Source organism: Crassostrea angulata, chromosome 8, assembly GCF_025612915.1.
Source record: "Crassostrea angulata isolate pt1a10 chromosome 8, ASM2561291v2, whole genome shotgun sequence".
NCBI lineage: Eukaryota > Metazoa > Mollusca > Bivalvia > Ostreida > Ostreidae > Magallana > Magallana angulata.
Genome location: NC_069118.1, coordinates 37,620,532 through 37,757,774, shown reverse-complemented (window position 1 = coordinate 37,757,774; position 137,243 = coordinate 37,620,532). Strand labels below are relative to the sequence as shown.

The window sequence follows — 137,243 nt, the reverse complement described above, 5'->3', positions numbered from 1 at the left end:
TCAGAGATTCGAGGTGAATCTTCTAACCTTCTGCGCTATGCTGTTAGGTGACAAGAAACTATTTATAAAATTACACTTGAAGGCATTGTTTGTCTAGATTAGTAGTCCATCACAACATTGAGGTGTTCTATACCACATTAACAAAAGGAACATACAAGGCGTTTAGTGAGTTTGCCATAGGTTTGTGTTACTTGGATTTATATTAACACTAAAACGAGCTTACATTAATATTTTCGTTAGCATGGTAAAGATAGTGATAGTGGGAAGTTTGTATAACTGTATGTTTTGTATATATCATTATGCTCATTAATAAATACCTAGATCAATTGATAACAAGTGTTTTCATTTAGCTCGAATTTGAAATAAAGTTGATGTGACTTTAAAATACTTGACAACAATTTGTAAAATGTGAATATTTGTTAAATATTGAGAAATTATAAATTTCTAGAGTGTTTTCATTATTACAGAGAATTGGACTTAGAGAAACTGTTTGAGACTGACTTTACAAGACTACTTTGGTGTCTAAAAACGTATGAAAACTACTATACGATTAATTGGAGGTAAATAAAAGCAGTTACCCCTATGCGATTACAAGGTGCCATGAGGTTACAATAACCAGTATATAATTTGAATAGAAATACATGTATGTTGATAAAAGTTTAAAATCTTCTTCTCAGGAACTACAATTCTACAATTTGTTCAGTTACTATGGAATCCTCCTTAAATAGCTTAGATTCTAAATTGTTAAAATCGGGAAACCACCCCACCCCAGACCAATACTGGTGCCCCAAAAGGGGTTTAAAGTTCAAAATTCAAATTGCTTATTTTGAATATTAATGTAATTTACTACACTGGAGAGATCAATGTTTTATGGTTATATAATGATGTATTGTGTAAGAGTGATCTCCTCTTTACTGATTTGTTTACCTTTCATAATTTCATGTCTTCAGTTTAAATAAATGACAATTTCATCCACATCTTTGCGTTTGTGAGAGTTTTTGAATAAAGGAAGTTATGTAGGAAAGGCAATATTACCAAGCTTGCAAGCAAAAAGCTTTAGCGTCTGAGAACTTCTGAGTAAATTACAATGGAGAACATAAAATACATAAAGATATGATTGAATCAAAATGATGAAATTATTATGCAAGCCTCCTAAAAATAGTGTACAAATACATTCTGAATTATTAAAACTGTGACTTTCAGACCAAAAGAGGTCCCCAAGATGGGTTCAAAGTTCAACATAAAAGTATATTGAGAAAATGTTTAAAAATCTTTTTCTCAGAAAACCAATGTTTACGTTTAGTTGTTTTACTTTGTAAGCATACTCATATATCGGAATCAAGGTCATATCAAGGTTACTGTATATATGACCTCCTTTTACTTTTTATAATTTTTTATAGGTCATTTTACAATTTTTTAATATTCAATACGTTAAAGAGGAATGGTCATTTTTTGTCAAATTCTATTTTTCTGTTTTTATTATTTACAATACTTTAGGAATGCATTCCTAGTGATCAAATGAAATTTGAGAGTAAATTTAAATAACAATAACATTCTTCACAGGGTTGTATAAAGAAAGAACAATCTTACCATGACTAGGCTACGCTCAGGTCAGAGTAAGAATGCATCCCATATACTTGCAATGTAGCAGTCGCGAAGCGGATCAGCTTCGCGTCGGAAGTCTGTTAAAAATTATCTGCAGGGGAAACGCACATTTTTAATCAGAACAAACCTTTTTGAACATGCACATGAAGTTTAGTCCGGAAAGTATCCTTTTAATGGGGCGTACCAAGGCATTTTGTCAGAAATCGCACTCGGAATGCCTCGCATTTTATCATTAACATGGCGACCGTAAACAGCAAATTTTCAACTGTGGTGTTAAAAGGGGCATTGCTTTCGTTGCAAACACAGTTATTGGGGGTAAAATGTGATTATAAAAAATCAACATTGTAGGTATTTGAGACAAATCATATGAAAATCTAGGCGAAAAGGCGCGATATATTTCTTTATTTGCTACGAAGCGAGTGTATGGGACGAAATTAATCGTTAAACTGGGTCCGTAGGACATCAGTCATTTTAACGATAGAAACATTCTATATAGTCTTTATAATGTCCGATGAAAACCATTATGCTCTTTAATCTAATTCCAAGATAGAATTTCCTCTGAATATCCCTAAGTAGACTCTACCTCAGCTTTCAATCGCTTTGTTCCCACATTTTCAACCGCTCTGTGACTTCAACGCATTTGGTATACTATTCTGCCAAGCTTCAATCATTTTTGCTTCAATTCTACATTTGAATTTTCTTTACTTTATCACTTAATTATAATAAAAGTCTCTTGTCAAAAGTAGTGTCATATTTATTCATTATGATAATCAACCACGTGAACCATTTTAGAAGTAATTTTTGTTAAGTCATGTTAATCGAGGCGGCTTTCTAGATCATCACAAAAAGAAAGTATAGAGCAATATTGACTTATTTTACAACAAATTAAATATAAGAAATAAGGTATTAATTTTGGATGTATATCGGGATATAATTACAGGTTGGTACTTGATCAAATATTCCATAAAGCCCTTTAAAGCATATGTAGTTTGATCACGTGACCCGTATTAATATCCCGATATGCATCCAAAATTGATACCTTATTCCCTATAGTTCATCACGGATAAAACAAATGCATGAATTATATTGGGGTTGTGATAAATATTTGTGATGCATGTTTTATAATGTTAGCCTTCTATCAATGCAAATATCAAAGACTGAATTATCTCTTAAGATATTGTAATTGAATTTGATATGCTTGTAATTTAAATTTTAATAACTGTTCAGAATTACAGATCATTAAATATGATATATCAAATTTGATGATTAGAATAGTGATTGCAGCAGTTCAACGAGCATCACAATGCGACACTGATTATACAACAAAATTCATTGTAAGAAGAAGATGATGAAAAAAAAAAATCATAATATGGAATAATAATACATGTATATGGTATGTGTTTTTATTGTTGATAACAACTTGCAATTCTACATGCAATTACATGCATCTTTAGTTAAGTAAACGTACAGATAATAACCCTCCCGTTGCGAATTCCAGTAGTTTGCTGACGACGAAAGATAATCCAGCCCGTATACTATTTAGAATTAAATTACCGCCACTATATTCATCACGGAAAGCTCTTTGTTCTGAAAAAAACGATAATGAAACACGTTTTGATAAGGCACTTTATCAAGACGGCACAGCAATGTTTTATAATTCTTACCTTTACAGTAAAATATATTATAACTAGAGCAGAGCTCGTGGCAAAGCCACGAGTAGGTCTTCCGTTGTTGCTGCGAGTTGAAAATATATGTGATGTGGTGTCAAACGATTATAATTACTAAACTTTCTGTTCTGCTTTTGTTATAAAAACGTGTTGTGATTGAAAGCCTGCATATAAAACGTGTATTGAAAAAGAAAATAAGAAAATGTTTTAGGAAAACTATTTGTCGCACACAGTTTATGTAATCGTAACAAACATTATTTAAAAAATGAGATATTTAATGGCGAGTTAAATTTTCAGAGGGTAGCAAGCATTGTTGTAAACAGTATGTACTCATGGGTCATGTCAGGCATTGTGTTTTTTTTTTAAAACCGAACCCGTTTACAAAACACGTAACCTTTTCTCTAAGATAATTTCTTTATTTAAATATTTCTAAATTTTTAAAAACAATGTACAATTTAGAATTGTTGCGTGCTGACAAAATTTACAGACCCTGAAACGTACTACTATACCAAAAAAGCGTGCGACTTACGTGCAATAAACGTTTCGTGTTAACCGTTTAGCGTTTCGTGTAAACCGTTTAGCGTTTCGTGTAAACCGTTTAGCTTTTCGGACAAAGCGTGCAGAGTTTCGGACAAAGCGAGTAAATCGTTTCGACCAAAGCGTGCGAGAACCATGTGAAACGTTCATCAGATTTCATTCGGAACTCTCTGACAATTTGTTTCAAAATGGCGCCCGTGTTTTACATTACATGTAATTTAAACTGTTTGCAATTGGCAAAACTCTTTTGTAGGTATTTACATGAAAAAAAATCTAGAGGAAATGATATACTTATCTTTTTACAAAATTGAATTTATTTTTAACAAACAAAAGAAAGGTATATGTATTAAAAGGCGACTAGTTACAGACTACATGTATATATAACGTTTTTATACGATGTTTCAGTACTGGTCCAGTCGTTTTACCGGTAACGAAAATTTGCCAGTATCGAATAATATTTAGAAAAATTACTAGTGGAAGACGAAGTTGAGGTTTTAAAAAATCCTAGCTAGGTAATTATAAAACAGAAATAAATATTCTATCAGTGCGTGAAGTTGTTTGCCACTTTGTATTTTGGAGAGGATTTATATAGGCTTTGCCTGTTGCCTAATCCATTTGATTACTCAATAAAATATGTTTAAATTACACTGGCGTCGGAAGCAAATTGAAAGTGGGGGGGGGGGGGGGCTAGACTAATCCTCAGAGAAAAAGCGGGGGGGGGGGCTGAACCCTCTATCACGCTATGTTTCTAATGATTAGGTTTAACTTTGCAGAAAAAGTGCGGGGGGGGGGCTAAGCCCCCCCCCCCCCCTAGCCCCCCCCCCCCCCCCCGGTTCCGACGCCTATGAATTAAGTTGTTTGCCATTTGCACGATTATTTACCGAATTGTTTACAAATTAAAAATGTGACCCAGATATGAGCTGCCGGAAAATCAAAGCAGAAAAAACGAAAGTGTGAAAACAATTAAACCTAACTATGAAAATAAGTTTGTTATTGATCCCCATTTAGTGGATAATTAGTAAATATAATTCATTTAAAAAGATAATGCATCATATCAAATAAAAATGGAGCTTTGAATGAAATTACGACTTCAAATAGAACCACGTGTAGTTTTCCTAGTTTCGGTTCATTGCGACAGAAGTATTATTTGGCTGCATATATTGATAGATATACGGGAAAAACAAAGGAAAATGGCAACTACTTATCATCAATTACTATTATAAAGTGTTTTTATGAAAATTCAATATTAAAAGTAACGCAAATGAAAACTGTTCAAGTCCAGTTTTAATTTGACGGGAAAACGGTATGATAAAGATAATCATATTATTTGTTTAAAAGACATATTCCCACAATTGTTTTTCCTTCTTCATTTATAAGTCCATTAACATGTACCTCTTGTATATTTTTGAAATTAATTCGCCTCAAAATATTCGGTCAGAAGTGATAAAGGGCGCTTAATTCGATACTGGGAAACGAATTCGAAACTAGGAAAATGGAGGGGGTGTTGAAATTACTTCCTTTATATTTTCGGAAGTTTGATACTACAGTTTAGAAGGACAAAGAAACGCGATTTGAACATAAAATAAAAACATTTGGAATTCCGATAATAATAGTTGCATGCACGACGAAACCGCACACTGATTCGTTACCGGTAAAATGACTGTACAATATTAAAATTCGCTATACATAAAAAATATTAAATACAATTAGCAAAACATGATTTCTGTTGGAACAAGCCTTAATCAACTTTAACTTACACGAGCATGTTTTGATAAGCTTGTTATTTTTTTTATATTTATTTACATCGATTAATCTTACTAAGACTATTCGGCTTTGTATAAGCGGCACACATAACCTCGGACATCGGGTGAGACCTGCACCTGGCTGAACCTGTCAATCAAACTCTGTGTATTTGTTTTCATTGGATGGTCAAGCGTATCTTTTTTTGTCAATAGCCAATGGAAAAATTAATGACTTCAAGGTAATCGGAATCAGTATTTGTTGAAGCACACAATTTAAATGATAGAAAATTTATTAATTATTTGAACAAAATTAAATGTAAACATAGAAAGAAAACATACTGATCATTTCTATGAATTGCGGGAAGTAAGTTCTTTGGAATCCCGATTATAGATATTTTTACAAGTAATTATTTTAATTATTTAAACCACTGTTAACGGAAAACAAGAAGTCTTAGAAGTAATTAACGCACAGGGATTTGCATACAATGTACACAGTCAAGCAATTAATTATTATGGGAATCTTTACGTATGGTACTTAATTCAAATAGATCATGATAATCTATACACTGTACGCCGTTATACATGTACATGCAAGGAGCGCCAGTAATATATACGAAGATTGAGTCAAAAATTTAAATCATTTTTATTTCTTGTTCTTTTCAATACAATGTTAAATTACTTTGGAAAAAAAATCCCAAATAGTAATTACAACTTTCTTTTTTGTTTTAATCATTTGAATTTTTTCTGAGGTACATGAATATGTACAGAACATATTTATTTACGCGAATGATACGACATAGGAAAAAAATTATCAGATGTTTGTATGACATTGTTTTCTAACGAATGTAACTAATTTAATTTTAAATATTTTTCCACAGTTTCAATGTAAATAACATCAGATTTATTTACTGTTTGTATTTTTACATCGTATTCTCTGAAACCAATAAAAATACTAATGTTAGAAGAAATATCAAATCCCGCCGAATACTGAAAACCCGATTTCAGTTTGTAATCATACGGATTTTATTTTTGGTATTGACTATTGAGTTACGGTAACATTTTTTCTGGATGATTTTTAAAATTTATTATTTTATGTAGTAAAAGCACCATTCCAATTGTTACTCAATTAACATAACAATTGATGACCCAGGGCTATATATGTTCTGAACTGTGTGCGCTGAAGCGACACACGATTCTCGGTCGCACGTGGCGATTGAATTAACACAGACTGACCGAATAAACAAACGGGTGGGAAAGTGAAACAAAATGTTACACATAAGAAGAAGTCACCAAAAATGATTTTCGACAGATCTTGATGTCGTTTCGTCAATCAAAAAAACAAAAATACAGCGTGAGCTCCTGTCAGCGGGGCGGAAGGAGGAGGGGGGCGGGGGGGGGGGGGGGGGGCAGCAGCAATGAGTTCGCTTCCACAATGAAACGAACATGTAGAAAAACTACAGAAGTGGTTAATATGTGACAGATAGAATCTAATCTAAAGTTGTTTAAAACTCATGTGAATATTCTTTTTAAATAATCATCGAATGCCTCAACTCAGGACATTCTTTTATCGTGCTAGCACCTACCGCAAACATGTAACATGGAACTTTGATTATAATTTGATTTTTAAACTACCTTGTACGCTATCGTATACATCAATGCTTAATCAACTGTACAAGTAAAATAAATCTATCTTTTCACCTTAAACCAATGTAATAGTTGAAAACACTAGAGCAGAGCTCGTGGCAAAGCCACGAGTAGGTCTTCCGTTGTTGCTGCGAGTTGAAAATGTATGTGTGTGAGAGAGAGAGAGAGAGAGAGAGAGAGAGAGAGAGAGAGAGAGAGAGAGAGAGAGAGAGAGAGAGAGAGCTAACTGGTTAATGGAGTAAATTATAGATGACGCAGATGAGTGAACTATCTATCAACAATAGTTATAGTATAAAGTGACAAATCACGGTCTATAGTATGTCCCAAGTTATTGCTTCCATCAATTTTTGATGATTTTTAATAAAAATACACATACCTATGAAAGAAACACAACTGATATTGATGAAAGGGAATATATCCAAGATATCTTCATTGAACAATTTTCACTCATAAAATTTCACAGGAACGAAAACAATTTTCTTACGGAGATTTATAATGGGAAATGTTTACATCTTTTCTCCATTCGGAAGTACTCGGGATACCTCGCGCAATTTTTTAACGTTATCATCTGGGCTTATTAATGGCTGATGCAATGCAAAATCCCTGTAGACTTTCAATATTGGGATGTGTATTGAAACCTGAAGTGGTATAGTGGTATATTTCAACACATATAATCTGGACATTTTTCATATAAGTGGATGAACGTAGTTTGAGCACAAAGGCATTTACTATTATTGAAATATCAAGCAAAAAGTGGTGGAAGAAAAAACTCGGGACATGGTATAGTATATTTTATAAATTTATGAAACTTTGAAGTGTTTTGAAATCCTTTAACCAGGGAACAACGATGTCTATATATAGATCAGAAATAGGATAAGGTAATGTCAACCATCGAAGACTGTACGAATATTTAAGAAACTGTTTTTATTACAAGTGTTACCGTTAATAATCAAGTCAAAGTTTGCCGAATCTTCCTGGAATTAAACATAGGTTGTAAATTTATTTCATGGTTACTCAGTGTGAAACATTCTTTACCTTAGACGTTTTACTTTTCCACTAAGCATCCGCCTTCGTTGCCTTTCCTTTACACTACATCTAAATTCATCATGTTCATAAGTGATCATTCGTTCGCATTTCAAAATATTTAATGTCCGTATTCTCGGACTCCATGCTAGGAAATTTAGTTGGATATAAGCTACGTCATTCTTATCCATGTGCATGTTGTCGACGGCGTGCGGCCAAAGAAATTTTCACAATCGTTCTTTAAAACGCTTTAAAGTTATACAATATAGGATATACATGTAATTTTTCTATACAGACCTTAATTAATTTGTTTGCACGTTTATAACTAATGATTATTCCGTTATCGGCACGCACCACTTATAATTTACTCAATTCTCTCTCTCTCTCTCTTCTTTCTCTCATTCAAGTCACGAGCGGCAATGTCTTAACTCCGCCCAGCTACGATCTGATTGGACAAAGGTCAGTCAAAACATTAGGTAGAAACTTTTCTGGAGTAAACCCCTATTAAATGCTTCAATGTACTTCGCTGTAACTTAAACGATCATGTTTTGATAAGCATATATATTTTTTTATTTATTTATATCGATAACTCTTACTGAGACCATTTGCCTTTGTACAAGCAGCACACATAACCTCGGACATCGGGTGTCTCCTGCACTTGGCTGAACCTGTCAATCAAACTCTGTGTATTTGTTTTCATTGGATGGTCAAGCGTCTCTTTTTTTTTTTGTCAATAGCCAATGGAAAATTAATGACTTCAATGTAATCGGAATCAGTATTTGATGAAGCATACAATTTAAATGACATAAAATTTACTAATTATATGAAAATTATTAAAACCACTGTTAACGGAAAACAAAGAGTCTTAGAAGTAATTAACACACAGGGATTTGCCTACAATGTACACAGTCATGCAATTACTAGTAATTATTATGGGAATCTTTACGCATGGTATTTAATTCGAACAGATTATAATAATCTATACACTGTACGCCGCTACACATGTACGAAGCGCCGGTAATATATACGAATACTGAGTCAAAAATTTAAATCATTTTTATTTCTTGTTAATTCTTTTCAATACAATGTGAAATTACTTTCAGAAAAAAATTCCGAAGTACTAATTACAACTTTCTTTTTTGTGTAATCATTTCGGTTTTTTCTGAGGTACATGTACATAAAATGCTTATTTATGCGCGAATGATACGACATAGGAAAAAAATTATCGGTTGTTCGTAGAACATTTTTATCTTACGAATGTGACTAATTTAATTTTAAATATTTTTCAACATAATCAATGTAAATTATATCAGGTGTATTTACTGTTTGTGTTTTTACATCGTAATCTCTGAAACTAATAAAAATACTAATGTTAGCAGAAAAAACAAATCCCGCCGAATACTGAAAAACCGATTTCAGTTTGCAATCATACGGATTTTATTTTTGGTATTGACTATTGAGTAACGGTAACTTTTTTTCTGGATGATTTTATTATTTATTATTTTATGTAAAAGCACCATTCCAACTGTTACTCAATTACATAACAATTGATGACCTGGGGCTATATATGTTCCGAGCTGTGTGCGTTGAAGCGCCACAAGATTCTCGGTCGCACGTGGCGATTGAATTTACACAGACTGACCGAATAAACAAACAGGTGGGAAAGTGAAACAAAATGTTACACATGAGAATAAGCCACCAAATATGATTTTCGATAGATCTTGATATCGTTTTGACAATTAAAAACATTCAGCGCGAGCTCCTGTCAGCGGGGCGGGAGGGGGGGGGGGGGGGCAGCAATGAGTTCGCTTCTACAAAGAAACGAACGACCATGTAGAAAAACTACAGAAGTGTTTAATATGTGACCGATAGAATCTAATCTAAAGTTGTTTAAAATTCATGTGAATTTTTTTTTTTTAAATCATTGAATGCCTCAATTCAGGACATTTTTTTATCGTGCTAGCACCTACCGCAAACATGTTACATGGAACTTTGATTATAAATTGATTTTTAAACTACCTTGTACGCTATCTATATATCAATGCTTAATCAATTGTACAAGTTTAATGAATTTATCTTTTCATCTTAAACAAATATAATAGTTGAAAACATAGTAAAATATAGTTGTGTCCGTGCAAAATATGAAACATGAACGCGTGATAAGGTACATGTAGAAGAACACGAACCGACCGCGGATTACTTGTCCACTCGCGCTGGTTCTCCTCAGCCATGTGCGAGGGATGGTTTACTATTTGTGTGTGTGTTTGTGTGTGTGTGTGGGGGGGGGGGTTGATTAAAGACATTATTTGAGCAGTTTTTAAAATATTTTACATAAACAAACTAACCATTAATTTATGTCTTACGATGTTTACAATATGGAGTAATATCGATCATTAATATTCATTTACACTCAATTGTTCAATTAAATAAATACAAGATGGACAAACTTTTATAGCATTAAATTAAAACAGTTCCTGTTTTTACGGCTATATTAACTCAAACACGTTCATATGCATGTAAGTGTGCGTCGCGGTGTGAGAATCTTGTGTATTAAATAACCGCTTAATTACCGCTAGGTAGTGCAGCCGTGGCTGATCTCATCGGCCGTGGGCGAAGGGTATATTACGTAAAGGTACATGTACAACGCACAGACAGGCACAGCTCAGAACCCAGGAAGATTTGAAAAGTTTGCAGTATAATGACCATACTCTATCAAATAGAAGTTATTTATTTCAAACTTAAAACCCACAATTGATCTGTGTCTATTATTGCTTTAGATTGAGTATGACATTGCTTTTATTAATTAACTGAACGATTTCTTAATTGACACCCAATCGTTTAATCCATAAAAAAATTATGTGTAATCAAAACGAAACCAATTCTTGAGTTCGCGGCTAAATAAACTCGTACATGTATATGAGAGACACAGCTCTCGTGTATTAGATAACCGCTGACCGCTAGGTAGTCCAGCCGCGAGCATGGTGACCGAGTTTCTCGGCCGCGGGCGAGGGAGAGCTTACGTAATGGTACACACACACACACAGCTCTGATTCAGGTAGATTTTAAATGCATGGAGTTAATAAATAAAATGTAATGCATAGAGTTTTTTTAATTCCATATTTTGTTGTTTAATAGAAAAGAAAAAGAATGTTTTGTTTTCCAATTGCCGTTTTTAATGATTGTGCACTATAAGAACTTAACAACAATGACTTAAACTCCTAAAAAAAAAAAAGCATGTACTCCAACAATAAAAAAATTCTTATAAATTAATGCCTCCTGTATAAACCAGCATACTTTCTGTGGCAACTTTATGCCAGTTGTACGCACAAAGACTTTCGTTAACTTGTCAAATGAAAACAGGTACATGTCAACATGTAAAGCTTTTTACACTCATACTACACAAATCACTTACAAAAAAAATATTGTTACGACCTTTATGAGATCCCAACAAACAACTTTTCCAGCGACAGCCATATCAAAATCCTAACCGTTTTTGAGTTATCAAGCAAAAACTTTTAGGGGCTGTCGGCCCTTAATTTAAGGGGCCAGCCCTTTTTTATTGGTGTCAAATGAAAGCCCTTGATATTCTGCACAACTTTTATTCTACATGTTTTAACAAATTATTTTTTGTTTAAAAGATACAAAGGAAAATATGACTAAATTTTCGCACTCTTCCGAATCCTGTTTTTTAACCCCCTACCTTTTCCTAAATAAGGAACGAAATCCAAAAACAAAAACCGATGTATACAACTTCAATGTCTTTGCTATCCAAATTCGTTGGATTCCCATTCCCTGCTATCATAGTCTCGGAGCCTTTGTCTGGAAACCAAAGGCCCTAAAAACATTTAAAAGGGGAATAACTCGTTAACGTAAAGGGAATTCTAACTTTTATGAATTGATGAAGATAGTGTTTTGTAAAGTCCATTAGCCCTGAAAATTTGAGCAGAAACCGTTCAGAAATGAGCACGATATGAAGCCTCAAAGTTCGCGTCTAGGAAGAAAAAAAAAAAAGAAAAATAAGAAAAATCTTAACCCGCACAATAATAGAAAGGTCTTCCGTTGGAAACGGAAGACCTTAATAATAAAATATAGTTGTGTCCGTGCAAAATATGAAACATGAACGCGTGATAAGGTACATGCAGAAGATCACGAACCGACCGCGGATCACTTGTCCACTCGCGCCGGATCTCCTCAGCCATGTGCGATATATGTGATTATCATTTAAATGTTCAATAGTTAGGGGTTGTTGTTGTTGTTGATTTAAAGCATTATTAGTACAGTTTATAAAATATTTTACATTAACAAACCAACCATTAATTTATGTCTGACGATGTTTCCGATTTGGAGTACTATCGTTCATTAATATTCATTAACACTCAAATTTAATTAAATAAATACAAAATGGACAAACTTTGGTTACATAAAATTAAAACAGTTCTTGTATTTACGGCTATATTAACTCAAACACGTTCATGTGCATGGAAGTGGGCGTCTCGGTGTGCGAATCTTGTGTATTAAATAACCGCTACATGTATGTAGTGCAGCCGTGGCTGAGATCCTCGGCCGTGGGCGAACGATAGATTACGTAAAGGTAAAACGCACAGACTCGCACAGCTCAGAACCCAGGAAGCTTTGAAAAGATTGCAGTATAATGACCTTACTCTATCAAATAGAAGTTCTTTATTTTAAACTTAAAACCCACAATTGATCTATGTTTATTATTGATTTAGATTGAAAATGACATTCCTTTATTAATTAACTGAACGATTTCTTAATTGACACCCAATCGTTTAATCCATAAAAAAATATGTGTAATCAAAACGAAAACAATTCTTGAGTTTGCGGATAAATAAACTCATTTATAAGAGACGCAACTCTCGTGTATTAGATAACCGCTGACCGCTAGGTGGTCCAGCCGCGACAATGGTGACCGATTTTCTCGGCCGCGGGCGAGGAAGAGCTTACGTAATGGCACACACACACAGCTCTGATTCAAGGTAGATTTTAAATGCATGGAGTTAATAACTAAAATGTAATTCATATATTTTTTTTAATTCCATATTTTGTGGTTTACTAGAAAAGAAAAACAATGATTTGTTTTCCAAATCCCGTTTTTAAGGAGTGTGCATTATAAGAACTTAACAACAATGACTTAAACTCCTAAAATAAAGCACGTATTCTAAAAAAAAAAAAGAATTCTTATGAATTAACGCCGTTTGTATAACCAGCATACTTTCGGCGGTAACTTTATGCCAGTTGTACGCACAAAGACTTTCGTTAACTTGTCAAATGAAAACATGTACATGTTAACATGTAAAGCTTTTTACACTCATATTACACACATCTCATACAAAATAACATTGTAACGACCTTTATGAGATCCCAACAAACAACTTTTCCAGCGACAGCCATATCGAAATCCTAACCGTTTTTGAGTTATTAAGCAAACACTTTTAGGGGCCATTGGCCCTTAATTTAAGGGGCCAGCCCTTTTTTATTGGTGTCAAATGAAAGCCCTTGTTATTTTGCACAACTTTTATTCTACATGTCTTAACAAAATATTTTTCGTTTAAAAGATATAAAGGAAAACATGTCTAAATTTTTGCACTTTTTTGAATCCTGTTTTTTGTCCCCCTACCCTCTCCTAAATAAAAAAACGTAATCTAAAAACAAAAACAGATGTGCACAACTACAATGTGTCTGTTATTCAAATTCGTTGGATTCCTATTCCCTGTTATCATAGTCTCGGAGCCTTTGTCTGGAAACAAAAGGCCCTAAAAAAATTTAAAAGGGGAATAACTATTTAACGGAAAGGGAATTATAAATTGTATGAATTGCTTAAGATAGTGTTTTGTAAAGTACATTAGCCCTGAAAATTTGAGCAAACAGCGTTCAGAAATGAGCAAGATATGAAGCCTCAAAGTTCGCGTCTAGGAAACAAAAAAAAAAAAGAAAAATAAGAAAAATCTTAACCCGCACAATAATAGAAAGGTCTTCCGTTGGAAACGGAAGACCTTAATTATTTCAAGAATTGAACATATATTAAGACAAATTGATATGCTGCATCTTAAGGAAATGTAGACTACGTTTTTATATGACTGATTCTTACCTGTTCTCAAATTATGCATTTCCTTGTCCATTTTTGTGACATGCCTTACTAACTTTTGCATTTCTTCCACCGTGTTTTGTAACGCATCATGCAAAGAACTTGCTTTGTCATCGAGGTCTTTCAAAACGTCATCCCGTGTCTTTACATCAGTTTCTGTTTTTTCTATTTTAATCTTTGTGACTTCCTGCTTGTTTTGCAAGCGGTTTATTTCCTTTTGTAAATCTTCAGTTTTCTTTTTTTCTTCATTAAGCGTCGAAATCAAATCCCTAGCTGAATCTTTCATTTGCAAATCCAAACGAAGCAATTCCTTTTGAAGATCCTCAGATTTACTTTTCTCTCGATCCATATGACTTTTAGATTCCGTTCTTAAATCTTCTATTTGCTTTTCCAGTTTGGAAATAGTGTTCAAAAAATGTTCATTTTTCTTTTCTTCAGCACTAACTTGGCTTTTGAGTTTGCTTAGATTATGTTCACACCACTTAAGTTTGTCATTGAAAGCATGCAACTCAAAAACAACATACCCTGCAGGTATAACCAGAAGGGCCAAAATTAGCCATGCGTTTTCCATATTGTTATAATTATCGACAAAAACTTTATATTACACTACAAAGCTGCACGATTGTGGCAATTCACGTTTCCATTATCTGAAGATAATCGCTGGTCATATTGCACTATCTTGGGTTAGCAAGGTCAACAGAAAGACAGTGTTATTGCAATAAAATTGTATAGAATAACAACAATTACTGTGGTTGAAGTATGCTGTCAAATGAAATATCATAATGGCAGACTGATAGCGACGGTAAAGATCACTCTGGTTACACCTGCATGACTGATAATGATAACGATTTGTTCAAAATTGTGTTGCCTTGTTATCTCAAAGACTCTCATGCGGTACATCGGTCTACCCATAAAGATAAAAAACGAACCCCAAAAGATTCAAAACTGTTTGATTTTATTAACAAAGGATAGCTTAAAGCTATACACGCTATAACTTACGTCAATTTTGAATGACAGTGAAAACGCATGTGTTTGTCTACTTATAAAAGTTATCCTTAATCTGTAAATTACAATGGTGAATTCCATCTAGTTACAAAGATATAGATTTTTAATTGTTTGTTTTCCTGCCAGGAAAATATACCTTTTCATGAATATTGATGAAGGAAGAGCAAACCGACCTCACTGCGCATGTCCGCGGAGAACTAGGTGGTCGTTATTGTTTGCCTAATTAAATATCCAACTTGATTTTTGATATGCTTAACAGTTGTTAATTTGAAATACATACATGTATAATGACAGGGTTGGAAATAAGAGCCCGCCCGACCGCCCGAGACGGTCTGTTTCTTAAGCGGGCGGGGGCGAAACTTCAAAAGACAGCCCGGCAGTCGGGCTAATTTTAATAGCCAGTCCTAGTTGAAAACCGACAATTTCTATTTTTAAGTTATTTACCTCATTCACAAAAAGTGCAGACAATGTCGGTTGTTAGGTTTCGTTGAGAATTAGGTAAGCTCTACAAGTTGTAATCTATTCGCTCATTGGTCTGAATGATTGTTTTAGCCAACCAGTGTTCACAATACAATTTTGTTATGCACTATTGCAATAGAAGCAACATGGTAGATGATGCGCAAGTTTTTGAGTTTATCGATTCCCAAAAAGCGTTCCTTGATTGACGCTAAGGGAAAAAAATATACAACTAAAACAAAAGACGCCGATGTACAGTTCCGAGATGGAAAGTAGAATTTGAATGGCTGATAAGTTATGAAACACATGGGAAGCTCGTAAACAATGTCGAGGGTGGATAGGTTGTACACCACTTTTATTTTTTACGATATATTCTGACCAAAATTACGCATATTTAGATGTGGGTAGTTGATTTTAAACAATCTTCTGGCGAAATCTCCCTTTACAACTTTAAAAACAATAAATCATAAACGATTTAGTAGCAAATAAACACAAAGACACAAGAGTTTACTCGGAGACATCGAAGTTACTCATGTGGTTGAAAATCAAGTACAAGCATTTTATCCCCTGTGCAAGTAATTTGCATAAGAATATCAAGTTACCTCATATTTTTACAAAAGCGGAAAAATTATGCGTTTTCACCGTTTTTATCTCATTGAAAATAGAGCCCTGTCACTGGCGGAAAACCCCTCAAAACAAACGAGAAATCTGTAATTATTTTGCTTTGACCATATTTTGAACCTACAGAAAAATAGTGTTGTGAGACCAAAACACAATTAGCAGTTAAAAGGAGTGCATCTGACCGAATAAATAAATTTTTATCACATTTATTTACAGTTGTTTTAATTTAATCCCTTTCAATATTTGATATCATATTATTGTCAATCTTTGAAATTGTTTAGAAGGTTCATGATTATGACATTGTTAGCTGGCTTCTAAAGGAGGGTTTATAATTATATAGTACATGTAATTGAATAGTTTAATTTTTTCAGCATGTTAAAATTAATAATAAGCATTCTTTGGGTTATGTTTAGATATGGTTTCAAATACTTGTAAAAGTTAAAGATTTCGAGGGGCCTGTGTTACAGATATAAATATTAAGCTTTATGTATAGTTCATTCATAATAATGAACATTTTTATCAGGACTGGCAGATTTTGGGCAGGGCTGGTAACTTTAAAAAGTTACCAGCCCTGTGGCTGGCTGCTATTTTTGGTGAATTTCCAACCCTGATAATGAGTAAAATACGTTTGTCATTCACGATATCCTTACTTCTGCATTAACACTTATAGGATCTATAAATAGCACATAGGGGAAAAACACAGGTCTACGTCATTTTTTTAAAGGAAGTATTCATATCTACTCACAGGCTTGTATTTTTTTCTTTTGTTTGTACTCGTATATCGGACAAATTTATGCTTTACTGAAAATATCCTTTCCTTTGTGAAACTATCACAATTATGAAGATGTTGACCCTTCACCAGTTTTGGTATGATAGACTAAATTTAGCTGTCGATATCACGTGATAGATTGATATTCACGAAGAGGCATTACTTTCCTGGCAGGAAAATAAATATTTTTTATTGTTTAATATTTGATATATTTGTTACGTGATCGAATTGAGCATTATAATTAACAGCATAAAGGTAACTTTCATTAGTAATCAAACACATACACTTTCCCCTTTATTCAAAATTGACGCAAATTATAGCGTGTATAGCTTTAATTTCACTTATTTACGTTTGTAGAAGTGCATTATTTCACATGTAAATAGAAATATATTGAAAACTGAATATTTGTTTTCATTTCATATTGCATTATTCGTGTTCATATGTATTTCATTGTCATAGATCGTAATTTCGAAAATATCACAAAGAATTATCTTAAGTTTGATTTTGGTTTTATTTACTTGGTTATGATTTTTTTTCTTATCGGTTAATTAAGTTTTAATTAATAAGAAATCAAACATCTCACAATCTATCTGTTAGTTCCCGCATAAAATTGAAGATTTTGTGAGGGCGCGAAGCGCGCGAAATGAAATATAAATTATATGATAATATTGTAGTGAGATATAATAATGCATTGACCTTCAATTCAACAATGAAAATGCAGCTTTTCAAAGCGTGACTAATGTTCTTTGAAGTGACGTCACATTATTGCGCCTAGAGTAGAATAAAATTGCAGCATAGAGATTGGGGTAGGAAAGGGAGAAGAAGTTAAAAATTGAAATGCAACAAAGCAATATTTGTAAACAAAGGTGAAGTGAAGATTTCCAATGAGTGATTGAAAGGTGAGGATGATAATTTTGAAGAGTTTGATTGTGTAAAATAAGGCCACTTTTACATGCAGGGATTTGCGTAGATCATCGCTTTTTTAAGGTAACTCCTTACTCGTAAAACTCTTTGATGAAAGTTGAAAAACAGAACTGATTTCAGTTTAATAGACTTAAATTTCATCAATATAGGAAAAAATATACATGTCATCACACTTTTTGATATGTCAGATAAACATGAACTAAAGCATAATTTATCATCAGAAAACGTACTTTTTTGTAAAAAGTGAAATATTTTAGACAGAAACTTGTTTATCTTGTTTAATTTCATTGTCAACTGTGTCAGGAAAGTAAAACTACAAAAACATTTTAATAAAATTAATTGTTGGGATAAGAAAATTTATAGCATTTAGACATACAACTGAGAGAACAGTCAGAAAGAGTTATTTCCCCTTAGCATAGATAAAATGTATTTAAAAATTTGAAAATTTAGGATAAAACTAAGCTGCAAAAATATCTTGAACTTAATTAACAGTATTTCTAAGAACTGGGTAAGCTAAGTATAACATATCGGCCCTGTCGAAATGTGAAAAATCAAACACATGATATCTTTAAAATGTTCGCCGGAATAATTCATGTAGGACACCCCATGCATGATAGTAACATTCGTTTGCTAAAATTCACGTGCGTTTGGTAATTGTAAACTCCGAAACCGGACCTTGTTTACCGATTTTGTAAAATATATGGGTTTTTGTAATGTTTGATCTGATATTTCTATAAGGCCGCATTCGAGTACATACACCAATATATCAGAATAGCACAATTTTAGACTGCTTATTAACATAGAAAGGGAAAAAAATATGTACAAGACTGCGGCCACTTTCGTTTTTTATTTTTTTTTCTATTTTCAAGATGCACAAAAAATGAATATTTCATTGGTTAGCTAAGACGTAAGATGAGTTTCTTTAATATGACAATGCCTTAAAAAAAAAATAAAATAAAATAATAATAATTAAGTATTCCGGAATTTTTATGTTTTATAATATATATTTTCCGATCTATTCAGACCGGATGTTGACAATTGTTTACTAACCAATATCAGTGAATTTGTAATTTTAGTTATCGTCATCAAGAATAAGTATGCCACCAAAAAGAACAAGCCAAGCTCGCGCAAAACCATCAACAGTCTCAAAACAAAAGAAACGCAGGACATCAATGAACTTGGAAGTGGTTTCGCCAGCTTTATCCGTTTCGCCAGCTTTATCCCCCGATGTACTGGAAACCATCACAGCACAGGTGACCCAGCGGGTGACGGCCACAATTAGAGACGAGTTGACAACGCTGATAAACAACATTAACAGCAACAGTGCTTCAAATTCTCAGGGGAGTATTAGTATAAATCCTCTAGGGGCATCTAACAACAATGATAATGACGGGTTGGTAAGAGAATCTAGACATCTGGACAACGCTATTCAACACTCAGTTGAAGCGGTAGTTGTGGATCACACTGAGAAAATCGCTGGTAAGTGTCCGACAGGTTTTGTTAGTACAGCAGTACCAATTGATGCAAGGGTATCGGATCAAACTAAATCAAAAATTTGGTCAAACCAGTATATAGAATTTGCAAGCCTTTTGTCGAAAGACAAACAAAAGAAAGGTAAGTTATCTATACAGGTCGAAGATGGTGACAGTCCAGGCAAGCTTACAATCCACCAGGTAGAGAACGATTCCCAAAGCGAGGTAACTCTCTCATCCATGCATGACTGGCTTACAGCATGGAATAGATTTGCTGCAATTTATTGTATTAAATACCCAGAACAACAAGCTAAATTAGCTAAACATTTAGAATCAGTCAGAGATATTGCAGACGCCAAGGGCAATTGGAAAGCTTACGACACCGATTTTAGGATGCTTGTTGCCCAAGGACAAGTTTCATGGGGTGATGTACACATGGAGTTATATGTTAATGCCAGACTGACGACAGCTCTATCTTCAAAACCTAACAAAAGTCATAAAGATATGTCATATAGCTCTATGCCAAGAGGTGTCTGTTTCCAGTACCATTCAGGTAAGAATTGTTCAGCAGGCTTTTCTTGTCGCTTCCAACACAGATGTTATAACTGCGGCGGGTCACACCCTTTTATTCAATGTACAAAGCAAAGCCAAGCAGCCCTTTCGGATCATGCAGAGGTATCAAAACCAAACAGGTAGTACAAATACAGGGAAACAATATAACCAATCAAAATTATTTGGCACATCCAAGCAAGGGCCCAACACCAATCAAGGTAAATAGACTTGCTCATTGGTTATCAGGGTATGATGAAGATGAAACTAATTTTTTAGTTCAGGGTTTTTCAAAGGGTTTTTATTTAGGCTTTGTTGGAGAATGTCCTGGAATAGAGTCAAAAAATTTAAATTCGGCTCTTACAAGACCAGAAATTATTGATCAAAAAATACAAAAAGAAATTTCGGCTGGTAGAGTTCAAGGACCTTTTGAAAATAAACCATTTTCCAATTTACAGTGTTCACCACTGGGTTTGGTTGAAAAGAAAGAGCCAGGTGAATTTAGAATGATTCATCATTTGTCATACCCAGAAAATCAATCAATTAATGATGGCATACCATCTGATGAGTCATTTGTTCAATACTCATCTATTTCAGATGCTATTCATTTCATAAAAAAGTGTGGAAAAGGTGCTTTCTGTTGTAAAACTGACATTAAGTCAGCATTTAGAATTATAAATATTCATCAATCTCAGTATCAGTTTCTTGGGTTCAAGTGGAAGAGTAAATATTACTTTGATACATGTTTGCAGTTTGGTCTAAGTTCATCTTGTAAAATATTTGAGCGATTCTCAACAGCCCTACAATGGATAGCACAAAATAAACTTGGTATACCATGTATATCACATGTTTTGGATGACTTTATCATTGTGGATATATCGCCAACTCAATGTGTATACAAGCTTAAATCTTTCTTGAATATGTGTTCAGATATTGGGGTTCCCATTTCACTTGAAAAAACATGTGGTCCTAACCAAGTTATAACTTACCTGGGTTATGAATTGGATTCAACAAAAATGGAATGCAGATTACCAAAGGAAAAAATTGTAAAGTGTGTCAACAAAATCCAGTTTGCGATGGAACAATCTAAATTAACATTAAAGCAGCTGCAGTCAATTATAGGTTTATTGAATTTTGCTTGTAATGTAGTGTTGCCAGGCAGGGCCTTTTTAAGGAGGCTAATAGATCTGACCATTGGAGTAAAAAAGCAGTATTATAGAATTAGGATGACGAAACAAGTTAAGGAGGATTTAAGTGTCTGGTATGATTTCTTGAGTAATTTTAATGGTTCTTCAATGTTTTTCCCAGATATATGTTTAAGTTCAACTGAACTAAGGTTATATACAGATGCATCTGGAGCTGTGGGGTATGCTGCGGTTTTTGGTAGTCAGTGGTTCAAAGGAGAATGGAATGACAGTTGGCGAAATCAGAACATAGCAGTTTTAGAATTATACCCAATAGTTTTGGCTGTTGATGTCTGGTCAAAATATATGGCTAATAAGTGCATTTTGTTTAACACAGACAATCAAGCACTGGTTCATGTCATTAATAAACAAACAGCAAAAGATAAGCACATCATGTTTCTTTTGCGAAAACTGGTTTTGATATGCTTGAAGTTTAATATTTATTTTAAAGCTCAGCATTTGACTTCAAAAGAAAATTTACTATGTGATTGTCTTTCTCGTTCAAAGGTAAATCAGTTTTTACAACTGGCACCCTGGGCCGACAGCAATCCAGTCAACATATCTCCACTACCGCCCTTTCCAAATTAAGAGGTGACATACAAAGACTATTGGATGCGAGCCTTACTAATTCTTCTTTAGCTTCGTACTCTCATGCTTGGACAGTTTTTAAAGATTTTGCCGAGAAATACGAGTTAATTATTGAGTTCCCAGTGAAGCAACACATATTGGTATATTATGTTGCCTACCTATTTTCAAAGGACTATGCTGCAACAACTATTTCATCATATCTCTCAGCTATTAGTTACATCCATAAGCTCAACAGTTTTGGGGATCCATGCTCGTCTTTTTTAATACAAAAATTGCTCTTATCAACACGCAAACTTAAACCTTCACAAGATGTTAGAATACCTATTACAAAAAATATTTTGCATCAAATTTGTGACTTTTTACCAGTTACAGTTTCCAATGCATTTGAAAAGGCCTTGTTTAAAGCAATGTTTTTGTTGGCCTTTTATGGATTCTTGAGAGTTGGGGAAATAACATCATGTCAAAAGGTAATTAACAAAAATTTAATTCTGTTTAATCAAATTTCCAGGCAGCAAGATCATTTAATTATCAAATTTGTTACATATAAACATCACATGGGCAAACCATTTTTTCTCACTATTCACTCGGCAAGTAACAAAAAGTATTGTCCAGTTCAATGCCTAGAAGACTACATTAAGTTAAGAGGAGTACAAAATGGGCCACTTTTTTGTTATGTACCAAATATTCCAGTTTCCAGGGGTAAACTTTCGGCGGTATTAAAAAACTGTCTATCATTTGCAAAGTTGGATATGAGTCGCATTACTAGCCATTCTTTCCGGATAGGCATGGCGTCGCACTGTGCGGACATTGGCATGAGTGACAGCAAAATTAGACTGTTAGGTCGATGGAAATCAGATGCATTCAAAAGTTATATTAGACCAGTTAATCTAGTATAGAGAGAGCAAAGACTGACTGTGAACTTATGGATATACACGGTTATTCAGGAACATATGTATATTTCTTGATAACTTATAATGCGTTAAAATAATTTGAAATATAAGTTGTTATTTTCATTCAAAGCTTTGAATGGGTTAGACATATGTATGTTCCTACCTATGATTACTATATATTACAAGTATTAGGTTACATTGTACATCTTTTTGGGTGGGGCATATGTATATCCTTACCCATGCATGAATAGTATTTGTATGTGTTTGCATGTTGATGGGACTAAAGTTTGTAAGGCATATGTATATCCTGGCAAATATTAGTCCATTTTAAAGGTATAGGAATGCACTTTGCCACTTAAAATTTTCTCCCTCCCTCCTTGGGGTCTGAACTTGATTTAATTAGAATTAATCAAGTACATGGCGCTTTCAGACCACAAGGATTATGTTTGTCATAAATTATCTAATCAATCACATCATTGATTACATCAGTAATGGGAGTTATGGATTATTTTAGTTGTAAAATATTATGGGTAAAGAATTAAATATTCATAATTTTATGAACTTATTAATTATTGTTATATAATCATCTATTGTCATTTTCCTGATTATTTCAAACCAAATTTGGTTAACAATAAAGTCACAAAAGTGGCAGAGTGCAACATACCTATTTGTTATGTGATGTTTTGCTGTACAAAGATGAAGGGCTCAGGTGGTTCAATTTTGAGCGTATAGAGGTTAATTATTTCATGAGTGAGAAATAATGCTATATGCAGTAATGGTCTATTTTGAAAATTATCAATTATGGATAAATGATTTTTAAGATTTCTTAAAATATTTTATGCATATTGATGATTTCTGTTAAGTTCGCGAGAGTTATCTTTCCTGCGGTATTGTAAAAGTTATTCAGCATCTTCATATATGGACACAAAATCAACGTCGCCGGAGGTAACCAATGAATTTATTCCGCGGTAAAATCTTGGGAGCGTCATTTTAATAGCGTGGGTTCTCACTTCTCTCAGGACGCCGATAGCTAAGCATTGAAAATTTTCAAAGCGATCTATAAACCACCTCCACCCCTCCACCTTCCTTTTTTATGAACATGTTTATAAAAACGAAAAATTCTTGTGTATTTTCTTTTTTCTTTATTAAGCATGGCGCTTTCAGACCACAAGGATTATGTTTGTCATAAATTATCTGATCAATCACATCATTGATTACATCAGTAATGGGAGTTATGGATTATTTTAGTTGTAAAATATTATGGGTAAAGAATTAAATATTCATAATTTTATGAACTTATTAATTATTGTTATATAATCATCTATTGTCATTTTCCTGATTATTTCAAACCAAATTTGGTTAACAATAAAGTCACAAAAGTGGCAGAGTGCAACATACCTATTTGTTATGTGATGTTTTGCTGTACAAAGATGAAGGGCTCAGGTGGTTCAATTTTGAGCGTATAGAGGTTAATTATTTCATGAGTGAGAAATAATGCTATATGCAGTAATGGTCTATTTTGAAAATTATCAATTATGGATAAAAATACTTAACTGTAAAAATAGACTTATGTTGACAATCGACTTTAATTAAAAAAAAATAAAACCGTTCCATGGACAAATTGGAGTATTTTTATTAGTTTATTAGTCCTTAGACACAGTGTTTTTGAACTCACAATTACATACCGTGTATTGCAGATAAAATTGTCAACATTGTTGTGTAGTAAAAACAAATATACAATATTGATTTCAGGATGGATATAAGAAGAATTATTTTTTTTTAAAACCTCAACATTTCTTATAATTTGCTATTTAATGAATATAAAGTTATCTGTGTGTCGTTGTACTCTACATAAATGACGTAACAAGTGTAAACAAATGACGTCATAAAGTAGCCGCGAGAGAGAGAGAGAGAGAGAGAGAAGTCTATACAGATACATTTAAAATTTCAAAACAGTTTTATTATCAAGTCAGAAGTCAAATTCAAAACATTATATTTGTGTAGATTTATATATTCGGTACAGAGTTATTAGAAATATATACTAGTAAATCAGACACTGAATGTTTGCCGATCCCGTTGAAGTAATTAAATCAAACTTAAAAAAAATATTTTCACAAGAAAAATATAATAGTGATCATATTCCTATATGCATGCATTTTAAGGGCCCAGTATATTTACTAGTACATGGATGTCATTAGTCTCTGTAACGGGACATGTGTCTACGGGTTAGGCGCGTACATATTCTACAGTATTTAAAAAAATACAACATTTTGCGTAAGAATGTAGGAATTCAAAACTAATGATAAATCTAGCTGTGTTAAGCTTTTTAAATGACAACTTTAATTCTAGAAAATACATTAAATACTTTTTTTACATCGTTCACGGATGTCTTGCGTTAATTATTTCTTGATAGATCTAAACTATCTATTACGGTAGAATGTTGGTAATAATTGGTGTTGGGTTATCATTATTAACAAAAAATAATCAGTTCAGATTTAAACATTGTCAAATATATATTCATGTCGCTGGAATATTTACTGGAGGAATTAAATCGCCGAACAGGGGTATGTCCCGATTTTTGATCAATTGATCGATTTCATTCATCTTGAAAAGATATAACTCGTGTGTCTTACTAAATGTACATTAATCAAGTAGTAGTCAAGTGTGCATAGTGTTTCTTCAATAAATTTCTTCTAAAACATTCAATCTAAAGTATAATATGTATAGTTGTTACAAAACAAATGTAAAAAAAAATCATTTGACCCCCTCCCAATGGATTTATTCAAAACATTGGAGATCTAATCCTTTGAGTGTTAGGTAATTTAAAAGCAGGTCTTCGCGCGATAACTTCACATGAATTCATAATGTTTGCGTGCCGATTAGTGGACGGGATCATGAGAGTACCCCAGAGCACACCGTGTGTACACATGCAGCTTTATAAATATTTGAATAACAAAAACTGTTTCTATTACTTTCCTATCGTTGGAAATGACAAAAAGGTCTTTGAGTTTCCATCTTAATATAACAAATACAATTTAACTGCTTTATCTTTCAAGCTTACATGCAATTATTTGATACATGTACACTTCAAAATAATTTGAAATAATGAAATAAATAATTTCAAATAATATACATGTACATGCTCCAGGTATTATGGTGTTCCGATGGGGCCACTTCGACTTTCGCCTTGAGGGCGAAGATGCGAGAGTGTGAAGTTGCGAAGGCGAAATTGCGAAGGTGCGAAGGCGAAGGAGCGAAGGCAAAATTGCGAAGGTGCGAAGGCGAAGGAGCGAAAGTGCGAAGATGCGAAGTCGAGAGTGCGAAGGCGAAGGAGCGATAATACTATCGCTCTTTCGCCCATGCAACTTCGCACTCTCGCCTTCGCAACTTCGCACTTTCGCCTTCGTCTTTTTTTTTATTGCATTCAGCATGAGGTATCGGTCGATTCCTATGGAATCGAATTTGTTGCAGGCACCGTACTCGCCCGAGGTTTGCCGATTAATCTCAGATGTTATTGATAACCATGCGCTATAGACCATCGTGCTTACTATGAAAGTTAATTAATATTTTGCTGTGTTATGTGACATATATGTTTACCGGTGCTCACTATGCCTAATCATTATATACTCCTCATAAAATGTAATGTCCGCAATAATGTGTAAACATACACTTCCAGACTCCCGTCACTTATCAGCTGTCTGTTTACCTTAAACCAACATCGTGGTTCAAACACATTACCATTTTAATTTAATTATGCGACATTCCTTTTTCATGCACGGTTGAGCTGGAGAGGGGCCCGGACCCCCCCCCCCCCTTTCCCCCACGGAAAATTAATTTCACACAGTAATGGAGAGAGGGTCGGACACCTCCCCCCCCCCCTCCACCCCTGGAAAATTTAGTATTATTGATTTCACACAGTAAAATTACCAAAAATATGCCTCGGACCTCCCCCCCCCCCCCCCCCCGACTAGTACAATAGTACAATTATCCCCCTGATCCCCCCTCCCCACTAGAAATAATAAAAAAAATATTGATCTAGGCGGGGTGTTGAAAATAAATTCTCAAAAGTTAATCTTCTGCCAAATATGTTATTTTATACAGCTAAAAATATCTTTAAACGATAGAGAGCTCCATAAACATAAAAAGGCGAAGGTAAAAGTGCGAAGGCGAGAATGCGAAGTTGCGAGGGCGAAAGAGTGATAGTAGTATCGCTCCTTTGCCCTCGCAACTTCGCACTTTCGCCTTCGCATCTACGCGCTTCGCCGTCGCATCTTCGCACTTTCGCTCCTTCGCCTTCGTACCTTCGCCTTCGCAACCTCGCATCTTCGCCTGAAATTGCAAAGGTCGAAGTGGCCATATCGGAACACCATAAGCTATATATCGAAGAAAAAGACTGAATTTTCTACTTCCGTTTATGAATTTATGAACAACAGCGAAAATTAAAATTCATGTCATAAGATACGGTAGCCCTTGAATTATTTTGTTTAGTCGAGCAAGCTTTTTGGAAGGCTATTACTTGTACAGCTTACACTTCTGTCAACACTGGAGAAATAGTATGTCACATGCTCAAAATAAGGATGACAGGCACGTGTTATTGCTGTTTTCATTCTCTTGTCTAATCATCTTAAAGAGAGGACAAGCATTGTGGGCAAGTTTATAAGATTAGAGGAGTTGACACTGCTGCTGATTTCTATAAAACCAGCGATCAATCTGAAGCGGGCAAAACCTGCACTTTCAATTTTTCAAAAATCCGTCAAACTAGATAATGTAATCATGCAGCTTTTAATTTTTACCTCGGCTAAAAAGCTCTTACAGTAACTTTGAAAGAAAGATGTTCACATGCATTAGACATTTAAATTGATTTTAGATTTAAAAAAAAACAACAAACAAACAAAAAAACTACATTGATTTTAAATACATTTTGCCGATCGTCTCGATTTGTACATTAATCTTGTACATTGGGCGTTGTCAGAGGTGCAAGCGAAAGTTGCGTAACACGACCTCTGGTGAGAGAATGCAAACTATTATGATAATGATGTATAAATTTATATAACATGAAACATAATTAATTCCTTACTGCAAAAGGCAAAGAAATAATGGATTAAATATGTCTTTATTTACATTATATACCAAAATATCCTCTCTATAATTATTATTTGAAGAACGTTGTCAATACATTTCATGACGTCATGACGTTTTTGGTTAACTGAATAGCTATAAACAATGCTATGTTTAGATAACTATTATATGGAAACCGGAAAAGATATTTTCAAAAATCAAACTGTTTTGAAACCGGTTAATTCTCCAAATATTTCACTCAAAATTTCATTAACTTTGAAAACAGGGCCGATTTTGCTGCTTACCGTACCCAGTTCTTACATCCATGAGATTATGTTCACATTAAATAAATAAAATTATCTTGCACAAATTTTAAAGAATTCAAAGTTTTACAATAAAATATGACGTCACAGAACACTGGATCTACTTTAAATGAATGTCTCACTTAATTGATAGTCTTCTGGAAAACAAAACAATTGTTAAGTAAGAGTATGAAATAAAATATTAGTTAATGTGATGTATATTAATATATTTGGTCTAGATCTTGTTAAACGTAGCTTATCAGTCATTTTATGCATAGATTATACTTCAATAGATTACTTCCGACACAATACAATTTGTCAATATCACCATGCATTGGCTTTGTTCTTTTTTTTTGGGGGGGGGGGGGGGGTGTTGGTTTTGTTTTTTTTGTTTTGTTTTTTTTTTGGGGGGGGGGTTGGTTTTGTTTTGTTTTGGGTTTTTTTTGGGGGGGGAGGTTTGGGGGGGATTAATGGGAATAATATATGTGAACATGTTTGGATTTTCTTGTTTACTCTCCTCATAAATTGTTCATTGTATTAGACAAGGAACAAATAATCATAGATCATTATGAAAAGAGCAACTGTTACATTACACGAAAGCATTGTTTCATGAAAGGAAGATATCATCCGGATCATCTGCCATACAACTGATAAACCATCGTAACAATAATGTATGTGCTTTTAAATAAGATCATATTCATAATGCATGTCAATGACCCCCTGGATACATTTTTTGGTAAAATAACTATGTTATTCTTCGCTTCTATCAATAGTATATTCAGTGATTTACATTCTATTCTAACCACAAAATAGACAACAGCAGAAGTACGGACGTAACGTGTGCAGTCTTTTCACTTTTAAATACAGAATAAATCTTCAATTTGCCGTGATTTCAACAAATCACACTAACAAATATGTCGAGTTTCGGGATCTGGTTTCATGTATATTTAACGTGTTGTTTAGTTTTGTATACTGGTAAAAGATTAATCAATAGTTTATTATTGTAGTTCATATTTAATTTACGGTTAGCTATGATATTTAAATAACTTTCTCAATCGGAATGTAAAAAAATTAAAATATCATTATTAACAGTAAGTGCAACGACAGCCGAAGACTGGGAAGAACAATGGGATTACGTAACAGTCCGCCCAGGAGCCCGGATGTTTTACTGGTTGTACCAGACCACGTCCCCTGGAGGAAGTAACAATGTCCCTCTTATCATGTGGCTTCAGGTAAGAGAATGAATGAAAAGGCATTAAAATAACAGGGTTTTTAACGAAACAGAAATTTAGAGAGCACTTTCCAATGAGATTTTATTAATGAAATGCCATTGATAATTTTGTAGGGCGGACCAGGACAATCATCCACTGGTATGGGGAATTTTGAGGAGATAGGACCGTTAGATATTTCTCTGAAGCAGAGGAATACAACTTGGGTATTTCTGATCTGATCTGATTTTAAAAATGATATATGAAATGCAAAATTTTAAATAATAATTCGTATGCTCATTGTATTCAATTTGTTTTTCTTTAATTTTACTTTAATTATAACTTTATAGTACTTAAATTTAAAAACAAAATACTAAATAAAGATTTCGATGATGATGATGATGATGATGATGATGATGATGATTATGATGATGTAAACAGCTTTCAGAGGCGAGCCTACTGTTTGTTGACAGTCCCGTTGGTTCTGGTTATAGCTATGTTGAGTCAAAAGACCTTTATTGTAACAGTACAGAGATGATAGCGGAGGATATGATAACATTTTTGAAAATTTTCTTCAGCAGTGTCATTGGGAAAAAGTTTCAGGTAAATTCAGTTATCAGTATCTTATAGCATTGTTTTAGCAATTATAGACATTTGATCAGTTTTAAAAATTATTTTACTAGAAAAGTTTCTTTCATTTCTGATACGTATATCTTTGATGACCTGCTTTTTTTTTTTTTTATCTATTTTTACCATTAACTTTGTTTGCAAATTAAAATTTCGTTTTCCTTCAGGAGACATGTAAAATGCACAAATAGACATGTCATTTCTTGATAAAATTATTAATTATATGAGTGAAAATTCAAAATATGAACTCCTATTCAATTTGTATGAATTTAGAATTACTCTATTTTGTTCCATTTCTTGACGTCGCAAGGGTTTTGTTCTAAAGTTTTAAATCAAGATTGTAACAAATCCATTATTACTATAAAAAAAATCAGTCTTTTTCATATCATCAAGAGTTTATGCCTCGTTAATTTTTTTTAAGGTTTGCTAATTAATATTAGTTCTTTAATAAGAATAAATTAATTATGTACTTAAAAAAACCAAATTTGTTATCTATAAGAAAGTGTAACAAGGTATCTTTATGTAAAAACATTATATTGGCTGTTATTTTTAAAAATTAAAACCTTATTATCTATTGTGTAATATATCATTTTTAATTCTGGAAGATATATTTACTGTTTTGGAAAAAGCCACCTTTATCTAGGTGTGAAAACTGAGTTAAGTTCTCCCCCTGAAAAAAAAGATAGGATCTTTGAAATTTTTTTCTTTATGTGTGTGGTTTTGTTTATATTATTTCAGCAAGTTCCTTTCTATATCATGACCGAGTCTTATGGAGGCAAAATGACTGCTGTGATCGCAGATCAGCTAATTCAAGTGAGTTATAATTTAGAATATCAGTACATATGCACCAAAACATGCTTAACTGTACAATTATGTCTATCTAAAAAATGTTAACGTACATGTAACACTAGTTCAATGGTAATATCCATGCAGAGAAATGCGTACGTTTCAAAGGTAAAAAAAGAAGAAAAATTGGTTTCCTACACACAATTCATAATGTGTTCAAGCGTCACTTTTCTTTGGTTTCTGAGTCTGCCTCATTTCGTTATTCCAATTCTTTTTATTTTTACATTTGACATCCTCAAAATAACCACTAGGTCAAATAGTATTTGTTAGCATGGTAAATTTAATTCTAGGCAAAAAAAAACTAACAATATTGTTTAAACACTGCTAAAAGAATTTGAGCTAAAAGTTATTCGATGTCAGTGGTAAGAAATATTCATTCATTGAGAGTCTTAATAAATATATAGTTCTTGAAGAAATCAGGCTTCGATTCGATATGTCACTGGCCCATGATACATGTCACCCCCTGCGCTTGCGTAGGTATGAAAAAGAAGGGAAGCTTAGTGTTTTTGTGTTGGTCCAACGTTTAAACCTATTTTTCTCATTTTCAATCGCTTTACTTACTTTTTAAACACTGAATTTTCAAAGGTTCATCTTTTCATTTGATTTATAAAACATGTTAAAATCGTGTAAAAATGCAATATTTGCTAAGTCTTCGGTTTCTGTGTCACCATGTCTCTTTCTGAATAAGAAATTCTCTGTGATTTTAGGTGGGTTTTTTTTTGGTCTGTTTGGTTTTTTTGTTTGATTGTTTGTTTGGTTTTTTTTTTCGGAGTGGGGGGGGGGGTTGTTTTGTTTTATTTTTTTGATGTATTGATTTTATATCACTTATACTTAAACAAACATTACATCATTTTTAGGCAATATCAGAAAAGAAGTTGGAGTGCTTATTTGTAGGAGTGACTTTAGGTGCACCATTTATACACCCAGAAGTGACGGTTCAAAGTTGGATCGAATATGCTGTATCTAATGTAAATACCTATCTAATGTAAATACCTATCTAATGTAAATACCTATCAGAAATGTCTCCCTGTTTGGTACATGTACATCTGATTAATTTCTGCTTCATTTGTAATGCTTAATTCAATCTACTGAGTAATTTCTCCTCAATTTAATAAGAAAACCAATTGCTGAAATCTATACAGTCCAATTCTTACATATTAAACGTAGAAAGAAAGATATTAATGAAAACAATAAGATAATAATATACATAATGCTTTGTTTGAAAACTCACGCGGGCTTTGAAAGTAACGATAATTGCCAGAAAAAGTAATAATTAGCTAACCCGAGTTATTATATATTTTTTCTGCAATGTTTGATATTTCGCGTGAATTACTAAAGAAAGCATGTTATACTTTTTATAGCTCAAAATATGATAAAAAAAAAAACTCATTGATATTCGAAACGCATGGTTTTTTTTTAAATATAGCAAGAAAATATTATTCTTAATGTATTTACTACATCTTTCTACTAACCGTATGGTACTAATTTTTATATGAGGCTCTAATTGACAACACTGAGGCTTATACTCTGACGCAACAGTTCTGGAAAATCAAAGGCTTCATTTTAACAAACCAGTGGGAGCAGGCATATAATTCAATGTTTGAATTTGGAGTTCTGTTCCAAAAGTATACAAATTATGTTGATATGTACAATATGTTGCTTTGGGGTCCTTCCAATGGGAGAGCAGTGGTATCCGAGACGGTAAATAAAGGTATTTATTTAATAAAATATACAATTTTTAAAAACCCGCTGTTTGATTTGATTTTAGTCGAAGCAAGTAATTTTGCATATGATATTTTCTTAAATATTAAGAAATAAAATTTAAATAGAATTCTTTTTGTAATTTTATTAAGTTCTATTCCTCATTATTTATCTATTTATTAATCTTTTTCTCAAATGAACATGTTTTAATTCCTTAAAGACAATTAAAGACAATGAATAATATTTTTGTAGGCTTGTTAATTTCTTCCTCAAATGAGAGAGCTTTATGGACCTTGATGAATGGAAAAATAAGAAAGAAACTAAAGATAATCCCTAAAAACATTGTTTGGGGAGGTATTTGTCAATCGAACACCAATTGACGGTTTTTTAAAACTTTTTTTTTTTAAAGGTTATAGATTTTCCCTGATATTTTTTTCTCCCATAAAATGAATTTGGAAAAAAAATATTTTGAATAAAAGCATTAATTTGTGGTTTTTTTTTTCTTTCATTAAGGACAAAACGGATCAGTATATGAAAGTCTTAAAGGTGACTTTATGAAGCCCGCAGTAAAAACAGGTAAAATATAACGAATGTTTGTTTACGGCATTGGTATCTAATAGTTCTGTAAAGAGGGATGATTTGAAACATTAAAAGTAAATAAGTACAACCGTGGATGTCGTGTATAGTCCATGAAAACATTTTTCTTTGGCGGTAATGAGCAAATCAGCAATGAAGTGATCAAAATCCCATGACGTTTTACGGAAAATTATATGAACGTACGTCAGGATGTTTTTTCCTTCAACCGGTTCATTAGATTTGATTTTACAAATCACCTAGACACCCTTGAATTGGATTGATGAAATCGTGCAAATATTGGAACCTTTTGGTTAATGTTGTCAAACACATTCTCAAAAAAGTTAAAAGAATATACTTTTTGAAGTTATGGACTATCTAGTAAACCTTAACTTGAATAAGACCTAACGAAAACTAACTTTTCTCGAAACAAAAACTATTGCTTATAAAATATCAACAATAGTGATTAATCCATGAGTTAACCCATGACATGTGCACTTCATCAGAAGAACCCATACTTTTCCCCTCATTGTTAATCTAATAATCTACATGTACCATTGAAAACAAATTAAGGACGAAATTATTGAGAAATTTTTTTTTCAAGTTCTTAATTACAATATAACAATGGTCAAAAATAAACTGATTTCTAAAACTTCAACTTTTTATGCATTTTTTTTTAGTCAACAAGCTAGTTTCACAAACAAGTTTGCAGGTAGCGGTTTACACAGGCCAACTTGATATCATTGTCAACACTCTTGGTAAGTACAATACCGGTATATATCATAACGCATAAAAAAAGTTATATTCACTTAGTATTTCCTCTTTTATTTTATATATAACCTGACGAGACAGACGAGGCTGAAATTTGCACAACACAACTTGTTCTAAATGCGTTATTTTAACTCTAAAATTACTTTCAAATGCAATGGACTACAAAAATTGAAACCATTGCATTAAAAATATACCTAACTGTCAAATGCAGGTGATGCATTTTTCTTCAATGTTAGCTTACTTTATACCCCCAAAAAAACACCTTAGAAAACAACAGAAAGTTCGTTAAGTTTTTTTATCCAAAAAGTAAATAAATCTTTCATGTTCTTATTGAATAATTTTTTTTATATTGAATCAATCTTTTTAAGTTACAAATATATTGAAGGTACATTGAAATGGGTGAGCACACTGGACATTTACGGGAAATACACCGAAGCCGACAGGCAACCGTTCCCATGTCCTCAACAGATGAAAAACACCTGCGGATTTGTGAAAACCTACAAGAACTTCTCCATGTTCTGGATTATGAACGCAGGTCATATGGTAAGTTACATTGTTATACTTTCATGTTAAATACTGAAATCTGATTGGTTAAGACGCAGTTAATAATATTTACTATTACCCTCAGCGTTAGCAACGCACTTGGCAACGGGTAACATTAAAAAATGTTACATGCGCGAAAATTATGCGCGTACGGTTCGCTGTAGAATTCACGTTATTCCTATATAAAAGCAGTAAAATGTTCTTAAAATTTTTAAAAAAGACATTCAGTATAACAAAATAAATAGTGCCTGTTTGGGAGGATAACAGTTGAAATTGACACCCCTCGAAAACCATTGTCAACCTCCGCTTCGCGTCGGTTGAAAATGGTTTTCTCGGGGTGTCAATTTCAACTGTTACCCTCCTAAACAGGCACTATTTATATAATATTATTACATTGCTAATACAAAACACCCATATGATTAATCTTTGTGATTATTAACAAGTATGTAATCATTATCCAAGCAGCATATTAAACGTAAAAAACAAAAGCAAGAGGCATGGAATTAATGTTTGTTTTATTCAAGATAAATTATTGAAAACGTTTTAAATATGTATGCCTTTATGAATAAGATAGTACTAAGTCTTTCAATCTGATAAATAAACAAAAATGATTAAAATGGTTTCTATTGTATCACATTTTGATACAGATTTGTTTTATTCTTATGATAGAATATATATCTCTAATGAAAAGAAAAAATCATGTCATTGTAAATACATGTAATTATATAATTTTTAAGCTTTTTTCAGTTATCATGTGTTTGTCGCTATAATCAATATGCATTACGTTTGCATTGTTTATTAAAAACATTGTTAAAGTAACATATATTAGCGGGGTTTTTTTTTGCAGTTTTGATATTATTTTCATAATGTTTTAGGTACCTAAAGATAATGGTGCCGCTGGACTGGAAATGGTCAAACGGATTTTGAGAACGAATAAAAAACAAAAATAGTCAAATTCTTATACGCAAGATCTTATTTGACATTTTAGATATAATTTATTGTCAATTTAATATGCAGGAGCTTATTTTCCTAAATCGCATTTTTTGTTCCACAAGACAAGCTTTAAGTATTAGTAAACACAGTGCATACTTTGTCAAGTTGTTGGTATTTTATACTAATAAACAAGTGTACTTTGCGTGTGTTTTGTTGTTATTGAAGAATAAAAAGGGTTTTTTTTAAAATCACAATCTTAGTCGAAAACCTATGTCCAAATGTCAGGAATAATTTACGACCAGATTAAGTTTTTGCATAATTAATAATGCAGTATATGTATTAATCCAGATTACCCCCGGGACATATCAGGGATGATTATATTGTCGTGGTGGGGTCTGGGTCCGAGGCCTGTTTTCGGTAACTTTACCATTTGAATTTAAGAAACAAGATTGATATATTTACAATGATTTGTCTATGAGAAATATTCTTTTCATGGATAATGCTTACATGTACATACATTTGTAGGCATTGCCTGCTGTCATATGCATTTATGTAAATAATTATATATTTGCATAATGAAATATGTCCAAATTCAAATTCTGAAATATTCTTTTGAATCAATTAGTTTTAAAATATACAGTTTCTTATCTGACAGTTTTTACCTGAAATATCTCTTTAATTTCAATCTTGTGCATCAAGTTAGTAAAATATACATGTATCGCAATAGTTTATTCAGAATCGCCCATAAAATGGTGTCTGTGACTAAAGAGTTTGATTAAAGACCCATTTCACGACCGTGCGGTTACTGGAAAAGTAGGCGGGGACTAATTAAAAGAGGTGTTATTTACCCGGGGTGACCAGGGACCGTCGAGGTGCTATTTCCTTTACACAATGACATGTACAGGACGCAAAAATATTGAAAATATACTAGTTGTGTATAAAGCGATCGGTAAAAATCTCGAATACAAATAAATTAAATTCATTTTATCTCAACAAATCTCTTGATTTGACCTATAATTCATTTGAGAAAAAAAGTCTTTTGAACTGTCATCACTGTGTTAAACTGTATAATTAATAAAACAGATTCTCGATTAGAATTTTTTTCTTTTCTCATAGGCTTACGTACGGGTTGTTTGACAATTTACTCGGGAAATTTGAGTTACCTAAATATGATATAAACTGCATCGCTTAGCAACTGCATTTTCATTTTTTTTTGTGTATGCAGCAAATCTATTTCTTATCTGGTACATTGGGCAAAGCCAGACACGAAAATGATTAAATTTATTTTTTGATAATGGGGATAATGCATAACATATTTCAACTGGCTTCAATTGCATGTGCTTTACTAGCAGTTTGACATGATGTGAAAAAACATTGATGTGAAAAAATGTTAATTATGCTTATAAAAGTCAATCTGATCTTTAAGAGGATCAGTGTGAGAGAAAAAAACTTTTTTTTTTAGTTTATAATAATGTTAATGTACATGTTTTTTTTATAATGAAGTTATTTATTTGATTAGAATTTGAAAAGAGGATTCATGTTGAAACACTTAAAGATTCTTAAATATACCATTGGAGAAATTATTGTTTGACCAGCTCGTTTTTTTCAATATCACTGTACCTAATTTACAACAAAGCGTATTTCTTTTTCCGATCTTAAACATTTACTCCAAGTTGCTGAATATTATTTTCCTGTAATAAATTAAATGATGTACTAAAATTGACCTTTATATTTGATTAATCCCCACTCTCACCCCATCCCCGTTCTTAACGACAAAAAATTAGATTCATTATTGTTAACGAATCATCATCCTATCAACAAATAAGAAATTCAATTCCAGGATTTGTGACTTATGATTGTTTTTTCAAAGTGCCTCGATACTAAAAATGTTGATGTAGAACCTTCAAAACGCACTTTAAAAAATGTTTTCATTGTGGGTTGACTTGGTCCCAAAAACAGTTTTTTAAAAAATGTTCAAAGTGCGTAATTTTTCAAGGTGCTTAGTAACATAGCACTATAAATATCAAACGGTGCAATGTAACAAAAAAATTTGTTTTGATAAAGTAAATTAGTTGGGTCGATTATGTAAAGTATTTCGGAATAATATTTACGCGGTAACTCCAAAATCGTTGTACAATTGGATTTGTTAGTTTTAATTAATTTCTGTAACAGTTCGAATTTAGAATGCATGACCTCTTCTTTTAATTGTAACACGTAAAAAATCATAACTGAACACATTATATGAAATATCAATTTATTTTTACACTGTCTGGTAAATTTTGTTTCATGAATTTGGACGCAAGTTCAATTTTCTTTATCGTTGAATATACCTGTATTGTTGACTTTTCAACAAATCTTACGGCATTATTAAATTATTTCTATACCGGTCTTCTCATTAACTCTGAGCAAACATGAACTGCCAGGTAAATGCAATACTTATTTTTATATATCAATACTTGTTATGAACTCAATCACTCTTCTAGTGATTTTAAGGTTCGATTTAAAAAACCAAATACGAGCCATTTAAAAATGCATTCAAAAACAACTTGATTTGGTGCAACGCTGTCCGACCCTCAAAATGGCGACTGCTACTGAAAGCGAGCCTATGCTAAATATGGAGACACTTTCTATCCAGTCCGGTAGTATGGAACTGTTTGCTTTTGACGAAGAAACAACAGATGTTGTTCTCTGCGTTGACGACAAAAAATTACATCTTTCTAGAGGGGTTCTAATGCTAGCTTCTCCGGTATTCCGAAAAATGCTGGCCTCAAATGGAAAGGAAAAACAGAATGAAATAACTCTTCCAGATAAATCTTATGAGGAATTTGTTCTTTTCCTTCGATGTGTCTGTCCTCTGGAATATGTAAAACTAAATGGTAAGAAGTTGGTATTCTCTCAATTTAGATCGATTAGGAAATAATCAATGCAAAATGCAAACCAAACTACGGACACTGCAAATATATGAACGATGTGAACATTATTTAAGGCTGTATTAGCTTTAACAATGCATTTGAACGCAAATTTTAAGATTTTAAGGAATTCATATATTCATATCAACACAGGTTGATTTATAACCTGTTAGAACAGGACCATATAGATTTTTAAACTACAAAATCTTTTTCTTTCTGTTTATACGTGTAAAAACAACATGATCTAACATGGATATATATCGTCATATCGAACAACTTCTCTCAAATGTTGACATTAATTAATACAGTTACTTTGGGTTACCCTACCTGGGTTTTTTCCTTTCTACATTAATCAAACGGATGCATTGAATACCGGTTTAAAACCATTTAGTTTGATGGTTCTGATTTCAAATGTAAAGAATTCAAAGGGGACATTTAAGCATTGAATCATTATTTTTTGAAAGATGTAGTCTCATAACTGCAGCGGTGTGTGCATACAAATTGAGTAACGCGCGCTAGCGCGTTATGATAAATTATATGCACACACCGCTGTAGTTATGAGACTATATCTTTCAAACAATAACGATTTAATGCTTATATTTACATTCTTTTTAACTTCTTGCCTTGTCTGCAAATGTGATTTATACGTCAAATTTTCTGTTTAATCATAAGGGTAAGTTCAAATTAATGGAAGAGCCACTGTAACAGCCACAAGCGTGAACTTTGATTCTCGCTTGTGACGTTGCATTTTAAAGCGTTCAAAGTTTGTGACGTCATAATAAAACTAGTCATTCTAACCTTTGAATACCCTGTGTGTGTTACGGTCTTATAACTGCAGTGTCGTTTTACACACTTTACATGCAACAAATATTTGGAATGTAAATATTGTTAGTTTGGTCAACCTAGATAATTTCTGTGTAAAGAAATAAATTGCCGAGGATCAAAAAATAATTTGCCAATGATGTTTAACACGTTATAAATTTTAAATTTCGTTATTATGCTTATCTCTCCATTTACAGAAGACATCATTGAAATGGTTTTGCCATTGGCCAAAGAATACCAAGTCAACTCACTACTGCATAAATGTGAGGACTGGCTATTGACTGAAATCGAGTTCATTGTTGGTGAAGTTATTGGGCATGTGAAGGAAATACAAACAAAAGTAGAATTTTTTGCAAAATGTTTGCTTTATGGAGCTAAAAACGAGTTGAATACTCTGTACAATCGAGCGTTTGAATTGCTCCTACCTTATAATCTGATTAGATACCAACACACATCATTCTACAAACTTTTGCCTGACAAAAATAAATGGCAGCTTCTAGAGGCTAGAATGATGAAAATTGAGAAAACCCAGCACATTGCAGATGGATCATTTCCAACCGAGATAGAAATTGAGGAAGATAGTAATCAGATAGATAGCACTTCTCCACTCGGATTTGAATATTAAAATACAATAGATAGAAGAAAAAACCGAAATATAATGAAACAAGAAAATACTTGGATAATAAAATAATATCATAAAGAATTTAACAGTAAATATGTACAAATTTAATTAATTTCATATTTGTATAGAGTCGTTGTATTGTGAATTTACCTGACTTTTTGGGCTAAAGCTGAAGTCTTATGATATGTATTCACAATTAAATACCAAGTTTATGTTAATACATGTATGTATAGCTTAAACATGTAGAATAATTTTCCATATCTTAATTTAAACAATATAATCGAATGCTTTCTTTGATGATTCATTTAAGCATTTAATGCTTATATTTACATTTTTTTTTAACTTCTTGCCTTGTCTGCAAATGTGATTTATACGTCAAAATTTCTGTTTTATCTTAAGGGTAAATTCAAATTAATGGAAGAGCCACTGTAACAGCCACAAGTGTGAACTTTGATTCTCGCTTGTGACGTTGCATTTTACAGCGTTCAACGTTTATGACGTCATAATAAAACTAGTCATTCTAACCTTTGAATACCCTGTGTGTGTTACGGTCTTATAACTGCAGTGTCGTTTTACACACTTTACATGCAACAAATATTTGGAATGTAAATATTCGACATTGAAGAAATGCGTTAGCGGGTTATGTAAATTTTTCCTCAATGATCGCTACCTTCATAACCCGCATAAATCATCAAAGAGAGCATTTTATTGTTGATATTAACATCTTTTTTTTTTAAATAATTGATAAATTGATTATAAAAAGTAAGTAAAATCCACTAAATTACTGTTACTGTACATAAGTACGGAAGCTAAAAAACAGCCAAATCGCCTCCTGTGACACTTTGAATCAGACATCATCGTGGTTATTCCGTGAAGTCCGTGATTTTTCTTAGGTAGATGTAGGTTTGGACCAATCGACAAACAGTGCGTGTCGATTTCAGTCTTGTCAGTTTTAGCCGCTGTAGATTTCGACCAACTGATAAACGGGGCGTGTAGATTTCAGTCCGGCTGTTTTTATAGAGCAATGAATTAACTATAAGTTTAAGTAAGAGGGAATAATACTTGGTATATGTAAATATAACACTATATTCTTTCAAAATAGCCTTGTTGTACTAAATTTACACAGTGCATTGTTTACATTCCTTATAATTATGCTTTCTTGGTGGTCGTAAACTCCGTTATTTAGTCTCAAATATGCAAAAACGTTTAAATTAGCAAAATTTAAAAGCTCCTTATCACCTTACCTATTTGTATTATGCGTGGAAATTCTAGCAATGTCTATAAGACAAAATAAAACAATTTAGAGGTACTATGATAAGTGACACTGAATTTAAAATAAGTCAATTAGCTGATGATACAACTTGTTTCCTTGGTGATGAAGAGTCAGGATGTGAAATTTTGAATATCATGCAAATATTTCACAGCTTATCTTTGTTAAAGATAGATCTAAACAAAACTGAAGCAGTATGGATAGGATCAAAAAGAAATCATAAACTAGGAACTTTGCCAGTAAAATGGTCCAAAGGAGACCTTTTCACTCTAGGTATATGGTTTAACAGTGAAGATGAAAACAATGCATGTCATTAATAAAATTCTGAAAACTAAATCTGAGGACTTAAAAGTAACCCCTAATCTTTTGAAAATGCGCAATTTATCATATCAAGGAACAATTTTGGTGACCAAACAATTAGAACGGTCAATTGATGATAAACTGATGAATGGAATTACCTTTAAAGAACTCAGTATCTGAAATTCTGTTTTGGTTTAGTATAGAACTTGTTATGCTCTTTAATATCACCTGTGAACGCTGGGAGATAAAGTAATGTACCGTGAGATAAAAGAACTAGTTTGTAGAACAAAAGTAATTTGTTCAAAACATGATCTAGTTGATGAGCTCCATCAGTTAAATTGCTAAATTGTTTTACAATCTAGATCACCATTCTTACAAGTGTACATGTACCTTTTTTCATACTCAAATGTAATATTTGCGCAACTTTACAATGTAAAGAGTATAATAGCATTAATTAAATGATGTAAAACTATATAAATTACGTGTATTACGGAAAGAGAGTTAGCTCTCTTTGTTAACCAATATCCAATCAAGACTCCATTTGTTTCTTGATCTTTATTTTTCTCGCGCTTTCTTATATCTAAATATGTTAATTTGTTACTTATTTGTATTTGCGCTTTATGTCAGTGTTATGAACATAAATTCATCGTCATTGTTTAAGAAAAAGTATGCACACTTCGTCATCAATTCTTGTCCTCATTTATCTTCTTTCCACTGAGCTTTGAACTTCATTAGATTGTGTTTATATGTTTTATTGTATATAATTTAAAAAATGCTGTTGTTTAAAAAGTCAAGTGAAGTTTGTTTTAGGGCAATGAATATGATATAGACGACATATTCCAGTACACATAGTTGTTTTATTGCATCATAGAGTGAATAACGTTGCCATTTCGGTTTTGCAAACTTTTAATTTATTTGCAAAACTGGTTTTGAACTAGTTTTAAACAAAAACTAGTTTTTGTATTTATTGGCTTTAAACTGAAACAAGTTTCCAGAAAACCTAAACCACCTCTGAGTGTGGTTTCGGGGGTTTTAAATCCTTTCAAGATGGCGGAAAGAGAAGTGTTCGAAAGAGAGTTGATGCTCAAGTGTGGCACATGTGTCAAAGAATGAACTCGTCCTAACGTTAAACATAATTTTTATGTGTCTCAAAGGATCTATGATAGTACATATAATACTGTCAAAAATAATAATGTGGAAGAGGGCGATTCCACTGTGAATTACTCTTTGCAATTTACAACAGGCAAACGAAAAACTTTCAAAGTGGTTGATGAAAAAAAAAAAGAATTCGTTGAAAGATCTGCTCATAACATTTTATTTTAGTACACATTGCAATGCATGTAATAAGCATACATAATGCGAGTGTAATGGCAGCCATTTTTCTAAACTAATTTTCCATTTAGTGCTAAACCTTTAAACCACCCAACTGGGTTCAAACAGATATGAAACTATTATCAAATCATAAACCTAAACTCGAACTAGTTTTTGATCAATAAATTCGCCCTAATTTCGTTTTTCTAACCGCACAGACTTCCGATTTCCTACCTGCTTTCTGGTCACAACTGAATGCATTCAAACACCATGTTGTTTTTCCTTGTATAGACACAAATGAAGGGGTGGATCACATTACATTTAATGATATGATCACAATACATTTTATATCTCTTATTTTCTGTTAAAATTTTATATTTTAATATGTATTTTATTTTTCAAAATTGTATTCCATGTGCGTTCATTGTATACTAGAATAGCAAGACAATTATTCCCTTACTTTTGAAAAAAAACACTTATGAATACAGAAATAAATGCAACTACATATATTTTTTAAAATTTAAGGTAAACATATGAAAACTGTTAAGATAAGTTGATTATGTTTTAAAAAATCGAAATAAATAATAGATAAATATTGAAATAAAAATAATTTTGAATGTACTGAAAAATTGTAGTTTAAATTCTTAAGTTTATTAGGTCAGATTACTTTCCATATTGTTGATCAATCTGTCTAACTGTCTCTTTTTTCTCTCTTCTTTTTAAATCTGGTAGCAGTAATCCTTTTTGCGGTTTTATTTTTGTTTGTATTTGAAAGAGTTATGTGCAATGATCTTGATTACATAATGCATAAATACAAGAGTGATGTGTGACCAAATCCTTTCTATTGTACAATGTTTAATGTCATTATTATGTACCATATGGTGTGCCAATAGAATAATTACTGTAAATTGATTTAACGAAATCTGAAATCCTCTCAAAGTCATCAAAAAGCTAACGAATCGAACATTTATTCAGAGATAAGAAACAATTGTAACTTGCACTCATTTAAATGTTCACATTTGATAGATTTTAAGAGTAGTCCGTGATTTCCACAAATTTGGGGTATTCCTGGCCTGACCCCTGATTTTTTATTTGGGGGGGGGGGGGGGGGTTACAAGTCAAGCCTCCCGGACATCACTATAAAACATAATATGCCAATTGCAATTGCAAGGTGAACTACCGTTACAATAACTTTTTAAAAGGAGGGGGGGGGGGGGTAATCCGAATTGAACATTACGTTAAAATCTTTATTATTCAACGACATTTTATCCTATACATTGTATTAAACTAGTTTTACAGTACTCATAGGATCATGAATCAATAAATCAATAGATATTGTAGGGTAAAAATGATGGATAATTAAAAGAAGATATATTGAATTTTATTTGTATTCAAATTCATTTACTTTTTTTGCATCCATTTGTAAAATCATACTATTTTACTATTAAATGTATTAATAATAATGATACGTATATACATATTTAATTAAACGCTGCGCTCGCCCAAACGGTCGCACTGTAAAACATATTATATATTCAGCATTCCTTTTATAATTCCTTATTATCGATCTTCTTCATCCTTTTTAAAGTGATGCTATGCACCACAGCATTCATTTTTAAACCCCTCATACAATATTTCTCAATTCATGGGAATTGATTATTGGTACGGCACAAATGTTTGCTGTGTTTGCAACACAATCTATCAATGATAATGGCAACCGCTAACGACAAAACTCTTCAAGACATGGACGAGCATACAAAGCTCGATTTAAGTGAGGTTGAACCATTTTCTTACGACGAAAACACAACGGACGTCGTGCTCTGCGTCGAAGAGAAAAAATTACACCTTTCTCGTGGAGTTTTAATGCTTGCCTCTCCAGTGTTTCGCAAAATGCTGACCTCGAATGGAGAGGGAACACAAAACGAAATCAGCCTTCCAGAGGAATCTTATAAGGACTTCGTTCTTTTCCTGAAATTTTTTTCTCCTGTGGAATATGTTGAACTACATGGTATGTTTTGAGAAAACACAAATTGAGTTATGTCCTTTTATTGGGTTTTCAAATCAGTGAGTGGTGTAAAATATTGAATTTATTTTTTTTCAAATACGTTCAGTATTGAAAAATTCATGTTTTATGAGTTCTTTTCTCATTGGCTTACATTTTTTTAAAAATTAGATTATGTGCATAGCAGTTGAAATCTGTGAATTGTCTTAAAGTAATAGTTCTTGTTACTAGTACAATCATGTACTTTGCAGTAGTGATTCCTGTGAGATTTGAGTTGTTAAAAAATACTAGTAATATTTACGTTTTCCAGTGTATTTGCCTGTGATAACACTACGTATCGATGTTGTACTATTTACATGTAATCCATAACTTCATAAGACGTATAATTGGGGTGCCAGCGGAGTTTGCTCATTTATATTTAAATATTTAATTGTACAATGACTGAAAATTATATAATTATAACTAAAGTAATAAGGAATCATTCCTTGAATATTATGAGGTGAAAATGTCGGTCGAGGTGCGATCAAATCGATCATAAAGCCCTTCGGGATTTATTAGATTTGATCACGCCCCGACCGAAATTATCACCTCATTATACTCAAAAAATGGTTCCTTATTCCTTAAACAAAATCATTATGAATTAACATATGCCATAATACTGGGCCAAAAAAAATTCCTGTTTCCTGTCCCCTGACCAAAAAAAACTAGGGTAGGTAGGTAGGGAAAAAAAACATTTCAAAAATATTTTTAAAACTTGGTACAGCTGTGTAATATATAATTTCGGTGTGTATAATGGCACGTAATGTAAATTTGTATTGATAAATAAAATTACATTTTAAGAACTCAGTATCTGAAATTATGTTTTGGTTTAAAATAGAACTTGTTATGCTTTTCTAATATCACCTGTTAACGCTGGGAGATAAAGTTATGTACCAAGAGATTATTTTTAAGAACTTTAATAATTTATTCAACACATGAACTTGTTGATGAGTTTCGTCAGTTAAATTGCTAAATTGTTTTACAATCTTGGTTACCATTCTGACAAATGTACACGTACACGTGTACCACTTTCAAACTAAAATGTGATGTTTGCGCAACTTTACAATGTAAAGAGTATAATAGCATTAATAAAATGATGTAAAAACTATATAAATTACCCGTATTACAGAAAGAGAGTTAGCTCTCTTTGTTAACCAATATCCAATCAAGACTCTATTTGTTTCTTGATCTTTATTTTTCTCGCGCTTTCTTATATCTAAATATGTTAATTTGTTACTTATTTGTATATGCGCTTTATGTCAGTTTTATGAAATTCATCGCCATTGTGTAAGAAAAAGTATGCACACTTCGTCATCAATTATTGTTGGAGAGGGTTTATATAGGCTTTGCCTGTTGCCTAATCCATTTGATTACTCAATAAAATATGTTTAAATTCTCAAATATCAATTCTTGTCTTCATTTATCTTCTTTCCACTGAGCACTGAACTTCATTAAATTGTGTTTAATAAATGTTTTATTGTATAAATGAAAAATATGCAGTTATTTAAAAGGTCAAATAAAAAAAAAATATACACGGCAATCACTTTATATAAAGCTTGACTAGGGTTTTAAGAGAGCGATATTAATAATGCGAGTCCCCGAGGAATGAAGTAATGTCCGACGCTAAGCAAACTTTATAATTAAGAACACTTTGACAGATGAGAAATTTAAAAATATGGGATTAAGTTTAAAAATGCAATGATCATGTATAACTTAAGTATGTTGTGATCGATAGTTTCACAAGTTTAAAGGCTTAAAAAACCATAAATTTAATCATATTTTACTATACAAGGGATGCGCGGTTAAATCACTGACACAGCGCAATTTTTATTCGTCATTTGTTACTGAATGTTTAAGCTTCGATTAAAATCAATTTTTATCTATATTGTTGATCAATTTATTTTTGAAGGTTTATATGTAGAGTCTTTATTTATTACTACTAATAATATTGGGGTTCTTGGGGTGTCAAAATGGTTGTCAGCGTTACTCGATCTAGTTAACTAAATAGAAATCAAGGATTTAATTTGTTCCACTTGTAATTGCGTGGTTTTTGTTTTCTTTTTTCTTTTCTTTTCTTTTTTAATTGTTGTTGTTTTTGTTTGTTTTTTGGGGTTTTTTTTCCTTTTCTTTTTTTTTGGGGGGGGGGGTATTTTTTCTGAAGTTTGCTTTAGAGCAATAAATATGATATAGACGGCATATTCTAGTACACATAGTTGTTAATTGCATCGTAGAGAAAATAACGTTGCCATTTTGAGTCTTTTTTTTTCTACTTTCCATTTTCAAATCTCGCCAAAGTAGCTAAAAATGGTGCATTTAAGATGAAATTCTCCTGTGTAGGTTGAAAAATGAAGTAAGTGACCGTCTTAGTTTTCATTGTACACGATTCTATAAAACTTAAGTATATTCTTTCATGATATCATTCAGGTAAAAGCCAAATTATGTGATCACACAAAAAAAAAAATAACCAAAACAATGCATGGTAGTTTTTCACATATATATAAGCGTTATACCTTAAACAAACAGTTCATAATAAATGTCCGCTGTTTTTAATCAGTCGATCCCCTACCTGTTAATATTCTGTAATGCCAACGCATTTATTTTTCCGCGAGCCGATCGTGTAAACTTTCGCGTACAACATGATGTAAAATGTTTTTCATGCAGTGGTCCCCCCGTGTTTACATCGCCGTATGTCATCTTTTCTTTGTCGTCGTTACAAACATTTTCCGTTCTAAATTTTTCGATGTAGGTTATACTGAAATAATGTGATCCAATTCTTAAGCAAAGAAAGTGAGTATGTAGTTTTATTATTTTGAAATTTGCATAATTATATATCATTGGCGAATGTCTTTTGATTATTTCAAGATATTTGTACGTCTACCTCAAGCCAAGTTCGCGGCGATATCTACTATTGTTGCAATAAATTTTATTCTAAATTTCTCAAGTTCTTTTCCTACATTGTTGAATTGAAAAAATTAATATACAGTTGTAAATTATTAATACGACCTTCAAAATTGAAATCGCATCATTTAAATTAACATTGACTCTTTCGAGTTCACTATTATACAACCCTACACACGTAGGATTTTTAGATGACGTCGTTTTTCAATATTTTTTAATCGTTATTATTTATATCGTTTTTCAATATATTCATTTTTTCCAGTTATTTCACCAAAGGGCGATAATTTATTTCACGATTAGTTATCTCTCTTGTTTAATGGAGTCAGAAAACTGTTGGTAGAATCGTCACGAAAACATCACGGTAAGCTTCTGCATGAATTTAGGGCATTGATATCTGTATGTACACAAAACAATTCTCTCTGCATTAAACACCTATCAAACTGGACAAGTTGCATCAGCTGCATTCATACCATGTGTATCACTAACACATATATGTTTTCAAAAAAGTAGAATTCTTACTTTTACATATGCACTGGTGTTAAGCCGATATGCGTACCATTTGGTACGCATATCATAAGATAGCGACGACCTCTGCAGATTCGTAAGTTTACACAACTCTTTTTATTTATTCAGATCGTACTTCAGCGGGTAAAACATCAGTGTTTGAAGGGCTAGCGAGTCCAAATCTGCATATTAATTGATATTTTCTTCGTTAATGAAAATCCCGATGATATGCGTACCTACAAAAACAGATATACCTACCATAAAACAATAAAATAAAGGGAACTGGAAGTTAACCGTGAACACCAACTGAAAACTTAGTTATTTATATTACATATGATCTTATTTTCGGTGAAAATGGTATTCCATAAAGGTAAATATGTCAAAGATTAAGTATATGCAAAAATAAGTGAAAATTCGGATATTCATTTTTTACTGAGGAGCCACATGGCACATTATCCTTTGAACGCCCATATAAAGCCAGTGTTGCTCAGGTGAGCGATGTGGCCCATTGGGCCTCTTTTTAAAACTTTTTTTTAAGTTTATAGATTTTCCCTGATATTTTTTTCTCCCATAAAATGAATTTGGAAAAAAAAATTACTGCTTAAAATATCAACAATAGTGATTAATCCATGAGTTAACCCATGACATGTGCACTTCATCAAAACAATCCATACTTTTCCCCTTATTGTTAATCTTATCTACATGTACCATTAATTCTGCACAACACAACTTGTTCTAAAAGCGTTATTTTAACTCTAAAAATTACTTTCAAATGCAATGGACTACAAAATTTGAAACTATTGCATGAAAAAATGCCTACCTGTCAAATGCAGGTAATGCATTTTTCTTCAATGTTAGCTTACTTTATACCAAAAAAAAAAAAACACCATAGAAAACAACAAAAAGTTCGTTAGGTTTTTTATCCAAAAAGTAAATAAAGCTGTCATGTTCTTATTGAATAATTTTTTTTTTTATATTGAATCAATCTTTTTAAGTTACAAATATATTGAAGGTACATTGAAATGGGTGAGCACACTGGACATTTACGGGAAATACTCCAAAGTCGACAGGCAACGGTTCCCATGTCCTCAACAGATGAAAAACACCTGCGGATTTGTGAAAACCTACAAGAACTTGTTCTGGATTATGAACGCAGGTCATATGGTAAGTTATATTACTTTATACTTAGTGTGAAATACAGGCTTTTTGCACCCCCGATATGAACAAAGTCACACGCCTTTATCACAACCCCCGTACCATCATCCTTTATCGCACCCTTTATTACATGTACACCTTTCCGGAACACCTTTGCACTTTTTATTCGAATTATCTCGGATTTTTTCTCTCTTTCTGTGCATACATGTATTTGCAGTGAAAACGGTTTTGAAATAAGACAAAGTACAATGTAGTTGCGTGGTTTTTTCACATAAAATTGATAACTAGCTTTCTAAATTCTAAACACCATATAATAAAAACAACAATACACGTTAAAATCGGTATCACATCCAATATCAAATCTCGACCAAAATCAGCCTCTGGCCTTCGGGCCTCGGTCTGATATTGGAATCTCGGGTTGATATGGAATGTGATACAGATTTTGCCATGCATTATTCTCTATTTATTACATTACTCATACTAAGCATCCATATGATTAATTATTATGTAATTATTACCGAAGCAACGTAAAAGGGTTAGAAATAAATCAAGAAGCATAGAAAATATGTTTGTTATATTCAAGATAAATTTTATGAAAAAGTTGTTGAAAAGCAAATTATTTACCTATGCCATTATGAATAGGTTTATGCTTGCATTATGATTAATGAACAGAAATGATTAAAATAATCTCTATCATATCACACTTTTATAAAGATTATTTTATTCTTATGATACAAAAGATATCTCAGATTATAAAAAAAGTCATGTAATTGTAAATAATCATGTAATTTTTAAGTTGTTTTGATGATATTTGATATCGTGCTTGTCGCACAATTTAATCAATATGCATTACTTTTGAATTGTTTGTTAAAAACTTTGTTAGAAGTACAATATAATGACAGAGTTTTATTTTGATATTGTTTTAGGTACCAAAAGATAATGGTGCCGCTGGACTGGAAATGGTCAAACAGATTTTGAGATCGAAATTCTTAAACGAGGTCTTATTTGACATATTAGTCACAGGCTGTATTCAATTTGATATGCAAGAGCTTATTTTCATATATTGCAACTATTGTTCATAAGAAAAGCATTAAACGTAATACATTCATTCAATCCGGTTTTATGTTTTTTTACTATCTACAATGTAAGTCATAAATCTACATCCAAATATTAGGAAAAAATTACGGCCAGGTACAGTCTATACTTGATTGAAAATAAAGTATATGCACTGGTCCAGATTTTTTCCGGGAAGTACTAAGGATGATTATATTTGCCGGGGATGGGGTGTTGGTCAGAGGCCTATTTTCGGTAAATTTTACTATGTGAATTTAAGACACACCACACAACATAAATGCTTTAAGTCTTACTGGATGCATTTATAAATTTATACTGACATTCCTACAGAAGAATATTTATTTCAACCAATTACAGAATTTGGTTTTAAACTTATTTATCTCGGTCGCAATCTTGTACGTGAGGTTGGTAACACATATTGTTTATTTATCATCGACGAAGCCCCTTACAGAAGGAAATAAGCAATTCTTTTCTAATTCTCACATACCCGGTATATTAATTTATTAATAATGATTTAATGAACAAATAAAAACCAATGAAATAAACATTAACTTTAAACTGTACTTCACTCTTATTTAACGATTAGTATATACAAGTATGTTCTTTCCTGTCAATTAGTATAGCAACGTACAAAGTCTTAATTATATGCAAAATGTAGAATCAATTTTGCATATTCATACATCATTAAGAAATGCAGGCCAGGAGGAGTATATCTTAAAATTTATTTAGTTTAGTTATGATATTTCGATTCGGTTGCATCTACCAGTAGATATTTTGTGGTACTGTTATTCTTGAAGAGAAACAAAGAATCATAAGATAGATGACACTGCAACATAATTGACTCGTATAACATTTTTTTCATGACATTGAGGGGAAAAGAAAACGACCTCGACCTGATCTCGCTACCAAAATAGGATAATCAAATTTAATTTAATTATATTTATAATGCACTTGTAAAAATACATTAAACATGTCTTAAAATTTTATGATTTTATTAAAGATAAAATGAGGAAGTAGCCGAATCATAAAGACATTTACATTTGATTAACGGGATGAACAATGAAAGACTAAAAAGGCATGAGTTGAATTATTTCGATTTTTTGACGAGTTTAATTAGACAAAACATGCCCTTTGATATTAGTGAAGATATGTAATTGATATCCCAAAAGCTTCAAATAAACACAAAAGATCATTCCCAATTTTAATACTTTAACTCTGGGTGTTATCCAAAGAATGGTATAAAATTGCGATATAAAACATTTATTTGGTTTATTAATTTAAAGGTAAAAAATATTGCTTCATTGTTGTTTAGTAATATAACTCAAAAGATGATTAAACAGTTGACTTAGTTCAAATTGATGATTCAATAATAGCTATCGGTGATTTGAAGTTGAATAAAATTCTACAAAGCAATTCACAGCTTGCAGTCAAATAAACTTTATTTATATTTTTACAATAACAAATAAAAAATCAATATGGAACACATTGCAGTAAAGTTAAATTCATCGAGCATTGAGTATGTTTGTTTTATGAAACTGAATCAAAATGTGCTTTTATCCCCCCCCCCACCACCACCATTGTTGACAATACAGCTGATATTGCATCAAATATTACAGAATCATAAATATTCTGTATACTCTCATTCGCTTTGCTTTTTGGGTAAACATGAATAAAATAAAAAGTACCCGGTGTATTCAATGCCTATTTCATTTTTCAATACTTGTTTGCTCATTTTGTCAAAAAATCAATATTTTTAAAAGCAAGGTTCGGTTAATATAGGAGCGTATAAGTGCCACATTGACACAATTTTTTGTACCCTTTTATTCGTAAATTTTACAGTTTAATTTGTAAAATCATAAACAAAAAATTAAATAAAAACTTAAAGTGTAAAATTTACCAATTAAAGTGTACAGTTTACACAATCAAGTGTACAATTTACACATTCAAGTGTACAATTTACACATTCAAGTGTACAGTTTACACATTGAAATAATAATTTTCTTAAAAAAGACAACTAAAAAGATGTCAGTATGACATTAATAAGCTTCCGTAGATTATTTGTAGTGGAATTATTTTCATATCAACGAGTCTTATCTTTGCTCAAAATGGCGACTGCTAATGAGATGGAACCTATGCTGAATATGGGGAAACTTTCTTCTCAGTCTAGTAGAACGGAATTGTTTGCTTTTGACGAAGAAACAACGGATGTCGTTCTTTGCGTTGAGGACAAAAAATTACACCTTTCTCGGGGAGTTTTAATCCAAGCTTCTCCAGTTTTTCGAAAAATGCTGGCCCCGGATGGAAAGGAAACACAAAATGAAGTTACTCTTCCCGATAAACCTCACGAGGAGATTGTGCTCTTCCTTCGATGTGTCTGTCCTATGGAATATGTTAAATTGAATGGTAAGAAATAGCATTATCTTTAAATTCATGCAGTAAGAAATAAAGCAAAACAAGCATTCTGAGAGTATTGCATAAGCAATACACGTCCCCTACCGGTTTGTATTATTCTACGAAAGCGTCCAAGCACACAACTATTTCAGAGATATTGTAAACGAGATGTCATGCTTTAATCAGAGATAAAAGAACAGAGGAAATTAAAACTATATAGCTGATATAGAAATTATATACAAAATAGGTAAAATAATACTCTTTATTTCATCTCCTGTAATTTCGCCAAGTCTATTCTGTATTCGCTGGTAAAAATTTGTGAAAACAATGCACTGTACTGCACAATATTATTTCTTTCCGTCTTCTGTACCCCGAATCAAACCAAACAGTTAAACAGCCCAACCCGACAACGAACCCGATTGTAATAATAATACAAAAAGAAACCCTGCCGATTAAATTCACAACACAATGTTTGACACTATTTTACAGAATTTATTTGTTTGTTAGAAATGTTAAAAGGAATGGTACAAGTAACGCACGATATTATTACTGACTACATACTGGCCTCGTTTATTCACTACACGCCGAACCCGATAACGAGCCCGAATATTAACAAATTGGAATATAAAAAATTAATTTTCTCGAAAATATGTCAATCAGACGCTACAAAAGTGTAAACTTGATCTGTAGTTTGACATTTTGAAGCTGTTCAGCAAGTTTCATTTTATTCCTCAAATGCATAAAGAAAAAAAGTGTGGAAAACTGAAGTGGGACAGACAGACGGACGAACGGACGGACGGACGGACGGACAGACAGACGGACGGACGGACAGTCGGACTGACGGACGCAGAGGAAAGCTATAGTCCCCTCCGGTGAAACCGGTTGGGGACTAATAAGAATGTGTATAATCAATAATTTAATGTGCATGCCACTTAAAGGACTGTAAGTTCTAACATGCAAAATATCGAACTCTAGCGCAGTTAATTTCTGTATTTCCTCTTCAAAGATACAGTGGGTTCATTTAATATAGTTAGACACCGTTCATTATCTTAGCAAAGAACTGAGAGAGAGAATACACAAGTATTGCTAGAGAAATGCACATGTAAACATAAAAAAGTACATTCCCTTATAATAGCTTATGATTAAATTGTATCATAAATGAAAAAATGACATTAAAAAAACCGTCAACCATCTCAAAAATCCATAAATCGAAATTTAAAGCAGAGCAACACGGAATCAAATATGTCGTCTTAACCTAGTAATGGTTAAACATTCATTGACGATATTATTTTTAAATTGACGCTGGTTTTTTCAAAAGTTATGAAATGAACAAACAACGCTGTGCCGGATAAATCATGCCAGTCCATGGTGGCAATTTCTTGTATCTGTAATATGATCGACAGAATAAGAGCATAAATCAACGAGTATTCGACTAAAGCCCGACTAAAGGTTCAGATCTAGATTAATCGACTAACCCATCCGAGTAAAATTGACATTTCTAATATATATATATATATATATATATATATATATATATATATATATATATATATATATATATATATATATATATATATATATATAAACCACATGAGCCGAAAAAGTACATCCACGCGGTTGCGTGTCACGTGACAATAAAAATTGAGGTGGAATAACGCATCATCACAAAATGGCTGACCGCTGATCGAAACGACATTTCGTTCCATTAAAAAAATGTAACTTACTCCATAGCCGAATGGATAAAGTGTTTGACTTGTGATCCGTATGTATCCCGAGTTCGAATCCCGCAGGGGGTTTTGTTGTTACTTACTGGAATAATTATTTTAGATATTTATTTATTTATTTTTTTTTACCATTTATTGATTCCTTATAAACAAGTATATAATGACATATCAGAAAATAGCATATGGTGAAAACAGATTTACAATATATATCAGGTTTTTATAAACTAAAAATGTACATTATATATGTATAATTATGAGTTAATCAGAAAAAAGGAAAAAAATCAACATATGTTGAAAAAACGTAAACGATATATATCAAGTTTTTATGAAATAAAAATGCTTCATGTACACCGTACGTACATTCATACATGTATATGTTAATCAGAAAAAAGTGAAAATAATCCTTGCATTGATAATTTACATGTGTTTTGGTTTTTTTTGCCCACACATAACAAAGGGTTAACGTTTCACTACCATCAGTCAAAGTCTGTGTCCATGTTAGAAACCCTTGTATACAACAGAGGGACTGTCTCCCTCGGAGGGTGGGCGTAAATATATATACTCGTATATATATATTATACAAATATTGACTAGGGTTGAGGGCAACATTGATTATATTAGCCCCGAAGGACGAAATATTGCCCGACGCGAAGCGGAGGGCAATATTTTCGTCCCAAGGGGGCTAATATAATCAATGTTGCACGAAAACACAGTCAACATTTGTTTTGTTATATGAAGAAACAAACCAAAATTTAAGAAAGTAATTGAAAACAGATCGCCGTAATTTTCTCAGCTCAACAAAGAATTCACGAATTCAATTTTGTGCAAAGTTCATTTCCAAAATATCCTCAGCATCAAACGGTCACTGGTGATATTCCGCCGACGGTAAGAATTAAAATACAGATGTTCTACCTGATTTTACTTCACAGTAATTCGCAAATCCTTATATCCGTTATGATAGCAAACCGTCGCATTGTGCGTCCGTTGTTTACTTGCCTTGACTGACTGTCTATTATGACGTCACCTTGTTTTGGAGTCGCGAAGAGTTATTTACGTCATCGTTTACGAATCAACAAATCAGAGGCGATTATTTGAAATAGAGGGAATGTTCTCTAGATATTATTCCTAGCCGGTCAATATCAAAAAAATATTGACTGGTCAATATTTTTCGGACGAGCTAATATTACAGTTATTGACTAATTGTCTATATAGAGTTATATAGTGAGAATATACTACTGAATATAACAAATATATATACATAATAGATATAAGCATAAATACATATTCATAGCATAAATGCATATTCATAGTAAAATCGCAAAATTTTGAAAAAGATATTCATTTTTTATCCCCAAACTGTAAATTTTTCGCTTATTTGACATTTGTACAGTTCATTTATCATTATATCTTTCATTATAAAATATTTCTGCTAATTTGAGTGACTTTTTCAGGTGTGTTATCCCAACATAATCAAACGTCTACATATTCTGTAAAGGGTATTAATGAGGCTGCGTTGTCAACAAATTAACAATCTGATCTTCCTGAAATTTTTACCTATGATAACTTAGGCAAAAAACTAACATTTTGTAAAAAAAAAAAAAAAAAATTGAACATTTTCATATATTTTTATACAGAGCTTTTTTTTTTCAAAAGGAAATAAATATAGCCGAAAAATTGCCATTGTGACAATCGTACAGCCCTCTTGAAAGAGTGTGTGTGCCATCTGTATAATGAAATATGGCAATTTGGTTTATAAAAGAATCATTTATAAAGATAAATTATGCTTATATGATTTTTTTTTCATTTGTGTGACGTTTACTCAAAATGCAGAGAAAAACCAACCATGTTTATATTTTCTTTTAAAGAAGGCATCATTGATGTGGTTTTGCCATTGGCCAAAGAATATCAAGTCAACTCACTACTACAGAAATGTGAGGACTGGCTTTTGACTGAAATTGAGTTCATTGTTGGTAAAGTTGCTGGGCATGTGAAGGAGACCCAAACAATGGTGGAATTTTTTGCAAAATGTCTGCTTTATGGGACAAAAAATGAATTGGAAAGTCTGTATAATAGGGCATTTGAATTACTTGTACCATACAATCTGATTAGATACCAAAACACAAAATTCTACAAGCTCTTGCCTGATAAAATAAAATGGCAGCTTCTGGAGGCCCGATTAGTAAAAATCGAAAAAACACAGTGCATCGGTGATGGATCCTTCCCAGAAGAGGATGAGTATGTGTCTGAAGTGGAGGGGGTTTTGATGGAAAGTCCATGTGTGATCGCGAATGACCCGATATTTACTACTCAACAAACACCAACAACATTTACTCTTGGTTTTCCTTCACAGGCGCAAGCACGAAAACTGAATCCACATCTTTATGGAACATACCTAAAATAGTTTTTTGCATTCAATGAAAAAAAGTACAAGAAGAAAAGGTTAAAAAATGTATTATTTTCATACATGTACATTGTTAGACTCTGCTTTTTTTATGCGTAAATAGATCTGATTTTATTTCTTTTATCATACCCTCGCGTAACTTGTTGTGCGTGTGTGTGTGTATCATTAGTTGCATAGTTTGTAGTTGACCTACATTGTAATATGGTTTTTACGCGGTCAGTAAATTCAATATGGGGCAATAGCGGAACTACAAACCATGTGACGATTATATCTTACCGACTTGTATAAATTGCAAATAATGGATAAATCAATAAAAATTTTACTTTAAATTTAAGAAATGAATTTCATTATTTTTTCTATTGATCAGCTATCAAAAGGAAAAATTGACCGGAAAACTTCATCAATGCGCGTAGCACAGTTTTCCGGTCAATTTTTCCTTTCATACGTCGAGCAATAAAAAAATTATTAAATTCATTTATTATTTAATGAAATATTTACAAATCACAAAATGTGATCATTACTAAAAAATGTAAAAAGTGTAAATGAAGCGTTGCGTATGAATACAAAACAATAACAGCAACAATATTCAAAAATCATAATTGATACGCCTTCAGCTGATGCAGAGCTATTGAGCTGAATTTATTGGATTTAACACTGAACCGACTGAATTGAAAACGAAAGGAAAATACATGCGATGGCTTGTGATATTCATTGTACAGCAAGATTTGTTAAAACTGGTTTTAATTTGAGTTAGATCCCTGGAATATGCAGAATATCTATTGTAAATTCCAAGACATTAGAATACTGGTACATGTAACAAAAAACACAAAAACGCGCTATCAATAAATTTTATTTGTCTCCCCCTCCCCTGGAGATCTGCCAAATAGTTTCAAAGTTTTTGAGACTATTAGACAAAGAGTACTCGAACCAATGACCAACACAAAGTTTGATTTTCGCTGTCTTTCGTTTGGTATATTTTTTACTCTCGTCACTGAAGCGTATAAGATCGACTCCCCCTTTATACCTTATGTCGACTCCCACGCGTTGGGAGTTGTATACAGTGTGTATGACTTAAAATAAACAAGAATCGTGACAATATCATGACTTTGTTTCATGTTTCTTGCCCTTTTCCGAGGGTTGTCTTTTCGAGGAATGCTCGATAGGCTGACATGTATATGTGTTCATATCACAGCCAAACAATAAAATATTCGTGAAGCAGGTATTCTTTGCGTCGAAGAGAAAACAATTGTACCTTTCTCGTGGAGTTTTAATGCTTGCCTCTCCAGTGTTTCGCAAAATGCTGACCTCAAATGGAGAGGGAACACAAATCGAGATCAGCCTTCCAGAGGAATCTCAAGTTATGATGACTTCATCCTTGTCCTGAAATGTTTTTCTCCCATGGAATATATTGAACTATTATATGGTATTTTTTGAGAAAACACAATTTGAGTTATGTCCTTTTATTGGTTTTTCAAATCAGTGAAAGGTGTGAAATATTGATTTTATTTTTTCAAATTGAATTCAAACAATTCATGTTTTAGAAGTTCTTTTCCCTCTGGTTTACAATTTTTTCAAAAAAATTAGATTTTTTGCATAGCAGTTGAAATCTCTGAATTGTCTTTAAATAATCGTTCTTGTTTACTAGTACAATAATGTACATTGCAATAGTGATTCCTGTGAGATTTGATTTGTTCAAAAATACTTAATATATATTTACATTTTCCAGTGTCTTTGCCTGTGATAACACTACGTACCGATTTTGTACTATATAACCAATAACTTCAAAAGACGTATAATAGGGGCGCAGCGGGGTTTGCTTATTTATATTTAAATATTTAATCGTACAATGGCTTTAAATTATATAAATATAAGTAATAAGGAATCATTCTTTAAATATTATGAGGTGATAATTTCGGTCAGAGGGTGATCAAATCTATCATAAAGCCCTTCGGGCTTTATTAGATTTTATCACGCCCCGACCGAAATTATTACCTCATAATACTCAAAGAATGGTTCCTTATTCCTTGATTAAAATCATTATAAATTAACATATACCATAATATTGGGCCAAAAAAAAATATTACTGTTTCCTGTCCCCTGACCAAAAAAAAAATAGGGTATGTAGGTAGGGGAAAAATTATTTTAAAAAAATCTTTTATTTTTAAAAACTTGGTACAACTGTGTAATATTAAGAGACTTAATTATATATATATATATATTTTGTCATAGTTTTACGTATGTTTAGCCAGCTCACAAGAGAGTATACTAGTATCTACAGTATGTACTTATGTATGAATCTACTGATATTTTCGTCGCTGGCATTTGTTCTTGTATATATACATATACGCAAATGAAATTGACGAACATTTCTTACTATTAAGGTTGAAAACTAATGATTTTTTTCTTCTTTTTTTATAATTTACTTTACAGAAGGCACAGTTACAACAGTTTTGCCACTGGCCAAAAGATATCAGGTTGCATCTGTGCTAAAAAAATGTGAGGACTGGCTCCTGACTGAAATTAAGTATCTTATCAATAAAGAAATTAGATATGAAAGAGAAAGGCGATCAATGGTGGAGTTTTTCGCAAAGTGTCTGTTTTTAGCAACCAAAAATGACCTTAAGAGTCTGTACGCCCGAGCGTTTGAATTACTAATAACCTACAAACTGTCAAGATATAGACGTTCACGATACTACGATGATTTGCCTGACAGAGATAAATTGCAACTTCTGGAGGCTAGAATGGTAAAAATTGAAAAAGCGGATTACATCTTAGATGGAGACGATTAAAAATCTTCGTTTATGATAATTGTGTAAAGAAGGAGATAAAACCCTCTGTTATAGTATCAGCTTTGTAAAGCTTGTTTCTCCATATGTCTCATTGGCTTTGTCTTTTCACTGTTAATACACACAGTGTATTCGTAATTTATATGACCATTTAAGAGGTGTAAAAAGAAAAAAAGAACGTTTGAAAGTCACAAAATATTTTTGATGTGTTACATAGCTGAAAAATTACATGTACCTTTGATATTTTACATAAAATCATTGGATTTTGTATATTTTTACATGTTTATTGATCTGATGATAATTTCGGTGTGTATAATGGCACGTAATGTAAATTTGTATTGATGAATTAAACTCAGTATCTGAAATTCTGTTTTGGTTTAGTATAGAACTTGTTATGCTTTTTAATATCACCTGTGAACGCTGCGGGATAAAGTAATGTACCGTGAGATAAAAGAACTAATTTGTAGAACAAAAATTTGTTCAAAACATGAACTAGTTGATGAGTTCCATCACTTAAATTGCTAAATTGTTTTTTAATCTTGATTACCATTCCTACAAGTGTACATGTACCACTTTTCATACTCAAATGTAATGTTTACGCAACTTTACAATGTAAAGAGTATAACAGCATTAATCAAAGTACTGAAGAACTGACGGGAGTTGATTTTGTCGATGTTTATTTATTTAAAAATCAGTGATACGTTATTTTGCATGACAAGTTCATGTAGTTTCTAATTTGAAATACGCACATTTTTATAATATGAATTTTTGGACTTTTTCGACTAGAATGTCGAGAACCCCCCATATGAATCATGTTTAATAATATTTAAAGATAAAATTAATTCAATCAAACAATCAGTGATAGAAATATTTCTCGAAAATTGTATGGATCCAAGCAATATTGAAATCTAGTGGTTGCACTACAGTATTAAATTTTACTATATATTTTTACCATAATTGCACAACTTTACATACAGATTAAAAATTCAAAACGAACCTCTTGAAAAAATCCTCTTGACATCTTTTTAAACAACGCTTCATTTACAATTTTCTAGCAAAGTACACACGTGCATCCAGCAAGGCGTGATACTTTGTTTTCCTCGAAGTTACACATGTGCTTGAAAATCAAGCCCGGGCCTTTTCACCCCCCTCCGGAAACAGCACGCATCAAAAATTCAAATGACCTCGCATTACTACAAAACTGGGATAGTTAGACCTCTTACACATTGTGAGAATTCAATGAAAGATCTGCTCATAACATTTTATTTAAGTACACATTGCAATGCATGTAATAAGTTCGCCTGTCTATTTCATTACTGGCCACTCAACTACGGCTCTTTGAAATCAGAAAGATTTGTCTGGCTTTTGAGCTAAGAACACGTAATTAGTGCATATTTCACTTGAAACCAGTGTCATTTTTAACTTGTTTTGTTTCAAACGCCTTGAGTGAACCAAATGATCTCTAGTGATATACGTGTAGAAAAATGAATGTTAATAGTTTTTCATAGCAGCATTCACTTTTCAATAATATTGATATGGTGTTAAAAGCCAATTTTGCAATGGGTTAGCAGAATACCCTAATATGTGGATTTCGCCAGGAAAAAAATTGTCTGCACTGTTTACTAGAGAATAAAGACTTTCATGCAAATGTAGATGAGTTCAAAAATTATCTTCTTCAAATTCCAAGAACAAATCCAGTATGCGAGTGTAATGGCAGCCATTTTTCTAAACTAACTTTCCATTTAGTGCTAAACCTTCAAACCACCCAACTGGTTTCAAACAGATATGAAACTAATATTAAACTATAAACCTAACACTCTAAAAAAAGTTTTACTATACATTTTTAAAATAAGAATTTGAATTAAGAAAAACTATAAATATTAAGTAATACAATTAGTCAGAATAGCAAGTAAAAGGCAATCTCGTTTAGTAATTGGAATCGTAATTAGTAAATACCACTAATACAATTACTTATGATTTATTTTACTCATCAGTTCTGCAATTGCTTAAATGTATATACAGATTGGTTATTTATTTACTGAATTTAATACTTATTTTAAGTAATCAAAATCATTCTGTTATAAGTAATTTTATTACTTGTAGTAGTAGACTATTTACTTTTTTGCAATTACTAAAATGTATATGAATATGTTTTTTATTTACTCAATATAATTCTCATTTCAAGTAATCAAATTCATTTATTTTCATTAGTTTATCTAATATGGTTTGTTATAGGTAATTTAGTTACTTGTAGTAGACAAATTTATTACTCACTATTTCCTTTTTTTTGCAATTACTAAAATGTATATAAATACTTGTTATTTATTTACTCAATATAATTCTCATTTCTAGTAATCAAATTCATTTATTTTAAAATATTCTCTAATTAAGTAATAGCAATACTTATTTTATCTAAATAATTTACTTATAATAATTTCATACCAATATGGTTTACCCATTTGTTTTTTACTTGTTGTAGACATATTATTCTCCAAGTATTATATCACATTGTTTTTAAAAATTGAACATCTAAAATTCTGTTTCCTTGCACTCGCTGATACATGTAACTGTGCATGAACTAAGAAAATTTTAGGGAAAAAAACACCAGACAACTGTGTAAATCAATAAATCTGTAATACCATAACACATATATAAATAAACTGGCTAACAAAATGTTATGTGTACAAGGTTGCTAATTTGACTAGCTTGGATTTACAACAAATGTGCACTTGAGAGAAAACAGTAATTACTTCAAGCAATCATAAGCATTGCAATTAATTTTCCAGATAAGAAAGTTCTTTATAAAAGCTTCAGTATATAGAAATTCTGTTGGTAATAATTGCAATTTAAAGCTTTACTGAAAAAAAATAATGGATAGAAAAATCGTATTTCACATTTATATATACACTTGAAAGGAAATTCTCTCGTTTCCTTCACAACAACCAAAATATTAGTTGTAAAACATACCTCAACATTGCATTTTTAAACATTTTGCAGGATATGCATGGCAAAATACGTAATGACTCACAACTATATGTACATTGTAAACAATCAAACATGCACGGAAATATAAGTAACCATATAAAACAATAAAAATAAGAAAAAATAGATATACCTAGGAAGAAATTAAATTGATTCCATATAACTTCTACTGGTGATTAACAAAGATGTTTAACTTAAACAGTTGCAGCAAAATTTGAGATAAAAGACACAAGTTAAAATCATTAACTTTGAATTTTGCACATTTTACAAATTTCAAAAATAAACACAAAATTGATGAACAAACCATAATGAAATTTGACTAATAGTACTCAGCCAATCGGTGATGATTTGTCGCTGCAGATTGATAAACTTGAATGCAGTTTGATCACAACATGCATGCACAGATGGACTTGGACAAAAGTTCACAATGAGCGAAGTTCAAACCATATAGTTCTCAATTAAGCCTTGCAAGGTCACTGGTCATATTACAATTAATCACGGCAATCTTTAAGGCATTCTTGATGTCTTTTTTATGACAGTCTCCTGTATGTGCTCTCCGATATAATTTCACACATAAACAATATTACACAAATAGCTGAATATCACAATAATGTCCACAATGGAATGGCCAGACTACAGCACTGTTCTTTATATGCTTTTCTACGTAGTCTTACACAAATTCTGTTTTCACTCTTTTTTGTTTGCATAATTTGATCATAAAATCAGTGAGTTAGTTGTTCATGCAAGGTTTTCTTTAGGTCTGTGTAACCCGGTCACCAGGGCAGACACCTACTGGAAAGATAAATGGATTTCATATAAGCATATTTTTTTTTTCAAATTTAAAGCAGTTTCTAAGAAAAACAAGTTAGCCTATCATATATCATACTTACTCCATCTATTATTCTATATCAGTATATAGCTACAAATTTACAATACTAACTCTGACTATGTGAGTAGAACATGAATTCTTTTATTTAAGTAATAAAAATGTAAGTCATATAAAATGTACTTATACACTATGTAATGATAATTATCTAAATTTGGCGTTGTTCAAAATAAATTTTGAATTCAAATTATTTTTTCATGCATCACAACGATGTCAATAACGAGTTTTTTGCTTGATTCGACACCTGGCATAGTCCAATCCACACTTTGCAAAAGTTGTTCCCCTTTGCGGGGTCAACCCAAAGGTCAAAAGGGAAAAAACAACTTTTCCCTTCTTTATGCAACCAAATATTCGGGCGTCCTGTGAAGAAATCTCTTAGGATTTAATTTATTCCTTATATGTGTGGTTTGCCCCAAATTGGGGCAATCAAAATTCACAAAGGAAACCGATTTCTAATGTCAAATGACGAAGTTACAATCCTCTAAACTACAAAGGCTACTGTGAGAAATATTTGGGTTTTTCCCCAAAGATGGCGGCCAAGGGAGATAACTTTTGTAAAGTGTGGATTGGTCTATTGTCATAGGGACGGCCTTAAACTGTTAAACTCATTATAAAAGATCACCGTCTTTCGTTTTATATTCCAAAAACTGTTTAAACTGCCATTCAACGAATATATTTTCATTCCTTCACTTACTTTTTCAAAAAAGTGCTCATGATCATGCATGAGATGGTGCATGCAGTAGCCTTGGGTGTTGAGACTCGATTCATTCACTTATATTCGTCCTCTGTTTAGCTGTGGATATTCCAAAAGTAAACACTCCATTGGCAATCATTCTTTACCTTGTGCACAGCCTTATTCCCTTATTTTCATTCATTTTAGCATCTCGGTGATGGCAGACAACATGGCAGCATCGAATGTGAAAATTGGCGGCTAGCTATTGATCGACCAATCAGCGCGCGCGTAGCGTAACATTGAAACAAAAGTAAAAGTACAAACAAACACTGAACAGCATACGAAAAATTCTTCGATCTTCATGATTCAACATCAAGCGGTTTAGACACTATTATACCTTTTTGAAAGCAAAGGAGATATATGCCATTTCTGAAAAGCTAGTCACTTTCAATTCAAATTTCCTATTGTATTGCCCAACCTGTCTGTGTGCAAACTAGGCTAACTCTCTCTCTCTCTCTCTCTCTCTCTCTCTCTCTCTCTCTCTCTCTCTCTCTCTCACATAATATACTTATATAGTAAGTCTTTTTTTGCTTTAAGTATATGATAGTTCTTTATCATAACAAATATCAGTAAAGGAATAACTTAGTAAATCATGTTAAGTATATGATAGGTCCTTATCATAACAAGTATCAGTAAAGGAATTACTTAGTAAATCATGTCTTGTTTTTAGTAAATGATTGTCCCTTTTTTCATAACAATAATCAGTAAAAAGGAATTACTTAGTAAAACATTTCTACACATTAAGTAAATGTAAGTAAAATATTTTTATTTAGTAATTGACATGAAGTTCAGTAATTGTTTTAAATTTGTAAGTAAATGTTAAGTAATTACCTATTACTTATTTATATGATTTTAAGTAAAAAATGATTACTAAGTAAAACTTTTTTTAGAGTGAAACTCGAACTAGTTTTTGATCAATAAATTCGCCCTAATTTCGTTTTTCTGACCGCACAGACTTCCGATTTCCTACCTGCTTTCTGGTCACAACTGAGCATTCAAACACCATGTTGTTTTTCCTTGTATAGACACAAATGAAGGGGTGGATCACATTACATGTAATGATATAATCACAATACCTTTTATATCTCTTATTTTCTGTTAAAATTTTATATTTTAATATGTATTTAATTTTTCAAAATTGTATTCCATGTGCGTACATTGTATACTAGAATAGCAAGACAACTATTCCCTTACTTCCGAAAAAACCACTTAAGAAAACAGAAGTAAATGCAGCTAAGTATATTTTTTTAAAACTTAAGGTAAACATATGAAAATTGTTAAGATAAGTTGAATATGTTTTCAAAAATTTAAATAAATAATAGATAAATAATGATATGAAAATAATTTTGAATGTACTGAAAAATTGTAGTTTAAATACTTAAAGCTATACACGCTATAATTTACATCAATTTTGAATAAAGGGGAAAATGTATGTGTTTGATTACTAATAAAAGTTACCTTTATTCTGTTAATTATAATGCTCAATTCGATCACGTAACAAATATATCAAATATTAAACAATAAAAAATATTTATTTTCCTGCCAGGAAAGTAATGCCGCCTCGTGAATATCAATCTATCACGTGATATCGACAGCTAAATTTAGTCTATCATACCAAAACTGGTGAAGGGTCAACATCTTCATAATTGTGATAGTTTCACAAAGGAAAGGATATTTTCAGTAAAGCATAAATTTGTCCGATAAACGAGTACAAACAAAAGAAAAAAATACAAGCCTGTGAGTAGATATGAATACTTCCTTTAAAAAAATGACGTAGACCTGTGTGTTTCCCCTATGTGCTATTTATAGATCCTTTAAGTGTCAATGCAGAAGTAAGGGTATCGTGAATGACAAACGTATTTTACTGATTATACATGTATGTATTTCAAATAAACAACTGTTAAGCATAATAAAAATCAGGTTAGATATTTAATTAGGCAAACATTAACGACCACCTAGTTCTCCGCGGACATGCGCAATGAGGTCGGTTTCGCTCTTCCTTCATCAATATTCATGAAAAGGTATATTTTCCTGGCAGGAAAAATAAACAATTAAAAATCTATATCTTTGTAACGAAATGGAATTCACCATCGTAATTTACAGATTAAGGATAACTTTTATAAGTAGACAAACACATGCGTTTTCACTGTCATTCAAAATTGACGTAAATTATAGCGTGTATAGCTTTAAGTTTATTAGGTAAGATTACTTTCTATTTTTTTTATCAGTCTGTCTGTCTCTTTTTTTCTCTCTTCTTTTTAAATCTGGTAGCAGTAATCCTTTTTTGTGGTTTATTTTTGTTTGTTTTTTAAAGAGTTGTATGCAATGATCTTGATTATATAATGCATAGATACAAGGGTGATGTGTGACCAAATCCTTTTTATTGTACAATGTTTAATGTCATTATAATGTACAATATGGTGAGTCAATAAAATAATTACTGTAAATTGATTTAACGAAATCTTAAATCCTCTCAAATTCATGAAAAAGCTAACGAATGACGAACATTTCTTCAGTGATAAGAAGCAATTGTAACTTGCACTCATTTGAATGTTCTCATTTAATAGATTTAAAGAGGAGTCCGTAATTTCCACAAATGTGGGGCATTCCTGGCCTGACCCTGATTTTCCAGGGGGAGGGGGGGGTTACAAGTCAAGCCTCCCGGACATCACTATAAAACATAATATGTCAATTGCAAGGTGAACTGACGTTACAATCACTTTTAAAAAGGAGGGGAAAAATCTGAATTGAACACTACGTTAAAATCGTTTTTATTCAATGACATTTTATCCTATATTAAACTAGTTTTACAGTACTCGTAGGATCATGAAGCGATAAATCAATAGATACTGTGGGGTAAAAATTATGGATAATTAAAAGAAGATATATTGAATTTCATTTGTATTCAAATTCATTTACTTTTTTGCATCAATTTGTAAAATCATACTGTTTTACTATTAAATGAATTTAATAATAATGATACCTATATACATATTTAATTAAAGGCTGCGCTCACCCAAACGGTCGCGCTGTAAAACATATTTATATACGCAGTATTCCTTTTAATTCCTTATTATTGATCTTCTTCATCCATTTTAAAGTGATGCTATGCACCACAGCATTGATTTTTAAACCCCTCATACAATATTTCTCAATTCATGGGAATTGATTATTGGTACGGCACAAATGTTTGCTGTGTTTGCAACACAATCTATCAATGATAATGGCAACCGCTAACGACAAACCTCTTCAAGACATGGACGAGCATACAAAGCTCGATTTAAGTGAGGTTGAACCATTTTCTTACGACGAAAACACAACGGACGTCGTTCTCTGCGTCGAAGAGAAAAAATTACACCTTTCTCGTGGAGTTTTAATGCTTGCCTCTCCAGTGTTTCGCGAAATGCTGAACTCAAATGGAGAGAGAACACAAATCGAGATCAGCCTTCCAGAGGAATCTTATAAGGACTTCGTTCTTTTCCTAAAATGTTTTTCTCCCACGGAATATGTTAAACTATATGGTACGTTTTGAGAAAACACAATTTGAGTTATGTCCTTTGATAATAATTTATTTTTCAAATCGGTGATTGGTGTAAAATATTGATTTATTTTTTTTCAAATACGTTTAGCTTTGAAACAATTAATGTTTTAGGAGTTCTTTTCCTATTGATTTACAATTTTAAAAAAAATAATTAGATTATTTGCATAGCAGTTGAAATCTGTGAATTATCTTTCATCAATAGTTCTTGTTTACTAGTACATTCATGTATATTGCAATAGTGATTCCTGTGAGATTTGAGTTGTTCAAAAATACTAGTATTGACATTTTCCAGTGTCTTTGCCTGTGATAACACTACGTATCGATGTTGTCCAATTTAACCCATAACTTCAAATGACGTATAATTGGGGCGCCAGCGGGATTGCTCATTTATATTTAAATATTTAATCGTACAATTATGGCTTAAAATTATATAAATATAAGTAATAAGGAATCATTCTTTAAATATTATGAGGTGATAATTTCGGTTGGGGAATGATCAAATCTATCATAAAGCTCTTTGGGCTTTGATAGATTTGATTAGGTTTTATTAGATTTCATCACGCCCCGTCAGAAATTATCACCTCATAATACTCAAAAAAATGGTTCCTTATTTCTTAAATAAAATCATTATGAACTAACATATACCATAATACTGGGCCAAAAAATATTCCTGTTTCCTATCCCCTGACCAAAAAAATTAAAGTAGGTAGGTAGGGGAAAAATTAATTTTAAAAAAAATTTGGTACAACTGTGTAATAATAAGAGACAGAAGTATATATTATATTTTGTCATAGTTTTACGCATATATGTTTAACCAGCTCACAAGAGTATATACTAGTATCTACAGTATGTACTTATGTATGAATCTACTGATATTTTCGTCGTTGGCATTAATTTTGTTCTTTTATATATATATATATATATATATATATATATATATATATATATATATATATATTCATAATATACTTTACAGAACGCACAGTTACAACAGTTTTGCCACTGGCCAAAAAATATCAGGTTGCATCTGTGCTAAAAAAATGTGAGGACTGGCTCCTGACTGAAATTGAGTATTTTATCAATAAAGAAATTAGATATGAAAATGAGAGGCGATCAATGGTGGAGTTTTTCGCAATGTGTCTGTTTTTAGCAACCAAATATGACCTTAAGAGTCTGTACGCCCGAGCGTTTGAATTACTTGTAACCTACAAACTGTCAAGATATAGACGTTCATCATATTACAATGATTTGCCTGACAAAGATAAATCGCAACTTCTGGAGGCTAGAATGGTAAAAATTGAAAAAGCAGATTGCATCTTAGATGGAGACTATTAAAAATCTTCGTTTATTATAATTGTGCAGAGAAGGAGAGAAAAATTCCTGTGTTATATTACCAGCTTTGTAAAGATTGCTTCTCCATATGTCTCATTGGCTTTGCCTTAATTTTCACTTTTAATACATACAATGTATTCAAACTTTATTAGCTGCAATAATGTAGCCCTCTCCGATTTTTTATATCTGATGTTTACTGGAGAGGGCTACAATTCCACATGTCTCCGTAATGGTGCAAAATTGATTTTTTAATGCGGCTGACTTCGATCTTAAAAGATCGATTTTTTTTTGGACTTCCTTTTGATAAAATGATTATTTAATTCAGGTTGAACAAATTAACCGTATATAAATCAAAACCAGATAAAACACATAAGCATGTTTACCAGTCGTCTTTTTCAGCAGCCATGACAGTTCTCGCGTGATTTTATGGGATGTACGCTTAGAGTTTTGATGGGCTTGATAACGTGAATGTCAGTGTAAATAATCGATCTTACCTCGTTATATCACTAAGACATCATTTATTGAAATGGCATATAATGGAAAATTCATATTTACCGCGTTAATTATGTTTAAAATAGGGGAAATCCTATATTCAGTTCAAGATCCGCTCCTGAATTCTCATTGGCTGTCCCAAAATAAAACCGGTCAAGGTCAGTAAACATGGCGGACAAATTCAACTTTCGTTGTTAACATACACGAAAAATAACCGATATATGGACTATACTTGATATTTTTGGATTAATTTATGCCATAGACATCTACAATGTTTGAGTTCAGGTAAGAAATGCAAATGTTATTGTCATTTATGTACGATTTGAGACGAAATCGTTGCGGGAGTGAATCACTCCCGCACTTGCACCATTACGGAGATCCTATGGAGTTGAAGCCCTCTCCCAAAAAAAAAAAAAAAAAAAAAAAAAAAAATCGGGAGAGGGCTACATTATTGCAGCTAGAACTTTACATGACCATTCAAGAGGTGTAAAAAGAAAAAAATTACGTTTGAGAGTCACAAAATTTTTCAAGTGTTACCTAGCTGAAAAATTACATGTACCTTTGATATTTTACATAAAATCATTGGACTTTGTATTTTTTACATGTTTATTGATCTGATTATAATTTCGGTGTGCATAATGGCACGTAATGTAAATTTGTATTGTTAAATAAAATTACCTTTAAAGAACTCAGTATCTGAAATTCTGTTTTGGCGTAATATAGAACTTGTTATGCTTTTTTAATATCACCTGTGAACGCTGGGAGATAAAGTAATGTACCAAGAGATAAAAGAACTTTAATAATTTGTTCAACACATGAACTTGTTGATGAGTTTCGTCAGTTAAATTGCTAAATTGTTTTACAATCTTGATTACCATTCCTACAAGTGTACATGTACACAAGTACCACTTTTCATACTAAAATGGCACGTAATATCATCAATTTTAATTTTTTTGCGCAACTTTACAATGTAAAGAGTAGAATAGCATTAATAAAATGATGTAAATTATAACTATATAAATTACCCGTATTACGGAAAGAGAGTTAGCTCTCTTTGTTAACCGATGTCCCATCAAGACTCTATTTGTTTCTTTATCTTTATTTTTCTCACGCTTTCTTATATCTAAATATGTTAATTTGTTACTTATTTGTATATGCGCTTTATGTCAGTGTTATGAACATAAATTCATCGTCATTGTTTAAGAAAAAGTATGCGCACTTCGTGATCAATTCTTGTCCTCATTTATCTACTTTCCACTGAGCACTGAACTTCATTAAATTGTGTTTATATCTTTTATCGTATATAATTAAAAATATGCAGTTGATTAAAAGGTCAAATAAATAAAAAAATATACACAGCAATTACTATATATTATATAAAGGTTGACTGGGGTTTTAAGAGGGCGATATTAATAATGCGAGTCCCCGAGGAATGAAGTAATTATGTCCGACGCCAAGCAAACTTTATAATTAAGAACACTTGGACAGATCAGAAATTTAAAAATATGGGATTAAGTTTAAAAAAGCAATGATCATGTATAACTTAAGTATGTTGTGATCGATAGTCTCACAATATTAAAGGCTTAAAAAACATAAATTTAATCATATTTTATTATACGAGGGATGCACGGTTAAATCACTGACATAGCGCAATTTTTATTTCAATATTTTTAACGGCGTCAAATCTTTCCATAAACACTCAAAATACACATGTATGCAGTTTACGTCATTTTATTGCTAGATATATGATAACATTAATTCTTACGTTACTGAATGTTTAAGCTTTGATTAAAATCAATTTTTATCCAGATTGTTGATAGAGATCAAGGATTTCATTGGTTCCACTTGTAATTGGCGATGGGGTTTTTTGTTTGTTTGGTGTTTTTTTTTTATTTTTTTTTTGGGGGGGGGGGTGTATTTTTTCTGAATTTGCTTTAGAGCAATAAATATGATATAGACGATATATTCCAGTACACATAGTTGTTTTAAAATTGCATCGTAGAGTGAATAACGTTGCCATTTCGAGTCTTATTTCTACCTTCCATATTCAAATCTCGCAAAAGTAGCTAAAAATGGTGCATTTAAGATGAAATTCTCCTGTGTAGGGTGAAAAATTAAGTTAGTGGCCGTCTGAGTTTTCATTGTACACGATTCTATAGAACTTAATTATATTTTATTATGACATCATTCCTGTAAAAAGCCAAATGCTGTGACCACAAAAAAAATCCCAAAACAATGCATGGTAGTTTTTCTCATATATATACAATGTCATGTATATAAGCGTTATAATACCGTTAACAAACAATTCATAATAAATGTCCACTGTTTTTAATCAGTCGATCCACTACCTGTTTAATATTCTGTAATGTGAAAGCATTTATTTTTCCGCGAGCTGATCGTGTAAACTTTCGCGTACAACATGATGTAAAATGTTTTTCATGCAGTGGTCCCCTCGTGTTTACATCGCTCTATGTCATCTTTTCTTTGTCGACGTTACAGACATTTTCCGTTCTAAATTTTTCAATGTAGTTTATACTGAATTAATGTGATCCAGTTTTACAGCAAAGAAAGTGAGTATGTAGTTTTATTATTTGAAATTATCTGTTATCATAAATTGCATAATCGTACATCATTGGGAATTGTCAATTTTGTTTATTTAAAGAGATATATATATGTACGTCTACCTCACACCAAGTTCGTGGCGATATCTACAATTGTTGCAATAAAATTTATTGTAAATTTCTCAAGTTCTTTTCCTACATTGTTAAATTAAAAAAAATATTATATTATAACGACCTTAAAAATTGAAATCGTCTCATTATAATTAACATTGACTTTTTCGACGTCACTAATATACAACCTACACACGTAGGATTTTTAGATGACGTCGTTTTTCAATATTTTGTATAATTTCACCCAAGGGCGATAATTTATTTCACGATTCAATAGTTATCTCTCATGTTTAATGGAGTCAGAAACATCACGGTAAGCTTCTGCATGAACTTAGGGCATTGATATCCGTATGTACACAAAACAATTCTTTCTGCATTAAACACCTATCAAACTGGGCAAGTTGCATCAGCTGCATTCATAACATGTGTATCACTAACACATCATATGTTTTCAAAAAAGTAGAATTCTTACTTATACATATGTACCCCCACCCCACATCCTTTTCTAACAAAACTGTTAAAGGTTAATGTTTTTTCGTCTTCACAACTTAAATTAAAAGAATTCATTTTCTTCTTTGTGTTATCAATATGCAGCAAATAAATCGCAGTGAATATGCAAACTAATTTAATACAAATATGGAGCGCTGAGTGATGATTATTTGTGCAAACCGGGGGCGGATCAAAATGTTGATCTGATTTTGATAGAAAACTTCGCTGCGGTAATTTGACACTATAATGAATTATTTTGTTAATGTATCTGTACATCTTCTTTTTGATTTATTTTTTAAGTAGTGATTCATAATAATCCAGATATAAACTGCATTATCAAATCACACTGTCAACAAAGATTGCCGGGGTTTTTTTCTTCATTTTTTTTCCATACATTTCAAATCTGCTATATAGAATGTGTTTCCTTCTCTAAAAAGTGATTTGTCACTGATTTTGTCTGCATTAATATATATACACTATATTTATCTTGATGATATATTATATAATACACTTTACTTTATCGCTTAAGATGAATTACCAAATCGGCATTTCCCGTAACCACCTTACTCACGCCTGTATCACCCCCATCCAACAAAAGTAAATGCAACAAACAGGAAGTTTTAATAAAAACTAAAGCTGATATTTTTAAAAGCGTTTTCATCATAAAATCTAACAAGAAAGGGTATACATGTATTTTGTTTTCTGTAAAAGGATCCAGGATCAAGGAAGGGCCGCGAGTTGTTGAGTTGTCAAAAAAGGGAAATGAAAGTATGAGATGAGTTAGTATGAGTTAATGGCCAGTCAACATCCTTAAGCCCTTGTCAATCGGAAGAATGTGTCAGGACTAGACAAACACCCTCCCCCCGTAACAAACGTTCTGTAAAGCGTCTAAGGAAACCATCTTGTGAACATGTAAGTGATTAGCAAATTAACTGCGTTGAAATATAACATGCAGTAATATATTTCACATTGCATGCATTTTAGAACCATTTTAAAAAGAGCTTGGACTTTGGGTAGTTGTGTCAAACAGCAATGTGATGTAGGCATGTCTATTTCATTGCTGACCACTCGGCCATGGCTCTTTGAAATCAACAAGATTCGTCTGGCTTTTGAGCTAAGACTACGTAATCGGTGCATATTTCGCTTGAAACCGCGTCATTTTAAATTATTTTGACGCTACGTCCAACCGAAAGTCCAGGAGCTTCTTAAAATGGTTCTAACTATTGATCAGGATCATATATCTTTGATCATAAAATATACAATAATACAACCACATATTGTATTATTTTAGGATTTTAATCCAATTTTGAATGCATACAAATCATCAAGTTGGTCTTATCTTTTTATTTCCTAAAGCATTTTAATTGCGCAATAAACATGAAGATGCCTGGTGCAGAAACTTTGGTTCTGTTCAGGATTCGAGTTCCTGGAAATGGGGTCCTTTCTGGAAAAAGTAGTGTTGTCGTTTTTCTCTTCAAAACATAATAATGATATTATGTATAATCATAAAGCCCCCCCCCCCCCTATTTCATGACTTATATAACACGTTACTATTCCAACTCGAATTTTCCGATGACGCCAATGTACATGTACTATAAAACCCCCTACATGCATGACCGGTTTTCAGGATCAGTCGAAATAAATTTGTCACACAAATCTGAGGGGGCAGAGCTCCCCCCCCTCCAAATAAATGCCCGTAGTAAAAATAAGCCTCGGACTTCCTTCCCTATCTCCCACAATGGACATCCCCCTCTGGAAAAAAAATATCAGGTTCCGCGAATTTTTTCGGGGGTTGGGGGTGTTGTTTTCCTTTTATTTTCTTTTGTATCGTATGTCAAATATTTTAAATTAATAGAAATTAACTAAATTTGAACCAAATGGTGGATTGTCGGTCTTACACCGACACAGTTGGCTGTATATTGCCTATTCCTACTCAATGGAGGATAAGAGGATCTTTGTCAATGAGATAAAATATTCAAGTGTACCTCACTTTATTTCTCCACTTCTTTATTCAAGTAGGCAAATGATGTTGTGTCACAGCCCTAAAAGCACATTCCTATGATATGATGTAAATTGACCCTGGGTCGTGTTTTGAATGTCACTGTTTTCTGTCTTCAACGCCATTTTTCTCAAGCACGTAGTGAGACACTGGTTACCGTGTAAATATCATTATTAAGGTGACGATGACGATGCTTTGACACATCTATGTCAATGACACATTTTCATGTGTCATAGGTCAAGGTCATATTTAGCAAATGCATGTTTTTCAGACTTTATTGGAGCTGTATATGCTTCGACCATTCATGTATGCTGTAAAGCTGTATACAGAAGCCATATATTACAGTGACTATAATTATTGTATTGTGATGCCATTTTGAACGTTAATCATAGCCTTCTTAGATCGACTGATTGTAAAATAGAAATAATCATCATAGGTCATGATTGATATGTAGTAAAATCCTTTTTTCTGTGATTTATGAGAGGTATGAAAGTAGCGGCATGTGTATAAAAAATCCGATTCGGGAAGTTTTGTTGAGGAGAGGTTTATAAGAGATTAACATACAGTATAGTTTGTACGCAGATTTATAATCAATACAAGCTAGGTACACTTGCACCGAATTATGGTATGATTAGATATCCAGCTGGGAAGATGGTGTGAACTACGTTGATGAAAAATGATATTTTGTGACATATGACGGATGACAATATCTAACAAATCTCATTTCTCTACACTGCCGATTATAACTCTAGCATATAAATATTTTGTTTCAGACCCTATCGGCATGGGGAGCTTCGTCGGCCATGCTTATCCGGGTTCTCTCTTCATGGTTCTCGCCCTCTGGTGGACAGTGCAGATGCTGCAGAGATACTTCCGGTGCAAAAGGTTCGGGACAGAGTATGTTGCTTGCGTCGCGCACAAAAGTCAAGCATTACCCAGAGTTCCAATAGAGCCCATATTCAAGATGGCCGTCTGCACGTTTGGGATCGTGGGTGAAATCATTCAAGGCCATTACAATGACGAATTTGCTCCAAAAAACTGGCACCATGCGACCATGTTCGTGTTCTTTGGATTTTCGGGACTGGTGGACATGTTGGTGCATTACGGTTTCCGATTTCCGAAAAATGTGGATTATTCCCTTCTCATCCTGTCCATTGGGGTAGAAGGGTTTCTATTCTTCTGGCACGTGCATGGACGAGAGCCTGTCGACGTGTTTTTGCACAAATTGTTAGTCTTTGCCATTTTCATGGCATTCTGTGCTGCTTTTGCCGAGATGTGTTTACCTTACAGCATCACCGCCTCGCTAGCTCGGCCCTTTTTCTTCTTCCTGAAGGGAACGTGGTTCTGGCAGATTGGATTTACTCTGTACGGCCCATTTCCGGTTGCGGCAGGAGACGACCATGTTCAAATGATGATAGCCGTCTATTTTACCTGGCACGTTGCCATCATCACGCTATTCATGTTTGGGTTGGGAATTTTAATTTCGTCCCTGCAAAGTCAGAAAGGCGGGTACACAAGAGTGGCACTATCTAACTCTTGTAATGAAGAAAAGATCGGACTTATGGAAAAAGAAAGCCCATCTGTGAACAATAATGCGGAAGTGTTATGAATTCAATCTTAGTGCATGTACTAACATATCCATGTTTGTTCGGAAGTACATATAATTTTATCTTCAAGGGACAAAGATAGAATTTAATTTTTATAACTTTTATAGAAATATTGCTCTCGGTCGTATTTTTTATAAACTAAATGTACATATACTATGTACTTAATACATGTGCATTTTATTAATTCGCTCCATCGCATTTATGCACTGCATTTTCCTTATAACAACGGATGTTTTACGTGTCAGATGTATGAAAAAAGATTTATCATGATATCCCCACAATCCACATATCAATGAAAAACGTGTCTTTTCTTTTTTTAATGATATTATATATCTTGCGGAGCGTCTTTGTAAAATTATTGAATATTACGTGGTTATTTTCGTCTCTTAATTTTGCTCTTGTTCAAATATTGCTAAAAAGAAGTATGGTGCACTTTTCAATATAAGCACCGTTTACAATTTGTGTATTGTAAATGATGGCGAATGGGATGAAAATTAAACGGGGACAAAAAACATCCCATGTAAATGGTACTTAAAATTTGTATAAATGTTTTGTCTGTACTTGATCGAGTTAGTTTGGGGTACTTTTCTGTATTTTTTCCTTAATTTTGTACTTTGTTACATTTTGACATGAATTGTCCATAAACTATATGTTCCTATTTCTGAATTAATTAAGCCTTTTTTTTATTAACATGCACACACAAATTGCTTTGCTGAGATCAACTCTACATTAACTATCCTTGCTAGAACATCGCATCAAATACTTGTATATCAAGTGTTACAGTCTGCATAAAAATGCCATTCACATGTTTTTACAAGGGGAAGACAATGACAACACCCGGCTCTCCTTAAAAACGTACAAACAAAACTTCTTGTCTTTTTGATTGGTTATCAAAAAAGATAGCATTCATTTTAGCTCACCTGAGCTGAAAGCTCAAGTGAGCTTTTCTGATCAAAATTTGTCCGTTGTCTGTCGTCGCTGGCGTGGTGTTCTTAGATAGTGAAGATTCAGGTTTTTTATATACTTAGCAATAGAGAAAAAAAAATATGTGGATAAAAATTGACAGAATTTTTTTTGTTTTTTGATCAAGTTCTACTGTACTTAGTTGTCAAGATATTTTGATTTTTATACTGTAATGCTGATTTGATCATATTTATGGCAATTGCTGCTCAGGTGAGTGTCACGACAGCCGTCGTGTGTCCAATCAGTCAAGCAATAAGAAGAACATAAATAAGTATTTACAATTTTTATCTATATTAAAAAATCAATAAATCTACAAATATACATATTCAAAAAATGAATATTGACAAAAAATGTTTAAAACATTAGATCTATCATGTGGTCTCCTATGATTGGTATATTTGACCTCAGTGTCGCTCCAGTGTTCCTCCAATGTGTCCTCCTTCGGTACTGTCCTAAGATGACGGCTTCCGTCCACCGGCATACAGCGTAGTAAGTGAATACACGAAGGAGGTTAGACAGGTGGTAAGATGTTAAATACCGGAACGTTGGTGACTATGGCTGGATCATCACTGGGACATTGTTGGAACCTTGCTGGAACCCCTAGTGGAAATTGGTTACCGTAAAAAATACGCTCAGCTACATATCGTGTTAGTACGGCACTGTGTGCCAATGAATCCCGGCTTAGTGACCAAAAACATGGGTATTGACAGTATCACAGTAAACACATCGAACAGCCCCAGTATAGTCCATTATTGACCAATGTCTGAAGTGACAAATTTGAGGCACCAAAAAGAATAAAAACATAAAATAAAAATCAGAGGTACCCTACAGGAAAATGAATTAATAAATTCTATTGATTGTGACAATAAGCGACATGGCCCCTGGGCCTCTTCCTTTAATGTTTTCTTAAACTGATATACTGTATGTGCGTGGTTTTTACAAATACATCAATATTCTGAAGCCGGAAGGATATGTTCGCGTTTTTATACAAAATGACTGGTTTAATGGCAGTCAATGCGGAAAACGTTTTCATCATTGGGGAAACGCCCCTCCTGTGGCGAAAGAAAAGTCTTAGTGCATTTTAAAATAAAAAACATTTCGCAGACTATTGAGAGTTATTTGTTTCGTGTACATTTAATTGGGGGAAAGGGGGAGGGTTATCGTCATTCTTGTCGATATATCTGGTCTACTGTGGTTTCATTGATATTCAAGGGTATCAATTTTCGTGGATAAAGTGAAAATCACGATTTCAAGGATACCTAAATTCGTGGCCAATGACCCTATCAATACAAGATGTTAATAGAAATTGCGCTTCAATGAACACTTAATTTCGTGGATCAACTTAATAACGAAATCCACGAAAATTGGTATTCAACGAATATTGATGAAACCACAGTATATGTTTAGTAAAATTTTTACTTGATGCAAGTACGCAATCTTCTTTATTTCTTAATGAATGAACCAAATCTCTGTTTTAAAAATCGAGGTCCATGGGCCACATCACTTGAAGAACATTTCTTTGTATCATTTTACACTATACTCTGTCCCAAGATATCCTGGATTTACACTTTGCTTAATTGCATGATATTTATAAATACCTCAGGGTTCAAACAATGTTCGTTCAAAAGTTTGAAAAATTTCCAAGTTTTTCAGTCGAAACGCCCCTGTTAGCTTATCAGGTTTCAATACAATGCTAAAAAATGTAATGTCTACGGGGATTTTTGTATTGCAAAAAGCCCGGATGATAACGTTGTAAAATTGAGCGATGTATTCCGAGTGTATTCCGAATGGAGAAAAGATGTAAACATTCCCCATTATAAATCTCCGTAAGGAAACTTTTTTCCTTCCTGTGAATTTTTCCGAGGGAAAGATGATAATGTGTCAATGAAATTATCTTGAAAATTATCCCTTTCAACTACTGTGGTTTCATTAATATTCAAGGGCATCAATTTTCGCGGATAAAGTGAAAATCACAGTTTCAAGGATACGTAAATTTGTGGCCAATTACCCTATCAATACGAACTGGTAGTAGAAAAAAATGCACTTCAATGAACATTTAAATTCATGGTTAAGCTTAAAAACGAAATCCACGAAAATTGGTATACAACGAATATTGATGAAACCACAGTATTTCAATTGCACTTCTTTAACAGGTATGTGTATTTTTATTAAGAATGGTCCATATCTGCTGCATATATCTTGGGACAGACTATAGGTTTTTTTAAACATTTCACCAATATATTTCTGTTAAATTTTGAACCCCTCTTGGGGCCTCAGTATTGGTCCAGGGATCACAATTTTAACAATTTAGAATCTACATTATTTGAGGATGCTGTCATAGTAATCTCACTAGACCATCGTAGTTATTAAAAAGAAGATTTCTAAACATTTCCCCTATATATTTCTATGCTTAACTTTGAATCCCTCTTGTGGCCGCAGTATTGGCCCGGGGTTCAAAATTTTAACAATTTGGAATCTACATTATTTGAGGATGCTTGCATAAAAAATATCAAAAATTGGAGCATTGAAGTTCTTGAAAAGACTTTTAACATTTTTTTTAATATAATATTTCAATGTTAAACTTCGCGCCCCTCTTGAGGCGCAAGTATTGGTCCGGCGGTCACGGTATACTTCGGTTCAGGTGAGCTAAAAAAAACACCAATTCCATAAAAAGAAATTAAAAATCTTATTTTATCATATCTTTATTTCAGTTATATAATTTTCCCTCTGGGATGCATAAATAAAAAGCAAAAAAAATTGTTTAACGGTATAAATATTTTTTTCTAAAAATGAACAAAACAAATATGATATAAAAATGTACTTTGTGGATTTCATGCAAAAAAAGAAACAAAAACACAACGCAACGCAACCATTGTAACATTAACAGAAAAAAGAATATATCTATACCGTAAAATGATGAATGAAATATATATATATAAACCTATTTCTAACTTTAAAATAAACCTTTCCATCTTAAAAAATCAAAACTTTGTGTCTGAAATCTTTCTCAAAATAAAGAATTTTTTTTTTCAACAAATCCAAAAAAATAATAATAATAATAATTAGAACTTGGTAGCCTATAAATCATTTTTTAGGAATATCTGTTGACACTGTGCATTGTGTCTTTCTGAAAAAACAAAACCAAAATTAATACATTTCATGGTTCAGTGTATCACAATAGCTAACTCTGTGTGTATTAAAAAACCTGGATTTGTTGAACAAATTTTAATTTATTAAATTAACAATCATCAAAATGTAAATTACTTTCTTTCAAATCTTTTTACAATATTTTGTGAGAAAAAAATTTCCGTCTTCAACAAAAAAAACAACTTCAGTTTTAGTATATGATGAACTTAATTGAAATACTTGGTTTTTTTTTATTTAATGACCATTATAATAAATGCTTGATAAATTATAAGTATTATATATTATATTGTAATTATAAAGTCTGTATATACACTGCTTGTTTCTGTTGAAGTATTTCGTTAGATAAAGCTAGTTTCCACTTTGTATGTGAAACATTTACATGACTGTACATTTTTTGAGCTCCACCCCCCACCCCCCATTTCTTCCCTCGCTACCAATGTACCACAGTTAGTTACAACGAACGGACCAGGATATTCACACCCCCCCCCCCCCCCCTCTGCCCCTCTTCTTCGATATGAAGGCAAAAACAGCATAGCAAATGTCTGCATCATAATTCACAGGTAAACAGGTGCATCTTTCTGTGCATGTTTGTACTTGTAAAGCTTTGAAGCGCGCGGGGGGTGGGGGTGGGGGGCATGGATATGGATGCATTGTTATTAGTAAAACCTGTGTCTCTGGTATACTGTAACATGTACAATGTAAGTAAATTGGTCTCTGTGGGGAGGTTCAATATTTAATCCAACAACAAAATTGCCTTGCAAAAATTCAACGCCTTTTATTTGCGGGTCTTGATGAATGTTCCAGACAACTCTTAATATTTTTCAGACGTATTTCGGTTTAAACAATGATATTTTCTCCTACAAAAAAACATTACTCCTTTATACATATGACACGTAAAAAAAATGAAAAATGTTCAAAATTTTGTACAGATATTTCCCATTTACACATAAACGTACAAATTTTCTCTTTCATTCATCGTTAAAAGCGGAATAAGGTTTTGTTCATTTTATATAAAAAGTTCTTTGATCCAATCAAACTGTTTTGTCTTGGACAAAAATCGACTCATTTGCCCTTATTAACTCTTGTTCGCACCATCTTCAGAAAACTGATGAAAATCACACTTTTGATAGAACACATATACATGTATACCGCTACACAGGCAAGCATGTTACACAGGTGAAAGTTGAATCTGCACACTTGTAAGAAATGTATGTTGCGTTACTGAAAAATTCCGCTTTCTCTTTGCAAATCTCACATCGCTCAATTTGGAAAGAGTTATCTCTCTTTTCTCGCCACAATTTTTTCTCTTCGACGGAATACTCGAAGTCTAGTGGCTCTTCCATACACCGGAAAAATGTCAGATCCACGCGCACCTACGTAAAAAAGTTGGAATGCGATCATTAAAACACACACGTACACACACATATTCGCTTCCACGTCATTATGATAACGACGTCATCCATGTCAGAAAACACAATAGAACGCATGCCCAGAGAGTGACCAGACTTTGGGCGGAATTGGTCCTTCTCCCAGAATTCAATGGGGCGGCGATGCTGAAGTCTCTACAAATAGGCGGCGTTAATCCACCGTAAAAATCCGCCAGCACGGCCTGTATCACCTCGCCACACTTGTTTCTTATCTGAGAACTGAAGCAATCGTTCACAATATGGAAATACCTGTCCAAAAAGAAATTATAAAAATTCAACTTTTAGAACGGAAACGATGCGTAACAAGTTCGTTTTTTTTCGTGATCGCGACACATCTGGCAATTCTACTGATAAAAAAGTAAACAAGCGCGAAAACTGGATTTTTGTGGGTTAAGGAAAATGGGTGTTGGTTAATTTGTTTTACAAGTTAGGATAGCCAATCAAATGGGACTAAATATGTAAATTCATTCTTTGTCATGAATAAAATATAACGGAAAAATAATTTTAAAAAAAAACTTGTAACAAATTCACACTCTTTAGAAAAATAATCTTTTCAAAAACCGCAAATTATTTATAACTCATACTTGAGACCGAAGACCAAATAAACTTAAGTTTTATAACATCACGCAACTCGAAAAACGAGAAGTAAACTATCCACGTATAATTACAGTTATTCATTCGAAAAAATTAATCGATGAATTTGAAAATATCTTATACTACCATTGCCTCACTGATGATAGAAGAATAATAGAGTAATCGTTGGAAGGACGGATATTGGAAGTCTCTTATCGAAGCCGACTGTAAAAGTTTAATGAAGTCGAGCTGCAGCTAGCGATAAAAACGGAACTGGATGGTCTGTGTATGGAGCGCCATTAATCCATCGGGACAAAAATGGTTAATGCGATAAACTTCCTTTTAATTTTTCAAGTATCTGATTTTCCCGTGGTTCCAGTATGATATTGACAAACTGCATTCATTTATTTGCATTTGTTGCTAATTAAGAATGACTGTGTATCAATAAATTAAGAGTTAATTTTGATTTCAAAACAAAAATTTTGGAGAAAACAGTGTCATATCTTTTAATACATGAAATATTGCATAACTTTTAAGATTGACACAAAATCATCCATGCATGAGTTAAGAGATTTTTAGAATGTACCCAACTACTGAGATAAAAGTCCTTCGCTTCTCACTGAAATTTGGGATCTCATAAGACACTGGATGGGGTGTCGAATAATGAAATCCAAAAATTACCAGTCATTCGTGGGTGTCAAGGTGCTAATTTTCTTGGAATTTAAATTTTTGGAGACGATCGAATTTCGTGGATTTCGCGGTTGAATAATTGAATAAAATTTGATCAACCATGAATATTGATAACACCATCATGACAGTGTTTCCTTACTGATCCTCAAAGAGCTGTCGACACAATTCGCTCAATTTAGCTTGTAACGCCGTAGACACCAAGCCAGCAATTTAACAAAACAAATGAAAATATTAAACCGGTCAGTGTCAGAGAGCAGCCTCACCCACACACGTCCTTGACATACTGGTGCTCGTCCTTGTCGATGCTGTACACAGCCCCGGCCTCACGTGACACCGTCACATCCTTCTGTCTTTCTACACACTGCTCAATCTCCTGACTCTGGGCCTGGATACATTCCGATTTCTGTATATAGACTGCAATATAAAGAGACATACCATCAAACCTAAAATCAGTTTAACATGTACAAATGTATTACAGTTTTAGCAGAAACTGTCATCTTGTAAATCGAGAACTTAATAAAATACTCAGATTAATACATAAACCGCGTGTCCGTTGCGTACTCTACAAGGGAATGTCTTTCCATGTGACCTAATTATCAAATTATAGTTTTTTTGTGTATGTAGTGGTACTTGTATCCGAGAAAAAGTTTCCACATTCTGATAATGATAAAGATAGCTCGCTTCATCAAAATTTAATTATTTTTTTTTTAAAAACACAACGTCAATAAACGACATTTTAAAAATGCCTTGTTAAAAATGTTTGCATTAATGGATTTGGTTGAACATCATCATTATGATAGCTCAATGAAGAATGAATCGGGCTATTACTAGTAAACCGCCGATCACGAGTTCGAATCCGCCGGGGGCCATTTACTGAAAAAGATTTTTGAAAATCCTGTTTTTATATAAAACTGCATATCTTTTGCTTATTTCACTTTCATTCTTCGAATGTAGCATGCTACGTTTTATAATCATATTTTGAGAACCTATTTCAAGGTAGTACAAGAGTGAGCCACCTTAATTTCTTACAGGCACATATATAGCGCTTGTAAAGCGTACTTACATTGCTTCATTACGTGACAACTGTAACATTGCTAGTGTGTTTGTGGTAGCAATATTTACTCAGTGCCATGCTTGATTCTTTGTTTAATTACTTGACAAACTGTTCAATGTTTATTTACATGACAAGCTGTACTACATTAACATGAAGTATCATTTATTTACATGAAGAGGAAGAAAGTGTATCGCTGTGGGTTTTTTTTTTTTTGCGAAATGCTAAAAAAATACTTTTTACGCGACAATTTGCACTCTTTTCGTTGCTTCCTACAGGACATGTTGTATCACAGGTTTTATGACACGCTGTTTCACTGTTTACATACGTCACTTACTGTAACATTGTTAACACTTAACATGATGGTTCTGGTTTTACAGTTACGTGTCATGTGAACTTACGTGACATGTTGTATCACTGTTGACTTACATGTATCTTACAGGCCGTTACATTGTTTACACTTGACATGACTTACGTGTCATACAAACTTACCTGACACGCTGTAACCCTTCTATTTTGTGACAAACTGGTAAATGGTTAATTTACGAGACAGGTTTAACTTATGCGGCATGTTAAGTTACATGGCATACTATATCAGTGAACCAGTTTACTTTACATGAACGTGATATGTTTTACTTTCGTGACAGTTTAACTAACGTGCCATTTTTACTCACACAATTTAACTTACTTGGCATATCTAATAATATTTTATTAACATAGCTTGCTGTATCAATTTGCAATTATGTCTGTGATATGTTTACTCTCGTAACATGTTGTAACTTATGTGACGTGCTATAACAGTAAACTTTTGTGACATGCTGTAACTTACATGACTTGCAGTGACATGTAAATTAAGTGACAGTCGGTAACTTAAGTGACATGCTGTAACTTACGTGACGTGCTGTAACTTACGTGACGTGCTGTAAAATACTGTGACTTACGCGACATGCTGTAACTTACGTGACATGCTGTAACAGAGCCGATTGAACCCGGCCTCCCACGCATTTGGCTCCGCATACTTCCTCAGGTTTTCTATCTTCACCGGATCTTTACAGGTGCTGTAAATTCGCCGCAGACACCTCACAGAATCACCGAAATTATCGTTACTGGAAAGACAAATGACCGTCATACTTAGTTAAAAAATTTGTGTTCGTGAGTACGTTTGAGAAAATTCTCAAATAAGTTTTTGAAATTTAACCAATTTCGCTTGAAAAACCGGAAGGGGGGTTTACATGCTTGCAAAACATTTTTTAACAAGAGGCCAGTGGGCCACATCGCTCATCTGAACAACAGTTCATTGTATTATTTTCAGTTTTTTAATATTTTCCCAATATATTTCAAAGCCTGCGCCCCTCTTAGGGCCCCTGTATTAGTCTAGGATCACAATATTTATACTTAAGAATCTATCATTTCTAAGAATGTTTGCATAGAAATTGTAGAATTGTAGCTCTTGAGAATAAGACTCTTAAACATTTTCGCTGTATATAATACTTATGTAAAACTTTAAACCCCTCTTGCGGCCCCATGTATTAGTCCGTTGGTCACGTTTTTAACAATTTAGAATCTTCATTACTTGAGGATGCTTGCATAGTATTCTCAAAAGCTGTAGTTCTTGTTGAGAAGATTTTTAAACAATTCCCCTTTATATTCCTATGTTAAATTTTAAACTTTTGGGGGGGGGGCAGTATTAATTCGGGGGTCACGATTTTAACAATTAGAATCTACATAATTTGAGGATGCTTGCATAGTAATCTCACAAACTGTAGCACTGTGGCTCTTGGGAAGATAGTTTTTAATAGTAAACATTACCCTATGTATTTCTTTGTTAAATTTAGAACCCATCTTGGGTCCCCAATATTAGTCTGGGATAATGGTTTTATCGATTTGGAATCCTCACATTATATACAGGCTTTGGCGTAAATATTGGCAATTCTGGTACATCGGTTTTTATAAGAAGAAGAGTTTTTAAGACATGCACCATATTTTCATTGTTTCGCAATTACCTCCCTTTTTAAAGTAGTGTTGACCTTTATTTAAACGATTTAGGGTCCCTTCCCATCAGTGGTTTTAGAGAACAGGTCAAACAACAACAGACCGACAACGGGCGGACGACGAACAACGGATAATCAGAAAAGCTCACTTGAACTTTCGGTTCAGGTGAGCTAAAAGGATAACGTAAACAATAATGAAAAGATAAAGGTATGTTCCTTTAGAAGAAAGTCAAATTTTCACCCCCTCTACTTACTCGCAGAAGGACTTGGTCCGTAAGATGTCAGCGGTGTTGATGCTGATTTTGGAGTTGTCTCCATCTGTCAGGTTGTGCAGACACGTGAGCGCCTCCTTGAGGGCGCTGTGGTCGGGACATGACCCCGAGCACGTGACGCTCATCAACAAGAACACAATCATCACGGTTGTGTCTGTAATTAATGTTAAATCAGTCAATTATTGATCTGAACAATAAATCAATTTTTATATAATTTTTTTTTTCATTTTTTGCAGACTCTATGTTGACTCAATCGCAACGTTTCGGGACTTTCCGACAAGCGTCCAAGCTCTACCGGAAAAACCCGATAAGTTACAGTTATGTTATCATTTATAAATAAAACCGTTTCAATAATGCTTTCTAGAGGTTAATTGTTCATGCATGTACTCGTATGAGGGTAGCGTTGATTTCAGAGGCAACGGGAACGAAAGACCTTAATTAATATATATATATATATATATAATACATAATCAATGTGGGGGTTATGTTAAAAAATCTTGAAATGAACGCTACCTTTAAAACCCTACAGTGTATGAATTATTGGAGATAACAGTTTAATGTTTTTTTTAGTTTTTAACATCATTCTGTGATTTTTTTTTCAATCTTGAACGGCACACTTAAAAAACTCATTTTTATTAACCTGCATTCTTGAATACACTGGGTGGGAAAAGAAACATACTGATTGAAACGTTTTAATGATTTTAATGCTTTCTTTGATTCATGTGGGATATGTCGATATGAAGGTGGCGACATTGAAGAAAAAAATTACATAACCTGCTAACGCTTATGCAGGTTGTGTATTTTTTTCTGCATTGGTTGCTACCTTCATGACCAGCATAAATCATCAAAGAAAGCATTTTATTGCTTATATCAGTACGTTAGCTAAAAGAAACAGCTAAATCGTCTCCTATGGGAATTTGAGTATAGAACTGACATCATCATGATTATTTCGTGCAGTCTTACAACGCACTTTGAAATTTTTTTTCAAAGTGCGTTAATTATGGGACCAAATCAACGCACTTTGAAAAAAAAAAATATTTTTTTTCAAAGTGCGTTGATATCGTCGATATTAACGCACTTTGAAAAAGAAATTGTTCAGGCTTTAGTCAAAATAATTAATTCTTTTATATACAATAAATGATTGTTTTAACCTTGTGTAGCTTAATTTGAAAAAGAACCCGTTGCATTCTCAGCTAACTTGATAAACAGTTTGTAGATGAGAATTTTTTTCTCATAAGACAATATCGACAATTTACACACAAAGAACAATTCGGGAGATTTGAATTATCCAAATATGACATAAACTTCATCGCTTAGCAACTGCATTTTTCTTTTTTGAGTATGCAGCAAATCTACTTCTTATTTGGTATATTGAGCTATGCAAGAACGAATGTGATTTGTTTATATTGATATATTGATAATGGAGATCAATGTATAACGTATTTCAACTGGCTTATTGCATGTACTTGTAAACAAACATAATAAGATAAAATGATACATTAATTATGTTTATCAAAAACAATATGATCTTTTAGGAGATCAGTACGAGAAAAAAAATCCACATCCTAATGCTCATTTTAAGTTTATAATAATTCAATGTTTGTTAATATAATTTCTTTTTTTTGGAAGTGATTTATTTGATAAGAAAACAAAATCAGAATGTTAAAACTCGTATAGATTCTTTAACATACCAATGGAGAAATTATTGTTTTGCCAGCTCGTTTTTTCATTATCACTCCATGTACTTAATTTACAACAGAGCATATTTCTTTTTCCGCTTTAAAGCGTTTTAGTTGCTGAATATCATATGTTTTGGAAGGAAAAATAATGGGTAGGGGTCCTTCTTCCTGTAATCAAGTAAATGCATGATGCACTGGTGATTGACCGGTATCTTTGGATAACCCCCACCCCCACCCCACCCCAACCCCATCCCCGTTCTCAAATACGGTAAATTAAACATTCACCAGTGTTAACAAATCACCATACTATCAACAAATTAGAAATTCAACTCCAGTAATTTTTATTTATACATTTTTCTCAAAGTGCGTTAAGAGTGTCGATACTAAAAAATTTTGATGTACCATCTTAACGCACTTTAAAAAAAAAATTAAAATGGGCTAACTTGGTCCAAAATTTAACGCACTTTGAAAAAAAAATTTCAAAGTGCGTTGATTTGGTCCCAAATTTGACGCACTTTGAAAAAAATTTTCAAAGTGCGTAATTTTTTCAAAGTGCGTTGCCACAGTGCAGTCCTTGATTTTTCTTAAGTCGCTGTAGGTTTTTGAACAATCGATAAACGGGGCGTGCAGATTTCAGTCTGGCTGCTCTATAGAGCTATAAATTAACGAAAGTTTCCGTAAGAAATGGAAGGAATAAGACTCGGTGGATGTAAAAATATTTATATTTATGTTCGATCAGTCTCATTTTGATCCCGATAAAGCCATACTGATACGTTTAAATATACAGAGATGCGTTTTGTAAAAGAGTTATCGTCCCGTTGATGAACGTTAGCGCTCAAAATTTTATCATAATCAATATATTATTCACTATTATTTTTTCTCCGCAGTTACATGTACGATTAATAATTCTGTACAAAGTTGAAAATCGAAATATTGCCAAAAAGTGAAAAATAGGAAATTATCTTTTTCAAAAGTTCCTTTGTAGCACAGTATCGAAGGTTTTTGAATCATGTCTTGATTCTTTTAAATAACCTTTATGGTCACTGAATATGGAAATAGAGAGAAAGTGAGACAGACAGATAGACAGAGAGATCGATACTTCGAATATATAAGTTCGGAGTTATATTAAGCTGATTTGAAGATCCAACTTCTTCTTTTTTTTCAAAAAAGAAATGCATAAAAGATAATGTTTTATATATTACACTCTACATAAAAAAATTCGTTTTGTACCTCCACACTATATATCTGACACATCTGAGGCGGGTTAACCTACGAGCTGAAACATCTTCTGTAGATAACACAGTTCTTCCCCCGGCTTGGATAAACAAATTATATAATAGTCACAAGATAAAGCAAATATCTTGTGTCAAACAGTCAGCGGGATGAATCTACATGATTTTTATTTTTCTTGCTCACATTCTTGAAATCTCTTGTAATAACTGATACAGGTATAAAAATTTTCTTGACTTTAATCCTGTCAATGTTTAAGTAGGCCAAAATGGTTTAGCGAACACAAACAAACATTATATATTGTAGAGCAGCTATTTCATTTTGTTTAGTTTGAAAAATTTTGAGTTCCCGCTTATTTACGATTCACATAACAAACACATACAAATTGGCCCCAAAATGCAAAGAAAAGTTTTATTGTGCTAAAGTACGTTCATCTACGTAATACGCCTCGAGTACCGGTTTTGGTAAAAACCCCTCACTTTCTTGCATTTTGCTTGTCAAACTTTTTTTTTTTTTTTTTAAATAAACATATGATTATTTGTTAAAATTTAGATTTTATCAAAAATACTTGAAGCACTTTATTGAACCAATAAAATTTACGGTTCACGTCCACTCGCTATATATATTTGAAAATTGTAATTATCGCCACCCAGATTCTCCTCTATATTACATAATCTGTACCACGGTCGACAGAATCAATCTACATATTATGTATGAGACAGTCTCTCAATTTTTTTCTTTTGAATTTTTTTGATTTCAAAAATTCCAAGCCAGTTTACATCAAAAGAATTTATAACAAAAAATTCACGCATGTAATAATATGAAGAGGTCGAAAAGCAAGTCAATGTAATGGTTGGATACATTTATATATTCTTAAAACTACTGTGTATTCATGATCAGAAATAGGGGGGGGGGGGCTTATTCAGAACTGAAGGGTTAGGAAATGGCGCACAATATGTGCTTACTATCCAAGAAAACTTAAAAACTTACGTAGAACTATTGGCCACACCACCATGTCAGTTGACAGACCGTTGATATGACGTCACACAAGGAATTTTTCTCTCGGTGTTTTCATTACTGTCCATCGATCTGAAATAAAACGGAAAAAAAATGTAATACAAGATTCATCGTACATGTACAGATAAAACAGTAGGTGGTCACTTTATAACCGTAATTACTCGAAGGAGGGTTAACGAAATCCAGAATTTGTGGAAAATTTCGAATTTGTTGTCGAGAGACGCTCTTTGCTATCAAATCCTTACAGTAAAATCCATGTGTATCACACAATCAAGGGGTAGGTATTGACTAAAATCTCAAGAGAATGCTTCGTTGCACCCGCCGAGGTAAATATCTGCACTTAAAGTTTAATTGTAAAGGTATGTTACTTAAGAACTTATCCATCCGTGCATTTACAAAAGCAAAGATTGGGAAGATAGATGTAATGTGTATGTCAACGGTTTACCTAAACAGTCCTCCTTTTAAAAAAGATCCACAAATAGTTCGCACTTGAATGCATCATTTTTAACGCTCATAATCGAGGGGTTTTTTTTCAAATTCTGGTTCATCTCTGAACATTTTTCACAGCAAAATAAGAATACCAAAATCTATACTTTGGGATGGGGGATGAAGATAAGCATCTGGCTTTCAATATGATCACCAGTCGGCGCTCTCCAAAACAAAAGTAACTACATGAAAATCGCATTACGGTTATTAGGCCAGCATTTTTTTATTTTTAGGTTTACAAACCCGCCGCTCGGTTTTCTGAGTTTTTAGAAAAACAAGAGGCCCATGGGCCACATCGCTCACCTGAGGAACAATAGGTATGATAAAATCAGCTTAATGAAGTCAGAATACAAACAATCTGGACAATGTACAATAATCAAGTAGATCATGTAAAAATAAAATCCACTCCCCCCTGGATATTCTTATGTTTATAATCATAAGTCCCTTTTCTAACAGGATGATTTTATAGTCATATCACATGTTGAGTATTGCAGTCCTCAAAAAGATCCTTTACAATTGTTTATATATGGGATATTAAGCTACATCAAACTCTTAACCTTCTTGTGAGGCCGAAGAATTGTCCTGGAGCCAAAGTCTAAACAATTATAAAGAATCATCTGGCTGATTAGTTTCTGAGAAGAAGATTTTAAAATATTTACTCTATATATTCCTTTGTAAAACTTTAACCCCCCCCCCCCCCCCCATGTGGCCCACCCTACCCCAAGGGATCATGTTTTCACAACTTTGAATCTGCACTACCTGAGGATACTTCAACACAAGTTTCAGCTTTCCTGGCTGTTTAGTTTCTGAGAAGAAGAATTTTAAAGATTTACTCTATATATTCCTATGTAAAACTTCGACCCTCCATTGTGCCCCACCCTACCCCCAGGGATCATGATTTTCACAACTTTGAATCTGCACTACCTGAGGATGCTTCCACATAAGTTTCAGCTTTCCTGGCTGATTAGTTTCTGAGAAGAAGATTTTTAAAGATTTACTCTATATATTCCTATGTAAAACTTCGACCACCCCATTGTGGCCCCACCCTACCCCTGGGGGTCATGATTTTCACAACTTTGAATCTACAATACCTGCGGGTGCTTCCACACAAGTTTCAGCTTTCCTGGCTGATTAGTTTCTGAGAAGAAGATTTTCAAAGATTTACTCTATATTTCTATGTAAAACTTTAACACACACCCCCCCCCCCCCCCAATGTGGTCTCACCCTACCCCAAGGGATCATGATTTTCACAACTTTGAATCTACACTGCCTGAGGATGCTTCCACACAAGTTTCAGCTTTCCTGGCTGATTAGTTTCTGAGAAGAAGAATTTTAAAGATTTACTCTATATATTCCTATGTAAAACTTCGACCCTCCATTGTGCCCCACCCTACCCCCAGGGATCATGATTTTCACAACTTTGAATCTGCACTACCTGAGGATGCTTCCACATAAGTTTCAGCTTTCCTGGCTGATTAGTTTCTGAGAAAAAGATTTTCAAAGATTTACTCTATATATTCCTATGTAAAACTTCGACCCCCCATGTGGCCCCACCCTACCCCTGGGGGTCATGATTTTCACAACTTTGAATCTACACTACCACAGGATGCTTCCACACAATTTTCAGCTTTCCGGGCTGATTAGTTTCTGAGAAGAAGATTTTTAAAGATTTACTCTATATATTCCTATGTAAAACTACGACCCCCCATTGTGGCCCCACCCTACATCAAGGGATCATGAATTTCACAACTTTGAATCTACACTACCTGAGGATGCTTCCACATAAGTTTCAGCTTTCCTGGCTGATTAATTTCTGAGAAGAAGATTTTTAAAGATTTACTCTATATATTCCTATGTAAAACTTCGACCACCCCATTGTGGCCCCACCCTACCCCCGGGGGTCATGATTTTCACAACTTTGAATCTACACTACCTGAGGATACTTCCACACAAGTTTCAGCTTTCCTGGCTGATTAGTTTTTGAGAAGAGGATTTTTAAAGATTTACTCTATATATTCCTATGTAAAACTTCGACCCCCCCCCCCCCATGTGGCCCCACCCTACCCCTGGGGGTCATGATTTTCACAACTTTGAATCTACACTACCTGAGGATGCTTCCACACAAGTTTCAGCTTTCCGGGCTGATTAGTTTCTGAGAAGTTTACTCTATATATTCCTATGTAAAACTACGACCCCACATTGTGGCCCCACCCTACATCCAGGGATCATGAATTTCACAACTTTGAATCTACACTACCTGAGGATGCTTCCACACAAGTTTCAGCTTTCCCGGCTGATTATTTTCTGAGAAGAAGATTTTTAAAGATTTACTCTATATATTCCTATGTAAAACTTCGACCCCCCATTGTGCCCCGCCCTACCCCTGGGGGGTCATGAGTTTCACAACTTTGAATCTACACTACCTGAGGATGCTTCCACACGAGTTTCAGCTTTCCTGGCTGATTAGTTTCTGAGAAGAAGATTTTTAAAGATTTACTCTATATATTCCTATGTAAAACTTCGACCCCCCATTGTGGCCCCACCCTACCCCTGGGGGTCATGAATTTCACAACTTTGAATCTACACTACCTGAGGATGCTTCCACACAAGTTTCAGCTTTCCTGGCTTTCTGGTTCTTGAGAAGAAGATTTTTGAAAATTTCTCGAAATTTTTCATTAATTTCTAATTATCTCCCCTTGAAAACGAGTGTGGCCCTTAATTTTCACAACTTTGAATCCCCTTTGCCTAAGGATGATTTGTGCCAAGTTTGGTTGAAATTGGCCCAGTAGTTCTTGAGAAGATGTTGAAAATGTGAAAAGTTTACGGACAGACGGACAGACGGACAGACGGACAGACAGACAGACGGACAGACGGACGACAGACAAAATGTGATCAGAATAGCTCACTTGAGCTTTCAGCTCAGGTGAGCTAAAAATAAAATTACGAAAAAGATCTTTTTTTTCTCCCCGACAGCAATTTTTTCCAAGTAGGAAAAATGTATTGTCATTGTTATCACAGAGGCATAAAATCTGCTCTTTTTGTGTCATGATAGCCTAAAAATTTCTTACGCATCGCATCTTTTTCTCGTGCTACATTCTTCAGAGAAGCTTCTACAAACACTCTGCTGTAAGTTTCATACTTTGAAGTTTTACCGACAGTGTTGACCAGTGGCTAGACGAGATAGTCACACCTCACTGAACATGGCTTCGATAGTTACCTGTGCAGCTGTTTTCAAGTACATCACTGCATTTAATACATATACATATATGATTATGAAATGATTCCCTTTCTTTTTGTGTTGAATTGGCATATGTATTCATTGGCCTTTTTAAAAATTTATTTTACACACACACAGAGAGAGAGAGAGAGAGAGAGAGAGAGAGAGAGAGAGAGATTATAAATTTCTGCAGTAACTATTCTCATGAACACATTTTAAAGTGACCTGCCTAGTGAATTAAAAAATTTATCATATTATTGTTTGTGCATTTTCTGTTATTTTCAATTAAAATTTACCATTACATAATTAATTGCATAGTTGTACTTTGTACATGGAAATTCAACAGGATAAAATACATGCACACATATAGTTGCAGTGATTTTATAGAGTCTGTTCACATTCACAATGTTATGTTTGAGTTTTCTCACATATAAACACCCCAACCAATTTTGTAAATAAAATGTGAGAGATCAATGAAGTTGAATATTTTTTAACTGCAGAAAACATGAAAGTAATAAATATTTAGTATATTAATAATTATATACTAGTATCATACAGGAGAAAACATTATGACTTTATGTACATAAAATTTAGGGTTTTTTTTTTAAATGAAATGTTGACATGTCCGACAATAGTCTGACTAGTAACGTTGAATCTTGGGCTAGTAACTTTGTGGCCAAATTTTGTAATTGCACACCCCTGACATTGCTATACGTACATGTAATATCAAAGCTGTATGTCTAATATTCTATTGTACTATTTCAATGATATGTTACACAGATGACATACTTTTCACATGCTACACTTGCTGCAGTTACACACCACTATCATGAAGTTGTCATTCATTATATTATTAGAATACAGATGATGTCATAAAAGGTTTTTTTCTCCTACAGAACTTTACAATTTTGTGGTTTGTAAACCTAAAAATAAAAAAAATTGTAGGTCAAAAGAGATTTTTAATTTTTTTTTATTTCCTCCTCCTACGGAACTTTATCATTTTGTTGTTTGTAAACCTAAAAATAAAAAAATGCTGGCCTTATGTAGGCTGCGTTGGATATTCAAAGATCATGGGGAAAATCCATTTTCCCCCGAAACTTTGCTTTATCGAATATAATCAAGAAAAAAAATGTATGCTTTTTTGAACACACATGCCCGTGAAAAAGTACCCTTACCCCCGCATTATTATTCGAAAATCACGGAACACTATTCTCGTTTGAGAAGTGGACAGGCATAAGATCCCTGTCCACTCCTAAAAAGAGAAAACACGGAACACTAGTAGCACATTTTTGCTACAAGCGGTACTGCATGGCATGTTAGTTGAAATAAAATTCGACCATTCAATCCCCCCGGACTGTGACTTTTTTCCGTTTTTCAACGATCTTAATTTTGGTATCACGTGATTCTTAACCAGGGTCACAGAAATGTTTGTGTGCTCTTTCGTTTAATCGCAATATTGATAGCTATCAAGATAAAAAGCCTAAATGACGAATCTAATCATCTCTTGTCTGATAATATCTCTTTTTTCAATTTCAAGCTTTCACTCGCTTTCTCCGCTCGGTCGACAGTCTTTAGCAGACATCGCGCGGGCTAGTTTGGTAGACTGAAGATTAACTCTCATTATATACCATCTTACGAGGAATGTAAAAAATCATTAACATATTTTGCAGAAAACCTCTTTTTTCTACAACATAAACGTTTCCCCTTCTATAATCACGCTGACTGCTACGAGCTCTCGCGAGACTCTTCATTTGGTAAGAGTTAATTCGGTCGATATTTCATCTTATTCAGTTTTGTTGTTTTATCACCCAAGCAGGTTTGTAATGTGTTCCCCTTGAGGCCAGCTAGTATTGATATTGATATTAATATTTCTCGACAGACTGAGAATCATCGATGAACCTCATTCTCTTGAGAACACCCCTAAGTGTGTGCAAATTTCGTTTTCTCCCATCCAAAATACACGTTTTCTGCAGCAGACAATGGATGCTTGGGGCGTAATGGGCTTGTGAGGGGATTTTGATGACGGCACACATATTGACGCACTTAGATGTGATGTCATAAAGCTACTGATGGAATGTAAATTATTTGGAAATGTAAATAGAAGGAACTCCATTATTCGCTGTACGTTAACAGTGATTAAGCTGCAACGTTTCTGTAATTCCAATCGGGTCATATTTTCGATACTGTTTAGCCTTATCCTTGAGTAATAACTATACTATATATTTTACATGACAACCACCATAAGCGTCCTTTAATATAATCATGTATGTAACATATCATTGTATATACAAATTATATTAATCTAAAACGTCTTTCTTTTGTTCATATAATTTGTATCTTGTGATACTTTTTTATGTATATTGCCTTTATTGGGCCGTGCATAGATACAAGCTTAATTAACATAACGAACAAAAGCGTCATAAGAGTCTCAAATCATATTACGATACAAGAACCGAACGGTCATCAACACAATCTGAAGTGTCAGAGACTTGATCTTATCAAAGTACTTATAAGTACTGACGGGAGTTGATTTTATTGATTTTTTTTTAATCAACGATACGTAACTTCACATGGCAAGGAGTTTCTTAGCTGTATTTGAATAACAACGCACACATTTATTTAATATTAATTCTCGGGCTTCTCCGACAGACAAGAATTTCGAGTGGCAGATGAACCATGTTGTGTAATATTTAAAGATAACATTGCCTTACATTGGTATCATCAACCTCTACGATGCATTATGTATCAGTAATCGAAAAAATTCTGGAAAAGATTTTTTAACAAAAAAATTAATTATATAATAAAGTTTATAGTTTACGCCAGTACTAGTTCTATCTTTAGATTAATTGGATAAACTGCCCTTGATTCCAAACGCCACCGCGCTGTAGAAATGGCGCTTTCGTAATCAATGACAGCAAACCAGTCTTATTGAACTCTTGCGTAGGAATACTTACACGACTACAAAAAATATTTGAACTGTTCGTACTATTACTATTTTAAATCCAACTATTTTCAAGGTAAATGAATTTATAAAAAAAGTTTTCTTGAAAAACAATACTTCCGAATACATTACATCGAATTTATTTAAAGATTATTTTCAAGTGCTAAGTAATGTCGGCGCGGTGATGATTTGTGCTTAGGTCCAAACATTGTTTTACTTCCTGTTTGCTAAAGTAACTGCATAGAATAGTTGATTTAAATCAACTTCCGAAAAGTAAGTAAACTCGTCAAGTAAATATATAACCAGGTTTGCTGTCTCGGTTTCTTGGACAGAAATAAACGAAAAATCGATACAATTGGCGATTAGATGCCCAAACTCAAATTGACGTTATTTTCAAACTAAACATAGTCTTGGCCAATGTTCATGCCACGTCAAAATTAAAAATCAGACCCTAGACGAACATCGTGGACATGCAGTCAGATAGCAGAGCTATTTCACTGTCTTAAAAAAGTTTTAGAATGCACATGCAAATAATAAACTGAAAGTGCTGTTTCACAGATTTTCGTGTATCTGTTGGAACTTGTGTAGACAAATTACAATAATAGACTTTTCACCACACTCTTCGACAGATTTTAAAATAGAGGCTCTTCTTCAGGAAAAGCAATTGCTTTGAAATCTTTGGAAATCTCTTAAGCTCTGTTAAGGCTAAAAGAGAAGTATTCACATTATAACTAGCCTCCACCGAAGACATTTATCAAATTCAAGCAGTTTGACTCTCGCGCTTATCAACAGGTATAGAATCAAACGGCTTACTTCAATGCATAGCTAGAGTTCTAGGGTTCATTTCGTAGGATGATGTTATTCTATCATCATTTAAACGTAACATTCTGTTTTGGAGAGTTTTCTTTATTCTTTATCTTTCACACAATTTTTTATCTATCATTTTTTTTTTATAAATATACAAATTTTCGTTCCTCTGGGTAGAGATGGTATTCCCAGTGCTTCTTTTTGAAAAAGAGATATGGACTTTACATAATACTCAGCAAACAGCTGCACATGATCTTTCAGAACAACTGCAGCGTTAACTTTATAGGATAAAATACCTTTGTAATCATAGCACAATCTTGTCTTTAGGAGAGAGAAAACTTGTATCTTCGCCGACATTGTATTTTTTTCTGTCCCTCGCTATCTTTTACAAAGTGCAATATAAAAGCCCCATCCCTTTACTCTATGCAATAGTGGTTAATATACTGTATTTTGTGCAAAATCCAATAGAGAAATATGTATATGCAGTTCTACTGCATGTTTTGTTTGTGTGCAGACATGTTTCATGGGGATCTCATTGTCGTCTGCTTAATTATCAGGGGTGGTAATTACTGGTGTCGATGAGCGAGTTATTGGAATATTATGCCCGAGAACGTGTATAATGATAACTCTGACCCGCATTAACGCGCGCGTGCACCACGGGCATTAACAAATTAAGTGTGGTATATTTGCATCCTTGCACATGTCACTTAACAGATTTATTCATGTGTTACACACATGGTCACTCAAAGTGAGATATGATTATGAGACATATATACTTTATAGGTGTAATGTTCCTTCATAGTATGCCATTTTATTCGACTGTGTCACGACCTTGAAAATCTGACCTTATACCATTTTTTTTATTACAAACAACATCTTTTGTATTTTAATGTTCACGTTCATGCGCTGTTCGGGTTTGGGGGTCCGGACCCTTCCCCTATGGAAAATTCAAATTCCTTGCCCCCTAAGCATCTCAAATATCCCTTAGATGATTAGAATCCCCCCCCCCACTCACCCACCCCTCCCCGCGAAAAAATTCTGGATCCGCGCTGAGTACTTAGTCTATCGTACAATTACATTATTAAAGCCATATATACATTTGATATATACTTGTTCAAACGAAAAACAAGAAAAAGTTCGTATTTCGTTGTCCATATTATTCAATTTTCTTCGTGAAAAATCAGAATGATCCCAAAATGAACATGTACATATCGTATGGACGATGTACAATTATTAGTTATACAGTGCATTATGCACTATTTATGCTGTTTGTTATTAGCTATGTTATATACACGAAGAAAGTACATGTAAGTTTCTTCAAGGTCTTCGTGAAGTGCGTCTTTGTTTGTCATTACACAATAGAGATAGACTTTTAGTATTTGGGTCAGCTACTCAGCTAACTTAAATTTTCCCTATGAGCTTCATTTCATTTCAATCATCAAATGTTCCATCACCAACAAAGTCAATCTTTTATTCATTCACTTCGTAAAATTTTTTAAGTAAATGTGTATATGTAAACTTATCATTAGTTTTAAAGTGAGTATACACATATAACATTAGTCTGGGAAAATCTACGTCAAATTGATAATAACAAGTTTCTGACAAATTAACATTTTTCTGTTAATTTCTTGCCCCGCTGAGCTGGAACGACTCCTTCTCAAGGAAAAAAAATCCCAATATCATAAACAACAATAGCCACTGGAAGCCTTAATGAGAAAAAAGTTACTATGGAGATGAAAGAAAAAAACACCGAAATTTGGTGGTCGCCAGAAGCAATAGCTTAAAAACCGAGGCATAAAATAATAACTTTTCCGCCCAGTAAACAAGACATAAATTGAAAGCATACATGTACGTACCCCTCAACTCAAATCATCTCGAACCGCTAATCCTACATAATGACACAGTGTGAAGATGAAACTAGAAACACATTCAGTAGCGGGCTCCACGCCATGCAAGCGAAAAATAACCTCCAAACCCCGCCAATTGTTTGTTATACTAATGGATTTCGTCTTCACAACCCGGCACTAGACAAACTAAAATTCACATGCAGTCGTGTATACTTCAAGCTGTATCCACACAAAATAGCCGGCTGCTGTCCGCGTTAGATAAGTATCATCTTCATTTACTTATCATCACATTTGGTGTACACAAACACACACACGCGCGCGCTGATCAGGAGTCCGTGTATAACATTTCGACACCACTTCTATTTAGATTATTGGCAGGGAGGTGGGAAGGGGGTGTCTGATGGAAACGTCAAATTGTTCCGTCGGCTCATCTTTGCCTATGTATCTGTATACACACAGCGGGGATCGCAACAACACTTGTGTTACACGGGGTCCCTGGTATTGATTTTTTCTTCCCGCCGCCTGTCAACATCAGCGAGATCATGAGAAAATTAGAAATTTGAGAGCGTCGATGAGAGACCTCGGGATGATCAAGAGACCCACCGTCATAAGATGTTGTTACAGGGACATGCTGATTAATCCTGTTAGGTCAATGGTTCTCGTGCCACTTAATTAATGTCCAGCAAAAAAAATTCTATATAGGGATACTGAATAAGGGGGTGAGGGCGGGTTTCGTAACTCTTTATAGTTGTTAATTCCTACGTTGCAAAATTGATCAAAAGAGACACAAATGCATGCATGATAATCATGAAAAAGTTTTACTCGGCAATAACGTATAGTTTCACCTATCCGTTCGCGCGGTTGGGGGGGGGGGGGGATCTCGGGGATTTTTTTAAATTATGACATGAATTCCCCATATCAATTAAAATAGCAAAAATTCATTTAAAAAATGCATGTTTCTATAAATTTAGCTATATACATTCTTTAATTAAAAGGTCATCAATGGTGCAGTATCCAGACAAATACACAAGGGCAATTAAAATTCGTAACCCATTAGATCGGGTTAATTGCTTTATTTACATTGTTTATTTAACCGCAATTCGCAACAAATCATTGACTGTTAATATTGTTAATGCTGATGGATGGAGTTCTCATTCCCATGGTGGCGATTCAACTTTACATAAATTAAGCATTTTTCAAATGACACCGAACAGTCGCAAACCAAACCTCCCAAAACTCAGTGAGAGTTCATTTAATTTACACGTCACCAGCTCATAAACTAAATTCCCATAAGGCTCAAATTTGTATATATTTGTTTATCAAGATCGTTTGTCATGCATTATTCCTATAGACATAGGATCCGCCTCTCCGGGGAATTTACGACGTAAATTTCAGCACCTGATTATTGCTGCGGCACGTGTTAATGTCATAATATAATTGGCAATAGGCATCGTGTACATTTCGTATTTCGATTTCATTACTTGATAAACTGGATCGGGTGAATATTTGCCTCAGCGACAGAGGGGTTTATCAGCGGTGTAATGCATTTCCAATACGTGCAAATCCGTTCTTCCATGAAACGTTTTATCTCTTCTAATTCAATCTAAATGCGAAGGATTCTCGAATTATGCAGTATCTCGACATTTTTAAAGTGTGAACTCGATGTTATTCAACAATCTCACATTTTCTCGTTATCTCTTCAAAAAGTATTTTCCAATTTATACACAACGCCCATTTGTAGACAATGGTTTTTCTCATTTTAAAAAATGCCAAGTTTGCACCTTAAATTATTAAATTTTTGTCACTTTTCTTTTAGGGCGGAAATTCTTTGAAATTAAAAATTAAATAGATCTATGCGGTAATATGAATGCAAAAGATCTTGCAAGATTTTTGAAAAAGTGTAAAAGTTTGGGAATATCTTTGTAAATTTTTCCTCAGAGAGAGAGAGAGAGAGAGAGAGAGAGAGAGAGAGAGAGAGAGTTCAACCTTTCAATGTACAGATAAAACGGAAAAAACATAAAAAATGTTCTTCCTAAAATCTTGCAATGTCATTGTTTGATCAATCTTCTCATTAAATGCTTTATTCGTAATCCAGTTGAAATTGTAGGATGCATTCGATATAAATAAAATCGACGACGCAGGCGGTACATGCAGGAATTTTCTTTGTGCTTTAAAAGTTGTCTTATTTGAATAAGGCTTAAATTACCTTAAAACTACTTTATTAAGCTAATTAAGAAAAAAATCTGCAGTATACATATCGTTAGAACTTTTTATACGTCTAACCCCAGTGCCACTAAATCATCGACATAAAACGTCATCCAATCTATTCAAACGCATTAAGGACCCTGGTTTAATTCTTCGGACATCTGCGTATATAATGTACAGTAATGAATCGTGCGACTTATTAACACTGATCCGTCATACTAATGCTAGCGGATACACCCGGTCCATCATCTGTACAAATTATAGCGGCCAATCGGATCATTCTAAGTCCATCTTTATTAATGAAAATATGAATCCAAGCAAACATGATTCCAAAACGGTGACCACAACAAACTGCGTAAACGCACATCGTGTACGTGTTGATTTCTCAGTTTCCCTTATAAATTAGAGTGTTGTTTTACTTCTAAGCCAGATAATTTCATTCGTGTTTATCTAAATATATTTGAAGGCTGCATTACAACGTCATATAATTGAAAAAAACATTAGTCTTTTATATGTGTTAAAATTATAGATAAAATTTCATGAGATACCAATTAAATGCATTTTGTCTAGCTCAAAGTAGGACCAAAGTTTCTATAATTAACAGAATTGATTTAGTGAAATGCATTTCAATATATGACAAATGGTTATATATACACACAGCAAAATGATGTCTTAGATTTGTTATGCAATGCAATCACTTTTCTCAGAACAACTGTCATAATGAATAATGCTATACTTGATTCTGTATCTTGGGACGGAACACACTTTTATACAGATTAATATTACAACACATAAAACTATCTTATTACATTGAAGGTATCATTTTAAAAGAGGTAATTCTGTATCGTTACTTCAGACATGAATTATCGATGTCGAAAATTCGCGTGTCTTTGTTGCCATTGAATGCAGTTTTAATTAAAGATACACGATCTCTTGCAGTGTTGCCACATTCAATATACTCTGCATCAGAATATGAAGCAGGTATGGAATTTTAATGAGAGATTATTGTCAAATGCTGCGCCGTTAGCATGTGTACAAACATACCCGCGTAATTAAACTATGGCGATCACTTCCGGTAATGCCCAAAAGACCAGCCATAGAGCGTCAAAAGTAAACACAGAACCGTGTTCGACAGATCAGAGAGACGAATTGATTTCCGTAAAGCAAATATTAGGAAAATCCACATAAGTGATCTAATGTGACATTCTATTCGATCGGTAAATACTCCCCAACACAATGCTTAATTACATTTCGTATTTCACCTGCAAGAAAAGCCAATCGACATTTCTGCATTAGCTTGATTTAGGTCTGACATATTGACACGAGCGCCATTTTCTCTGCCTTTTTTTGGTATATTTCCATTCTTCTATAGACTTCGATGTTGCACGAAATATACCCAAGGGGTTTCTATGTTGAATTACATTAAGCAATTAACAATTAGCTTACAAATCATAATTACATTTTAGTGTTGCAAAAATTCGTCGGCATGGGAATAAATCGAAAGGAGAAAAATCAATACACAGACGACAGGTAGAATTCAAATAAGACTATACAGATGAGCTCACTATCCTATTACATATCATTTTGTTATACTTTCATGTTAAATACTGAAATCTGATTGGTTAAGACGCAGTTAATAATATTTACTATTACCCTCAGCGTTAGCAACGCACTTGGCAACGGGTAACATTAAAAAATGTTACATGCGCGAAAATTATGCGCGTACGGTTCGCTGTAGAATTCACGTTATTCCTATATAAAAGCAGTAAAATTTTCTTAAAAATTTTAAAAAAGACATTCAGTATAACAAAATAAATAGTGCCTGTGTGGGAGGATAACAGTTGAAATTGACACCCCTCGAAAACCATTGTCAACCTCCGCTTCGCGTCGGTTGACAATGGTTTTCTCGGGGTGTCAATTTCAACTGTTACCCTCCCACACAGGCACTATTTATATAGTAGCGTGTAATGAGGAGAGCGGAATTCAACCTTTACAATTCAGTTCTAAATATTGCAAAAGCAAATTTCAAATTTTTGACTGATCTTATTACAGAATCGTGTTGAATTTTCGTTACAAAACTCTTATTTTTAAGGCTTGTCAAAAAGTCAATTATAATATACTGTGGAATCGTTTGAATTTGGGGTGGTTGGGGATTCTTTTCTACTTGCAAATTGCTTTTTAGTTTGTGTATGACGATGTTATCAATTCATTTAAATGAATAATGACTGTATTTCACGACTCATTCGGGGTGTTAGTCATTGGTTAAAGATACAAGTGACCACGAAATTTGAATTACCGCGAAAAATATATTGATTCCACAAAATTTTGTAATTTTAATATCTCTATCCTCTATCCTGGTGATATATTTTCCGAAACAAACTTCATTAGATTGTCACGTAACTTACTTAAACCATGCAGTTTCACAAGAATTCAATAACACTGCAGTGTGTAGAAATCAGAAGGATCTGTTATCTTTCTGCACTAACAAATAGGTCATCTACAGACATATACATATTGTATGCATGCGCACTCACTTTAAGACGATTAAGGAACAAGATGGAAAGGGAGAGAAAAATAAACCAAAACGATAAACCATCAAACTCCCACAAGAACAATAGACGGCTGAAACCGAATAACAGGAAAGAAAAGTCGATATCAGGAAAATAATTAATGGCCAAAAAGAAAGTGGATTTTTGGTATCGCTTCTTACGCAGAGAGTAGCTAAGCATCGGACTACATGGCCGAAATGAGACACAAAATAATAGCTCTCTCTCTCTCTCTCTCTCTCTCTCTCTCTCTCTCTCTCTCTCTCTCTCTCTCTCAAATTGTTAATCTATATAATTACTGCATTTTCTCCTTAGGACTAAGAGATATGTTTCTCCTTCGAATTTTTCCCTCCAATATTGATGAATCATAAAACATATCATCTTAACATGGCGAATTTTGAGAAGGTGGTGTTAAGTGATAAATAGAGGAGGGTAGGAGAAGGGAGAAGGGAATTATTCCCGTTGAGCTAAGGATCTGCAGCTATGGGGAAAAGGAAGAAAGAAGTTATAGGGGAAAAGAAGAGAGAGAGAGAGAGAGAGAGAGAGAGAGAGAGAGAGATTATAACATTGACATTCATTAGTAGAAGACTTTTCCAATTCTCTATTCGAACATTCCTTTTAATTCCATACAAGACAGGTCGGTTTCGTGCATTCTCAACATAAACGTACATGTATTTACGTACAGGTTCCGTTAAATATTTCTGGCATCTGCAGTAAGCTTTACTTGTTTTTAAAAAAATCCTTACTTCTACATGTACATATCAATGATGACTTACATGATGAAACATTGCCATTTTGTCATCTGAAATGTGACTAAAACGATCATTTAAAGATGTCTGACTGGCAGTGCTCACCTTTTGGTTAATTAAATGACAGAACCTCGTCCCGTGTTGGTCCTACTTTTCAGTAAAAGTTTTGATTAAGATTGATCAATTAAAGTACGGTAACTTCCATATAGTCTTACATGATGTCACGAACTGAACATAAAACGTCACGCGACGAATAAACGAGCTTAAATTTGTAAACACTTCTGTGTCTTCTTACCATGTATACGTTAGTACTATATGTGTACACCTCTCTCTCTCTCTCTCTCTCTCTCTCTCTCTCTCTCTCTCTCTCTCTCTCTCTCTGTAAATCATTAAACAAATCTCTACTTACAGAATTAAAACAAACGGCTTCCATGATTAGATTTTCTACCCGTTTCCGACCTCCATTTTTACAACGTAATCAGTCAATTCTCTATAATGATGTAATTCTCCCTCTCACTCCAAGATCCGCTTAAATACAGAACACGCGACTTTCAATGCCAGTTCCAGATGATTTTCCAAATTCAAAAATAGATAGCATTGTCTCTCTAAAGAACCATATTTTCACTAAAACAACATGTGCTTAAATAATTCATCCCGAGACTATGGGGCTTTAGCGTCTAACTGAATCAATAGCAGCCCAGTTGATACCATACACTATGTTTAAAACGAAAACATCGATTGATTTCGCCGCGTGCCTTGTTTTAAGCTTTTACTTTTCTTTGGGCTATTCAGCTTAAACGCGAGTTTAATTGGAATATTAAGATCACATCCTCGTTCAATTACCATTGATTTGTAACATGGCTATACAAATAAATCGAAATATGTGCATTTAATGGGGGGCTTTATATTGATACGGGGTTTTGTAACAAACGTAGTGCAAATATTGACTCAGACTGCAGGGTCATTTAGAACTGAGAATAAACCTCATCTTTAAATAGATAGGAATGTTAAATCTGTTATAATCAAATATATGAATAGAATATAAACATACAACAAAGAAACCTCATATTCACATGATGATCTTTTATGAATGTCTTATCATAATAGTCAGGATGTAAGTGTTTGCTTATATTTTATTTTACATACCATTTTATGTACGGTATTCGTACATGTATAGCGAACTGAATAGTCGGGGGGGGGGGGGGGGGGGGGGGGGAAGGGAAACAAGTTTAATGTTATATAATTTACGAGTTCAAAGAAGTACCGGTATTCTTTTACTGACAAACTATAATCAAAATGCTCACATTTTTTTTTAAATAATACTAGTGAATGGCAAAGGGTCAACAATTCCCAAACCCCGAAGGAACATTCCCTTTTTTCAGCTTGATGTACATAAATGTAACTCAAAGAGAATAATTCGGAGTACGTCTTACTGATCAAAACACATAGACCATTCCATACACAATGACATCAAGATAAATAAAAGTGACATTGTAGTAGCAATAGGTATACATCAAATTAAGTTGCATGCGAGTAGAATATTTTATTTTTTTTTACTTGTTAAATTGTGTTTTGTGCGCACATTTATCCACATTTAAAACACTTTAAATCTTATGCAAAATATGAATTATGGATCCACGAATTTTCTTAGTTAAATTAATAAATAAATAAGGTTTGAAAAATTATTTTGTTTTACGTTTAAAAATCATTTATTTCCTTCTTGTTAGCTATAAACCAATAAGGAAGTGAATACTCTCAGTACTTTGATTTTGAACCTAAATGACCCAACAGCTCTCTAAAAACGCGAATTCTGAAATGATGAAGATATCATTAAGGGGTATCATTAGAAGCTTCAGTGAACGCTGGCGTGCCAGGAACAAATCATTTCTGACTCCGGACTAAAGCATGTAATCAAAACAAATGGCTGTCATTTAGTCGCGGCCGCATGTCTTCGGATCAATGTTAGAGGATCTGCATAAAATGTATGCTTAAAGATGACGTGTCATAAGATTCAAGTTCATTCAAAATATGGAGTATGTGCTACGGATCTGCGTGTAGTTTGGGGTGGGTGGGGGAGTGTAGATCAGACCTTTGTTCGAACTTTACACTAAATTGAACTGGTTGTTAAAGTAATCGTAAAATCCGATTCTGAAAATGTTCATTAAAAACAGAGGAAATTGCACCCATTATCATTATCAATTTTAACATCCATAAAAACTTAACTTTATTTTACAACGATTGATAACCAAGTTCTACAACTTATATTAATATATCTCGTTGGCACGGATGTAAGCGCGAGGGGGTCATTGGTGTGGGAAGAAGCTGGAGTACCCGGAGAGAGCCCACGTGTCCAAGCGGGCGACCGCCATACCCAACCACTGTCGATCACGGGGATCGAACTCGGATCGCAGCGGTGAAAAGCGAGTGCATTGTCCACTACGCTACTTGGACGCCTAACATCAATAACTAACACCTAACATCCATGTACAGTTATGAATGAGTGATTGGTTTGCGTCTATTTATTTACATTTTAAATAAAACACAATTTAACATCGAGGAACACTTACTGATTTAAAAGTGATCTTTTTTTATCTGAAAAATTTTATTTAAAGAAAAAATAACGGATTAATTTTTACCAATGAAGACATAGGCGATTTCAAATGTATTAATTTTATTAAAACAGCAGATACGTTGCTGGTGTTCATTATTTGCTATTTTTAGATTTTATATAAGAGCGACAACTCGATTTGGATAATCGCGATCAAGATGTTGCACTTTAAAAAAGAAACTGTTCCTATTAACATTACATTATCCTATCAGAAATTGGTTTTCGGAAATTAGGAAAATTAATAGCGTTATTACTGCCTTAAAATTTCAACAACAAAAATTTATTGCACCGGAAGAAACTGCATTTTCGTCATTATGAAAGGATATACTTTCTGTTAAAACACTGAAGTGTGAAACAAAATTCACATCATTGGAAATCTACCTGAACAAAAGACCACAGTCAATGGAATCATACTCCAGAAATGTTCAACCATTAAAGCTGCTTGGTCCGATTTTATATCAAATTTTATGCACGCTTTTAAACGATGGCTATGCTTAGTATATGTATAATAATAGACATTGCAGTAGTTTTACCCGTCAGTTATGCCAAATTTCAATGAAGAAAAATACGTACAAAATTTGCTAACAAAACAAACGACATTAAAAGGTACCGCGTTATTTCGCCTCATGTTAAATTTCACCCCTGACGACGAGACGGGTATGGTTGTATTACGACTTTGACATTGCTTTAAATAAAGGTCGAAATGATCAGACAATTACAAATAAACATGTGTACGTTTTGTTCGCTAACATTTTTAAAGTCTGCTTTCTTTACCATCGATGCATAGCATGCGGGTTGAATAACCCCAATCATTCGGGGGACGAAAACAAGGGGTTTCCTTTCTAAACATTCCCGTGATGCATTTTGGTTTGTTTTTTCGTTTGCCCAAAGAGAAATTATTTTTATTTACTTTGAATATTTCTAACTTTGAAAGGAGACTGATTCCGCTGGTGTAAATAGGAGAAAGTCCATAACTTTCTAAGATGAATGATTTGTATGGAAAAAATTTTGATACTGTAATTACAAAAAAATCGGACCAAGCAGCTTTAAGCTTAATCGTCTGTAGAAAAATTAAAGTTAAAACCATCGACGGTTATTATTCCCGGGGCGATTTTCGGGACAATTTTCATACATCAATATCGATAGGTTTTTTAGGGTTTTTTTTTTTTTGGTTTTTTATTTACAATTTCAAACACCTCAACTAATGTAAAATGGTAATTAACTTGTGCCTTCAATCGTTTTGAGATAATTAACTCGAAAGTCACCCTATGCAGAAATCTAGATATGCCGTTTGCAACAGGAAGAGTAGGTACTCGTGCGTTGTACTTAATGTATTGTATCACTCATTCCATTTACCATTGTTAAAATTTTCAAAAACTAAATTCTTTATACATTATACTACTTTTCAATCTTTATTTTAATCTTTTTAAAGCAATATCAATAAAGAAAACGGACCCGTATGTGTTAGTCCTTAAATGCGTTTTTTATGAAAGTATGCGGAAGAATTTTAAAAATTATGATTATTGCCATTTTTGAAAAATGTATAAATATGTTAGCTAAAAAACGGTTGTGTTCATTTAAAAGGAGGTTAATTGTTTAATCCATTTTTCTAACTAAGAACAACGAGAGAGAGAGAGAGAGAGAGAGAGAGAGAGAGAGAGAGAGAGAGAGAGAGAGAGAGAGAGAGAGAGAGAGAGAGAGACTACACCTAAACTGAGAATACTCATAAGTCGTGAGGACAGTAAGGCAGATAGACAGATGGACAGAGAGATAAAAAGTCAGAGACAGACCGGGGGGTATACATACGAACAGACGAACAGACTATATATATATATATATATATATATATATATATATATATATAGCAGATCTTGGCTTGAGGAGAGACAAAAAGTGAGTGTTATGGAGAGACAAGATATAAAGGGAAACAAAACTATCCACGGAAACGAGTACTCCAAATCAAATTCATACACTGGTATACGCCTAATCTCATTTGCTACAGATGTTGGGCCTCAGAATATTTCACGTTTTCGCCGTTTTAATAATTAAAAACTTCTACGTTCTTGGGGCAAAATTAGTCAGACGCACGCGCAGGCGAGATAAGCACGTTTTCATACAAATTGATTTCTACAGTCAGAGAGAACGAAAGAGAGTTGGAAAAACAAAATAGATGCTAATTATAATCTCTCTCTTGATAGAATTTTATTATTGTTTGCCATAACTACTTCTTTCAACTGGCAAAAATTGCTGCAGACGATATATCGTCTGCGTTGCATGACTAAACGAAATTCCGAAATCACCATATTCCTTATCTTTATCTAATCAAGATATCTCTGCAAGAGAGAAAACGTTGGTTAATTTTCTTTATATTTTTTTCCTTTGTTAATTACCTATTTCACTTGAACTCATAATAACGCATTTTTACCCACTGCAACAAAACACACGCAAAGGGTCTTCCTCTTTGCATTGATGTTTTGCGAGGCAAATAAACTTAAATGAAGCGGAGAATCGAATCCCTTTTTATTCGTTGGTAATGTTTTATCTGTCAATATTTGGTCAAAACATTACAATCAAATTACTTTAATTATCTAGTATTTTGGTTTCCGTTTTACAAATGACGCTATGCCCCCCTCGATTTCCCTGCGTGATCTTTGGTAAAAACATGAATTATTGAGACTTCCTAACGCATTCGCCGACGATGTACAATTAGCAAATTTGTAGGAGAAAATCAGATTCTGAAAAATTAATGAGTTTACATAGATTTTTTAGGGTATATCCGGGCACTTCATCTATTAGGAGTTTTATGGGACTTTTATGGGAGCTCGAATTCGCGATATTGAATTTTACCTTTTTTTTCCTTTACCTGTAGTTCTTAATGAACCAATTCAATTTACTGTCCTTCACAAAAAGTTGCCATGTACAAATTTTGATTCTCAATAATCTAAATTTTTGTAAAGGACAGTACTTACAATTATAATATTTAAATTTTAGTAAAAAAATTACCTCCACCTAACAACCCCCCCCCCCCCCCCCAGTAATCCCCCTATTTCACTCTGTCATAAGATTATGTATTACCATCAATCCTAATTATCTGTTCAAAACAATACAAATAGTATCCGATAAAATATACGTAAATATACATGTAAATATAGCATACGTACTTGTACACAAAAACTATTTTTAAAGACCTTCAAAACACTGAGGTTAAGTTATATTTTCAATCATTTTAAAATATATATATACATACATGTAGCGTAATCACCTGGAATTATGTCGATTTCTCTTTCTTTTTTTTCGCTTCCAAGGAAATGATTCTTTTAAGCCACGAGTTTCAACATAAACAATTTGTTAGTGTAACTGAAGTTGGGTATTTTTTTTTCTCGTGCTACTTTCATTTCTGATGATCTTTAACCGATATATAAATACTTCCCTATATGCTACTTACACTCCTGACACACATATATAGGAAACACTTTCATAAAATCGATCAAAGAAAAATATACAACTCACCTTGATTTAGTGATAAAAGTTGAAAAGCAAAATGACACAGAGAAGACCGTCTGCCTCTTCTTCGGTGGAGCCTCTTTCGCTTTCACCCAACTTTTACTTTTCCTCTTAAAGGGTCTGTTAAAAAATCGGGTCGTTCTATAAGTCCAATGCGTTAAATCTTTTGTGATATTAATCCTAGCCTTCCGATACACACGCACACGACCCTGTTATGGAGTTATTAATCTGTAAAAATAAATGACGATTGAAAATATAATCACAAGTAAGGGAAACACAATGACACTATACCCTCAACGCAATTGATACTCTAGTCAGTAGGGTAAAAGAAACGCATATTACTACCGTACGATAACTCTGCAGCGCTTTCGATTTTTACTTCAAGCATTTTTATTGGCTGTACGTTGTAAATAATTATAAACTCTATTGGCTTGGAAGTGAATAACGACTAAAGCTCCTCCGATTAAATCATACTTAACGAATAAAGATTGAGGGGATATTAACGGTATGGGAAGCGATCAGTATTTCTTTCAACGGGCCGCCCCACACACTGCTCGATATTTCGATCTGCGGTACACTAAGTTACTGACTGTGAGAGGGGCGATAGTGAATCGATCCCCGGACCCAACAAGACCAGCTGTCTCCCAGTCAAGATTTGTCCGTTATCAAGGCATATCATAAGATTTGTCAACTTCTCATAGCTCCAATTATGTAATGATATCAATATTTGATTTAGGATTGCTTTACCAAGGACTCGCTCACTCAGCTAACACAAAACAGTCACAAAGCTAGCTCAAGGTAGTAAGAACTACCCGTGAAATAAATTTTTCTCAAATACACAAACTTGTGTCTAATACTAGTATTATGCAAAAGTTTATTTTGATCCATTATCTCCTGAAAATGATATAAATCAAACCTATGCGGCAATTACTTAAGGTAGAAAAAAAAATGAGGTACAGTGTAATTTGATAAATTTGAAACTCAAATGAATGGTATCAATATGATTTTTGTGAAGTTTAGCCTTCTATCATTTAAAAATTTGTAAGTTGTGTTCTGTTCAAGGTAGAGACCCGACAGTTAAAAATAACCATCATCAGTGTCCATCAAATATGATGACGACATTTAGGAATTTTATGCTTGTAAACCTCAATTAATCTAAAACTCACGGTCAACTTTTTTATTTTGATATATTTTAATTACAGGGTCATGACAAACATACTGCTATCAAGACGCAAATCTTACCTTAAAGGGACTTGGACACGATTTGACTTAAAATTTTCAAATTTTATTTTCCATTTTCAATGTTTATACAGATAAATATAGAAGTTTATAATGCTATGTCAAAATTTAAAAGTCAAATATCAAATTATAAGCAAGATACAGAGTTCTTCATTCTTTGTTTTGTAAACAAAGCTCAATATTGTCGTCATTTTTTACATATGTATTGTATTGGTGTAAGTTTCAATCAAATCTATCTTTCTTTTGTTGATAATAGTATTAATGAAGATATTGAATTAGTCAAAATTGTTTTTTACATGTCATTTTGTCTAAGAAATTGTAATTTTCTACATAACATTTTTTGTAAACAACTATAAGACTCGAGCTTTGTTTACATAACATCAATTCTTACCTCTGTATCTCGCCTGTAACTTGACTTTAACATTCAATATTTTGGTCAATCATTTAAAATGCACCAGTTAACCATTTTATACATAAAAAATAAAAATAAAATTTATGATCTTAAATCGTGTCCAAGTCCCTTTAAGACTTTAAGCGTTCGTGGTAACCTAAAACGTTGAAATGGTGAGTCGGTAACAATATTCCGGAACATGTAAAGAAGTTGCAAAGGGCCAGTTCCAAAAAGGACTCTCTAGCCACGTATTTGCTGTTATACTCACATAAAGCTCGTTCTCAACACCGACATGTGTGTAAAATAGTCATGTGGTAATGAGAAATACTAGTGACAAGACATGTATCTAGAATGCAGTCATGATGATGCCTCGATCGCAACTTCTCGGGCCTTTCCGGCAGGCTAGGAAAAACATACCTGCCGGAAAGGCCGGAGAAGTTGCGATTGGCAACTGCTTATGGCGGTTGCAAAACGTTTTATTAGGATATTGGTACATATTGCTTTTCAGCAGGGCATGCTCTTATGAGGATTGAAACTGAAAGAGGAAATGAATGTCAGGTTTACCTTTGAGCGTGATGTTGATGACTTTTATAAGTGCATTTTAATAAAAAGTCTTACGCAATACTAACGTGTAGTGAAAGTGTCTGATTCACTTACAAAAGGACTGAAGGTCCGAAATTTATCATAGGATTAGCGCACACTTAATTTAGGACAACAAATTCTGGCACTCTACACAAGAAAGCAGATGATATGAGATTTTTTATACATGTATGTATAATGTGAATACATGTATGTTTAAAATCAAACATGCGCGGATCTAGAGGGGGGGGGGGGGGGGGGTCAGGGGGCAAAATTCAAATTTCTCTTAAATACAATATAAAGTTTCCAAAAATATGCATCCCCCCGAGCAAACTCAATTGCCGTCGGAACCCCCCTCCCCCGAAAAAAATTCTGGATCCGCGCATGTCAAAACAATTTATCATTTACTATATGTAGCAAATTAGCTTTCTATTGATACTAGTAACACCGAGATGAGGTAGCTAAATAGTCTCTTTTCGCGTTGTGTTTGTATAGCATTGTTATCATTTTAAATGTGTAAAATCTTTCAGTAAAGCTGTGATAGTTTCAAATGGGAAACAGCACTCACACATCTTGTATTTAAGGATGAATTTTTTTATAGCTTTGTGAAACCGGTCCCATGTTAAAAAATCATCTCAATTTTTGGGCAAGATAAAAATTTAGACATGTATATTCTATATATTTACTCTGCTTATTCAATTCAAAGCAGATTCCGCATTAGGTCATTTTTCATTTTTATTTTAATGAAAATCGGATCTTGACAAGTAGTCCAAACAGACACCAAATTCATCCACTTGAAGTATCTAAAAAAAAGGCTCATAATATCTGGTAGACACAACAAAATCCAATCTTATTCTTGATCGATCTCAGTGGAAATTGGATCGGACGCATCAAACAAAACCATAAACTTCGCCTGTTTATTGCTTGCAAATCCTTTGATACGGTGTCGAAATGAATTCTCGTAACTTGATTTACGGGAAGCCGAAAGTTTGCTATGTTAGGAAATCTATTTGGTCTTGGTCTATATTTCTCGTTGTCCCTGCAGTAAATCTGGCTTTAGACGGATTCGTTTCATCGTTGATGATGTTCATTTCTTTTCTTCTTTTTTCCCCTCCCTTCATCATTAAGGTTTGCTCATTTTGACCTTTAATATAAAATCTAAAACCGGACGAGGCAATTTCGCCGGAAATTGCATTTGGTTGTAGAATACAAGTGTTGCTATCGAGTAGCAGTGTGAACACACCTGCAGCGGTCGGTGCGTTCGATTCTGACGTCCCCAGACGACTATTGGTTTTGTCAGCGGGATCTTAAAGAGGTTCGGTGGTGCTGAAGAGGATCACTCCGGATATTAACGGATTCTGAATTGGAACTCTCGGCGAAGGTTGTAGACCTTAATATTCGGCGATCACCTCGCTTAATAAAATTCCTGTTACATTGTTAGACGAAATGAGAGGCCTTAAGACAAGCTTGAATGCATGTTTTTGTAATATAACAGGAAGTTGCTCATAGCTGGAGTACTTATTAAATGCCTCAGTAGATAAAAATAAACTGAATTCTTAAAACATTTTTAAAGAATGTTGTGTAAGATTTATATTCATAAAATCGTGTATACAAACTTCATATGAGACGGTAAAAAATATCTTGTTAATAAAAAGAAATATAATTTTCGATCACTCGAAAATTCAATATAAAATTAATTGATACGTAAAAGAAGAATAAATCATCATGATCCTAATAATCAGCCCTTGTATGTGACATTGATCAAAGACAATAGTGAGAGTTCTGAGACTTTACCGAGCAATAAAAGTTCTTAATCATGGTTTTAATGAGTTTTTCTCGAGACAGAACAAAGCATCATCCATCCCTTAAACTTCAAAGGTCGCAGGTTTAGTTTTATTTTTTTCACTTCGAGTTTGATGCAGAATTATTTTTTTTTAGTGGTAAAGATCATTTAAGATCAAAGAGACTAAAATACAGTCAATTCACAATTATCACACGAACGGGGTCTGTAGTTGTTTTGTTAGCTACCGACAAATGATTTTTTTTTTCAAATTCAATATAGAATTATAACTTTGTCAAAGAGATTATTATTTTCCAACAAATTATTATTATTTATTATTTATTTCAACTTTGAGCAGTAAGCTCATCAGCATTAAACATAATAACATTTATAAACATATGCGAGGCGCGCAAAATGCGAAGCCAGTAGGCTTCAGAGTCTCTGCAGAGCGTGCACTCTCGCTATGGAGAACAACATACAGCTTTCATATATGTTTACATCATATAAGATATTGTGAGATACAATAGATATATATAATACTGAAATTATGATTTACCAATTGTAATAGAAAAAAAAATTCTATAATTTTAACTAGAGCAATGAATTAAAATATTTATACATGTAAATAGATAGACCTTACATGGAAGAACTAGATTTCATAATTATTACATATCTTAAAAATATACGACTGCCTTATTTGTAATTTTACGAATTTGAAACTCTTATTCATATTTCAACATCGATCATAATTGTTGTCCATTCAACTATCTCTCTCTCTCTCTCTTTCTCTCTCTCTCTCTCTCTCTCTCTCTCTCTCTCTCTCTCTCTCTCCACTCCCAATGTATAATATACCTGAAGTAATTTTGATATTTGCTTAATATTGAATGATATAATGATACATAGCGATAAGTGTGGTTTAGTGTTAAAATAAGACAATGGTTTACGGTCAAACAAGATGAATGTCTGACATTTGCGTAATTTTGATAAGATTATGACTCGAGAATTAATAGATAAGTATCCATAAGTATAAACTTTTGACTTTCTGTGTCTACTCAGTTAGCTATGGTTTGTCTGCGGACAGTTTATATTAATTGCTTTTGCCAGCTTTTTCACCCACTACCTGGCGGCTCCGTCGGTATTTTCATGTTTTACTGCCGTAAACCGGCGAAACATTGATTTCGCTGTCCGAAATATGCCTCCCTTGAGTGTCGTAAAAACTCGAATAGTATAATTTGCTAAAAAAGATTTATTTCACATGTCAAACTGTACTGTTTTTTCTTCCCGAAATAAAATTTGCCACATTGCCTCTCTCCTGTAATTGGAAATCGAGGGACTACTGGAATCTGCTTTTCTATAATCACTCCAGTCATTATTTTTCTTTGTTTAGAATTTCCATTTTTCTATGGGGGTTGTTAAAGATGACCATTAAATGTTATACTAAGAGAATGACAGGATAGGAGAGTTTTTTAATGTATTTATCTCTTGTTTAATGATCAATTTAAATTCCCATTTCGCTGTCGTTAAATCGAGAAAGGCAGATTTTGAACATCTAATTAAGGACATTTTACAGCAGTCTGCCAGAAATGATCAGGTTTCATTAAAACTCGCGTAACAAGACAAAATAAAGTGTTTTTTTTTTAATATGATTCAAAACGAAACTCTCTTGAAAACCCAACTTTAGAACCCCCTGTTTTGATCATATGATCATGAATTAAATGTAACTTGCTGATTAAACTAGCATGTTCATATATTCTGGTCTACAGCCAATTTGCAAAACGTAAGGCTGTGTATGAAATTATTTTTTAAATGATCAATAAACTTATAAATTAAGCCCGAGAACATTGATGTGTCTCTAAAATAAAGATAGGGTGTAACAGCTAGCTTTCTAAAAAGATTCGTGTAGTAACAGTAATACATGTAGGTCCGGGATTTTTTTTTCGCCCCAAAATGGTGCTGGGGTCTAAAGGGACCTTGCCTCTCGAAGGAATCTAAGTCTCATTTTCGGTGATTTATATGACCACCTACCCCCGTTTTTAATGCACATGATAGTTAAAAATATCAAGGGAGGAAATAAAGTTTATCTATGACACTTTGATTTGATTATTTTAACAATAAATAGAAAAAAATCATAAAAGATAAATTACCTAAGGGTTTGTGATGTTTTTTTCATTAACAGCATGGAAACAAATTTAACAGCAACTGTGTAAAACGCATTTGAACAAACCGGCAAAAAACCCCCAGATATCTTTAAAGTACTTATCTTTGCAGGTGTTTTGTATCTTAAAATCATGAGAAAGTGAAATATTAAAGTGCAGCAATTAGAAATAAAACACATTCACGCCCATTTCAAAAATTCTTGCAATCCAGAAAAAAAAGAAGCCAAAATCGAACATCGTCATAGGACCGAGTTCGTTAAAGCACGTGTAAATTTTTCCCAGATAGCCTATTGTTTATTGTACCTGTGTACGGTCGATTTGTTGTTTATTATGGGTGATAGATTATCCTGGATTCATTTACAGACAAAACAGTCTTAATCAGGATCGTCGTCCAAAATGTTGCCAAAACCCACTCACCACAGACAGGGGTCAATTACCCGCACGTACTGCTGTGTAACACTGCAGGCAGCGGTCTCATTGTTTCAAACTTTGTTAATCTGACCAGTACGTGCGTGATTTAATCTTCATGCACCATGGCTATATCAAATTCTATCATAAAATATAAGTCAACAAGATTTTTGTTTTCTTCTTAAACGAAAGGTTAATGGACCTCTGCATGAAACGTACTGCTAGAAGACTCCAAGGTTAAGACATAGCTTTCTGAAATTGATGAACAAGAAATAATGCAACAATGGGAATGCCAAACTTTAAGATATATGATCAGGCAATATAGGATATTTGCTCTCAGCACAGATTTTTATCGACCAACATATATATAGAACATGTATTTATCATGTGCAAGCATAGCTGCAGAACTGTAGCTCAACGGGAAATTCGGGTTGACGGACCGTGGAACTACTGTTTCCATCCATACACAAAAAACCGTCAACCCGAATTTCCCATGGAACTACAGTTCTGCAGCTAGTGCAAGCAACATTTTATCATTTCTTAATCAGACTTAGTCAACGTGAGTATTCGCTTTCAGTTCCACTTCCCGAAGTTTGAATCTCTTACTAGTTTTCTTGTGACTATATTAAATTACTAATGCTTGGTACTTAGTAAACTTGCGTATTTGTTTTCAGTGCGACGGTCCGAAGTTTTTGCATCTCTTTCTAGAGAAAAAAGTTTTCTCGTGACTATAAAAAAATTACGAATGCTTGGTACAACACTTGTGAGGAATTTTCAGATGGGGCGCTTCAAATTACATGACTTTGTAATGTGAGTAATGGCCCGAGGTACAACAAGCAGCATATCACTCTAAAAATATTTCCAGATTGAAGTCTATCGAAGCAAGATGTTCAAAAGTTACATTAGTTGCCCAAAGTATTTGCATTTCATTTGTGCCAAATCGTCTAAATAAAGCTAGTTCGTGCAAGTCTTTTGCAAAATAACCATAGAAGAATCGCACCATAAATATTGACCAAAATTTGCATGCAAATTCTTAAAGCTGCTTGGTCCGATTTTATATCAAATTTTATGCACGCTCTTAAACGATGGCTATGCTTAGTATATGTATAATAATAGACATTGCAGTAGATTTTCCAGTCAATTATGCCAAATTTCAATGAAGAAAAATACGTACAAAATTTGCTAACAAAACAAACGACATAAAAAGGTACCGCGTTATTTCGCTTCATGTTAAATTTCACCCCTGACGACGAGACGGGTATGGTTGTATTAGGACTTTGACATCGCTTTAAATAAAGGTCGAAATGATCAGACAAATTACAAATAAACATGTGTACGTTTTGTTTGCTAATATTTCTGAAGTTTGCTTTCTTTACAATCGATGCATAGCATGCGGGTTGAATAACCCCAATCATTCGGGGGACGAAGCCAAGCGATTTCCTATTCTAAACATTCCCGTGATGCATTTTGGTTTGTTTTTTCGTTTGCCCAAAAAGAAATTGTATTTATTTACTTTGAATATTTCTAACTTTGAAAGGATTCTGCTGGTGTAAATAGGAGAAAGTCCATAACTTTCTAAGATAAATGGATTATATGGAAAAAAAATTGATACTGTAATAACAAAAAAATCGGACCAAACAGCTTTAAAAATAAGATTGTAAACCCAATTCCTTTCCCTTTATCAGTTATAGTGACGTCACTCTTCGCATGTGCAAATTTTTTAAGATTTAACCTTAACGCTGAGGTTGTCTTCTTTATAATATGCAAAAATAAAAATCTGCATATATAAGATTCATTGGTAGACCGACCGTTAACGTCGCGTGAAAATTGATTCCTGTCCCTCGTCAACTTACCGCTTTGACGTATTGTTTTCATAAACACTAGATGGCGTGATTGGTCGCGCCGAACGCCAGCGCCGCTCCTGACGAAGATTAGAATGGAAAACGAACACCGCGCGTAAGCTGACAAGTTGCATGTCTTGGAAATTAATTCTGTTGTGAGGTTTCTCGGCAATCGACTTGCCTGTCACCAAGAGAAAGAAACGTGAATTGATTGTCTCTGTCATATGAAGACATTTATCGAATGAAAGAGGGAAGAAGCAGACGACTCGAGCTGCTTCGTCGTTGGTTTCTCGTTATATCCTGTTACTATTGCACTCCAAGTGTTTGTTGTAGAGATGTTCTTTATGAATTTGCTGTTAATTTTACGCTGTCATTGATGATCCTTAAAGACGACCTCAAAACATTGGAAACTTGACATTTCAGGTTTCTTGAACCAATTTATTTCTTTTTTTTTTAGAGAAAAAAAAATTAAGAGGAAAAAATGATCTCTTGATGTTTAAAATAGAAACTTACAACATCTCAATAGTAAACAAAATTGATTAATTCAACCTATCTTCCGGAAAGAATCTTTGCTTTGACATCGGTTGTCCAAGTGAGCAGGAAAAAATCGAACACTTGTTATATCTGACGTAAAAAAAAAATTAAATGTTTATATTTACATTCAAAATCTAATTTCAATACAGAAATAGTTGCAACTAAAGAAGGTCGTAAAATGGTTGTAACATAACCAGAAAAGTTCTGTTGTTAACAATGCAAGAAAATCTTTATTCATGAACTTAAGCTTATAAATAAGCTTAAACTGTACAATTTACCTTATTTTTGCAATATATAAATACATCAATTTTAGATCACAGCCTGAAAAAGCTTGAGAAATCTAAAAAAAAAAAATCTTTTAGACTTTATGTATAAAATTTCTGCAAAAAAGCCATTCCATTTAAAAGAAAGTCAAGAAATATAACACTGACTGTCACAACCTATGAATCTCGTGTTTATACTTCGATCACACTTCTTTTTTACAAATTCATTGCTGTGTTCCTTATTTTTGTAATTTGACCAGATGCGACACCATTGCCTCATGCATTTTGATACATATCCTCGCTACCTTCGTGATTGGATCGGCCAGGAAATGGTCAATTTGTCGGACACATCATCTTCCGGCCCAAAATTTATCAATTCTCTGGGGTGTATAGCAATCCGTCAACTCATGGAGGATTATATTCTTGCAAATGACCGGCGCTGCTTGGTCTGTATGAGAATGGGAATTGTTCGGTTTAATTAAGGAAATTGACAAATGTCATTTGTCGGCGCCTGGTTGCCTCAAAAAACGTTGACATGTATAGGGCGTCTAGCGACTAAATATGTTGGTTCCAATATAATAAATAAAATGTTTGATATGCATTTGTGTAGTTAATTTAAAAGATTGATTTACTCGATGAGAGAGAGGGAGAGAGAGAGAGAGAGAGAGAGAGAGAGAGATGTATGCTCTTTTCGATTGCTCATGTTTTGAGATGTACATGTATATTTAATCATGCTGGGCCTTGGTTTGATTGAAAAAGTTAGAGTGCTATGCAAAACAAAGAAAGTTTATATTGTACATATACAACAGAGAGAGAGAGAGAGAGAGAGAGAGAGATTAACAATGATCTGAGTCTTACATGATTATCTTTACTTGGATACAAGAAGGGGAAAAAGTAGATTATAAAATACTATTTTATAATTCTATAAGTGGATGGTACTTTATAATTAATTGTGATTTCTGACTTTGTCTGCTTTTTTTCACTTGATCTTTTTAAATTACTTTTATATTATTTTATTCATTATTCAAAGTGAATTAGCTTCCATATATATTTGTAAAATTCATCATCTTTGTAGTTATTCCTGTAATTAGGTATTGGCTTTTACACCTTCACAATTCAGCGATTGTTTTAATCTTTAATGCTATTCAGTATGTAAAATTCTTTTTGAAAACAAAAGCTTCAAACGGATATTGCGTTTGACAAATAACAAAAAAACATCGGAAATTTCGCTTCATTAACATCAAATTCCGACTTTTTTGCTGTGGATTAATGCACTTGCATTAAACATTAAGCAATCGTCAGTGTGTCCACGGGGCAATTCGAGTGTTGTCAATAACGTTATAAAAGGATCTATGAATGATGCGCTTCATTGAATAAAATCCATTTTAAAAGCCAGATTTTCCACTTCAGCTGTTAAACAAATCATGAATTTCTATAATTAGACTCAAAGAAACGAATTAACGAATGAAGACTGGAGGGTGAAAAACAATAAATCCTCTCTTCGTTTTTCTAAAGCAATATGAGCTGTATTTCTTAGAATTTTATTTCGCTGCAAAAAACCTGCTAGTATGCTAAGTCTGCATGTAACTTAAACTTTTATGATAAATAAGATTTGAAAAAATCATACATTTTTGTCAGAAGAAAGATTTCTCTTCTAAGGAATATATAGCAGTTCAGTTTTTGTACAGGACGACAATAATTCAAATTTGCTTCAATTAAGGCTTCTTAACGGCTTTTCCCACAAAAATAAGGCTAACAGAAATTAATAAACCATGATATTTTTGGTCATTTTAGAAGAAAATAACATTTTTGTGAAAAAAAAATTAGCATATGAAAATTGCAGCTCATATTACTTAAATCGAACTTTGTAGATTTATACTAAAACAGAACTTCAATTTAAACCTAAGCTTTTATAACACTAATTATTCTGATAAATAGTTGTAAATGTATAACGGAGTAAAGATGGGAGTCGTAAGATTTGCAAGATTGATTCAATGTGTAGCCCGGGGGGGGGGGGGGGGGGGGGGGGGTTGTAACATACCCAAACCACTTTTACCTTTCATTTCGTCCGCAATGCTTTCAGATTTTATATAATGAATGATTCTAATGTCAGTTTGACAATAACCCTATTTGATGAACAAAATAGATTTTAAATGTTCTAAACGGTGGACGTTGATCAAATGGCAACAGCTTGCTAGCGATCATAACTTGGAGGCACAGTCCTTTTGTTTAAATTTTTATTAAATCAAGACAGCACTATATTATAATAAACGGCAGATAAAAATCTTTACTTTTTTGGGCCACCGTAAGCATCTTGACTAGATCTAAGATAACACTTGATGGTATGCAACACATTGTGCTGTATTGAGCGACTGTGTGTCCAACTTACATATATGTGCCAATAAATTGACGTACATGTAAATTTGAATATGATATGCACTTAATTATTTATTTAAATAAATATTGAAATGGTATCAAATATATTGATTTTGCTGGTAGGTGAGTCATATTCCAAAATGAATTTTTGGATTAATTGTTTTAAAAAAAAAATACAATTACCTTGATAGCTATACACGAAGCTCAATTATTTAGAATGCTCGATCTGAAGAATCATAGGAATATACTCAACAGCTTGCGCAGGCATATTAACGAAACCCCTCTCAAAGAATTTATATGCAAAATCTTTAAGATTTATCCTTAAGAATAAAGTAATACGGTCGAAAAATTTAACTTAAGTTTTAACAAAAAAAGTTCAATTCTAAACTAAAAAACAAAAATATACAAGATATTTTCATTTAAAACATTTAATTCCAGAATTTCAGTTCTCTACAATCTAGGTCTATTGTATCATGATATCTAGATGCTTTGATGTGATGCTGACAGCTTGTTTAACTGAAGTTGCAAATGAAGGGATAGAATTGTGTTAAGAAATGTTATGGATTGGAACATTTTAGATACAAATCATCAGCATTTGTTGATAGATTCATACGACTGACATTTTCCAGATAAGAATTTTACTTTTAAAATGGATAAAAGGCATCAAAAAGAGAGACAATCGGTCCTAGCAATAAACTCAATTCAATTTCTGTTTTTTTGAGTCGGTCTAGAGATTCTGAAAGCACTTAAAACAAATTGACTCCTTGGTGGACTATCAGTTGAGAGTTAAAACATGTCACTCTAATCTACTTACATTACTGTATAATTTAATTACCAGACTTACTGCAACAAAAATAACCCCTATAAACGGTACTAAAAAATCGTAATTGAATTTCCACACCATAAGGCGCTGATAAAGACAGAGAGAAAAAATACGAGATCCAAAAAGATGAAAGTGGTAAATACAAGTGAATCAATCTCTCTCTCTCTCTCTCTCTCTCTCTCTCTCTCTCTCTCTCTCTCTCTCTCTCTCTCTCTCTCTCTCTCTCCAAAGAAATCTTTACATTGTTAGGTAAAATGATTCGATGAAATATTCCCTCATAGGTATACAGTAAATAATTGATCAGAATTACTCGAAAGATTATCAATGCTGCAAATCTGCAGTCATATCACAAAATGTTGTGATAACTGCTGTGCATTCAACTTTGTTCTCTCTCTCTCTCTCTCTCTCTCTCTCTCTCTCTCTCTCTCCATTCCTATTCCATATGTCGATTACATTAATACTAGTACATTCATAATAGCTTTTATTCATTGGTCGGTATAACAGAATAGTATATGGGGCTATGCTGTACAAATAAAGGCAATATGTAAACAAATTAAATCTTAATTACTCATTGCTATAAAAAGATTTTTTTTTTTTAGGTTATAAAACTCCTTATTGGTACTTTTAAAAGAATCTGATTGGTAAAGGATCGGTACATGTATTGTACCATAATCTCCAAACGAATACAATTGTACTTTATTAACCACTATATGATAGATTTGCAATTAAAAAAACCCACTTGCATCTCGTTAAATAATCAATCATATGTTCCTTTTTAACCAGAATTTCATTCAAACGCAGATTTGAAAAAAAAAAAATTATGTTCCTTATCCACCCAATAACAAAAAATCTAATCATAATCTTTTAGCTTTTATTTTTTCATTCTTTTTTTTATCTACTATATCTATTAATTTTTTAACTTCTATAAATATGATTATAGTGTATCTTTAATATAAATGAAGTCAGGCAAGCATGAAGTTACAAGTGTATAAAGTGACTTAGTCATGAGTACATGTAGAAGAGGCCGAGTGTAGTTGATTCATTTTCAAATGCCATATATGTACACTCTCATTATAATAAACAAATATTCACTTACTTACTCACTTACTTATTTACATATGTACTTACTTATCTTTATCTAATTCGTCGGGGTGGGAAGCTTTATACAAAATGTTGGTTGTTCTTGAAATGCTTCGTAAACAGAGCAACTATTTTTACAGCAAACACTATATCGTAATTATATACACGTATATATAATTTTAATTTAATTTGGAAGCATTGTCTTTCATTTTTTTGTTGCTCATAATTTGGGCAAAACTTAAAAAATTCCAGTGCAATATTTAACGTAAAAATCTGATAAGTTGGTTTTTTGGGGTTTTTGTTTTTTGTTTTTTGTATTTCATATGTTTTGTTTTTGGGTTTTTTTAGTTTTTAAACAACATTTCATATTAATCAGTATACGTTTGTTCACTACATATTATGAACATTTACATGTATTATAAATGCATAATCGCAATACTATAGTAATTTATTAAATATATTTCGCCTCAAAAGATTTTTTTACTTTAATAATAAACCGTCATCATTAAAAAATAGAGTAATGTCACGAACTTTCAATGTTACAGTATTTTCTTACGTACTTATCATTGCGCAATATCCAGCTATGCATGTTATCATATTTGATATGCGTGCATATACTCGAATATTTTTATATGTGTCCTATATAATCCTTCAATTATTGAATAAAGATTTTTAAAAATGTATAGATTATATCATGTTTTAACAGATAAAATAATTGTTTTTTATAATCCTTAATTTAAAAAAATGTATGTAATAAACTTTTTTATAATTATCTTTATAACATACACATTTTTAAAATAAATAAGTAAATGTTACCCCTTACCTGATTTAGCGAGCGAGAGGAATAAATCTGTTCAATAGTCCGGTTGACAATGATTGAGCTAGGAATGCCTTTACTGATACAGAGTTAGCCAAGATTGACACAACACTAATGCTAGGATAACACAGACCGCTCTCCCAAGCTCAGCGTCTCTCTCTCTTCTGGGCCCGTCACGTTTTATGAGATGTTAAGTTCATTATTTCTAAGCGATCGAAGAAATCGCCTCCTGTAAATTGGATTTCTTCAGATAGATATCAAACCCTAGCCATATATATCAAGCCTGTAAAGTCTCTCCGTGCAGCCCCCCCCCCCCCTTCCCCAATACCCGGTCGATTTCAGCAGCGGTGGGAAATTTACATGCGATGAACGGGTTCGTCATATCATGCCCCGGAAAGGGGTGATCAAATATCAGAAGAAGATATTTGTTCTAAAGAAAAAGATTTCTTGCGATTGGATTTCAAGAATAAAAGACAATTGGTGTGTTTTGATGAAAAGGAATTATCCTCGATTGTGTAACTTATACACTTCATGTCTCGAGAAAAAATGGTAGAGTTTTTAAAGAAAATAGCTCTTTTTGAAAAATTAACCACTAACAACCTACAAGCATAGAATAATGTATTGGCATCATTTTTCAAAGAAGCTGATTAGTCTTTTCTTTGATGAAGAACTAAATGTTATCATTATAGAACAGCAGGCATCCAGCACCTATTGTACTTAGAATTAGGGAACAGAGCGAAAAGAATAAAATGAAAATAAAATTACAAATAATTACATATGGATATTTATATATACGATTAATCAATTTTTTTCTAGTTTTATAGAATTAGATTCACTATTTATCATTGTGTTGATAATTAATTCCATTTATCTATAGAAATAAATCACTTCATTGCTTTAGTGTACTTCGAGCTTTACAAAACAAATTTGTACAACTATTTAAAAAAATAAAAACCTTTGAGTTATACTCAAAATTATTTTTATAGACTAAGTGTTAATTGGTTTAGTCATTTGGGTGTTGAATTTCAAATGTACACTGTACATATTACTTAAATGGAAGATAATAGTCAATAAGTACTGAAGGGTATGTCATGTTGTAAATTTTGTATTTACTGCCACCCGGTAAATTCTCAATTTACAACATGACAGGTAATCAGTGACGAAACCATTACATGTAGAGATATCGTCTCGGTAATCGATGATTAAAAACGTATAAAACATAGGGGAGAGTTTCTAAATGTAATCAATCTGGTATTGTACAAAAAAAAAACCTGTAACTCGGACTGCTGAAACACAGAAATGTTCCAACTCCAGACATAGCTTGGGGGTAAGGTCGTACTGTAACAGTATATAATCAAGCACGAGGTTCGGCTGAAAAAAATAATAGATTTATTGGCAGTGCTATTTATCCCTATATATTGGTAATGAAAAATAATGTTGCTATTCATATAGCAGAGTACCAAAGGACTTCAACGGCTAAAGTGGAAAATCGTTAACAATGGAAATGTCTCGGTCTGTGGGATCGACCCGTCTGTCAGGGAGTAGTCATTAGTGACCATTCATGTTAGGGAGCATTCAATAATCATCATCACCATTTCACCATTGACCATTCATTCGCTACTATATACCAGGGGACGAGAGAGAGAGAGAGAGAGAGAGAGAGAGAGAGAGAGAGAGAGAGAGAGAGAGAGAGAGAGAGAGATGAGAGAGAGAGAGAGAGAGAGAGAGAGAGAGAGAGAGGAGAGAGAGACAGAGAGAGAGAGAGAGAGAGAGAGAGAGAGAGAGTTTTGAATGGACAGATATGATCGATGTTGAAATATATTAACTAAATGTTCGTGTTCGTGATCGAATTTTGTAATTCATTAGATTTTAACTTCATAATCTAATGAAGTATTAATTCATTAGATTTACTTCTCAAAGCTGCTAATGAACCTACATGCTCACATGGGAGAGTGGTTTCGACATCTTGTCTTGGAAGAAATTAAAGATTATAGTTTTATGAAGAATAAAAAGCGATCCTGGTTCAATAGAGTTCAAGATTAATGAACGAATATTGATGAAATTTAGACGATAATAAAACTCTAGCACGCAATCAAGACTCGGCTTAACAAATCTCGGTTCGATTTCTTTTAGGTGTAATGCACCTGAAGTTGTTATCGAAAAAGTAGAAATATCGGTTCAATTTCCTGGGAATTCCTCCAATATAATGTTTGGATTTTGCAAAAGTAAGTTGTAAATGGTGAAAAAAAAAGTGTTGAGATTTGATTATGACGTTAATCAATAACCAATGTATAATTGATTTTTTTTTTAATAACATATATTTTAAAAAGTGCATATCTTTTGACTGTAATTTCACCAATAAAAGGATTGTTATAGATGAGTTTAAAAATCTTTGATTTTAAACTTTTAATGAAACACTAATTTTATCATTACGTCTACACCAGTAATTGAGTATGCTTAATTTCAAGAAATATACGTCAAATAGTACGCATTATACAACATCTGGCCCAGTGTGCTTTAATAGTTCAAGTTCATTTAATGAAACTTATGAGGGTTTGTTTTTTTAAGTTCACAAAGAAGCGTAATGACATTAAGAAATGAATCCTTTCCAAAAGAAATAAGAGGATGTATTAATTCTCCTCGTCTTTCATTATTCAAATCCTAAGCGGCCCTTGAATCATAACTGATTATTAAAAGATGCCAGTTCGGCTTGCCGAGTTGGAATGATCTTTTGGCATGCATTAAAAATGATAAATTCCTCGCTTCTTCTTGCCTAATGATAATTGGTTTCAACGTTTTCAAACATTTTTCTATTATTTGGAGAAGCTTTTCTTTTCATGCTGTGAGAAATTTTTATGCAACGAGGGACCCGAACGGTTAAGCTGTCGAGAAGAATTTGTGAGAAGTTTTTGACAAATTCAACGGGGTTCTGGAAAACGGAAAATAAAATATTGCATGGTAGTTGTAATAAAATATCTACAGTTGAATAGCCTGTTTCTATGAGGTCTTGAATAAGAGTTTTGAATGGTTTGATATTTCACACGTCATAAAATAATAGTAAGTTATTATACAGTGAATTGCGCGTGTTTATTTTATTTTTCTTGTTTCTTTCGCGTGTTTTTCTAATTGTAGCTGTACGCTGGCAAACGTGCGAACTAATTCTTTCGATTCTTTTTGCCAATTGCTGTCATTTAAAATTTTCGAGCAAAATATAAAAAATAAAAAACTTATGGAATAAATCATATTTTAACAGATTTTGTTATTAAACATTTTTAAATCAAAGAGGTACATGTAGCATATTAATTGGGGGATCAGCACAATTTGATTTTTTTGAGGCTAGAGATAGAATTTGGCGACAGCCACACTGCCTATTTATCTAACCCGTTTCCCAAGAAAAGAAAATTTGAATATATACTCTCTAGAAATTATTTGTCAACAAATGTTTGTTTGTACAAAAATGAATGTTTTTTTCAAATTCCTGGTAATACCCTATTTAGCACATTTTGTTTATGCATATAATTAATCCGCAACGTTCACAATGTCCCCATAACCGATGTTTAGGTATTATAGCCATTTGTAAAAGTGTTTGCGACTGAACAGTTTGTTGACAGAACTCTTTAGAAAACCCCAGCTTCACTTGAATCTCTACACGCTCACACTATAATCTCTAGTCAGTGACTGCTTGTGATCATTAAATAACTTGTTCTTCAATACCAGAAGGAACAAAAAGGTCATGTCTCAAGATCCGGTGAACAGCAACCTTAATATTTTAATGATTACATTGTGATCTGCAAAGTACCCTGTTATCAACAAGAGTTATTGGTACAAGGAATATTTCTCATCGAAAGACATTCTACTTGATGTCCGAAGTAATTGCCATAAAAACTTTATTACACTACAGAATGTTGTTTATTTTTTGACATCACATGGATACGAAGAAACCATGGAAACTGGAAGAGAGTTAGGTTTTACAGAAAATTATATAGGAGTTCTACGAAAAGCGTCCAATTCACCATGATTTAAAGACGCTCCGATCAATAATTTTAATTTCAAAGATCTGTGATTTATCACATCAAAAAGGAATTATGGCGAAGAAACAACTATGAATATAATCAGTGTTGGTCGTATCAAATCATTTCCCTTCGTCATAACACGGACACAAACGTGTGATTTAATATCAGATTGACGCTAGGAAGCGCGATCTTTTTCCAATCGTGTTAAATGAAAATGTAACGAACATGTAATTCAATGATACCTGAACTTTGTTGTAATTAATTGCATTCTCTCTCTCTCTCTCTCTCTCTCTCTCTCTCTCTCTCTCTCTCTCTCTCTCTCTCTCTCTCTCTCTCTCTCTCTCTCTCTCTCTCTTTTAAAGGAAGTGAACATGAAAAAAATAATTGTTGCTTAATAAATTATAAAAGCCTTTTGAAACTTAAAAATGAGGTCTGTTACCTATTTGTTTATTTCTATCAAGAGATTTTATCAATTTAACACTCTCAGTGAAAGGTTTATGGAGGTAATCCATTATTCCCCAGCATGCATCTGTTCTCTGACGTAGATAAGCCACATTGCTGCTGGTGACTGGGTCAATGTTGGAACTAGGCCAGTGTTTATGTACAGAGTTGATAAAAGTTGAGGAGAAAAATTATGCCTTGATGTGAAGAAAAATTTTGTGTACTGTCATGAGAAGACAAGGATTTAGTACATTTCTATAAATGAACCTCAGATAACTATTTATGATTGGTACAAAAAATGAATATAGATAAATTAATTTGTGAAATATAAGACCATCACATTCCAGATGTTTGTACGGAGATGCATGTGGCAGTCAGTGTTTACATAAATAAAATGCTGTTTTTAGATTTCAATTTAAATCAATATAAAATTGTAAGTCCATTTTCCATGTGGGGTTTCTTACCGTTACTTTTTATTTAAATGCCCTGGAAATTTTTCTGATTTGTTTTTTTTTTTTTACATAAGATCTTGATGATATGTACGCCGGTTCTGTTTATGCTGTCAGAAGAATAACAGGACTAAGACACTTTTTAAAAGTCAGGATGCTGTGCAATGCACCTTGTGTGCTCATTTATGTAGCACACATAATGTTCAAACTCATAAACAAGAAATTCCCGAGTGCAAGAAAAAATAGGTCACAATAACACTGATCCACGGACATTCCATTCTAGTTACATGTCACATTAACTGCTGGTGGGAATGCATCATTCTGAGATCCAAAATCTTCCTCCATAAACACTGTTTAAAATGACAACTCTTTACATTCCTTTCAAGTTTCCATTCACATTTTGATGATGGCATTTTATCCCTGTTACTACACGTGTGTAAAAATGCAATGTGTCTCACTGACGGCAGCATCAGTGCTGCCCTCTCTTAGATGCTTAGAGATAACCCAGCAGGGAGGTAATGATTTTAACAATATGGCAGCACTCATGGATTGCAAGAATTAGTTATTCTAAGTGGTATATCTTTTTACTGAGGAAAGCTCTGTCTAAACGGTTTTCAGATATCATTATACACATCAAACAGACAAATTTAAGCCCATGATAATTTTTTCATGTTCACTTCCTTTAATCATGAAAAGTGTATAAAACCATTTTGAAAAACTTTGTAAAAATAAAATATCTTTAGAAAGATTTAAGCCAATTTCATTCATTCCATGTAGAACCAGAAGATGTAAAACGATTGAAATAGAAAATATGATATCAAATTTGTTGGTAGAAATGAAATCAGAAACACTTCGAATGTCTTAGTACAAAGCATCGGGAACCAAAATGATTTACTTCACAAGTTTTGTGTACGCGTCAATTCGAATTATTGCATTGAGTTTGGATTAATTGCATGTACTATAGTAATCCCTTTTCTCTGATCATGATACCCGTATGTTAAGTTTCTGCCATATCGTTAGATTTAACGAGTTTGGATCCAACCTTAACAGTTGCGTTTGATGCAAATGAAGAATCGAGGAATCGAACTCCAGGAACGCCCGGAACATTCTCCATCGAAACCACGAACGAGTCAAGAATTCGAGAACTCGAGAAATAAAGACAAATACCGTTTACCACGGCGACTATACAGTATTAATAGCAAATATATTTTTTATATTAATATTTATTCAGATGCACTGATGTTTCAACTGATTCCAATTAATTGATATGAAAAACTGCACCAATTTAAATTTGAGAGCACGAAGTTATCAAAAATACCCGACCCATCACTGATGAACAATTAATGGATCTCATTTGAATAAAAATTAATGATTAAAATGTTTCCCTTTTCCATGATGGAATACCGTTTAGGAAATAGAAACTGCTTCCTTTGATAGTTCATCGATTTATTACGCAATGCATTGGGTTGTGATAAGGGTGTCATGTAATAGAATCACCCGGATCATTCATTTCGACGCTGTTGTGTATGGCATTACGGTCGGCCGATCCCGACTAGTTTACCATATTAAAGGCTGATAAGAATTAAAACAATCCATTTCGGCGGAATAAATGCTATTGATTTTGGAATGACGTGGTCGTTTTTCAGCTTATCTTGATAAGAAAGAGGCCATAGCATCTCGTGGTGAAATCAAATTCCCTGACAACACCAGGCCTGCACTTTGCGCTTTTGCCCTCATCCTGATCATTTCAAAGAGTAATTGCGTTATAACCAGTCATACTTCAATACTAGGCTCCATCAAACGCTGTACTTTTACGAAGAGTGTGAATACTGATGCACAAATCAACTTTTATTCATATATTTGGTCTAAATAACTCAGGTTAGAGGACACCCCCCCCCCCCAAAAAAAAAAAATATTGATTATACAATCATGTAATCATGATTAAAATAAATAGCAATTACATGTAAATGCGATGCTGGTGTTAGAAATCAGCAAATAGGTACACGTACAATACTATTTTCAAGGTTCGACTGCTATTATATATTTAGGACATCTATAACGCTATAATGTTACTAGCTATGGTATATACCACTTACGTAAACAAATCATACATGTACCTCCGATTATGATCATTCTCAGGCCTTTGATTAACAGCTATAGCGTTGTTCTATCTTATATATATGTACTTGGGGTTTAAAAATACCCCAAGTAAATTCTATGGTTAACAGATTCTAATACTCAGAGATGATTGATATTTTAAACAAGTCGGTCATTGATGAAGTTTTCCGGATTTTTGTTGTTGTTTTTTCATACGTCAAAAAACAATAACAAATTCATTTCTTAAATGAAACAATTCGATGCATAAAGAAAGGGGGAGCGGTGGCATCCCTTTATTTTGTCATCTGTCAGTAATTAATACATGTATTCTCGTTTGTTTAAAAATTTTAAAAGGTGTGAATTTAATTAAGCGTGGCATTATTTTCAGACGACGTTATGTAGAAAAGTGAACTAACCCAATACTTCACCCAACCATCCCCTTTTTCAAATGAAAAAAGTATATTTTCAAATAATTTCTTTCAGCTCTCGCGTTCTCAAAACCCTAAAAGCCAAACAAAATTTGTCTTAACGAACTTCCCTAGCAGCAGTGCTATTTTCAGACAACTTCCCTTTGGATAATTCCATTGTAACGTTCAACAGATCCTAATGCATCATCACGTAATGAAATTATTTACCAAGCAGGAAAAGAGATTTTTGCTTCGACTTTGTAAAATCAACTAATTATTTAACGGAGAAATTCTTAAATTGAAGCTGAGCATACCCCCCCCCCCCTCCCCCCAAGGGAAATCAGGACGCTAGAGTTGCGAATTCATTCGTAAGAGCAGCGCAGCCATTATTCTTTTAAGCATGTTCTTGAATTAACAAATTGATTTAGAAAAACAAGCCATCAAAAAACCAACAAGAAATTGTGTAAAACAACGTAAGATGTCAAGACATTTCAGAAATTATTGGTTTGGAAAGAATATTTATTTGGTAATTATTCGAGCTTTCGACAATTAGCAAAGCGCTCGTTCGCATTACGTTAATGAAGAGTCAAACCTTATTTAAACGAACCCAGCTATATGTATGTTGGTAACTTGCATTGTGTCAAATGGAGACGAAAGCGTTTGTACGTTTTCAAATAATTCACCTTTGTGTTATTTATATAAACCGCTCTCCTAAAAATTTAATAACAATTTACGGCGTTTACGTCATAGAAACAAAATGTTCATACTACTGAAATCGTCTATTTTATTATTTCTGGTATGAACCATGCAGTGGTCAAGTAAAGAAATTCGAACGTTTCGTTGACCAATGATGACATGAATCAATTGAATTTGATTGACAGATTCTCGATAGGACATTCACAGTTGAAAACGACAGCGTCCCAGAAATACACTCTTCCCGCGGCGCCGTCTGGGGAAGAAAAGAAGGCGCCGCCATTTTAATGTTGTAAAAGACAGACATCGAGTATTATTTTGCAATTGGTTTCCAATACTGAGACCAAAACTACACCGGTTTTTCTGAATCGCTCACGAAGGTCGTTTATAATTGATTTACGGAAGCGACAAATCAGTTTTATTTCGCGTCCAAACATTTTCCAAACCAATTCCGTTGATTTCCCCGGAACCTTGGTGACAAGAGAAGTTTACGGGGCCATAAACCGCGCGTGCGAATAATTGGAGGGACAGTGTATTCGGGGGGACAGGAAAAGGGGAGAAATCAATCAATAGAAGACATGAAAGGATAATCGATTTCAGTTCACATCTTAAATGAATTAATTGGTAACTTCTGAGAAAATATTTCATCTTATTAATTTACTTTTTCTTTACAATATATTTTGGTTTCTTTGGTAGTGTATTTTCATTCATTGCAAATTGCAGCAATTTTGACTTTATTTTGAGCGATGACGTTAACATATTCTGTTCATCTGGACTAAAACAGAATATGTATTAATGAAATTGAAAACTTAGTAACTCGATATAAATAAATTGATTAGACACTTTGTAACATTGCAAATAACAAATGCATACTAAAATTGCACACCGCAAATGTTCGAACAGTTTTCTTCCGGAGCTGCTTGGTCCGATTTTATATCAAATTTTATGCACGCTTTTAAACGGTGGCTATGCTTAGTATATGTATAATAATAGACATTGCAGTAGTTTTACCCGTCAATTATGCCAAATTTCAATGAAGAAAAATACGTACAAAATTTGCTAACAAAACAAACGACATTAAAGGGTACCGCGTTATTTCGCCTCATGTTAAATTTCACCCCTGACGACGAGACGGGTATGGTTGTATTACGACTTTGACATCGTTTTAAATAAAGGTCGAAATGATCAGACAAATTACAAATAAACATGTGTACGTTTTGTTCGCTAATATTTCCAAAGTCTGCTTTCTTTACAATCGATGCACAGCATGCGGGTTGAATAACCCCAATCATTCGGGGGACGATACCAAGCGGTTTCCTTTTCTAAACATTCCCGTGATGCATTTTGGTTTGTTTTTTCGTTTGCCCAAAGAGAAATTATTTTTATTTACTTTGAATATTTCTAACTTTGAGAGGAGACTGATTCTGCTGGTGTAAATAGGAGAAAGTCCATAACTTTCTAAGATAAATGATTTGTATGGAAAAAAAATTGATACTGTAATTACAAAAAAATCGGACCAAGCAGCTTTAACATGAATGCACGAGTTTGTTCCAGAAATTAGATTGTCAAACGACACATTGCACTATTTTTGTATCAATTCGTTTTTCACGTTTTGTTCTGGATATTAATTATGATTGACTGTATTGTTTATTGTGTCTAGTATCGTTAATTTGTAAAATAATTATACCTTCGTCTAGCTCACTATATAGCTACTACCCAAATAGACGCTGCGCTAATGCATTTTGGTCTATTTTTTTCCATTTATGATCTTGTAATTTGTAATAACTCTGCTAATAAATTTAATTGAAATTGAGTGCACTAACCCTTCTTGTTTAAATGGAGAATAGAGACTTTTGTTTTCATCCTGTAAGTAGAGTTGAGCTATAATTATTCAGAGAGAGAGAGAGAGAGAGAGAGAGAGAGAGAGAGATATGAATTGGTCTTGCCAATCTACACCTAAAACTTGCCAAGTCTATAGCAAATACAAGTACATTATATTCATCGGTACATACATGTGTAGTCTATTCTCTGTTGAGAAGTTGACAGCCAATCTCTACCCAGAGTTATCGTTCCTGCTTCGCTCCATGTTGTAGCGCAGCGTAATACGCCCTCTGGTGAGACATTGGTTGACAGCCTGTAGGCTATGCTCTCAAAAGAGAATTATGTGTAGTCATGATAAACAAAATCACTGATTAAAAAATTGCTAAAAACACAAAAAAAAAGACCACGACAAAATATGGTTTAGCTGATTTTAATTGCATACAACACAGGAATAAATTGGTACACCTTATATACAGGTATATAATTTATGTAAAAACCTGTTGGTACAAAAATATACCACTATACATCCTTTTTGAAAACATTATCTGAGTGCATGTGTAATGTAAACAACAATTTAACAGAATTCTTAACAAAACATGAATCAAATATAATAATGGGAATAACTGTAATTAAGTGGGCAACCAATGAGGTTAAACATTATGATGAATAAGCCATTAACAGAAAACTATAAAACAAAATAGGGTAAAGAATATCATAATCTAAACCAACTATAAGCTAGCGCAAAAATACACTATTGTTTTACAAAATAGACACCACTACAATGTTAATTATCTGAGGACCAAATTCTTAATATTGTGACAAATGTACATAAAAGAGGACTCTTACCAACATTTAATTAATCACAGCAAATAGGCCATTTCAGATCAAAAGTGGGTTTGTTTTTGTTCATAAATGCCATTCCATGCAAAAGGGAGGTAATTATGTAACCAATATAACATGCACAAAAAGATTTATGAAATGAAACTCCAAATACTTCTTTATCTCTAAATGTGTACAAAATTTTCCTCAATAATCTGATATGTACAGGCGGATTAATAAGTTAAAAATATCCAAAAAATATTTCATTACACCTTGTAGATTCAATGTACATGCACTGACGGTTTATTTTTGTATGTATATCAAAATTACATGTTTAATAATAGAGGAATGAAGTCTCTGTAACATGTATCAATACTGCTTAATGTAATACCAACAGTAATTCACACGGATTACACACTTTTTAACATATTAGCTTACTTCCATTATGTACTTTAGATCCTTTTTGATAATTTCTTCCTTCAATGGTATCTTAACAAATAGTATTACTACAGAGCCATGTCTATACCTATATAAATATGTCTATCATGACAATATACATTATCATTCTTATTGCACATAGAGTTTAGTTACATACGACAATGTTTTATGCATTAACATAACTTTTTTATCAATGTATTAAATAAAAGAAAATTAGATAATATCGATATTTAGATATCTAAACACTTCAAGGGTTAACATGAAAATTAAGAGAGAGAGAGGAGAGAGAGAGAGGGCTTCAAGGGAGACCTGACAGTTAGGAACAGACAGACAACCTCATATCACTACACAACAGAAAAGAAAATCATTTGTAGATTTGCTGGGATTCAATAAAGAAGAAAACATTTTTATAGTTAATATTCAATGCATCTGGGATATCACATTTTCTATTATTGCATGTAACAAGATATTCTAACATTCTTATTACTAATATGAAGACCCTGTTATACATCTTATATTCATTGAAAATGATAAAAATACGAC

At 33.2% G+C, this 137,243-nt stretch overlaps 8 protein-coding genes, 1 long non-coding RNA gene and 1 pseudogene across 14 annotated transcripts; 8 read left to right on the top strand and 2 right to left on the bottom strand.

Moving 5' to 3' along the window:
- Window positions 1-3,032: 3,032 nt before the first annotated feature.
- On the bottom strand, window positions 3,033-14,676 carry LOC128158059 (uncharacterized). Its single transcript, XM_052820745.1, has 2 exons — window positions 14,328-14,676; window positions 3,033-3,192 (listed from the first exon to the last, which is right to left on the bottom strand). The coding sequence occupies exons 1-2, from the start codon at window positions 14,671-14,673 to the stop codon at window positions 3,056-3,058; spliced, it is 483 nt and encodes a 160-aa protein (XP_052676705.1). The 5' UTR covers window positions 14,674-14,676; the 3' UTR covers window positions 3,033-3,055.
- A 4,446-nt stretch (window positions 14,677-19,122) lies between these two features.
- On the top strand, window positions 19,123-20,267 carry LOC128160932 (uncharacterized). Its single transcript, XM_052824220.1, has one exon. It carries the CDS (start codon window positions 19,197-19,199, stop codon window positions 20,265-20,267), a length of 1,071 nt encoding a protein of 356 aa, XP_052680180.1. The 5' UTR covers window positions 19,123-19,196.
- An 8,750-nt stretch (window positions 20,268-29,017) lies between these two features.
- LOC128157707 (retinoid-inducible serine carboxypeptidase-like) lies at window positions 29,018-35,546 on the top strand. The gene is made up of 12 exons (XM_052820311.1): window positions 29,018-29,117; window positions 29,235-29,374; window positions 29,488-29,577; window positions 29,792-29,953; window positions 30,716-30,790; window positions 31,681-31,791; window positions 32,321-32,534; window positions 32,777-32,878; window positions 33,038-33,100; window positions 33,778-33,855; window positions 34,254-34,411; window positions 35,287-35,546. The coding sequence occupies exons 1-12, from the start codon at window positions 29,057-29,059 to the stop codon at window positions 35,359-35,361; spliced, it is 1,329 nt and encodes a 442-aa protein (XP_052676271.1). The 5' UTR covers window positions 29,018-29,056; the 3' UTR covers window positions 35,362-35,546.
- A 2,343-nt stretch (window positions 35,547-37,889) lies between these two features.
- On the top strand, window positions 37,890-41,572 carry LOC128160506 (kelch-like protein 38). The gene is made up of 2 exons (XM_052823837.1): window positions 37,890-38,220; window positions 39,273-41,572. Exons 1-2 carry the CDS (start codon window positions 37,923-37,925, stop codon window positions 39,698-39,700), a joined length of 726 nt encoding a protein of 241 aa, XP_052679797.1. The 5' UTR covers window positions 37,890-37,922; the 3' UTR covers window positions 39,701-41,572.
- Window positions 41,573-44,259: 2,687 nt separating this feature from the next.
- LOC128160241 (uncharacterized) lies at window positions 44,260-59,680 on the top strand. The gene is made up of 2 exons (XM_052823540.1): window positions 44,260-44,586; window positions 59,197-59,680. The coding sequence occupies exons 1-2, from the start codon at window positions 44,283-44,285 to the stop codon at window positions 59,553-59,555; spliced, it is 663 nt and encodes a 220-aa protein (XP_052679500.1). The 5' UTR covers window positions 44,260-44,282; the 3' UTR covers window positions 59,556-59,680.
- LOC128160242 (uncharacterized) lies at window positions 47,290-50,276 on the top strand. The gene is made up of 4 exons (XR_008240259.1): window positions 47,290-47,406; window positions 47,780-47,878; window positions 49,034-49,185; window positions 50,103-50,276. It is a non-coding gene; the product is annotated as an uncharacterized LOC128160242 (long non-coding RNA).
- LOC128160240 (uncharacterized) lies at window positions 52,356-56,766 on the top strand. The gene is made up of 2 exons (XM_052823539.1): window positions 52,356-52,653; window positions 56,231-56,766. The coding sequence occupies exons 1-2, from the start codon at window positions 52,356-52,358 to the stop codon at window positions 56,764-56,766; spliced, it is 834 nt and encodes a 277-aa protein (XP_052679499.1).
- A 7,631-nt stretch (window positions 59,681-67,311) lies between the features above and the next one.
- On the top strand, window positions 67,312-70,254 carry LOC128160601 (uncharacterized; annotated as a pseudogene).
- Window positions 70,255-73,386: 3,132 nt separating this feature from the next.
- On the top strand, window positions 73,387-77,102 carry LOC128159555 (transmembrane protein 45B-like). Its single transcript, XM_052822670.1, has 2 exons — window positions 73,387-73,591; window positions 75,452-77,102. Exon 2 carries the CDS (start codon window positions 75,463-75,465, stop codon window positions 76,285-76,287), a length of 825 nt encoding a protein of 274 aa, XP_052678630.1. The 5' UTR covers window positions 73,387-73,591; window positions 75,452-75,462; the 3' UTR covers window positions 76,288-77,102.
- Window positions 77,103-81,154: 4,052 nt separating this feature from the next.
- On the bottom strand, window positions 81,155-125,695 carry LOC128160041 (uncharacterized). Of its 6 annotated transcripts, XM_052823291.1 has the most exons (7): window positions 125,529-125,695; window positions 111,242-111,463; window positions 90,299-90,397; window positions 86,382-86,553; window positions 85,097-85,242; window positions 83,349-83,499; window positions 81,155-82,071 (listed from the first exon to the last, which is right to left on the bottom strand). In XM_052823291.1, the coding sequence occupies exons 3-7, from the start codon at window positions 90,321-90,323 to the stop codon at window positions 81,837-81,839; spliced, it is 729 nt and encodes a 242-aa protein (XP_052679251.1). In that variant the 5' UTR covers window positions 90,324-90,397; window positions 111,242-111,463; window positions 125,529-125,695; the 3' UTR covers window positions 81,155-81,836. The 6 variants fall into 6 exon arrangements, with proteins under 6 accessions (XP_052679251.1, XP_052679252.1, XP_052679253.1 ...); XM_052823292.1 differs by lacking the exon at window positions 125,529-125,695 and having other exon boundaries at window positions 111,242-111,545; XM_052823293.1 differs by lacking the exons at window positions 111,242-111,463; window positions 125,529-125,695 and adding an exon at window positions 105,533-105,793.
- Between the last annotated feature and the right edge of the window lie 11,548 nt (window positions 125,696-137,243).

Excerpts from the sequence above, each read along its gene's own strand:
- LOC128158059 (XM_052820745.1), bottom strand. The coding sequence starts at position 14,673 with ATGGATCGAGAGAAAAGTAAATCTGAGGATCTTCAAAAGGAATTGCTT. Across the intron at positions 3,193-14,327 it reads AATGCATAATTTGAGAACAG|AACAAAGAGCTTTCCGTGAT; the intron begins GTAAGAATCAGT and ends CGTTTTTTTCAG.
- LOC128160932 (XM_052824220.1), top strand. The coding sequence starts at position 19,197 with ATGCCACCAAAAAGAACAAGCCAAGCTCGCGCAAAACCATCAACAGTC.
- LOC128157707 (XM_052820311.1), top strand. The coding sequence starts at position 29,057 with ATGTCGAGTTTCGGGATCTGGTTTCATGTATATTTAACGTGTTGTTTA. Across the intron at positions 29,578-29,791 it reads AGCAGAGGAATACAACTTGG|CTTTCAGAGGCGAGCCTACT; the intron begins GTATTTCTGATC and ends TGATGTAAACAG. Across the intron at positions 32,879-33,037 it reads TAAAAACATTGTTTGGGGAG|GACAAAACGGATCAGTATAT; the intron begins GTATTTGTCAAT and ends TCTTTCATTAAG.
- LOC128160506 (XM_052823837.1), top strand. The coding sequence starts at position 37,923 with ATGGCGACTGCTACTGAAAGCGAGCCTATGCTAAATATGGAGACACTT. Across the intron at positions 38,221-39,272 it reads GGAATATGTAAAACTAAATG|AAGACATCATTGAAATGGTT; the intron begins GTAAGAAGTTGG and ends CTCCATTTACAG.
- LOC128160241 (XM_052823540.1), top strand. The coding sequence starts at position 44,283 with ATGATAATGGCAACCGCTAACGACAAAACTCTTCAAGACATGGACGAG. Across the intron at positions 44,587-59,196 it reads GGAATATGTTGAACTACATG|AAGGCACAGTTACAACAGTT; the intron begins GTATGTTTTGAG and ends TTTACTTTACAG.
- LOC128160240 (XM_052823539.1), top strand. The coding sequence starts at position 52,356 with ATGGCGACTGCTAATGAGATGGAACCTATGCTGAATATGGGGAAACTT. Across the intron at positions 52,654-56,230 it reads GGAATATGTTAAATTGAATG|AAGGCATCATTGATGTGGTT; the intron begins GTAAGAAATAGC and ends TTTCTTTTAAAG.
- LOC128159555 (XM_052822670.1), top strand. The coding sequence starts at position 75,463 with ATGGGGAGCTTCGTCGGCCATGCTTATCCGGGTTCTCTCTTCATGGTT.
- LOC128160041 (XM_052823291.1), bottom strand. The coding sequence starts at position 90,323 with ATGGTGGTGTGGCCAATAGTTCTAC. Across the intron at positions 85,243-86,381 it reads CGGACCAAGTCCTTCTGCGA|TAACGATAATTTCGGTGATT; the intron begins GTAAGTAGAGGG and ends TTGTCTTTCCAG. Across the intron at positions 83,500-85,096 it reads GCTCTGTTACAGCATGTCAC|TCTATATACAGAAATCGGAA; the intron begins GTAAGTTACAGC and ends TTTATATTGCAG.